This window comes from Pleurodeles waltl, chromosome 3_1 (genome assembly GCF_031143425.1).
Source record: "Pleurodeles waltl isolate 20211129_DDA chromosome 3_1, aPleWal1.hap1.20221129, whole genome shotgun sequence".
NCBI lineage: Eukaryota > Metazoa > Chordata > Amphibia > Caudata > Salamandridae > Pleurodeles > Pleurodeles waltl.
The window spans coordinates 158,116,192-158,260,370 of record NC_090440.1 but is presented as its reverse complement, the minus strand read 5'-3'; the positions used below and the strand labels follow the sequence as shown (position 1 = coordinate 158,260,370).

At 44.4% G+C, this 144,179-nt stretch overlaps 1 protein-coding gene across 2 annotated transcripts; it reads left to right on the top strand.

The window, feature by feature from the left end:
- The first annotated feature begins 40,486 nt into the window (after window positions 1-40,486).
- ISL2 (ISL LIM homeobox 2) lies at window positions 40,487-133,061 on the top strand. 2 transcript variants are annotated; one of them, XM_069222027.1, is made up of 7 exons: window positions 40,487-41,412; window positions 43,324-43,513; window positions 51,690-51,958; window positions 66,764-67,047; window positions 116,106-116,273; window positions 122,694-122,760; window positions 132,241-132,349. In XM_069222027.1, exons 1-6 carry the CDS (start codon window positions 41,355-41,357, stop codon window positions 122,742-122,744), a joined length of 1,020 nt encoding a protein of 339 aa, XP_069078128.1. In that variant the 5' UTR covers window positions 40,487-41,354; the 3' UTR covers window positions 122,745-122,760; window positions 132,241-132,349. The 2 variants fall into 2 exon arrangements, with proteins under 2 accessions (XP_069078128.1, XP_069078127.1); XM_069222026.1 differs by lacking the exon at window positions 122,694-122,760 and having other exon boundaries at window positions 40,488-41,412; window positions 132,241-133,061.
- The last annotated feature ends 11,118 nt before the right edge of the window (window positions 133,062-144,179 follow it).

Below are 144,179 nucleotides of genomic sequence, written 5' to 3'. Positions count from 1 at the left end.
TTTTGCGAGGCTATCAAAGACCTTACAAGGAACCAAAGCAACTGGGAAAATTTCAGATGGCTGAGGGAGATTAAATCAGTCTGGGACGATCTGGGCTTCCCCTAATTTTGGGTGAGGCCTGAGTCGATCCCAGCCAATGGTATCCCATTGGTCAAATTGAGATATTGGGAGAAGGCTAACTAACAGATTCTCCACAGTAACAGGTTGGGTCATTTAGTCGTTTAACATCAGAATTCTTGCTTGTTAAACAGTAGCCATGTCCTGAGCAATCCCTAGATCTCCCAATACCTGCACGCGCTTGTGTTCTATTCCTCCAGTTTAGATATAGTACATTGCCAGTCAAACGTTTTATTGCCCATTGGTCCCAGAATAGTTCTGAGGCCGACAAATGTATAAATTGTAATCTATGTGTGGAGTCAATTGAGCATGTGCTTTTCTTTTGTCCCCTATACACGAGTTCAAGGGAAAGATGGATTATCCCATTGTGTAAGGCTCTGCTTTTGTATGATCATGCAGATGCTTATAGAATTTGCAAATATGACCCGTCCACTTTAGTAGTAAGTGCGGTTACCAAATATCTGTCAGCAGCTTGGTCCAATCGCTATAGGGCTATCACAGTGCTAGGTCCTAGTGCCTAGCCTGCACTTTGGACAAGTTTATTTGATCATGTGGTTTGAGTAGAGCTTTGGAATAGATCTCTTTTAGGTAACATGCAGGCAATCTTCCTCTGTTTTTGCTATTCTTTTAATCTGTGTCAGCTGTAACCAGCTATTTTTATGTATCTGTCTGACTTCTGTGCCAATCTAATACAAACTTGATAATTGTTTTAGGTTATGATATAAGTTTCCAATACACCATGTACGTGTCTCTAATGATTCAACCGTTTAAAACCAGCCTTTATGACCATGTAGTCAGAAGATTCTTTTTGTCAACTTATGTCATCTAAATTATTACAAAACTGTGCCTTCTTTTAATATCAACCTAACACTTTAAATCTTGGGCTGGGCCATCTAGTTTTTATCTTGACAATGGTGTTAGTTGGGAAAGTTGAATCTGTAACTATCTTTCAACTATTTTGATAATTTTTAAACAACTAAAATATTCTCCCACTTTGATACAGATGCCTTAAGAATCCTAGAATCTAAATGTTGAACTGTGTATTGGGAACATCGGTGGACTACGGCAGACTATCGCCTATGATTGTTTTTTATTGCTAGTATCTGAAGGTTTTATAAAAGTTATTTTTATCCTAAATCTTATCTTAAGTCACTTTTGATAACTTTTAAACAACTAAATGATTCTCTTATTTTGATACGGATGTTTTAGAAAACCTGGAATCTAAATGTTGGATTATGTATTGGGAACATTGGTGGATTACAGTAGCCTATCGCCTATGATTGTCTTTTATTGCTAGTATCTGAAGGTTTTAGTAAAGTTATTTTTATTCTAAATCTTATCTTAAGTCACTTCGAGCACAATGATAATGAATGCACTTTTATTTTTTTTATGTGTAAAGTTTATGACCAGTGGTCGAAATAAAGTATGACTTGGAAGTATGACTTGAGTTTGTGAATGTTTTTTATTTTTCATTTTTTTTGTATATCTAACAATACCCTTGAATATCCTTGAATATTCGAGGTTATTCAAGGATATCGCGCATGATAAAGAAAAATCATTTTTAACCCATAATTTGACCCTAAAACACCCCTGTATCACACCCCTGTGGTCAGGGTACCTCCACCCTGACCACTTATACCACTTATCATTTCTATTTTCAGCCCCAGGGACCCACTCAGATAACATAAAATAGTGGCCGCTACTTTCTAGTCAGATTGCGGCAAGCCAATTACATAGCTTCCATTTGCACGTGCAGTCGCAAAAATTCATGAATTTTCACGATTTATTCACAAAGGATCCACGTACTTAGATATACAAATGTATTTTCTCTTTAATATCTCAAAAACTACCAGACAGATTTACACCAAATAAGCGAAAACCCAATCTTCATAACGAAAGTTAGCTTTCTGCCACATTTGGTGTAATTCAATCCAGCGGTTCGGGCTGTAGTTGGGTCTAAAGGTCCTGTGGGAATTAACATGGGAAACATAACTTTTTAGAACCCTCTATTTTTTCAGCCCCCACTTGACGGATCACCCTGAAACTTTCCATGCATGACAAAAATGACAGGCACACTTTGATTTGAAAATTTTGTGATGATTCGTCAAATGGTGCCGAAGATATAAGCAAGTCAAAAAATATTTTTTTAAGGAAACATGGTCCTAACTAAAACTACCTACTGGCGACTATATCTATATTTCAAAACAACACTCTTTCAGGGTTAGAGTGATGCATAAAGTATGCAAAACAGAAGAGAGAACTCAGGGTAGTTCCCAAGTTTAGGTGAAGAGCAGCTCCAGAAAGGAGCACCCTGCAACACCAGCGACACCCTAGAGTTGCTTATCTCAAATTTTCTAAAGTAAAAATCATAAAAGAATACAGTACATATATAATGCAAAACACTAATAAAGTGCATGATCAACTCTAAATTGCAAACCATGTCTCATAAGCATGAGCAAAATAAGTAAACATTTGAAATCGACTGAGTGATTAAAGAACAGAAAGTGATGTTTTGTTGGTAGCTGACCCTTGATTTCCTGATGCGTATCACAAACCATAAAAAACTAGACATCCTGCAGCAAATGACAGCAGTGGGCTGTTGTTGTAAAAACAAAAGGGCAGGTTAAAATTTAGTTTATGGAGAATGGGTAAAATGAAACCTCTCAGAGGAACATCATAAAAGGCACAGAAAAAGGTAATATGCAAAATCCCTTGTCTGGAAACCTTATCACATGGGCAATTGATCAGATCATTTGATCAATCATTAATAACAGGAAAACTAACAAGTGGATGGAGTACGTCCAGCCTGAAGCAAGTTAACACAAACATATTCTGGCAGTTTTAAACAAAACTGAGATATGGTTGTAACTATTAGTGGAAAGAAGCGTTTGGTTCTTAATAACACTAGGCTTAACAATTCCCTGTGACAGCCTTTGATTTTCAAGTAAATATAGCCATTGCTTCTTTAACTCACTCCTACTAATATGTTGTAATTTTTCAGGAGCAATAAAATACTCTGGATCTCCGAAATCTTTTGAAAAATGTTTGACCAAAGAATAAGGTGGAAGCCACACAAATTACAGCAGTCGTTATTAAATGAGCGGTTTAAAACAGTAAAATTGGAGGTTCATACCTTTTGCCACAATAACACAGGCTGGATTTTATTCAAATCAGTTAAAAATGTGGCCACCAATTTAAAATGACAAATGAACGTAGAAAGGCACAGACAAAAGATTCATAAAAAAGGCATTTTCAATCTACTGGAGTTGAGTGACGATAGAATAACTCCAGATACCTGCCCTATATAGAGACACAGAGACACATTTAGCCTTATAAATAGTAAAAAATCTCCTTTACAGGTTTATTACCAATTTTCGTAGCAAAATATAAAAGTGCTGTCACAGATTTACTAAAGTGCAACTTCCTGTTATTCACTGTTGAAGACCAAGGACCATGTTTGGCGAATCAATTTCCCAAATAAAAAAAAGTAGGGGTAATGCTTAACTTGGTATCACCAGCCATAAAATTAGGCTGTTTCTGTTTCCACATCTCATTACAAAAGTCTCACTTTTGTTTACAGTTAAGCCCAGGTCAGACAAATTGTCAATAAAACAAGTACAGGCTTTGAAAAATCATAAAAATGTTAGTAGGCCTGAAGGTTGAGTAACTTGAATAATCTACTTGAGCATAACTGTAATGTACTTGACCCGTAAATGGGTCTCAAACCTGATCTTTGTCAACTCCCTAGAAGGGGCAAATAGGTCCTAAAAATAGCTCAACCTGATAAAATATGACTTGCCATAGCGAGTGGGCAAGTAATTTTTGGAGATCTGATGTAAGTAACCTCTGTAGACCCCATGGGGTACGTGATATAAGACCCGAATCATCAGCGTAGAGAAGACAGTGGATAGGTCTATGGCCAATTTGTGGGAGATCTTTACAGTTTTTACTTAATACAGAGTCTAAATGGTTGATATATAAAATAAAAAGGAAGGGTGCCATGACACATCCCTGCCTAACCCCTCTTTCAAAACTAAAAGCATCAGTACATTTTCTTCTGGGATCAAATGCACCCACGCCTTTCCCCTAGGAAAATGTCTCTGATGAAGGCAATTAACTGAGAGTCCACCCCAAGGTCTGATTAAATGACCCATAGTTGACTGTGGAGAACACAGTCAAAAGCACTTGACAAGTCAACAAAAGCTAAAAACAGCGGAACTTTTTCACTAAAAGGTATTTGCCTAAAAATATCTTAAGATTAAGTCCCTGTCCTAGACGTCTACGAAAGCCATACTGTAGTCTGAAAGAATACTGATTTCTGCTGCCTGTTTCTTAAGTCGATTTAATATAATTTTCCCGGTGACCTTCAGCATTGTGTTAAGCAATGATATGGGGCAATAGCAGGCGGGCTTGGAGTGGTCCCCTTTTTTAAAGATGGGGACTATGATGGACTGTGTTTAGGAATTCAATATCCCAGGATAAAAGTGGACCCCCAACACCGTAGCCAAAAAAGGGCCCCATAGAAGTAAGTTGGCCTTAAACAGGTCGATCTGTGTGCCAGCCGGGCCTGGTGCTTTACCACCCTGCTACCCAGCACTGCTACTGTTATCTCATCTAAAGTAAAGGCTAGATAGATTATAAAAACCTTTATATATATATATATATATATATATATATATATATATATATACATACATACATACATACATATTAGTAGGTAATTATAGTTAGAACCAACTTTTTCCATAGATGGAGCATTTTTCGTTGGCGCCGTTGGACAGAGCTTCACAAAATATTCAAAACTAGTATGACAGTCAGTTCCGCTGCTGTGCTGAAAAATGTGGGTTATATTCTGGGTTATATTTCTTTTAGGTACTCAAAGGGACAGTCACAGTTTACTATACCGAGGTTGTGGGTCCTTGTCCCAAACACTGAGCATGCAACACTTGACTGTGTCCAACATAGTGTATCCTTTCACTGTTTGCACTGTGTCCCTAATGGATGACCAGTAAGGTTTTATTCGCGGACAACTCCAGACCACATCAAGAAATGTCTCTTCCTCCCCACAACCCTGCAAGCTGGCCAATGTTGGACATCTACTCATGGCATGTAAAGTTGTGTGGGAGAAGTAGGAGCTGTGTAACAGGCGTAACTGGATCATTCTGAACCAGGACTGGATTATGAATTCTCTAGGTGCCCCAAGGTCCTCCTCCCGTTCGCCCTCTTCGAATTCTCTCATTTCTGTCTTCTGTTTGGCATTAAGGGCTCGCATAGTGGCAGGGGCGTTATATAACAGCTTTTTATATATCAGGGAAAAACCTTTCTTGTATAGTCGTTCTTTCAGGACACAGGTATTGGTTTGTTTGTTCGGTCAAGTCCAGTAGTGCGTCTCCCTGCCATACGTCTCCCAGCTTGGTAGAGTTATAGTTTCTTAACATAAGTATAACTATACCTGCTGAATTCCTATGGTTTTGCATGGGTAAAATGTCAACCTAACTGTAACGTCCCTGTAACCTTTGTTTTTTTTCAGTGAATATATATATGCATACAACTACATACACATATACAGAGAGACATGTATAGTAATTATTTAATTTATATTTTATTTTTATATTAATATTCTCTTATAATCAGGTTTACGTGTGTGACGTATGTCTTTTGATAGAAAAGGAGTCCTAAGGGCATATATGTGCACTTATCCTTAAATAAGCTGTATTTATTATGTACAATGAAAACACATATATACAAAATGCAAAAGACATACATTTATTTTTATGTACTGGGTTTTTTATTTCGTTTTTTCACTTTTTGCTTCAACTAAAATAAAATCTATAATAAAATATATACAGATATAACTACACATCTAGATCTAAGTGCATAGTGATATATATGACATACACACACATAATCATTATATTAGTTATAGTCATACATAATAGCCATGCATTTTAGTAGCAAAGTTTAAGTGCCTGCATGTAACCTGCAGGCCAAATCGTTATACATCCTTTGCAGAGATCTTTGTGTAACCTGTAGGCCAAAATTTCAGATCCTAAAAACAGATGCTGATAAAAATGAATGACAATGAGTTGGGTAGTAATATTATTAAGTACCAAGGACTTATTTTTAGTGTAATTAAAAAAATGTATATGACACAGTGCATATTATTGAGTGAAAGGAGACACAATGCAACACATCTTCTCTTTTAAATGGAGTTATCTTCCTAAAAACATGCAAGACTTTTTTGATATTTTGTACACAAGCAAGTACTAAAAATTAAAGATGCAGACTGGAAAGAAAAGCATGTGAGGAGGTTGGGTCATCTCATAGCCAATATGCAAATTTGATGGCATGTGATGTGAGTGTTGTGGTGAACACAGGACGACGTATGCAGCCCTGAAGAAGTCCTTTAACAAGGAGGAAACCCGTTGGCTGTTTTGCTTTTATACCCAAGGACACTTTAATAAAGAGAAGTTATTCCTGTTATGATATGGACTAAGTGGACTCAATTACTTTGCTTTTTGTGGTGCACGTTCAAAATTTCTAGCTTCCTCCCAACTCCTTTAAAGTAGAGAGCACGCACTAAAAGACTGGAGAGTAAAACCAATTTATTGCAATGGGCGTCTCCTGACCCTGTAACTCAGAAAGACAAGTTTCGGCTGCTCAACAGCCTTTTTCAGTTTGAAGAGCGCCATTTCAACAACATCTTTATGCTCAAAAATATCATAAACAAAATACTTCAAAGATATTTTGTAGCAGTATACCACATCTACGGTCATAAAAAGTATGTACTATCCGAGTAAATAATTAAGCAATGCTTGCATGAATTATTGTGAGGTAAATTCACAGCCTGTGAAAAAATATATTGCAAAAAAAATCATAAATATATATTAACTACTGGCACTTGCCAGTAGGTACTTATAGTTTAGGACCTAGTTTTCGTAGGAAAAACGTTTCTTGTTTTGCGAATAACTTTGCGCTATTTGACAAATCTTCAAAGGAATTTTCAAAACTAGTACAACAGTCAAGTCAGCTGCTGTGTTCAAAGCTTCAGAGTGATTTGTCAAGCAGGGACCGAGATAAAGGGAGGGGGGCCAAAATGCTTTTTTCCCCATGCAATTTCCCATAGGGATTTTGAACACGAGTACCATCCAAACCACTGGACGGAATTACACCAAATTTGGCAGAAAGGTAGCTCTTGGACCAGAAACAGCCCTTTTTGTTATTTGGTATACATCTGTTCCATAGTTTTTGAGTAACTGTAGGAAGCTGGCTCTGTATATACTATATCAAAATGAGATATAGGCCCTCATTCCAACATTGACGGGCGGCGGAGGCCGCCCGTCAATGTTGCGCGTCAGGAATACCGCTCCGCGGTCCAGAGACCGCGGAGGGTATTCCAAGATTTCCCCTGGGCTGGCGGGCGGCCGCCGAAAGGCCGCCCGCCAGCCCAGGGGAAAACGACCTTCCCACCATGAAGCCGGCTCGTAATCGAGCCGGCGGAGTGGGAAGGTGCGACGGGTGCTACTGCACCCGTCGCGTATTTCACTGTCTGCTATGCAGACAGTGAAATACATTTTGGGGCCCTCTTACGGGGGCCCCGCGACTCCCCCTCCCGCCATCCGGTTCCCGGCGGGAGAACCGCCAGGAACTGGATGGCGGGAGGGGGAGTCGGAATCCCCAAGCCGGCGCAGCAAGCTGCGCCGGCTTGGAGGATTCCTTGGGGGCAGCGGGAAACCGGCGGGAGACCGCCGGTTTCCCTTCTCTGACCGCGGCTAAGCCGCCACGGTCAGAATGCCCCGCGGGGCACCGCCGGCCTGTCGGCGGTGCCACCGCGTCCCGCGGCCCTGGCGGAAGTAATCCACCAGGGTCGTAATGACCCCCACAGTGTACACAGAGTCCAGGGGTCCACGGAAGCTTGACAGAGGCAACAATAGATAATACTAATGCTCTATTTGTGGTAGCTAGGCTTATCAGAGGGTAGTGTTAACCCTATAAGTGTGGGCGTTGGCCACTGGCCGACGCCCACACTCCCTCCCTGGTGCGGGTCACGACCAGTGGCCGACACCAGGGAGGGGGTTAAAAGATTTTTTTTTTCCCCTGTTGGAGACGCATAACAACTTCCGTGTCTCCATCCCGCCCCCCTCCCGCCCGGCGCGCTGATGTCACATTTTTTCCCAACTGGAGAAGAAGCGGATCAGGAGTCCTCTTCTGCTCCGGTGGGGAAAAAAAGGTCAAAACGGCCTCCCCAGATCTTCAGGGAGGCATCGATGGAAAGGGGAGGCTCTCCCCTTTCCATCGATGCCTCCCTGGCACCGTTTCCTGGCCATGAATTGCAGCGTGGCTGCGATCCATGGCCAGGAAATGCCCCTATACACCAGGGATCTTCTTTGGGGGGCTCTGCCCCCTTGTAAAAGGGCCGCCCCCCCGGGGGCATCATTTTTTTATCGGTACTGTTTTGGGGGGCGATCGCGCCCCCCAGATTTAAAAAAAATAAAATAACAAATTACTAAAATAAAAAACAAAATGGCGGGGTCGGCCCTCAGAACACGGGCCGACCCCTGGGGGTAAAAAAAAAAATCTAGTTTTCCCTGGGGGGGGCGATCGCCCCCCCAGGGAAAACTAAATTGTAATAAAAAATAAAAAAAATAAAATTGTTGGTAGTCAGCCCTTAGGGTGACCATCTATGGGGCCATTTTTTTTTATTTTTATACATGAGTGCGTTGCAGAGGGAAAGCACACATGTATGAAAAAAAAAGTTATGTAAAATTAGTGTCTTGCTTTCTCTCTCTCTCTCTCTCTCTATATATATATATATATATATATATATATATATATATACACATATATATATATATATATATATATTTTTCTTTTTTTCAGGTCGAGCATTGCAGCGCGCATGTGCTGCTTTTCTGACGTGTTGGTGTGTATCTGGGCTTTTAACAACGCCCACCTCACGCCCATCACTACCACTCGTTCGTGGGCTTGCCCTTCAAAAATCCTTTGATTACATTGGTAAATGGTTTACCTTTGTCCCTCCTTGGGGAGGTTTTGTTACCGCCTTGGCCATCGCCCCTGGTACATGGCTAATTGCACTTTTGCCGTTACGTTTAACTGCGAGCGAACTTCTTTTCCTTTTGTGTATCTCTTCACCTGATGCTCATGGTGGCCGTGGCGCTGTGTATCGGCTCCCTTATGTGAAAGTGTTTAACTTTCAATTTTCAATTTATGTGGCAAGAAAAGTCGGGTTAGGAGTTTATAACTCTAATAGCTCTAACTCAAGCAGATGCGAGACCCATTGCATTGTAAATGCTTGTTTTTCTTTTGTGTGTTGTTTTCTGGGAGCCATAATTGGCCCCCCAGGGAAACCACACATATACATAAAAGTTTTATATATATATAATGCCGAACAATTTCACCGCACTCCACGAGGACCGTGATCAAGACTCCTTGGTGAGTCGAAACACGTTGGTGGTTATTGACTGCAATAAAATACACGTTTATTTGTACCTCGTGGAGTGCAGTGAAATTTTTTGCATTACATAATTTCGAGATTGGTCTTCTCTGTCAATGGGCACCGGCAGTGGAGTGAGCCGCCCAGCAACCCTTCGACCACTTTGTTTCTAAACATATATATATATATATATGTATATATATTAAATATATATGCAACACAAATTGGTTAAAAGATTGTTGCGCAGCGCACTCCACTGCCGGTGCTCGGTGATGGAGGAGAGCAACCTCGAAAATATTTTGTGAACAAGAATCTCACTGCACTCCAGGAGGTTCAAATTGACATGTTTTATTGCAAGTATAAAAAATGAAAGAAAAGAGGGACTCATTTACCGTGATCAAGACTCCTTGAGAGTCGAAACGCGTAGGTGGCTGTTGCTTGCAATAAAACATGCCAATTTGAACCTCGTGGAGTGCGGTGAGATTCTTGTTCACAAAATATATATATATATTTATGCATGTATGTTTTTTCTGTAGTGGCAGTTGCCTTAAAGTAGCGCAGATGGTTTATTGTCCTGCTGCAAAGGATATACATTTATATGTATTTGGCTGAGTGGATTAGTAAAGGCAAGCGTTACCTGCGCTTTAAAACAAATGTTATGCCAGGGGGACTATGGAGATATGAGTGGCACTTTTGCTGGGTAGTACTGAGGGAATTAGAAGAGGAGGTAATGGGAGGCAGAGCACCAAAAATGTCTGTCGCACAGGGTGTGTGGTAAGGTGAAGTAATACATTCTTTTTTTGTTTTTTTCAGTGTTTTCAGAGAATCTGCAGAATTGGAGAAGAAGCGAAGGTAAGGTAACAACATTTCCTATTGTACACAACAAACATACCCACGAGCAATTTTGTGACTATCTGCCTTCTACGTAGGCTAGTAATTTAGAGGGACAGTTTAGCCAGTAGCAGAGATGGCGTCTCGTAGGATGACTGCTGATCAAGCCCTAACTCGGGTTATGGAGGACAGTTCTGATGTAGGCTCAGAGACTGAGACAGCAGACACTGAGACAGCATCTGAGGGAGAAGACAATGGGGCAGAATCTGGGAGTGATTTTTCAGTCGGCGGAGTCCCATCCGACAACACCTCTTCCAGTGAGTCTGAAAGAGACAATGACGACAGCCGTGCTGTCCCTTCGCAAGCACATTCTGGGCAGCAGGCCACATTGGGTTAGCCGAACCCAGAGAGCACTTGCTTGCGGCCGCAAGCACAGAGAAAATGCTCTCTTGGCAGCCCCCCTGTTTAGTTCAGCCCCAAATTCCACCTTTTACTGGTGACGCTGAATGTAAAGTCGATACAGCTAACTTGTTGCCAGTCGACTACATCTATCTATTTTTGGATGTTGACCTCCTTCAGAAAATTGTGCAGCAAACAAATTTGCGTGTAGACCAATTTCTGAGGGAGCGCGGAGGCACTCTAGGGCCCCGTTCTAGGGCACGCCAGTGGACTCCCACTTTGCTGGCGTAGTTGAAGATATTTTGGGGCCTTACGCTCAAAATGGGTTTTTTGCAGAAACCCACCTTGCAGTCCTACTGGATGACTCGCACGGTTTGGGTAACTCCCATCTTCGCACCATACATGAGCAGAGATCGTTTTTTGCTACTGCAGCGCATGCTGCATTTGAATGACAATTCTGCTGCATTGCCCCGGGACCATCCAGACCATGACAGGTTGTTCAAAATTCAGCCTGTCGTGGAACATTTGTCTGCCAGGTTTCCAGAGATCTATACTCCTGGAAAGAATATAGCAATCGACGAGTCCTTGATCCTGTACAAAGGACGGCTGCTTTTCAGACAGTACATTGCGAGCAAAAGAGCCCGCTATGGCATAAAGCTGTACATGCTACTTCTGGCTATGTGTACAGCTTGAGAGTGTATACAGGGAAGGATTCTACCCTAAACCCTGTAGGTTGCCGTCCCGCGTTAGGGGTCACAGGTAAGATTGCATGGGAACTTGTCCAGCCACTTCTTTACAAAGGTTCAGTGAGCTCTACAAAGCTGGCACTGTGGCCTGCGGTACAGTTCGTTGTAACCGCAAAGGATTCCCGCAGGAGCTTGTTTGCAAGAAGCTCCAGAAATCAGAGAGTACTGCATTGCGTTCTAACGAACTGCTCGCAGTCAAGTTCTTAGATAGGCGTGATGTATACGTGCTTACTACAATTCATGATGAGAGCACTTCTCCCATCACGGTTTGGGGTCAGATGGCCGAAGTCCACAAGCCCATCTGTATACTTGATTACAATAAGTACATGGGCGGAGTAGACAAGAACAACCAGGTTCTTCAACCATACAATGCGCGTCGTAAAACTCGCACTTGGTACAAGAAACTGTTTACCCACCTGATTCAGATGGCAACATATAATGCGTATGTTGTTTACCGTCAGACAACCACAGGAAGACTCATGACTTTCCTTGACTTCCAGTTGTCTGTAATTGAAAGCCTCACTGCTGTTACAGAAGCAGCAGCAGCCTCCACCTCATATGTTCTGGAGGATGTGGCAAGGCTTCAGGAGCGACACTTTGCTGATCGCATTCCTAAAACACCCAAAAAGGATCATCCATGTTGTCGCTGTAAAGTGTGCTCGAAGCATGGAAAGCGGCAGGAGAGTCAGTATTACTGTCCCCAGTGTCCATCACAACCAGGCCTCTGTATCCCTACTTGCTTTACGTTGTGTCATACTAAAGCAAAGTTCTGGGAAATCGACTGAGGTTGAGCTGCCGTTGGGTAATCCTTTCATTGGCAGTGCATGGATACCGAACGTCCATGGGCCACTGCTTCGTTAGGCAAGGAGCCACAGAATTTTACTTCATCATGGACTTCCTTTTGGACTGCTTGAGAGCTAAATCCACCGTCAGAACGTGGTCGGTGTTCTGTTCAATTAACATGCATTATATTCCCCCTACTGCATATACTAGTGGACAGAATATATGCCACATTGTCACGGAGTACCCTTTCTTCACCAGCATGTCTACCTTACTTTCAACGGTAGATATGCTCTCTCAGTTTGAGGAATCACTTTGTACGGCATACTTGGAAACCCCCAACTTGCATCCACAAACTAGTATAGGTTCACTCGGCAATTATACAGGATTAGCCAGGACTCTGATGAGAACAGAGACATGAATGGGTAAGGAAAGCTTATGGTAGGTGTGCCTTCACAGGGTTATGGCACAGGTAGAAGGCAGATAGTAAAGGTAGTACAGATGTACATCATCTACACCTATGGATTCAAACCCATTGGTGCCATCCCAGCACTGAAGGAGAATGACTTGTATAGGTCAGTGTTTGACCTGCTTTTCATGTTCATCCTCCATCAGAACTTAGTAGATGTTCAGTTAGCTGTATAAGTGCATTACAGTCACATCACTGCACATAATGTTGGCTGGGACATATGCTACGTTCTCATGGACTCCCCTATGTGCCAAACACTACCCTTTTTTATAGCCTATGACCTTCTCTTTAGGGAACATAATGAGAAAAACCTTAGTTTCAAAGGTTGAATGCTCACTCAGTTCGAGGAATCGCTTTGTACGGCATACTCGGACACCCCCAACTTGCATCCACAAACTGGAAGGAGTTGGATTTAGCACAGAGAGTGCGTTAAAGGCGCATGAAAAACATGTCTTCCTGAGCCTCAGTGGCTGTCACAGGAGTCATTAGTAAAGGTTTGTTGCGCATGCATTTGGTAATGTTAAGGAAGAAGGAGGCAGTTAGCCTATGACCTTCTCTTTAGGTAACATCATGAGAAATCCCCAGAATGTCTCCCTTAGTTTGCTAAGGTAGATATGCTCACTCAGTTCGAGGAATCACTTTGTACGGCATACTCGGACAACCCCAACTTGCATCCACAAACTGGAAGGAGTTGGATTTAGCACAGAGAGCGCGTTAAAGGCGCATGAAAAACATGTCATCCTGAGCCTCAGGTGGCTGTCACAGGAGTCATTAGTAAAGGTTCCTTACGCATGCATTTGGTAATGTTAAGGAAGAAGGAGGCAGTTACTTGGCAGGTGGTAAAATGTAGTCAAACGTATTCCGTTCTGTGGCGTGTGAATGTGATGGGCCCTTGTCTGGCAGCGGTAAGTTAATGTGAGTGCAGTGATTGATTGGACTGGGCCTGTGGCTGGCGATATGAAAGGGTTGTTTGTTGTGCGTGAATGGCGTGTGAATGGACCATAAAGAAGATGGTACCTGGACGCGCCTTTATGGCCCACCTTCAGAAGGCTTGGTTTCAATATTCAGATACTTTGATAAGTATTCATGCTTTGAAACCATAATTTCTGGAGGTGCTAAAACTAACCAGTGTGAGTGGTGGGTTAACTTTAACAAACTAGTACCAGGGGAGTCCCAGGGTGCAGGACTTGCGTGGCTCTCACCAGTTTTCCTTCACCCAGAATCCCCTTGAAATCACAAAATATGCTTAAAAAACACATTTGCCTTGCATTCCAATGAGCAGAAGTCCAGGGATCTGCAGGGAGCCATTAAAATTACCTACCACAAAACAGCCTCGTTTTTTAAGACAGTCACCTAAGTATTTGGTCCTGGGCTCGGCAGCCATACTGTATAGGGAAACCTACCAAACGCAGACATTTCTGAAAACTAGACACCCAAAGCAGCCCATGTAAATGTGTTGTGTTTGGATTTAACAAAGTTTTCTTACCCAGAATACCCTGCAAAAGTGAAACGTTGATTAAAACCACTATTTTTCCTTTCTTTTTTATCACAGAAACTACAGGAATGTGCAGGGATCCTCAAAATTCCTACCACCCACTGTTTCCCCACTTGTCCTGATAAAAACACAACCCCGCTTGTGTGCCTGCACCTAGTGCCTGCTTCAGGAATGAATCACTCCAGGGTTATCAGTAGCCCTCCTGCAAGGACTACCATTGACCCTTGTGTGATCCATTCCTGTCGCGGGCACTAGGCCTACCCACACAAGTGAGGTACCATTTTTATTGGGACACTTGGGGGAATGCTTGCTGGAAGGAAATTTGTGGCTCCTCTCAGATTCCAGAACTTTCTGTCACCGAAATGTGAGGAAAACGTGTTTTTTTAGCCAAATTTTGAGGTTTACAAAGGATTCTGGGTAACAGGACCTGGTCAGAGCCCCACAAGTCACCCAATCTTGGATTCCCCTAGGTCTCTAGTTTTCAACAATGCACAGGTTTGGTAGGTTTTCCTAGGTGCAGGCTGAGCTACAGGCCAAAATCTACAGGTAGGCACTTTGCAAAAAACACCTCTGTTTTCTTTCAAAAAATGGGATGTGTCCACGTTGTGTTTTGGGGCATTTCCTGTCGCGGGTGCTAGGCCTACCCACACAAGTGAGGTATCATTTTTATCAGGAGACTTGGGGGAACGCTGGGTGGAAGGACATTTGTGGCTCCTCTCAGATTCCAGAACTTTCTGTCACCGAAATGTGAGGAAAATGTGTATTTTTAGCCACATTTTGAGGTTTGCAAAGGATTCTGGGTAACAGAACCTGGTCAGAGCCCCACAAGTCAACCTACGAAACCTGTGCATTTTTGAAAACTAGAGACCTAGGGGAATCCAAGATGGGGTGACTTGTGGGGATCAAAACCTGTCAATATTTTTTTATTTCAGCTGTTATTTTCTTTAGGAAAACCTTGTAGGATCTATACAAATGAACCTTTGCTGAATTCAGAATTTTGTTTATTTTTCAAAAATAGTTAGCTTTCTGGGATCCAGCATTGGTTTCACACCCATTTTTGTCACTAACTGGAAGGAGGCTGAAAGCACAAAAAATTGAAAAAATGGGGTATGTCTCAGAAAAATGACAAAATTGTGTTGAAAAATGTGGTTTTCTGATTCAAGTCTGCCTTTTCCTGAAAGCTGGGAAGCTGGTGATTTTAGCACCGCAAACCCTTTGTTGATGCCATTTTCAGGAGAAAAGCCACAAGCCTTCTTCTGCAGCCCTTTTTTCAATTTAAAAAAAAAAAAAAAAAAATGTTACTCTATTTTGGCTAATTTCTTGGTCTCCTCCAGGGGAAACCACAAATTCTGGGTACCTTTAGAATCCCTAGGATGTTGGAAAAAAAGGATGCAAATTTGGCATGGATAGCTTACATGGCAAAAAGTTATGAAGGCCTAAGCGCGAACTACTCCAAATAGCCAAAAAAGGGCTCAGCACTGGGTGGGGGAAATGGCCCAGCAGCTAAGAGGTTAAGCATTTGTTGTACACACACAAGCAGTAGAAGAAACTCACACTCAATGACTTAACTCCAGACCAATAGGATTTTATAGAGAAAAATATGTTTTGTTAATTTATTTCTAGAACCACGAGATTCAGTTTGCAGGTAAGTACATAAAATGTAAGGTACTTTGCATAGTTATAATCAGGACTTTGAATGGAATCAGCAATGTATACAGTTTTCTTTAAAATGGCAAAAATCTATTTTAAAAATGGACACTGCAATTTTCAACAGTTCCTGGGGGAAGAAACGATTGTACAGTTTTACAGGTAAGTATTCAACTTACAGTTCCAATCTCCGAGTTTTAGGTAGTCTGTCATTGGGGGTTCAAGTTAACACCAGACACCCACCACCAGCAACACGGGGCCGGTCGGGTGCAGAGGAGAGTCCAGTTAACGTGGGCTCCTATGGAGATAGGGGAGAACTCGGGATCCGGTCAGCCAGCAGGTAAGTACCCGCATCTCGGAGGGCAGACCAGTGGGGTTCAAGGGAGGAGTGGGGGGCCCCAAGTAGGCACCAAACACACACCCTTACCGACATCAGGGCAGCAGGATGCAAACATGGCATCAGGTTTCCAATGCAACTCTATGAGGGGACCCCGGCGGTCACTTAGAGGCTGCAGGCGAGGTCCGGGAGGGTGTCTCGGGCACACCACGGGTCGGACAGGTAAGAGGGCTCCCTACTGGTCAATGCTGCACCGGGGGTCAGATTCTCCAAGGCCTGGGGGCTGTGGGTGCAGTAGGTCCTTTAGGCATCGGACTTCTTCGTCCGGAGCTCGCGGTCAGGGGGGTCTTCTGGATTCTCTCTGCAGGCGTCGTCGTGTGGGTTTTGGGGGGTCAACCCAGGGTGGGCTCTTGCTTCCAATCGCCTGGGGACCCTTTCTTACTGGGTGGACCATCTGGACACGGGCAGTGGGCGTCGGGTGCACAGGGGTCAGGACTCACACATCTGGAGTGAGGTGGGAGTCCTTGGTTGAAAGTTTCTTTTGGACAGAGCCACTGTCCTAGGGAGTTCTTGGTCCTTTGGGGTGCAGGGCAGCCCTCTGGAGTTGTCAGAGGTCACTGGGCCCACTGGATGTGTTGCTGTTCTTCTAGTAGGTTCTTTGAAGCAGGAGGCAGGCCGGTACGGCTGTGGCCAAAGCAGTTGTTGTCTTCCTTCTTCTCTGCTGGGGTTTTCAGCTTAGCAGTCCTTCTTCTCTTTGTAGGTCACCAGGAATATGGTGAGCTGGGTTCAGGGAGGCCCTTAAATCCTAGATTTAGGGCCGTGTTATGGGTCAGAGGGCAGTAGCCAATGGCTCCTGTCCCTAAGGGTGGCTACACCCTCCTTGTGCACACTCCCTTTGGGGAGGGGGGCACATTCCTATCCTTATTAGTCCCTGTACTCCAAAACAAGATGGAGGATTCTGCAGGAAGGGGGTCACCTCAGCCCTGGATACCTTAGGAGTGGTCACTCCTCCCTGTTTTCCCTAATTTTCCCGCCGGACTTGCCGCCAAAAGTGGGGCTTTGTCCGGGGGCGGGTATCTCCAATAGCTGGAGTGCCCTGGGGTACTGTAACCTGAGGCTTGAGCCTTTGAGGCTCACCGCCAGGTGTTATAGTTCCTGCAGGGGGAGGTGTGAAGCACCTCCACCCAGGACAGGCTTTGTTTCTGACCACAAAGTGCACAAAGGCACTCACCCCATGTGGTCAGAAACTCGTCTGAAAGTGGCAGGCTGTCACAGACCAGTCAGTCCTAGACTAGCAGTTGGGCTAACATACAGGGGGCATCTCTAAGATGCCCTCTATGTGCATTTTGCAATAAATCCCACACTAACATCAATGTGGGTTTATTGTGCTGAGAAATTTGATACCAAACTTCCCAGTGTTCAGTGTAGCCATTATGGTGCTGTGGAGTTCGAAATGACAGACTCCCAGACCATATAATCAGTATGGCTACCCTACACTTACAATGTCTAAGAATTGACTTAGACACTGTAGGGGCATAGTGCTTATGCAGCTATTCCCTCACCTTTGGTGTAGTGCACCCTGCCTTACGGCTGTAAGGCTTGCTAGATGGGTGACTTACCTATGCCACAGGCAGTGATTTTGGAGGTATGGCACTCTGAGGGGAGTGCCATGTCGACTGTGTCTTTTCTCCCCACCAGCACACACAAGCTGCAAGGCACTGTGCATGTACTGAGTGAGGGGTCCCTTAGGGTGGCACAATGCATGCTGCAGCCCTTAGGGACCTTGCAATGTTCACTGTCTGCAAAGTAGACAGTGAAATTTGTGATGGTGTTGGGCAGGGTAGCCCCTGCACTGCTCATGCCAAGTGCATGGGCAGTGCAGGCCCCCCCTGTGGCCTCCCTGCACCTGTTCTCTGCCAGTTTCTCATGGCGGTAAAACCGCCTTGAAAAGGCTTGTGGAGACCAAGGTATGATTGCGATCTCCGCCACCGCCAGAATGCCAGGATCCATAATCCTGGTGAGCTGGCAGTTCCCTGGCAGTCTAACCGCCAGGGCTGTAATGTGTACGCCATGCTCGTAATGAACCCCCAAGATATTGAAATACCTGAACACTTAACAATTACACATAATGAGGAACCTTTCCTGTTATATGACAACTTAAACAATGATAGACAAATCCTAATATTTTCTACGGGCGATAACTTACTAAAGCTAAGTCATTGTCAAACCCAGATGATGGACACAACCTTCAAAGTGTGTCCCAAACCATTCAATCAGATGTACACCATACATGGTGGATTTCAAAACATTAAACTTAACTGCTGGGCCTTTTCCATCCCAGTGCTGAGCACTTTTGTGGCTATTTGGGGTACTTCTTGCTTTGGGCTCTATGACTTGTTTTGTAATATAATGTATGCAAACCAAATTACAGTCCTTATTTTACCACATCCTGGGGAAATCTAAAGATACCCTGGGTTTGCGGATTTTCCTGATGGGAACCAAGAAAATAGGCAAAATATAGCAAACTTTTCATTTTTTTGAAAAAAAAGGAAAAACGTGCTCCAGATAAAAGTTCCTGTTTTGTTTCCTAAAAATTGCATTAATTAATGATTTGCTGTCCTAAAGTCACTATTTTCCCAGCTTTCAGGAACATGCAGAGCTCAAACAAATAAAGTAATTTTGCACCACAATTTTGGCATTTTTCAAAGAGGTACCCCATATTCCCTATTTTTATGCTCTCAACCTACTTCCAGTTTGTGGTGGAAACCCATTGGTGATTCAGGAAAGCCATAGATTTCTGAAAAGTAGATAAAATTCCAAATTCAACAAGAGGTCATATGTGTAGATCCCTTAAGGTTTTTCAAAGGAAAATTGCTGCTGAAATAAAGAAATATTGAAATGTAACATTTTGTCATGATGGTCAATTTACAAAAGCAATATACAATTATGTCCACTAGACCCTTCTGGTTGCGGGGATATATAGGTTTTGTAGGTTCTCTGTATGAAAGTGCTCTTTTTGGATAGTCACCCCACACATTTTGCTCTAGATACATTTGGTTATGACTTTGAAAGTGCACTGGAGCCTACTAACCACGCCCTTGTGCCAGTGCTCTCTCCCTAAATTGGTATATGTGAATTGGTATCCTCAATAGGCAAGTACTTTGCCCCTCTTATAAGTCCCTAGTATATGGTACCAGTGGTACCCATGGCATGGGTGTTAAAGGGGTCACCATGGCCTAAAGCAATGTTTGTACCACCCTGAGTGACCCAAGTAAATTACTGAGACAGGCCTGCCATTGCAGACTGCAGGAGCAGTGTAAACTGCTCGAACATGACTGTTGCCACACCATGTGTGGCACAGCCAAAGGACTATCTTTAATATATGTCAGCCACCCCTAAGGAAGGCCTCCTGAGCCCAGAAGGCAGGGTGCATTAGATTAAAGGTGTGAACATACATATAAGTGCACACGTATGCCCCTAAAGTAGCCTTTTCTATTAAAGGCTTCTATAAGTGAACAACGGTCCATAGGATAACCTGGGCTGGCACCCGGGCATAACCCAAGGTCGCCAGCTCCATTATGGTACCACCAAAACGGGTCATGCTTGGTATCAAACAATTTGCCTTCACACCCCTGACATGAATCTTGTGTCAAAGGTGATGTGGCATGGACCCAGAGAAGAACCTTAGAGGTTACCCACTGAGGTCCCCAGGTTTTCCTGTGCTGTGGCTGCCAGCTCGCAGCTGCTGCCACCAAAACAGGATTCTGGCCCCTGGGCAGAGGTGTGAACACACCCAGGAGTCAAGACAAAGGTTGCACTTCCCTCTCTTTCTAGGAAGGCTAGTGAAGTGGTACATCATTATAATGAGCTTCAAAGGGCACACCACCTCTGAAATGCAAGCACGCTGTTCCCCAGTGGAGGAGAAAGCCATCGCCCTACCCCCAGGAACATTTACACCCCAGCAGGTAGGAACATTAGTTAGTCAGGAGGCGTACACCCCCAGAAGGTTAGCCACACCTCATGGGTGGGCAACCTGGTCTGTACTACTGAAGAAGACATCTGCCATCTTGTAAAGAAGCAAAATAGAGGTTTCTTGGTAGAACAGGGGCCACAACCCACCAGATGTGAACACCTCAGGGGCAGATTAGTCGTTAGGGCTAGTAGGCCATTGGCTATTTGCACCTGCAACTTGTGAAGGAAGGACAAGAGAAGACCTGCATCAAAGACAACAGGAACCTGCACAAAGCAAAGGCGTGATACCTTGAACCTGTGGCAACCTTCCTGGCTGTGGCTCCTGATGGAGCAAAGGCCAATTGCTCCAGCAAGAGGGAACCCTTTCTGAGCCAAAGGCAAGACCAGACTCTCTTGGACTAATTGCACTAGTCCCCTGCCTACTGCAGGTAAAAAGCACCTACCGGAAATGAAGAAGCACTGGCCATCGGACCCCCCAAAAGCAGGTGGTTCAGTGCACTGTGGGAAGTGTAGTCCAGCTTTCCACCAAGTTATGGCTGGCTACCATTTTCCCAAGGACCTCCGGGAGCAAAGGTAGCTTCTTGTGTTTCCTCTACATTTCCTGTATTGTACTGTACATTTCCTGTACTGTTCTTTATCATCTTTCTTATTGTCTGTCTGGCCTAGTCCTTATTATGGCCCTCATTTCAACTTCAGCGGTCTTACAAAAAGACCGCCGAAGCCACGGGCGCCACTGTACCGTCAGTGCTGGCCGTATTTGTGTCTCCCTATTATGACTTTTCCACTGGGCCAGCGGACGGAAACAGCGTTTCCATCCGCTGGCCCAGAGGAAATGTCAAATCAACTTTGCAGCCGACTCATAATAGAGCTGGCGGCAATGTTGATGTGCAGCGGGTGCTGCAGCACTCGTCGTGCATTTCACTGCCCGTAATTCGGGCAGTGAAATGCACAATGAGACTGTGCCTGGGAGCCCCTGCACTGTCCATGCCAAGTGCATGGGCAGTGCAGGGGCCCCAAGGGGCACCCGAGTCCCCCTTACGGCCAGCCTTTCCATGGCGGTGTTTACCGCCATGGACAGGCTGACGTTTGGGGACTCATAATCCCCAGGTCAGCGCTGCTTGCACCACTGCCCCGCCAGGCGGTCAAGTGGACAGGCCAGCGGTATGGCCATAGCTATGCACTGCGGTCATAATACACTGCCAGTGTACCGCCAGCCACCAGGGCCGTAATGAGGCCCTATATCTTTTTCCCTCGTTTGTCGAGTGCCTGTCCCTTTCTGTTTTTTCTTTTCCAGCACTTTTATTATGTATTTTCAATTCTTGCCCAGTCTTTCTTATTGCCTGGATTCCCTGGTCCTTATTGCAATTTTTCCCTTGTTTATCCTTGTTTGCTCTTGTTTTGCCACTTTGTTTTGCTGCGTCCCGCCCATTTCTGTTGCCTCTCCCATCCCTCTTCCTACTTCCCACCATCCCTGCACACCTCCACCATGGCCCCTCCCTTCTCTACTTAATGGAGGCCGCTGCTGCACAGCAGGTGAGCGCCTGGCGTGACCAGGGCAAGCCCGTCTGCACCAGGACCGTGCCCAGCACCAGGAACCCAGATTCTCCTGCCTCATGCATATACATCACCACCCCAGAACACACTTAATGGAAGCCGCAGCGTGACCCCATTGAGCAGGTCCATGATCCAGCAGCCCCCTACTGCCCTGAACAGCAGATCTTCCACTTCTGCTGTGCCTTTTTTGCCTACCTGCAGCTTCTTGCGTTTCGTGCACTTCTTGCATTTCCTGTACATTTCCTCTATTGTACAGTACTGTGCTGTACATAACCTGTACTGCTCTTTATTGTCTGAATTAATGTTTGTCTGGCCTAGTCCTGATTGTATCTTTAATCCTCGTTTGACACCTGCCTGTCCCTTCCTGCTTTTCCTTTTCCAGCAGTTTTATTGTGTATTTTCTTTTCTTGACAAGACTTTCCTATTGTCTGCCTTGCCTGGTCCTTATTGTTATTTTCCTTGCGTTGTTTGCTACTGTTTTGCCACTTTGTTCTGCTGCTTGCCTCCCGTTTCTGCCACCTCTCCCATCCCACTTCTCACCTCCCGCCAGCCCCGCCCACTGCCACCCAGCAGCCCTCCCTCCTCCCAGGACCTACTTAATGGAGGATGCAGCTTGACCCCATTGAGCAAGTCCCTGACCCAGCTGCCCCTTGCTGCCCCGAACAGCAGGTCTTCCACCTCTGCTGTGTCTGGCGTTTTTACCTACCTGACACTTCTTTCGTTTCGTGCACTTCTTGAGTTTTCCATACGTGTCCTGTATTGTACTGTACATTTCTTGTACTGTTCCTGTACTGTTCTTTATTGTCTGTATTATTATTTGGTGGCCTAGTCGTGATTGTATCTTTTATCCTGGTTTGCCGCCTGCCTGTCCCTTCCTGCTTTTCGTTTTCCATCACTTTTATTGTGTATTTTCTGCTCTTGGCCAGTCTTTCTTATTGTCTGTCTTGCATTGTCCTTATTCTTATTTTTCCCTCGTTTGCTTTTATTTTGCCGCTTCCAGCCTGTTTCTGGTGCCTTTCTGTTACCACTTTCCGCCTCCTACTTGCCCGGCCCACTGCCACCCAGCGCCCTTCCCTACTCTAAGGATCTAATGGAGGCTGCTGCTGCACAGCATGTGCGCCACTGGCACACCGAAGGCAAGCCTGTCCGCGCATGTCTGCACCTGGACCATGCCCAGCACCAGGAACCCTGGTTCTCCTACCTCATGCAGATATGCCACTGCCAAGCTCCAAGTCCTGGACCACGGACCCCGCAACAACACCTGCTGCCACATCTCCCCATGTTCAATGGTAGGAAATTTTTCCTGGTGGCACTGTCTCTTCTCCTGCAACAACAAAGCACCTGCATACACAACAACCACCATCAAGTAAACCAGGCCAACTACGACACCTTCGGAACAACTACACTGCCTCCCACTCAATGCATGATCACTCTGCAAGCACACTACTGAGGTCTGGGACACCATCCCCTCCCTCACCCCTGACGGTATCTTCCTCACCAAAACATGGAACAACCCTGCAGCCGCTCCTGACATAACGTCAGCAACACCAGATGGCTACAAGGTAGCACACCAGGACCGCATCAACAAACCCGGAGGTGGAATCGACATCATCCACAAAGAATCCATCTACTCCTCCACCGCTGCAGACGACACCACCCTGATCATACAACATCTCAATTTTCAACACCAAATCGATGACAAACCCACCATCAGAGGCCCCCTCACTTACAGACCTCCAGGGCCATAACCACATTTTTGCAACGCCATCCCGAATTCATCGCCCCCTCGCCATCGGCTCCAAGCACTACATCTTCCTCGCAGACCTGAATTTTCACCTCGACGACCTAAACGAGACCAACACCCCCAACCTCCTCAAAAGCATGAACAACTTTGGCCTCACCCAACTTGTCACCAACCCCACATACTATGCAGCACACATGCTTGACCCCATCTTCAAAGCCAGTGACAGTCGAATACTGCCATGTCACCAAGCTCACCTGGTCCGACCATGACATCGTCCACTTCACCATTATGGGATCCCCCAGCACTGCTTCCAAGCTGCTTAGCATCTCACACCACTCCTGAAACAAAGTAGCAGTGAACCTGTGGAACAAAGCCCTCTGCACCTCCTGCCCTAACACTGCACTCATCCTTGAATAGGCTGTCAAAAACATCTCCGAACTGGATCACGATTGCTCCATCAGAGTTGCTCCTGTCAAACACACCAAACTCAAGAGATCTAGCAAATAAGCCAGTTGGTACACCACAGAACTGAGAATCGTGAAACGCAACTGCAAAGCACTAGAAAAGAAACAGCACACCAGCAAGGAGCCCACAGACTGAGCCACCTGCAAATCGTTCTGCAACCAATATCACAAACTACTGAAAAAAGCGAAAAGGAACACCCTAGCCGACTGCATAGAAAACAGCTCTAACCACAGCAAGGAACTCTTCAACATTGTCAGAAAATTCTCCAACCCATCAGCCACTGAAAACACCATCACCCCTTCTCAGAAACTCTAAGACTCCAAGGCGGACTTCTTCCACAACAAGATCTCCACCATATACAAACATTTTGAACCCCAACCCACTGCCGTCGACTCCCTCAGCCTCCTCGCTCCCATGGATGTTAAACCTGTACAGTTCATTAAACAGCTGGACCCCTCTGTAGAAGTCATCTACATAAAGGTTACGACCTTTATGAAGGAGAGATTGGGCAAGCTCCCATTCAATCTTCTTATTAACCCCTAACCTGGAAGGACAATTTATAGGATTTATTGCATAGTCTACCTCTGTGTAAACTCTTAGGCTGTCACCAATAACCAGTAGAGTTCTCGAACAACAAAGACCTGTAGCACCTGGAACAACAAGGAGTGATCAAAAAGGTCATAGGACCCACTTCCTGGGTTTCACCTTTGGTAATAGCACTCAAGCCCAAACAACCTGGGGCTATCAGACTGTGCATGAATATGCAGCTCCCTAACAAAGCCATTTGGAGGGAGAGGCACATAACCCCGATTGTTGATGACATAATGGCAGACCTCAGTGTACCCAGTGATTTTTAAAACTAGACCTCAACATGAGGTATCACTAACTTGAACTTGGCCCGTCAAGCCACTACATAACTACTTTCTCAGCAGCAGAGTTATTCCAGAACATTATCCGTGAGACCCTCTCTGGACTCATAGGAGTGTTGAACATCAGCAGTGTCATATTAATAATCTCTGTCACACGTGAGGAACACCAGGTGCGACTCAGAGCAATCCTGGGATGGTTAGCGGACTATGGGCTGACCCTACATAAACCAAAGTGCTCTTTCTATGAGAATACTGAGGAATTTTTCAGATACATGTTTTCCAGAGATGGGTTGCAGGTAGATCCCAAAGAGGTCGAAGCCATTAGGAATGTGGCTACTTCTCAAATGTCACAGAGGTGAGGAGCTTCCTTGGGATGGCCACCCATTGTAGCTGTTTCATCTCAAATGTGGCCACCCGGTCAAAGTCACTGCGGTTTTTGACGAAGAATGATGTCCCATTGGAATGGGATGCCAGCACTGACATGGCATTCCGCCCGATCAAAGGGGCGCTGCTGGCAGATGTCACTATGGCACAGTTCAATCCAAGGTGCTGGACCAAGCTAGTAGTGGATGCAAGTTCCATGGGGTTTGCTGCAGTTATCGTACAAGAGAAAAACGAGGGATTGTGAGTCCCCATTGCTTATGCGAGCAGAGCACTGACGGACACTGATATCAAGATTCGCGCAGGTTGAGCATGAGGCACTGGTGATCCGGTGGACCTGCCGCCATTTTCGTTTGTATCTCTGCTCCCTGCAATACCAGGTTATAACAGACTATAAACCTCTGCTCTCACTGTTCGCGGGGACATCCAGAAATGCTCCTCCATCCATTAAAATATGGGCTGTAAAGCTTCAGCCATACACATCTGATGCTGTGTATTGACCGGAGGGGAATAACTTAGTGAACTACTTGCCGAGACATCCATAGGCACCAACTGGTCCCGAAGAGATAGAGGAAGACGAAGGGGCTGATGAATTTATGAAAGGAGGATCATGGAGGCGACAAAGTTGGACTTGAACCTATCAAAAGCAAAAGAAACGCTTCAAAGGAAACAGTGGCACAACTTTCTGGATGGTGCCAATGCGCTAACAGCCATTGAACAGGCGTCAATGTGTCAGCTCTGGAGGGTCAGAGACAACCTAAGTGCCAGTGGTGAGGGCCTGATTCTCTGAGGGAGGCAGACTGTGATGCTCACATCACTGATGGGCGGAAGCAGGGTTAGTCAGTGACACAGAATTCTACCTCAGCCCCTGCTCCAACCACCATGTGTGGAAGCCTCCAGTCAGAGAACCGGAGTTTCCCCTGCAATCTCCCAGGAGGACAACCTGTTGACATCCTCCGCACTGCAGAGGTAGTGCAGAGAACATCAATGGGTCGTTCTCTACATTTAAGAGGTTAATATCTCTTTTATACGTGCCCTACTTGTAGGAAAAAACCCTCTTTTTGGCATGGTTACCCCGACTTTTTGCCTGATGTCAGTATGTTTTGACGGTATTCAATGGGATCCTGCTAACCAGGACCCCAGTGGCTGTGCTTTCTCCCTCTAAATTTGGTTGCTTGGGACTTCACACACCCCACCTTTGGCATACTGGTTCCCCCATATAAGTCCCTAGGTACCCAGGGCATTGGGGCACCAGGGGTTCCCCATGGGCTGCAGCATGTATTGTGCCACCCATGGGGGTCCAAGTAAAATGTGTCTGCAGGCCTGCCATTGCAGCCTGCTTGAAAAGGTGCATGCACCCTTTCACTTCAGGTCACTGCACCAGGTCAATGTAAGTCACCCCTATAGCCCAGAGGGCACGGTGCAAGTACCTGTGTGTGAGGGCACCCCTGCATGAGCAGAGGTGTCCCTATGAACTCCAGATCTATTTTACTGGACTTTGTACGTGCGGGGAAGCCATTTTACTTGTGTGCTGGACACAAGTCCTTACCTGTCTCCAGCTACATAATGGTAACTCCGAACCTGGGCATGTTTGGTATCAAGCATGTTGGAATCATACCCCAATACTGTTGCCAGTATTGGTTGTATGATTTCATGCACTCAGGGGCTCCTTAGAGGACCCCCAGCATTGGTCCTACCAGTCTTCTATGGTATTCCAGTCAGCCCACGCTGCTGCCACCCCTCAGACACGTTTATGTCCTCCTGGTGCTTGACCAGCTTAAGCAGAGGAAGGCAGAACAGAGGATTTACTGTGGGAGAGGGAGGCAACACCCTCTCCCTTAGAAATTGGTGTTGCATGGCTTGGGAGGTGTAGCCTCCAAAGCTGCTGATATGCTTTGAAGGGCACATTGGTGCCCTCCTTGCATAAACTTGTTTGCACCAGTCCAGGGACCCCCAGTCCCTGCTCTGGTGTGGAACTGGACAATGGAGGGGAGTCACCACTCCCTTGTCCATCATCACCCCAGGGGTGGTACCCAGAGCTCCTCCAGGTGGCCACTTGATTCTGTAATCTTGAATCCAAGGTGGACAGGGCCCTCTGCGAGCATCTGAGTGGTCAAGACAGGCAGGTGGCATCACAGTCGCCGCCTGGTAGCTGGTCTCCCTGTTGGTTGACCAATCCCCCTTCCTGGGCAATTTAGGGTCTCCCTCTTGGATGGGTCCTCAGATTTGACATGCAAGAATCCGGCAGGACTCCTCTGCATCATTTACTTCACCTTCTGGCCACAGGAACTGCAAATCGTCCCTTCAGGAACCGACAATCTGCAACTACAGTGATGACTCTGCTCTGCTACATTGTTTCTCCGGCTCCTTCCAGCAACTGCAACATTTCCCTGGCTGAGCATCCTCTGGGGGCGACGAGTCTTCATCCTGCACAAGAAGCAAGAAGGAATCTCCCTTGGAATGAAGGAGTCATTCCCCTGCAACCGCAGGCACCAACTGCAACGATGACCTGCTGCGTGGATCTCCTCTCCTCCAGAGCTATGTGGCTCCTGCATCACAGGTCGTGGTCTGGCATGTTCCCCTTGGTCCTCTATACCAGCTGTCCAACTAGGGAGACGGTAAGCCCTTGCCTGTCCACGCAGGACAGAACCCCTGTGCACCGCATCTCTTGCAGCTACCAAGGCTTGTTGGCATCTCCTCCAAGGGATCTTCAGGCTCCGTGTAGCCCCAGACCCCAGAACTCTTCTCTACAATGCACAGCCCTCTATGTGGTGCTCCAGCGACGTGGGACTCCTTTCTAGGTGTGCTGAGTGGGCCTCACTGCGACTCCTGTGCTTGCTGCCTGTGGATCGCCTGCCTCCTCTTCCTGCAACTCTCCTCACTGCTGAGGGTCCCCCGGGACTTCTCTCCATGGGTTGAGTCCTCCTGGACTTTTCTGTTCCCCGGTAGCCCTGCATCTCTTCATCCACGACTCTTGCCTTTGCCAAGGCTTGTTGGTGGTTTTTCCACACCACTGACCAATTGCAACTCTCCTTCCGATGTGGGACATTGACTGCATCACTTCAAGAACTCTTATGCTGCTATGGTGCTGCACTGCTGACCGTCTTCATCCACCATCGACCTGGTCCTGCACTCACAGACGGGTGGGTAGTGGCTCCTACCACAACCGGATATTCCAATACAAACTGTGCTTGGACACTCTCCTTTACAGTTCTTCCTCTAGCAGGATCCACCTTTGGTTTCTTGCAGTCTTGTCTGGGTCTTGCAAAATCCTCTTCTGAAATTCTTTTGGTGGATTTGAGAAGAAGAACCAGATACTTACCTCTTTTCTCCTGGTCGTTGGGGGGCACTTTTGGGGTTCCTACTTCCTCCAGGCCCCTCTACCAGTTTCACTTCCTTGGGTGGGAGCCCAACTTTCCCATTCCACTTACTTAGTATATAGTTTGGTACCCCCCCTTGGGTCGTCAGTACTTGCTATTGTTTTTACTGTTTTCTATTGCCTTTTATGATAATCACTGACTTCCAATGTGTATATAATAGTGTGTTTACTCACCTCCTAGTGGAGTATTGCCTATACAGTATTTTTGTTACCATAATAAAGTACCTTTATTTTTGTAACACTGTGTGGTTCTTTCATGTGTGTGAGTGCTATGTGACTGTAGTGGTGTTGCATAAGCTTTGCATGTCTCCTAGAGAGGTCTTGGCTGCTCATCCACAGCTACCTCTATAAAGCCCTGGCTTCCTAGACACTGCCTACACCTCACTAATAGGGGATACCTGGACCTGGTATAAGGTAACACCATAGGTGCTCACCACACACCAGGCCAGCTTCCTACACTACTATCAAATAAACAAAGTAGCACTTAAACAAACAACTACTACCCACAAAAAATAATCATAGACTTTGAACAAGCCATGATACAAACCATTCCATTTTAAAAATGTACCCCCACACAGCCTTACAAGGCTGTTGCTACCATTTCAATCAAAGCATATGGAAACACCTACAACAACCTGCACTAAGATTAGAATATTCTACAGGCAGTCAATTTGCCTTTGAAATAAAACAAATGATAGCACTAACCTATGCCCCTGTCACTGAAGTAGCTAACCACCATAATTTACTAATAGGAAACCCTTTCTACCAACATAATGAACACAAACCTAGCCCCATGATAAGTTATTTCAAAGACACTTGGGTTGGCAGACTACATTGCTCCAGACACAGGCACAACCCAAATTCCAAATCCTATAGTGGAATGTCTATGACAGCACCTTGGTACAGGACAACAAAACAAAGAAATCAGTAGAAGGATGGCACAATGCTATCCACACCAGGCAGAACCTAACCTATAATTTACAGAAGCATTATAAAAAGAGCAAAGCTACCAACAACTATGAATGGAGCATTCTGTAACCGAAATTGCACCTTAACTTTGCAAACAAACCAAAACAATGTACGACATTCTACAATTTAAAGTAAAACTCCTCATAAATGACAAAAGAGTAGATTGCTCAGCAATAATAGCCAAAAAGCATATTATAAAATAATTACTAACCTACTAAACTCCCATAAAACTATAACATAATCTTAGCCAACATGACAAATCATTTTTATATAAATAATAAACATTAATATTTTCTGACATCAGTCAAAATATTAAATAAAACTCCAAACTTAAGTAGGACTGATATGAGTTAGAAATAACGTATTTATATTAAAAACCTTAACCCCACCAGCCAAGAAACTCAAAGAACAAACTCAATGAGTTACACTAAAGAATTACAACACATAAAATACACATTTGCAAATAACTATCACATAACAGTTAACCGTTTCACAAATAAAAATATAACAAACCAAATAATGTAAATATGATTTAGAGCCCTAGGACCGCCATGCTCGTGGTGACTGTCTGACCACCCCATCCTTGACGGTCTGATCACCAGATTAGGATGTTGGCGGCCGGACCGCCACATGCCCGCCACCACCGCCAGGATCATGGATCCCGCTGTGGTGGGGAACGCCCTGGTCAGCCGTGGCAGTGTAGAGGCTTGCACCGCTGTGCTGATTACGACCTGCCATTCTGCCTAGCTTTTCATGGCGGGGACCACTGCACTGCAGTGGCGTGTTTCCCAGGCCCACTTAATGGGCCAAAGCATGCCGGCGCAGTGTCACCGCCACATGCTCACCACCAGCACGGCGGTGAGAATATAATATGGCGGTGGGGAGGCCACTAGCTTGGCAGCATCCTCTCCACCATCATACTGGCGGTCCCGCGCTCAGACCACCAAATTCAAAATAAGGTCCTTACTATTCTGTAGCTGCAGATCATCCTCTGTATCCACATCAAAAACAATACACCACTAAAAATGGGAAAAATATTTTCCAAAAAGCCTGAAAAAGTGTACAAAATAAAAGCAATCCACTGGCGATCCCGAAGTATCTAGGAACTATAAAACAAAAACTAAAAAGTGTTTGAAAAACAAAATGCTCCTGGAAACCCGCTAAAACAGAAATCCAAGTTAAAAATACTGCTTTACTATAAACTAAAAGACTTCTCCTTTAAAAAAATGGTAAATCCAAATGCCCATAGGACACGTTCATAGAGAAAAACCTTCAAAGTAAAACAGAAAACCCACCTACAAAAACATTAAGGGCCTCATTACGAGGCTGGTGGTCTTGAGACCACCAGCCTCACAAGAGCAGTCAGGACTGCCGTAGCTGTGGCGGTCCTCCCGCCACGTTAAGACCCTGGCAGCCAGACCACCAGGGTAGCGCCATCCCCGCCGGGATCAGTGATCCTGACGGGCTGACGGTGGTGAAGGTCAGAATCAGCCAGAGCAGCGCTGCATTCAGCGTCACCCTGCTGATTATGATCTGGCTCTCCGACAATCTTTTCATGGCGGTTTTACTGCCATGAAAAGGCTGGCAGGGAACAGCTGCAAGGAGCCAGGAGGGGGACCCCTGCACTTGGCATAGGTAGTGCAGGGGTCCCCTGCCCAGCACCCTTGCAATGTTCACTGTCTGCCGTGGTGCACCCTGCAAGCAACAGCATGACGCCGGCTCAATTACGAGCCGGAGACAATGCTGCTGCCACTTTCCCGCTAGGCTGACAGGCCGAAACCTTGGTTTCTGCTAAACAGCCTGGAAAGAATGTCTCAATGGGTCTGGCGGGGAGGTAGCCAGGGTGGCAGCAACCCCCCCCATCTGAAGTTCGGTGGACAGCTCTTCCCATCCGCTGAACTCCTAATTTGGCCCTAAATTCCCAAAAATAATATACGTTAGCCTTATTCATCAAAAAAGCAAATAACGTTGCACAATATAATATAACAGTGATACATTACTAAAACAGTGTACAAAAACACAAACCTACACAGTAATGAAAAACAACTTAATGCAACTAAGGGCCTCATTATGAGTCTGGAGGTCACTAGGCCGCCAGACTAGCAGTGGCGATCAGGGCCACTGCTGCTGTGGCAGTTCGATCGTCATATTACGACCCTGGTGATCAGACCGCCAGGGTACCAATGTCTCCGCCGGGATCGGTGATCCTGACGGTCTGGGGCGCTGCCCTGCTGATTACGACCTATTTCTCCGCCAGCCTTTTCATGCCCAGTTCACTGCCATGAAAAGGCTGGTAGAGAACAGGTGCAGGGGGCGTCAGGGGGGGCCCTGCACTGCCCATGCCCTGGCATGGGCAGTGCAGGGGTTCCCCTGCCCACCACCCTTCTGCGCATTATGAGGGTGCTGGTGCCCCCTGCGGGCGGAAGCATTGTCGCTGGCTCGATTACGAGCTGTCGGCAATGCTGTCACCACTTTCCTGCTGGGCTGACGGGCAGAAGCCTTGGTTTCCGCCCGTCAGCCTAACGGGAAAATCATAATAAGTTCGCTGGGGAGGTCACCAGTAAGGCAGCAACCACCCCGTTGGACGTTCAGCGGACGGGTTTTCCCGTCCGCAAACTCAAAATGAGGCCCTAAAGGTATGAAAAAAAACACTAACAATACTATAACTAAGCTCTAGACCTCTCGCCTAAATACCTCCTACCCTCAAAACCCCAAAAAGTTTTTTTACAATGAACAGCAGCACCTTACTGTGACCTGAATGCTAGAAAATAGACTAAAAATGCCACAAATAGTCTACAAAATAGAAGATAGCAGTACAATAATAGCCCCTAAATGAAACTGAAAAAAGGACTATCTCCCCATAGAAATGAATGGGAAAATAAATAAAAAATGTTAAATAAATGTATGAGAAAATGTAAAAAAAATTATAAAACATGTCAAAAAATATTGTAAAGATGTGAAAAAAGTATAAATTATAAATTAAATAATAGTATAAAAATACACAATTATTTAATACATACTCAAAAAACGTATGTTAAAATGATGTTACAAATATGAAACTGGAAAATTTAAGAAATGGAACAATGTGAGAAGTGTTAAAAATAATGCTAAACAGTAGGAAAAAAAAATGAAAAACGAACAACACAGAATACTATTTAAATACGATTGACATTGTTTATTTAATAAGAAAAATGTTAAAAATTGAAAAAATTGATCAATACATGTTTTAACTAGCAATATATATGTTTAAAAATGTAAAAATATACATTAAATGAACTTTGAAAAAATAAATACAAATTGAATAATATGTTACATGTTTTATTCTATGAAAATATGTTTAAAATGTTGTTTGTTACAAATATACAACTGCTTTTTAATTATCTTCCTAAACACCAACGATACTCATTAAATTACATAAACTACTATTACTACATAGAAATACAATGTAAAAAAACAATCACACTAAATTGGTTGAATGAAATAATCACACTCCAACAGAAGCCATTTTGAAGAAAGTGTTGGACACTAAAGGGGTGACATTTACTATTCCCACTCCAATCAAAAGCAGTTTGGAGAAGATGTTGGACATTAAAGGGGTGACATTTACTATTTACACTACAATCACATTTTATGCAAAGTGCTGGACACAAAAAAAAGTATATGCACAATCGAAGCTCCATATTCACACATATTTCTTGTGCTATAAAATAAAATACAAATTACTTTAAAAATATATTAACTAAAAACCTATATATTTATAATTGAACAGTAATATATACAATTAACATGTAAAGTAATATAGTTATAACTATGATAAATCAATATATGTTATTAATATTTACTAATATTCCTAAACTTTGAAACATAACATAAACAAATATATACCTGAAAATGAAAATCATAAAAATTGAAAAGAAAATATTAAACTAATTTTCAAGCTCATTCAAAATATGTTTTACATTAAAATAAAAAATAGAAAATATATTCCCAACAACAGAACTCATTCCAATACTAAACATTATGAAAATGTCATTATGAAAATTTTGTTTAACACATTTACCATAAATAAACCTCTAACATATAAATATACAACAAAATAAACATTTATACATCATAAATAATACATATTTATTGTATTTTCATATTTTAATTTGACATTTCAAAACCTTTTTATATAAATGTGAATATAAAAATTTTAAATTGTTCCAACAAGCTATTTTCAATGACATTAATTTTCACCATTTAAAAAACTATCCCAAAAAATATTTTAAAGCATATAGAGAAAACATTATTTTAAAAATATATTAAATAAAACATTTTAAAAAATTACAAATATTTTACATCTTTTCATTCATTTTTATATATTTTAAATGCTAGCAAATTTTCTATAATTTAAATAATTATTTTAATATTTAAAATAAAAAGTTTTTTCTTTAATATAAATTGTATATACATTGAAAATAATTATGAACTATTATTTATTATTTAGAAAAATTATTTATATCACAAAATATGTTTTCAATTTACAATATTAATTTGCATACCATTAAAATAATTGACATTAAATTTTAATTAAACTATTCACTTTTTTAAAACTCTACCCACTGTCATCTCCTACAAACCCAGCATCCTGCTACTAAAAAGTTATATGTACATTAGTTGTACACATTAATACAACTAAAAATACAGATTTCAAACATTTCATAATTAATAAATTATCTTACTAAACACACAAATAAAGTATTAAACATATAAAATCAAACACATTACAATAAAATACATACAAAATAAAATGTACAAACAATATATAGAACAATATTTTCTATATCAATATTTTACAACACTACCAAATATAACACTTAAAACGTTATTCTTACCTTTTGTATTTCTGTTATCGATATTTTTGACATCCTGATATTCTTGAAACTATGCTTTTGTTTCATGATATTTTTTATTTGATATTTTGTCGAAACACTCTAAAGTACAATGGTTTTTAAGTCTAACTTACTCTAAACTGATTTTAATATATTTTGTAATAAATTGGTAAATGTTGTTGCACTACAGATACTACTTTTATTCTTCATGTCTGCAACCATGCTTTTTCATGTGAAACATCAAGACACCTATGGCCAAATTTACTGTTTTTTTACACAATGCAGCCCAGCAACCAAGGTTGCTGTGCAGAGTTGTATGAAAGAAAGAGAGAGGAGAAAAGCACCACAACTATTAAAATATACCGCTACATCTCTCTCCCCATCTGTTGGTACACTCTGACTGCCTTGCGACACCCATGCTACCCTTCTAGTGAAAAATACTATGCTTAGGCATAGCTTAAGATGTTTCCAAATATCCATGTGTGCTGTACAGTATAGCTCATGCAAAGTTTGGAGAAAAGAAAGCCTCCAACCAATGGTATGCCTGCATCAAAATGTTTTTTTAGCCAAAACCCTGTCTATCAATATTAGTAGATAGGGATTAGAGTCAAAACCCATGGATGTGAGCATGGGCATGCCCATGTACCACCAGGGCACGAGTACTAAAAAAAAGAAGTGAGAGGACTAACCAAGTTTGGCAGTATGCAAATGAAATCATGACACGTGACATAACAGTGTGTGACACTGCGGCACATGACAACATAGCATCACAGGAAGTGGCATCCCAAGCCATCACCTCACAGGAATTGACATCTCAAGAAGTGACATGAGATCTTAAGACCTCACACATATGTGTAGCAGGTCTATGATGAGTATATTTGAGCGCATTACAATATTTAATCAATTAGATTTCGCGTTGAGATGTGCAAAAAAAGTGATGTAACCCTGATGCAAAATCTAGGCCTCAACTTACACATTCAGGGCCTCACTACGAGGCTGGAGGTCTGGCCCGCCGCTGCTGTGGCAGTCTGACTGCCACATTACGACTCTGGTGGTCAGACCGCCAGGGTACCGCTGTCTCCGCCGGGATCGATTATCCCAATGGGCTGACGGTGGCAGAGGTCAGAATCAGCCAGACCGCTAGCCTTTTCATGGCGGTCTCACCGCCATGAAAATGCTGGCATAAAACAGGTGCAGAGGTCCACAGGGGAGCCCCTGCACTGCCCATGTGCAATGCTGCCACCACTCTGCCACTGAGACGTCAGCCCAACAGGGAAGTCGTAATGGGTCCGGCGGGGAGGTAGCCAGTATGGCGGCAACCTCCCCATCGGACATTCGGCAGATGGATCATACCATCTGCCGAACTCCTAATCAGGCCCTTACTTTTCAAAACCCCACCACAAAGAAATTGGAAACAGGAGAAACATGGCAGCAAGTCGGTTCTGCTTAATTGGTTGCAAAGTCTGCATTTTAAAATATCTAATGGGGTTAAGGCACCTGCTGCAGACATTTTGTGCGCCAAATAAATCTTAGGGAATACTAATAATGGTAAGATAACTCTGGAAGTTAACATATTTGCTGAGGAGATCTCTGTTTTGTCTAGTCTTAAGGCCTCATTATGAGTTTGGCAGTCGGCAACTTGTGGAGTTGGTGGTCTTCCCCCAGCCCCATTATGACTTTTCCATTGGGCTGACCGGCGGAAACCTCCAAATTTGGAGTTTTCCGCCAGTCAGCCCAGCGGAAACAGTGCGGCATGGAGCCGAGGCCAATGCCGTCGCACAGAGGGACAAGGGGGGCCTCCGACGCCCTTAGAATGCTGGGCAGGGGGCCCCCACACTGCCCACTACATGGTTGTGGGCAGTGCAGGGCCCCCCGTGGACCCCAGCACTGTGTTTCCGTCAGCCTTTCCTTTCCATGGCGGGGTCCCTATGATGGAAAGGCTGGCAGAAACTGGACTTGTGATCAGTGCAGCAGCGCTGAACTCAGTGCCACAGTGGCTAACCAAGACTCCGACCACCGCCATGCAGCCGGGAACTATGTTCCTAGCAGGGACAGCAGTCCAACTGCCAGGGTCATAATGTGTCAGTCAGTCCGACCGCCTGGAGTGCGCGAGCATTGGCCTCTGCGCCAGCAGCAGCAGATGTTTATTATCATTTTATTTTTAAAGGGGCGGGCCATGGGGGTGACGAGCAGTGAGGGGAGTGCACAGAGCACTCCCCTCAGTGCGCATGTATGTTTGGCCGGCCGTCTCGGGCCAGCCAAACACACTTGCGCACAAGGTCTCTCCAAACCGGCACTGTGTTGCCGGGTTGGAGAGAGCAAGCCCAGGCTCCCAATCTGTGTTGGAGCGCCCAGCCAGGGCCCTCCAGCCAATAATAACGCTGCTCTGAGCAGCGTCCTGATTGACGCAGGGCAGGCTGGGAGCCTGTGCCTGGCGTGTGGCGGCGCAGCTGCGTCGGCCTTAAGGTAAGTTTCTTTATTTTTTTAATATTTTTTTTATTTGTATTTTGCTCCCCCCCGCACCGCCACTTTGCCCAGTCGCCAGCTGCGACTAGAGGCTGGCGGTCTCATAATGAGGCCCTTAGTTTCAATCAAAGTAGCAGTGTTAATATGTCTCCTACAAAGCACATCACATAATATGAAGATTACATTTTTATTTTAAGTAAATGGATAAAGTGGGTTACTGCTTTTAACACAGAGATTCTTTTGTTAGTTGCAGTTTATAAAGTGTCACTTTCTTATGCAACATATCTTGCACATTGATTTACACAATTGGCAATGTACAATGTGTCCATGTGATGTAACGCACTCTGACTCCCTGCACTGGGAGCAGCGCTATAAAAGACATAAAACAAAATAGTGGTATTTAAATTATTTGTGTAAAATACTGGGACAGACCAACATGCATGACATTTCTACAGTGCATGGATATCTCTTATATGACAGGATTGAACAAAGTCAAAAGCATGTCTCTCAAGTACTTGAAGTGATAAGGTGTGTGCCTTTGTTTCCCCTTCATTGCATTTAAGTGTGAGGCTCCTATTAGATCCCATCAGGAAAACTCCAAGAAAAGGAAGCCTGATGACCCCTTAACCTCGGCCTTTGTTATGGGCCCAGCTGGAATTTGATAACTCCTCCTTCCTGCCTGCACGTTGATGTTGGGAAGGAAAGCAGACAACGTGCAGGCGCTGCTGAATGTGTCCTGGTGTCTGAAAATTACACCTGGACAAGTCAAGCTTATTTCTGTGGCGGCCAATCACTTGGAAGGGTAGCTGGTGTCTACCCTGTGAAAAGAATGGGTAGATGTTGTCTACCCACGTGTATCCTCAACTTGTGCCATGTGTACCACCTATGGAACCTCCACCTTGAAGCAAAGTAGAGAACAGTTGTACTTTGTGTTACTTTAAAGCTACTTACAAGCATGTGCTGGAAAATAAAAGCCAGATGATCAAAGCTTTTTAGCGGTCGCAAATGGTCCAATTCGCAGAATCTGGATGTTTGCGACCCCCCAAAAAGCTGTTTGGCATGTTCCAATGTAAAATTGTGATTTGGTAACTTGTTACCAAATCGCAATTGGGCATTGCGATTCGGTATTCGGAAGGGGCATCTTTAGGGCATTCCTTCCTAAATCTGAATTGCAGCGGTATGTTTGAATGTTTTGCGACAGAAATGCGGTCACAAAACATTCACAGGTTACCACCAATTCCAAATTGGTGATAACCCAATTACCCATTCACAAATGGGAAGGGGTCCCCAAAGGACCCCTTTGTGAATATCTGTAAAAGCATTTTTTAGGAGCAGGCAGTAGTCCCACGGACCACTGCCTACTCTTAAAAAATTAAAAGAAAACGTAATTTTCTTTTCATAAATGCAGCCCGTTCTCCCATAAGGAAAATGGACCGCATTTAAAAAAAAAAATGCTTTATTTAAAAGCAATTACAGACATGGTGGTCTGCTGCCCCAGCAGGCCTACATACCTGTGACTTTTTACGATGCCCATTGGGTTGCAAAACAAGACGTACATCATGAATATTAATGAGATAGGCCTATTTGTAATTCACTGGGAATAACAAATGAAACTCAAACGAGTTTCAAACATTTGAAATTGCAATTTCCTAATTGCAATTCGCATAGAATCGCAATTAGGAACTCGCAATTCAAAACCTATATACATCTGGCCCTTGATCCCAATAAAGCACTTTGCATCAGTTTATGCATTTTTTAATGCAAATCTGGCACAGAGTGTTAGTAAATCTGGGTTCAGATTTAGCAGTTTGTGGGGTGATAAAGTGCCCTCTGCAGTACATTTAAATGACATTGCAAGGCACCTCAGAGTTCGACGATCTTATAAAATAACTTATTCCTCGGAATTCATCTGGTGATTTGCAATATCCTATGAAGGGGTACTGTATACCATATATAAACTACTGTTGTATATAGCGCTTATGCCCCACCCCTCTTCTTATAGCTACTTGTCTGCCCATTTACGAGGAACTAAATATGAACATAACGCACTATGGAGACTAAAAAACAGTCTGTGGCCTTTCAAATGGAACAGAAGGCAGTGCAGGGTCCACTGAGAGGCAGAAGCGGGCGGGCCACTGACAGCTCAAGCCACATGCTTGGCTATGGTATAACTCACGGTCCTTTTGGAACGCCGAGTCTAAAGCGAGCCGCGAATTTACAGGAGGCCGTGTGGCTTAGTGGCTACAAATGCCAATTATGTAACATGGGGGACCAGGTTTAAATCCCGGCCCGAGCTCTACATCATATAAATCCAACCAATCTCCCTGTGTCATAAAAAAACATCTAAAGCACTCTGTGTCTGTTGTGACACAAAACTATGTCCGTGGGAAACGTTAGCACTATGTGAAACTGCCAAAAATAAAACGTACATTCTGTCTGTCACCCACGCACTAATCCTCTCTTCCAAGAATTAAAGGCAGAGCATTAACCTTCAATGTCAGAAAGAGATGCCCATCAAGTGGCTGATTTGCACAGCTTGAAACTGGATGATCTAGGACATATTCTAGCTTCCCAACTTGAGCTCATGGTGTGATTCCAGGCAAATACTTTGTCACGAGACTCATTTTTTTAAATTGTTTTTGGTGTTCGATTTAATAAATTGTGTTTGATTTAATAAATTATAAAGTTGATCTGTGTGCAGTAAGAATATAGACCACATATAGGGTGCAGTCATAGACCACATATGTGGCATACATAACAAAGGGCTTGTCTCTTAGTTCACTAGTAGCATTGTCATTACAGTGGGGCGTGGATGTTTCTATGTTTCTTTTTTTTAAACTCTCATTTTTCATAAATAGTTCTAGATGCAGAGATACAATCTGATGCACTAAGGTGAAACACGTTCGTCTGTTAAAGGAATAATTAAAGGAATATGTTTTTTGAAAGTTGAAGACACCATAGCTTAATGTAAGATGATGTTTGTTGCATGAGTCAACATACCACATATTTTCATGACTCGGTTCGTGCACGGGCTCTCAGAGGCAGAGCCAACCCTTGGCTCGGCTCCGACTCGGCTCTCCCTCCTAATTTGAAAGCTCGCCCACCTCTATTAAGGGGTGGATTCTCCCTTCACCGCAGACGCAGCAAGGGCCCATGTTAAGGCGCTGATCCTCTTAAGGCACATCTTGTGTGGCTCACTACGCAGAAATAAGAATAAATAAATACAAAGTGCCACCTTTGCCCATATATAACATTTACCCCCTACTCTTTTTCTCTCTCGCCCCTGCTCTCGTCTACAAATAACATGCCCTGTAAACAGCACAACCTCTCACCGTGCAGTGGTGACTTTTGAGGGAATGTTGACTGCTAGGGGGTGTGGCCTGCGCCAGTAAAGTAACGCCTCCTATCTACCTCGTCCAATCACCTCTCCGGACACTCCCTTCGTGTCGTGCGGCGGGGAGGACTCGCTTCTCAGCGGGGCCTGGAGGGCGTGCGTGCTGACGTCACGCCCACTGTGGGACAGGGCTGGACTTGCAGCCCCAAGTGCTGCCTGAGTGTGTGGCGAGGAGACAGCAGGGCTGGACCCGCAGCTCCCCCTGCACCGGCTGCAGCTCCTCCTGCGTACACTGCAGCGCTACCAGCACAGACTGCAACTTCTTCTCTCCTAAGACTGCAGCATCCCTGCCCGGCTTCTGCCTCCACTCAAGCTGCTGCTTCCTGGCATTTTAAAACCTACATGCACATCTTCAAGTGCAACATCCCTGCTCAGGAATCAACTGTCATTATAGCAACTTTTCATTAAAACAATCAATCCTGCTTGGAGAACTGGGAACAAACTGCAGCACTACCGACAAGCTTCCACACTTCCTGCACTGCAGGAACCCCTCCGCCCTTCATAATATCCAACTCCCTGCGACATCTCTACGTGAGCCCCGATTCTGCCTGCAAAGACCAACCTACGACCTTCCTGCATTATCTTTAGCCGTGCCTACAGCATCCTGCATAAATAGGATTGGACGGTACCTGAACAGCTGAAGCCGCAACGCCTCTGTCTCAGATTCAAACTTGCCTGTACATCTCCAGCTGCAGCATAACTGCACATTCCCCAGCTGTACCAGCACAGCTCTTGACGGTGCATCGGTGCCCCAACTTCAACTTTACCTGCTCTCCTTGAGCTGTAGCATCTCCGCAAGCATTTCAACTCCGTCCGCACAGCTCTGCGGCATCTTTGCACACTTTTCAGCTCTGTCTGCAATCACTGCATACGGTTAAACTGCCAGCAGCGGCCCTGCCCAGGCCACAGCCCGGCTGCATCTTTCCTGCAGAGACCGTCCCTTCTTCTCTCCAGCACAGCTCAGCCTGCACAGCCCGAGCTGTGCACCCTGCGCAGACTGCCTGTCTGCCCGATGCTGGAGCTCAGCTTTCAGTGTCCTGTCCTGGGGGCGATGGGAGAACACCCCAAGAGTAAGTGCCTGACGCTCCCTCCCGCTTTCAGCCGCTGCTATTGTTTCCTGGGCGAGTTAAACTTGTTTTACTAAATTTGTCTTCTTTCAGAGCTGCCTCCCCGCTTTACAGCGTATGTTTTTTTCTTTATTTCAAACATCCCATTTCAAGAATGCGCTTTTGGTGTTTTTTTATGGCAACGTGCTCTCCGCACATTATTTTCGGCCGTTTGTTTTTGTTTGTACTGCTCTTGGCATTTATGCGTATGCTTCAAGCAGTCCAAAAACGCCCTATTTTGCCAGAAATGCGGGGTCCGTTATGTATAGCACAGTAACCCCCTCAAGATTACTTTCTATTCGAAGAGCTTTCTGAAGCTGCCGTGATTTACTGGGCACGGTGTGGAGGGGTGCCCTCGGATCACGGCATATAAACTGGTGGTGTCTGGCAGGCACCCCCCCCCCCCCCCCCAAGGAACTCCTTGCTGTGGGGGTCCCTCTGAGGGCTTCCACGTCTGTATCAAAGGAGGAGGCCACAATGCACTTCAGCTGATAAAGGCCACTACTTGGGGTGCAGTTGGGGAGTTTGTTTGTTTTTCTTCGGGTATGTAGCCTGGCTGTAAGGATGAAGGCTCGTGCTGTGTGGTGTATCTGGGGCCTGTCCGGATTTATTGAAGATTCTGGAGTAGTGCGCGCGCACACACACGTGGGTGGCAGGGGATGGAGCGGGGGTTACACGCTGACCTGTTCTGGTGAGGTGAGAGCTTCGCCCGATGTCTGACCTCTTTTTGTGAAGGGGTTGTCCGGGGTCTGACCTGTCTTGTTGGAGATGATGAGTTTAGGTCCAAGGGGTGTTACCAATCTCCCTGTAGGACCGGTGGATAGGGGGCAGAAAGGGCTGAACTGGGACCTGATGTGGATTACTGAAGAAGCAGAGGTTTGCCGTGGTTGGGGCGGAGGTCTTATGGTATGATGACTGGAGTCTGACCAGTCTTAACAGATGAAGAGGCCGGTGTGAGGAGTTGTTTCTTTGGGCTCAACACGCCGCCATAACTTCTGATGTGGAAGGCTGGTCAGAATCGATGGGATTTGGCCGGGGATGGGGTGCGGGGGGTTAACCTCACCAGCTGTCGCTGCAAGTGTGTGTTTGCAGAGTGGGGACTGGAGTGTCTGGAGTCTGACCCTGTCATTTCTTAGTGTGACGAGCACAAGACCTGCCCAGCATATACCCCCTCCTCCGTCTCTAGTTGCGAGAGTCGTGGGACAGTCCACAGTTTGGCCTTTCTGACTGAAGACGTGGAGGGGTCGAGAGAAGGGGACCTATTCGGTGTCTGACCTGTCTTTATGAAGAGATAGTGGTTTGCCTGAGCAGGGCCGAGTTGTGTGTGGTCCGGCCAGCCTTAGGGTGTGGGATGCACTTGATTGGACGTTTGGCCACTTTTGATCTAGATATGAATAGGCGGGGGAGATCCTTCTAGCTTTAGAGGTGCGTTTGGGGGGTGGCAGGGGCTGTAGCCTCCCACTAGCTCTGGGTATACAGTCGAGGGTTGATAGACGGTCCGAATATATGCGTGGAGGGTAGTGGGGGTCCGGGTCAGACACTCCAGCTCTAGGTGGGCCTGATGTGGGGAGCCCGGGTCAGACTCTCCAGCTCTGGGAGTGACTGGGGGGAGTCTGGGGAGCCTGGGCCAGTCTCTCCATCTCTAGGTGTGTCTGGGGGAGTGAGGGGAACCCGGGTCGAACACTCCAGCTCTAGGTGTGTCTGGAGGGTAGGGGAGGCCCGGGTCAGACTCTCCACCTCTAGAGTTCAGGAAGCCCGGGTCAGACTCTCCACCGCTAGCTGTGCCTAGGGGGGAGTTCAGGGAGCGCGGGTCAGTAGGGGGTGGGGAGCCCGGGGAGCCGGCCGGGGTCTGACCTCTCTGTTCCTTCCCCCTAGAGAAGCCCACCCTGGCCCTGTGCGTGGGCTGCGGCAGTCAGATCCACGACCCGTTCATCATGCGCGTGTCCCCGGACCTGGAGTGGCACGCAGCCTGCCTCAAGTGCGCCGAGTGCAGCCAGTACCTGGACGAGACGTGCACGTGCTTCGTGCGGGACGGGAAGACCTACTGTAAGAGGGACTACATCAGGTGAAGCGCCGCTCTGCGCCGAGGCCTCTCTGCGCTGCGCCCGCGCTGCGAGGGCCCTTTCATTGCATCCCCGCGCCCCCCGCACACCCCTTCAACTTAACCCCCTCGTGTCCCCTCTGCACAGTACCTGCGCTGGCGGTTCTTTCATTGCAACCCCCCACCCCTCTGTACCCCCATCAACTTAACCCCCTCATGACCTGCACTGCGCGGGGTCGTCTGTACATACAGCGTCACACACAGCCACACGAACACGACTTCTGCACAATCCCCTTCTTTGGGGCCCCGTCTGCACACCCCCTGTTCATACTTGCACAACCTTCACAGCCCCCGCGCTGTACGTCCCCGTACACAGAACAGCCAGCCCGGAAGAACGCCAAACACAGCCCCCTCTGCAGAGCTCCGTGCACAGCCCCCGTGCATACACCCGCTCCACAGACATCTCCCGGCACAGCCCCCGTGCATACACCCGCTCCACAGACATCTCCCTGCACAGCCCCCGTGCATACACCCGCTCCACAGACATCTCCCTGCACAGCCCCCGTGCATACACCCGCTCCACAGACATCTCCCGGCACAGCCCCCGTGCATACACCCGCTCCACAGACATCTCCCTGCACAGCCCCCGTGCATACACCCGCTCCCCAGACATCTCCCTGCACAGCCCCCGTGCATACACCCGCTCCACAGACATCTCCCGGCACAGCCCCCGTGCATACACCCGCTCCACAGACATCTCCCTGCACAGCCCCCGTGCATACACCCGCTCCACAGACATCTCCCGGCACAGCCCCCGTGCATACACCCGCTCCCCAGACATCTCCCTGCACAGCCCCCGTGCATACACCCGCTCCACAGACATCTCCCTGCACAGCCCCCGTGCATACACCCGCTCCCCAGACATCTCCCTGCACAGCCCCCGTGCATACACCCGCTCCCCAGACATCTCCCGGCACAGCCCCCGTGCATACACCCGCTCCACAGACATCTCCCTGCACAGCCCCCGTGCATACACCCGCTCCACAGACATCTCCCTGCACAGCCCCCGTGCATACACCCGCTCCACAGACATCTCCCTGCACAGAACCGTCTACACAACAGTGCACAGCTTCACAGTGTCACATGTGCATGAATCCCCACTGCACGACCCTTTCTAAACACACCTGTCTGCAAACCTCCACACACAAGAACCACACCTCACGTCTCTTACAGAGGCTCATTCTACACACGGCCCATCGGGGCACAAATCCACCAGCACAGCTCTTATTGTAGCACTCAGCCCCTTACCGCCAGAGGAAGACGCTGTCATCCCATCGCTGGGGCCCTGTGAAGTTACTACCCCTTTTCACACCCTGCTGCAGAGGCCTATACAACCTTCCCACACGCCGCCCCATCCCCGTGGCAAACACCGACGAGCACAGTCGCCTCTGCCCCAACTCCTCTTCAAAGCCTCTCTCTGCCAACCCCCTCTAGGTTAGGATGTCTGTCACACTTCTGAGGTCCAATCTTTTACATAACACCGGTGAACATCTTTCTCGAGCGTGCCTCTGGTCTGTTTGCCTTGTGGTGTGTGCAGTGGCGTGCACGTCCCGTGATGAGCCCAGTGGTCTGCGCAGCCTGAGATGTGTAGAGTGGTCAGTTTGTGTCCGGTGATTTGTGTATTGGTCTCCATGTCCTGTTGTGGGCGGTTTGGTCTGCGCGTGGGACTGTGGTGCGTGGATCGCCTGCGTGGCCGGCCTTTGTGTCCTACCACTGTGCCGTGGCCTGCAGGCCAAGTGTCACTGCTGCGTTATAGCCGCTGAAGTTGGTGTGTCCGCCTGTAATTGACGTTTAAATGTCACAGCATTTGTGAGGTATTCAGCTATTTTTTGCAGGGCTCTATTAACCAGAAAACACAAAAATTCTGCGTGAACGCTTTGGAGCAGACAGTTTGCTCTCAGCAGTAGCACTCGTGGGTAATTCATCTAATGTACATATTAATTTTTATTTGCATTAAAAGGAAAGGGAGTAGCCTCACCGTATTGCGAACTCATGCTTTAGGGAAGCGTTTTCTTTTTTGGTTAGCAGTATAGCAACATGGAAATGAAGGCTCTTCATCGCCATGTGCAAAAAACAATCGGCGAATAAGGGATCTTCTTGTAGCGCCACGTTTGAGGCTAATGTTTAAAAAAGACTCTGTTTTTTCAAATCCCACTGTTTTGCCATAATAGAAGAGGGTCACCTAGCAGGACAGCTGAAAGTGTTTTGTTTTTGAGCACATAATACGCCATGTTGAAGAGGTGACCGCTTGTCTGGGCTGTCATAATGTGATTTGCTTTATCTGCGCCTTTTCTGTGTTACTGCTTACCCCAGACGCCCAAATATTACCTTCGAAACAAAACTGAACTTCAGATTAGTCACCCACACTCGTCTCTGTTGTTAATAACTATATTTACTGATATAGCGCTTCATACGAGACTTCTGCCGTTTTTGTAGCGCTGTAAGCGGCAGGTGTTAGTATTGCCCGCGTAAAAAAGACGTGCCCCTATGATGATTTTTCCCCTATTTGTTTCGCGACTAATATCATTACTATTTTTGAATGTCCAGTTTATAACTGCGTCAATAAATCTTTGCAGTTTGAACGCCAGTCAGATTCTTTTATGGGTGTGTCGCGCGGACAGTAGTTTTGGAGGTGACACATCATTTATCCGCGGGTTCGCAGGCCACAAATTTGGGTTGTGTAAACCTCTCGCGTCCTGGTGAGCCGACCGCAGGCTGCGTCTGTTGTGCCCCTCATTACAAGCGCCAACCCCCCTCCGGTCCCCCCGATTAGTTTGCACATCTAATGCGTATTTCACGAAGTGTGGTATTGATTTTAAGCAAAGCCAGGTTGGCTGTTTTACGCCACAGTGATGCGTAATATCTCGCGAGAGATCAGTATCTCCATGGGGTATATTTTGGAGTACTAAACGACTCGCCCCGAGGGTCGCGGTGAGGTTACGAGGGGGAGCCAGAAACGCTCTTTAAAACTAGAGGCATCGGAGAGCCGGCTTGGTCTGGCTAAACTAGCTTTAAATTCGGCCAGTTTGAAACTTGCAGGGCACCAGCGTAAGTGGTCTGAACCGCTGATGCTGTGATCAGAAGAACCGACCATCAGAGTGCGGCGTTGCACTTTCAACACCTTTAAAATTGCACTTTTCTTCTAAAGTGTTGTTAGATTTTTTGTTTGATGCTACTCAGATTAAAGCTCAATTGGTTCAGATGATATTTTTGCAGCTGTAATACCCTAATAAAAATGAACGCTGATGAGCAGCATTCTATATGTAAAATTATTTGTAAATTGTAGTTCTTTCTGTGCAGTGTGTGCTTGTGTGTAGTGTTCAAATTAGGTGTATCGCCTACTATGTGTGTCTGTGATGGCATTCCCCACTTCTAATAGCACTTTAAAATACTGCATTAAAACATACGTCATATTGTTTCCTAAAAGCAAAAAAGTTCAACTGCATAAGCAAACGCAATCCAAATTGAAATGCAGAGCTTTTACACTGCAGCATTACATGTGCAGTCTTAAAAATAAACATCCGTGTTATTCGAAGAAACATATGCCGTATACGCTAGATAAAAAATATACACCAAAAACAAACCACAATCGGCCATAAAGGGAAAATATTAGTTTCTTAAAAGTGTCAGCTTTGGAAGACCATTCATAGTTTTTTTACAGTCGATTTTCCTTAAAACAGTATTAGGCCGGTCACTCGCTAATGAAAATGAAAGGTGGTTGCAGTTCTGCGTCACTACCCTTGAAATGAAAATCCATTTTATCCTCATGTCCTGTCTTCTTGGTAATATACCGGAATAAATAGTATATGTAATTTAGAGACCGTAATTAGTTTTTCGCTGTTAAAATTAACGTGGCTTTAGATTGAAGGACCAATTTGAATGTTAATGCATTGCTTACCTTTTAGGAAAGAGACGCCCACACAGTGTTCTTTTCACTAGTGTGTACTAAAATTCCAAAACCTATACACTCAGTATTTTTCATTTTTGGGGCGCAATTTCACTACAAAAATAACATGAAAGCGTAGTGAACAGGCTCTAAATATTACAGTTAAACCGCATAGCAAGAGGGTGGAATTGCCTTGGTACAACCGATGTGAATTTTTGATGAGTTTATAGTGCAATTAAGAGAAATGGTATTTAAAGTGCTGTATTTATGTGGCTTTTCTGCTCGGTGCTGAGCCTGTCGAAAACCGCAACATATGTTCTTATAGTTCTGCTCCGTTGTGTGTGTTTTGTTTAATAGTGTGGTGTTTTGCAGCGTTTTGTTCTTTTGAATTTGTGGTTTAGTGTTTTTGTGGTGGTCCTGTGTTGGGAGTAGGTATCTCTAGTATTTTTGAACGATGTCACTTTGTGCTGTCAGAGTGTGGGTACTAATGCACCATTTTTGGAGAGATCCCGCCTGTTGCGTGTTTTTTTTTTTTTTTAATGCAGTATTTTTGTAGTTGCTCTGTGTCGTGGGTATGCTTCTACTAATGCAGGTATTTTTGCAAAATTTATTTCTGTGCTGTATCTAATAGTGCGTCATTTTGTAATCGCTGTGTGTGTTTTTTGTGTGTCCAACATGGCAGTATGCAGCACACATTTCTACTGAGTTCCTAACAGTCCGCTATTTTTCAGTTTCCTTGTATATTACCATTATGCGGATAACGTTGTGATATTTTTGCTGAGTTACTCTTTGTGTGTGCGACTGTATTGTGTTATTATAGTGCGGTGATTTTTTTTTTGTAGGGCTCCTCTCTTTGTTTTGAGTGTCAGTAGCTGTGCAGTATCTCTGAAGAATCCTCATCTGTTTTGTGAGTGCACGCCAAACAAAGCAGCATTTTGCAACTATTTGAGCAGTGTTTTCTTCGGGTCCCTTTCTGTTTTTTGGGCGTGTATTGAAGACTACGGGTTAACTGTGGAGCGGCGCTGTGTGGTATTCCCAGAGGCCGTGCGGTGGGATTTGCGTGGGATGGATGCATAAATGGAAAACACGATGGAAAGTTGTCTACAGCGCCCTGTGAGACCCTCAGACCACCCGATACCTTCCACCGTGTAGCTTCATACGCCCCCGCCTCCCTATGCCTGTCACCGTGTAGCCCACCACAGTGCGCTGAATAGTGCCCGGGCCCTGCCGGGCCACGCTGCTCGTAGGTGGGCAGTTTTCAGTGCTCAGCCTGAACAGGAGATGCACTGTCTGGGAGCGTGCGGGCATAGAGAGACACTGTCTGCATTCACTGCTTAAAGGTATACTGGACAGTGCAAGGGCACAAGTGATCTGCACAGCTAGTATTGACCGGTTGAATCATTTTGTCACACAGACCCAGGCCCCTGACACTCATCCCTGAATCCCCAGCCCCTTCCGGATGAGGTGCACTCACTGTGGCCTGGGGTGTACCATGAGTGACAGTGAGGTTGGTGTGTGGGTTTTGTTACCCTGGCCCAGGCCCCTGACGTTAAGCCCTGACTCACCCTCTCTCCCAGGGTCCTCGGGGTGACGTGCACTCACTGTGACCTGAGAGTTGCCAGGAGTGACAGTGAGGTCGATGTGTGGGTTTTGTCACACTGCTCCCGCCCCCTGACATTTAGCCATTGAGGAGCTTTGTGAGTTCACAGGCTATCCAAGGTGAAGTGAGCGCAGCGTGGCCTGGGATTATCCAGTCGTGGCAGTGAGGTTGGTGCAGTGGTGCGTGAGCTGTGTTGTCACTCTGTGCATACCTCCTGACTTTCATGCTCGACTACCCCCTCCCCCTCTTCAGGTGCTCGTAGTGCTGCACAGATGGCGGTGTGTGACTTTGCCGTTGTCACGCTGATCTCTGGCGCTCGGCTCAGGCCTCCTCAGGGTCAGGCGCACACAGCGCTGCCCGCCATTGTCCTGCGGTGAAGGCGGCGCTGCGTGGGAGGTTGTGGCCCTGGCCGCTGACAGCCAGCCCCTCTCCCGTGCTCTGCGCGCATTGCCGAGGCCTGATAAGTGCGTGCGCTTGTCATTCTGGGCCGCGGCACTCATCCCGTCCCCGACGCATGTTACTTGCAGTGAGGGTGCTGAGGCGGGAGTGCTTGTCTTTCTGGCCTATCACACTTACTAGCCCCAATTCCCTTCCTGCCTCCTCGGGGTGAGGTGCACTCCCTGAGGCCTGTTACCTGCAGTGGGGACGCTGTGGTGGCAACGAGACCAGGGCGCTGTGGTGCGTGAGGTGCACTCACCGAGGCCTGCTACCTGCAGTGGGGACGCTGTGGTGGGCGAGGTGCACTCACTGAGGCCTGTTACTTGCAATGAGGGCGCTGTTGCGTGGGTGATTGTTCTTCTGGTCCACCACCTTTAACTCATCCTTCCTCACCCCCTCCTAGGCTCCTCGATGTGAGGTGAGCAGTGGGGGCGCTGTGGTGTGTGAGGTGCACTCACCGAGACCTGTTACTTGCAGTGGGGCGCTGTGGTGGATGAGGTGCACTTGTCACCGACGGTGCTGTGGTGTGAGTGCTTCTCCTTCTGGCCCATCACACGCACCCATCTCAAACTCCTTCACCGCCCCCCCCCCACCCATCCCCTTCCTGCCTCCTCGGGGTGAGGTGCACTCCCTGAGGCCTGTTACCTGCAGTGGGGACGCTGTGGTGGGCGAGGTGCACTCACTGAGGCCTGTTACTTGCAGTGGGGGTGCTGTGGTGGCAACGAGACCAGGGCGCTGTGGTGCGTGAGGTGCACTCACCGAGGCCTGCTACCTGCAGTGGGGACGCTGTGGTGGGCGAGGTGCACTCACTGAGGCCTGTTACTTGCAGTGGGGGTGCTGTGGTGGTCGAGGTGCACTCACTGAGAGCTGTTACTTGCAGTGGGGGCGCTGTGGTGGGCGAGGTGCACTCACTGAGAGCTGTTACTTGCAGTGGGGGCGCTGTGGTGTGTGAGGTGCACTCACTGAGGCCTGTTACTGGCAACGAGACCAGGGCGCTGTGGTGCGTGAGGTGCACTCACTGAGGCCTGTTACTTGCAGTGGGGGCGCTGTGGTGGTTGAGGTGCGCTCGCTGAGGCCTATTACCTGCAGTGGGGGCGCTGTGGTGTGTGAGGTGCACTCACTGAGGCCTGCTACTCGCAGTGGGGATGCTGTGGTGTGTGAGGTGCACTCACCGAGACCTGTTATTTGCAGTGGGGCGCTGTGGTGGATGAGGTGCACTCCCTGAGGCCTGTTACCTGCAGTGGTGCTATGGTGGGTGAAATGCATTCATTGAGGCCTGTTACTTGCAGTGGGACGCTGTAGTATGTGAGGTGCACTCACTGAGAGCTGTTACTGGCAGTGGGGGATGAGGTGCACTCCCTAAGGCCTGTTACCTGCAGCGGTGCTCTGGTGGGTGAAATGCATTCAGTGAGGCCTGTTACTTGCAGTGGGGGCGCTGTGGTGGATGAGGTGCACTCACTGAGGCCTGTTACTTGCAGTGGGGGCGCTGTGGTGGTTGAGGTGCACTCACTGAGGCCTGTTACTTGCAGTGGGGGCGCTGTGGTGGTTGAGGTGCACTCACTGAGGCCTGTTACTTGCAGTGGGGGCGCTGTGGTGCGTGAGGTGCACTCGCCGAGGCCTGTGACTTGCATTGGGGCGCTGTGGTGCGTGAGGTGCGCTCACTGAGGCCTGTTACTTGCAGTGGGGGCGCTGTGGTGCGTGAGGTGCGCTCGCTGAGGCCTGTTACTTGCAGTGGGGGCGCTGTGGTGCGTGAGGTGCACTCGCCGAGGCCTGTGACTTGCATTGGGGCGCTGTGGTGCGTGAGGTGCGCTCGCTGAGGCCTGTTACTTGCAGTGGGGGCGCTGTGGTGCGTGAGGTGCACTCGCCGAGGCCTGTGACTTGCATTGGGGCGCTGTGGTGCGTGAGGTGCGCTCACTGAGGCCTGTTACTTGCAGTGGGGGCGCTGTGGTGCGTGAGGTGCGCTCGCTGAGGCCTGTTACTTGCAGTGGGGGCGCTGTGGTGCGTGAGGTGCACTCGCCGAGGCCTGTGACTTGCATTGGGGCGCTGTGGTGCGTGAGGTGCGCTCACTGAGGCCTGTTACTTGCAGTGGGGGCGCTGTGGTGCGTGAGGTGCACTCGCCGAGGCCTGTGACTTGCATTGGGGCGCTGTGGTGCGTGAGGTGCGCGCTTGCCCTTCTGACCCCTGACACTCATCCCTTCTCCGCCTCTCCCTCCCAGGCTCTTCGGGGTGAAGTGCGCGCAGTGCGGCCTGGGATTCTCCAGCAGTGACCTGGTGATGCGGGCCCGGGAGCGCGTCTACCACATGGAGTGCTTCCGGTGCTCGCTCTGCAGCCGCCAGCTGCTCCCCGGCGACGAGTTCTGCCTGCGGGAGCACGAGCTCCTGTGCCGGGCCGAGCACGGCCTCCTGGACCGGGGGCAGGCCGAGAGCCCGCCCAGCCCCAGCAGCCCGGGGCCCCTGCAGGGCGGCAGGGCCCTGCACCTCACAGGTAAGGCCGAAGTCTGCACTGTCTGCAATGCACCGCGTACAGCATCCTCTACCGAGCTTTGGGCTGGCACCACATGCACACAGTGCACTGTACAGTACCGTGCATCACACACACAGCACAGTGCACTACAAAACAGCCCACACATAAACCGCTTCGTGCATTGTACAGCATGCAAGTTGCACTGCCTCATGCAAAACCTTATACATTTCTGTAAAGTACCCTGCTTGGTATGCACTGTGCCCGGTATAACATGCACATACAGGCAAATCACCCTGCATCCCACTGCTCCGTACACACCATGCTATGCTTCTGCGACGGGTCCTCCTCTGCATTTCACAGCACCCTGCATTGTACACACACTGCACTTACTTTAGAGCATACTGCACTGCACCACACACACGTAACAGCACCTTTCACTGCTCCAAACACACTATGCGTCGGCGACGGGCCCTCCTCTGCAGTGCACAGCGCCCTGCATTATAGTGCACTGTTCTTATAATGTTCAATGCCCTGCACTAATATAGGCCAAGCGCCTTGGATCTCTCCGACAGACAGTCGGGTGAACAAAACCTTAACTGCACTCTGTGCACAACACCTCTCACTGTATCACGCATGCACTGATCCATGCACCGCACGCAGCTGGGACAGCAACATTGCATCGATACTCAGGTACACGCACTTCTCAGATAAACTGCTAAACTTACAGAAAACAGCCAGCTCGGGGTTCTGAAGCCGAAGCTCCATTGCTTTGTAAATGTCACTAGACTTTATTATTTTGAAATAAGCATTCTTTGGTTTCAGATTATTTGAATTCCACAATTAATTGGAATTCCCATCTTTTACAAAACTTATTGAAATGATTTCTATTCATGACCTCTTTCTCATGAACTGCGGTTTTGAAATCTCTGCTGTGAGAATAGGGACAAATATATATGTGACACACTTTTTGAGTTGCCCCTTTCGCCTCCAGAGTGAGGAGTTTTGATGGTTGCAAACGTTTGTTAATACATTGTTTTCTTCAGTTCCCTTTGTTTTAATCACAATACTACAACTTTGAAGCATATACATACATTGTTTGGAATGTGTTTCAGATTCGGACTACGGCTATTTTCACATCTTTAAAATGTGCTCGAGATATAATCACTTCATGAACTAAATCAATAAGCGATGCACTTAACTCTGATGCTCATGGATGTGCATATCAATACACATTTAGCATAATTAGGAAACAGTGTAATCGATGTGATTTTATTTAAACGTGCGTATTTAACACCATGTACACACACATTTATGTGGTAAAAGAAATAAGGATGTTTCTAAGTTTTATAAAGCAGAATGTTTTACTACATACTTTGTTTATACTTGTGGTATTTATATGTATTGATTTAGTAAGGCATATGAATATAGATATACCTACACCTGTGTCTATCTCTATCCCTGTATCTAATTTTTTATAGGTGTATCTAGATATATATGCATATATTATTACAGCCAATAAAACTAAATTCAGCCCAATAACGCTTTTTATTTGGAGTGAGTGTACTAGTCAGCACACGTATTGCTGCAGTGCAAAGACAAATTCTGTGTTATTACACGGTGCACCCTAAATGACTTTAGAAATGCCTACTTATTGCCTGGTTTATTCCATGTTACAATGACTTTATAGAGGAAGGCATCTAAGCTACTACTCTTAAGGTGTGCTTGAGGGGAATTTGATGTAACCTCTGTGCTGCGGTTCTGTTTCATAACTTTGTAACTTCTCTACGTGTAAAACTTAGCACAGAGGTTCTTGGATCCCTGAGAGTCCGCAACTGTTTAGAACATTAAATAATTTTAGCAGATTAATATACAAAAACGCAAAATGAAAAAATATAAACGATCAGGAAATGTGAGGGAACTAAGAATCAGAGGCTAAGCATTAAGTTGGTAGCCTCAGCTTGATTCGTGGGAGCATCTTAGCAAACAGAGAACCTCAAATGAAGTGCTCACATGTACCGGCGAAAAGACAGCATGCATTAGGAGCAAAAAAAGCCAAATTGATACGCTAGAGTATAGCATAGCACATCGTCATTAAAAAATTAAATAACATATTGAAAGTTCCAACTTTCTCGTTAAAATTAAACTTCTGGTTTTTGTATATTTATTGTTTGAGAATTAAAAAATATGTCTGAATTTGTGTAATGGTGTACACTTGTTGCTGTATTTTTTCTGTATTATTTTTAAATTAAAACCAGAGAGATTGCTTAGGCAGGGTCCCCGGCTTCCAGATGTGATTCAGTTGGAGTCCACAGAAGTCAGATGGTTAAGAAGCGCTGGTCTAATATAAGTGATACCTGCAACTTATTGTTGTGGCAGTGATTGATGCTTCTTATCTCGAAAGTCATTGATCTCCTCAAAAACTGAGCAATAGTAATAAATAGCATATTTCAGACTACCGGTAGAAGACATTTATATGTGAACCTATATATTATTATTTCCTACATGGGTATTTTATATATTTGTAATATTAGCTTGTATAGTTTCAGCAATCACCTCATAGGAAAATAATCTAACAGTACACATGTATTAACTGACAGACACGTTTAACAAAAGCATACATTATCATGCGTCACAACCTTAAAAAGCATTGGCCGAAAGTTATAATCAACATTTAAAAACTGCTCATTGTATTAAATAGCATATCCCATCCACAGTCAGTGCTCTAGTTGGTTTTCCTCTGTATCTCTGATATTAAATGCAGGAAGGTAGATAGTCAAATAACAGTGGCCAGAAATGTCCACACACACCTAATATTGCGTTACTTCGCACATTTGTTATACAGTATGAAATCTTTGATTAGTATTGAACAAACATCACATATTTAAGCAGACGTGCTTTTGTAGAGGTGGTTTGAAATGTAGGGAACTTTTCTTAAGCATTTCAGAAGTTATACCAGACACTGGATGTTGTATTCCCTCCGGCAGTGGCAAAGCTAACCACTATAGTGGCCCTCCGGCACCTCAGCGCTATACACCCGTGCATATTTTGTATGCTTTTGATGGGTTGTGTTGAGCCCTATTCCAGCTTCTCATTGGTGGTCTGTGAGTGTGCCTGAGGGATTGATTTTCCATGTCAGGGGTCTGTCTCTATAGCACCCTTACTTCTGCAGCCCCCCATTCAGTAGTTGTTGGGAACAGTCGTGCACCCCAATCCCTCAGTCCCCACTCTCATACAACACCACCTCACACTGCCTCACTCGGTTACAGGGATTTGTGTATGGGCCCGTGTTTTCGAGGTGTTTTGTTGGCACACACCAAAAACCAGGCGCATACTGGATGCATCGTGCCAATACCAATGAGCAAGCTGTATTTTTCCTTAAGCTGCATATTTTTTCTGCAAAAGTGACTTATTCTGTAATAAAAGTACTTGTGTGTTTACAATGGTGTGTCTTCAGACACGGGCGTGGCTGCTCTGACACACAATCGACGCAGGCACACTAAATAAATATACACAAACACGTACATAAACTTTTAATTCATACACACATGAAGTTAAACTAGTATTAAATTAACTGTCAGGGTGGCTCAGTGATTTAAATGCTCGCAGCTCCCAAGTTGGAGCCATGGCCAACTCTGTCTCTCGGTGTTTCCGAGGTCTGTAAATTAAGTACCATTAACATGGTAGACTGAGGTATGAGGCGACCTGCAAACCAGACCATTATCACACATATACACATCTATGCCCTATTAATATACATCATTTAATGTAGGTAAGCACATAGTACACATGTATACAGTTACTTTAAGCACAAAGATATTTGCCTCACACACACAGCATGTTTTTTATAGGAGTAAATCGTAGAACAATAACACACAAACTACAAATATACAGAGATTTATAATTTGTTAGTGTACGTATATGTATGTTGTTAACACACTTGTGTATATCTGTGTGCAATGTCCTGTAATAACCATACGGACAGATACGTTTATATAGTATTTATTAACCTATATAAAGACAGTGTCTTTAACAGTAAATATACAGAAATTCTGGTAATATGTATACCATCACACACAGCAATGGTTCCCAACCTTTTGACTTCTGCCGATTCCCACTTTATCATTACTGGAACCCGGGGACCCCCACTGAATCATTATTGGAATCTGGTGATCCCGAATCTGGGGACCCCGGCTTATAAATTGTCAATGATTTTGATTATAAAAAATACACACAAAATACAGAAACAAGCATTCATCAAACGCATACACAAATGCTAACACAATTTATTTAATTTGCAAACAAATAAAAATTGTAAAGAATTTTAATCGGAAGGTTCGAGCTTTCCTATATTCATTTGAAGCCACACATAGTTCATACTATATTTTATTTGTTGCACATGCACTGCTCGTAGAAATCAATCTGAGGATTCCAATTTAATTTTTAGCCACGAGTTTCAAATTATTTGACATTTATGGTACATTTTAAAATGTTTAGTTGCACATTTAGCCACTTTATTTATATACAGTTTTATTAATCTCTTAATATTATTTAATTTTCTAAGCAGTTGCGGACCCCCCAGAGGTCCCTGGACCACAGGTTGGGAACCACTGACATCCAGCATTAGACTACATGCATATACCCCACTAATCGTGTCTCTCACTCTCCACATAACTCTCTCACTTTTACGCTCTCGCTCAGAACATAACAGATGTTCTCAACAACAGAAAAAAAATATTCATTGCTGTTACGGTCGAAATTTACAACATAATTTCTAGATGGTGAATTTTCCGTGGCAGGGAGGATGGTTCTCTGAAGCTCCCTGGTGGGTCATGTGTTAAAGGAATGGTCTAACCCGGGATGGCCCTGGCTGACACCATGTTACCGCATGAATCCACAGCATTAACCCTCACAGTGCTTCAAAAGCAGCCCTTCAGCCCCAGAACACCACTCCCCACATCTGCCCAACACTAGCCCCCATTGCCCCACAGCCCTACTTACTCAAGTCTCACACTAGCCATGCAGCTTCTCAAAGTAGCCCTTACAGCCCACAACACTAGCACACGTGGCCCAGCAACACGCCATCTCACGGCCACACAACAGAAGAACTCAGTGAAACCACATGACTTGACGCCAGAGCCCAACACAACTAGGTCTCATACTAGTCCCCAAGCCCAACAGAACTAGTCTCCATAGCTCCAAACAACTAGCCAAATCCACTCCCGTAATACAATACTGCCAGCATCATGAGGCTGGCATTCACTGTCCATGCAACGCCAACCCTGGCAGCAACACAACACATGCTGCGCTGGCTCACAGCACAGGACTTCAGAAACCACAATACTAGCCTTCTTAGTTGCTCCACAGCTGCTCACAACATGTAGGCACATCTGGTCAGTTATTGATTAGAAACAGTATGCAAATAGTCCATGTTCTTAGTATTTTGGGTCATTTTAAGGACATTTAAGTACACTTCTCGGAAGCCCCACTGTGCAGGTTTAGTTCTCAGTATCTGCATCAGCTTCGAGGAGAACTCACTGAGTGAACACTGAAGGCTGTTGCACACCCCCTTCTGTTGTCAATCCCCAAAAGGCTCATTCTTAGCCAGCTGAAGTTACAGATGTTTAATTGTGCATCTGAAGCAGAGCACGTGCAGAGTATGGCGAGCAGTACTCTTCCCCCCCCCCCCCCCAACCCAGACCTGTCCTCACCCAGACCAAGGAGCCTCAAATGAATTCAGTACAATAATCCAATGCAGTGATCCTATGTGAGTAGCATGCATGATTCACAATGGTTACCTAAGTAAATGCCCAGAATACACAAACTAGCACATTCTCTAGAGCGTGTTAATTTCAGTTTCTGGAGATTTTCAAGCCCATGTTTTTTTATGCAGTCTCTCTCTTGCTCGGTGACACGCATAGGCATATTTTGCTTCCCCTCTGCTGTTGCTGGCAGGCCTTCATGGACGAGGCATAGTTTTTCTTATTCAGTTTTACTGGAACAAGTATTGCTTTCTCTGGCTGTCTTTGTAGGTGGGGCAGGGCTGGAGAAAGTGTGTGTCATGTTCTACCTCCCCTGGGACACGCTAATGACAGTTTCTATAATTGTTGGGTTTGTGGTATGGACTTTGGTGACCAGTCTCTATTTCCATCCCGTGCCACCCATCTTGCTTTCGGTGAGTGTTTGTCTGTGATTTTGGTATTCGACCACATTGAGGTATCCTACAAGCTAAGTTTAGTCCAAGTAATTTGTAACATTCAAGTTTGTTGTATTATACTAAAGGCGTGTGTCAGCACTTCTTCTTCAGGGCCTTTTCTAAATAGATGAGACATCCTTTCTCCTCTTCTAGAAATGTTAATTTTTAAGGGTACCTTGGCATTGAGATTGCCCGCTTGTGAGTTAGGGCCATATGTACTAAAGCATTTTCCCATAGACACAGAATGGGTAAAACCCTTTGATACATCTGGCCCTTAGTTCCTATCTCTTTACTAGGGTTACTTGTTTAGTCTTCAATTTACTGTTGGAGAAGAGTATTTGCGCCACTTTCCTTGATGTGGTACCTGGACTTAAAAATGCCGCCAGTATCTCACACGTTGTGTCATGCACCCATGTCCTGGACGGTTGTGTGTGCGGAACTGGAGTTTCCAGGCTTGAGTAGGAGTTTTGTTCAATTCCCCATACTCTTTTTGTCAGGTTTGGCTACAGATTTCGTTACCTCGCCAGCGTCGTGTAATCAAAATAATTTTTAGTTAAAAAACGAATATAGGCATAGATAGAGGGGCTTTCGGTCACCCACTTTCATCAGATGGTCTGTATGGCTGTCATTCATGTTCTGCTTCCACCCAACACAGCATACATTGCAGACAATGGTTCACCCTACTTCAGACATTGGCTCTCTTGCACTATGATTGATTGATTTTTCCTATGCACTTCTACTTACAAAAAATGCACTTCTAAGCCAGGGCTGGTAGGTTAATACTTTGCCACAGTTTTTTCCTCTGCAGGCTATAGCCTTTACATTTTTTTTAGCCATTATTTAGTTTAAACTATGCCTTCAGATTACAGTAATTCAAAGCCTAAAGCACCATTTGTTTGTCTCCCTAAGAAGCATAATTTCCTTTGATGTGCATTAAAACTTAAAAGGCTTTTTATATATGTTCTAAGTACTCTTTCCTCAAAGGAAGCAGCAGCACTTTTTTATTAAAATTCTGTACAATGGCTATTTGTTTTATTTAAAAATGTTATTGCAAGCATATGCCCACAACATTTAGGCAGCATGTTTTCCTTTTTTCGTTTTTATTTTTTTATTTTTCTAGCATATACTTGCAATTAAAGAAACAAACAGCCATTAAGCAGCTTTCCAAGGCAAAACCTTTTGGTTTTGCCAATGACTGTTTTAAATTAGAACCCGCATTTCACACGAACTAGCAGAGAATACATTGTATGTTTTTCTTTCTGTCGTTAACTTCCTGTTGAAAAGTTTCGGGTAATTTTATTTTTAGCCCAAGATTAAGAGTTCGTGGTGTGCTTGGTTTCTGCATTTTAAGAAATTATTTAAATTTGTTTTTTATTCAGTTTTTGGATTACGTATATTTAGAATAAGATATAAAACCAGACACTCCTCTCGCATTTGTAAGTGAGTGATATCCTTGCTGAGCAAGGTTGATCTTAGAGTGCATCCTTTCCTCGGCTCTCTAGAGACGCATTGATGAGTCTATGTGAAATTCAAGTGTGCAGCGCCCATCTGAAGGCCCCCTCACTCCCCTGGACTCTAGGAGTGGCCCCATATTTTTCTCCTGTCACAGATTTGTGGCCCATTCACAAGCCACAGATTTTTGGTCCATTGAGAAAAGGTGGCCACAACAAAAATGTTCAAGTCGCAGTACCTAATCAGAAAGCAAGGGTCTACCGACCCATTAAAAACACTAAGCATCACATATAATTTAAGTAAAACAGTACAAATGCAGGTGTTTTTAAATCAGCTACAGAAACACTTTTTATTAGTTTTAATGTAAATCTCAGGAAAATAGAATTCTTATTGGCACAAAAAAGTTATCTGAACTATGGTATAAAAAAGGATAAATAATCGAAAGAAAAAGCACTGCCAAAGAAAAGTGTTGGTCCGCCAGTCCTGGCACTAAAGTGGATGTGCGCAAGTGGTCGTGAAATCTGTCACTCACAGTGAGAGAGAGCCAGTGGTTGAAGGAGGGTATCCATTGCCATATGCTTCATTCAGTGGTATGCAAATGTAAAATGTGAATTGGAACTGAACAGACCAATGGATGAAAATGGTGACCGCAAATTCCTCTATGTATATTTGTATGTATGTGTGTATGTGTGTGTGTGTGTGTGTGTGTGTGTGTATATATATATATATATATATATATATATATATATATATATATATATACACACACATACTGAAATAACCAAAGTTTTAAGGGACGTTACAGTTAGGAAACAGAATTTTAAAAAAAACCTTAGAATTTCACTGAAAAAAACAAAGGTTACAGGGACGTTATAGTTAGGTTCTGAATTTACTTGTACAAAACCGTAAAAATTCAGCAGTTATAGGTACCTCAGCTAACTATAACTGGCGCTCCCGTAATGCACTGCTTATGACCTCACATATTACATCACTCGTGACATGGTCAGTGACATCACTGATGACACCACTGATGACATCCCAATCATTGGAAAATTTTGTGAAGATTTGTCAACCGGTGCCAAAGATCCAGCAAGTCAAGAAACACTTTTTCTATGGAAGCATGGTCCTATCTATAACTACCTGCTGGCGACCGCCACTAGCTAATATACTAATATATAACTAAAATTGTCTCTAGGCCATAGTTAAAAAAAACCTGTGCTGAGTAGAGTCCTAGCTGTATGCCAAGTGCAGCATAATTCTTTTAAACGTTTTCACCTTAGTGCATAGCAAAAATCCCTACTTCTACTTGTGGTTCTCTGGAAATAACTTTGCACCCTCCCCACAGCCAATCTGCAGAAAATGTGTAACAAAGTAAATTAGCATGCCAGATATGTGCAGATTGTGAAACAATGCCAAAATCATAGTGCAAACGCAGAACACATGCTATTTACATCTACATCTATATAAATTTAGATAAAAAAAGAATATCTTTACCCGGAGTGATGAATGCTCGCGCTCTACTTTGGGAAATAAGGCAATAATAAATAATTGTATATATATCTCATCTTTAATCTTCTTCCTGCAAATTAGAAGAGGGGGGGCACAGTAGTTAGCTCCCTAGTGTGATATATATATATATATATATATATATATATATATATATATATATATATATATATATATATTTATAGCCCGGTGGCAGTTGCCAGTTGTTAGAGCAGTGTTTCCATAGGAATTTAATTTTTGGTTGCTAATAACTTTGGCACCGTTTGATGAATCTCCACAAAGCTTTCAGAAAAAGTGCTCTTTTTTTACCAAGGTGGTGCACTGATGTGAGCAGGGATACAGATCAAGATATTGTTCCCTCCCAGAGGGAGCAGCATAGTTAGGTACTACCTCTAGGTGAGAGCAATGTGGGCTCCCATATCATGTGAGGAGCCAGCTGGGGCCATGGGGCTCCCCCATGGCCTCCAACATTGTGTATGGTGAGTTCCCCTGGTGGGCACCAGGGCATCCACACTGAAATAATGAGGGACACAGGATGGGGTGGGCCAAATTAGCCATGGGGAGGGGGGCCATCATTGGATGATGTCTTCTGAGATGTCATCAGTGATGTAATTTGAGTTGTCATCAGTGATGTCATTTGTGAGATCATAAGCTGTGCTTGGCGGGGGCGCAAGTTATAGTTAGCTCAGCTAACTATAACTGATGCATTGCTGTGTTCAAAATGTTAATGTTGTCACTGACATATTCACCTAACTATACGGTTACTTTCATTTTGGGTTTTTTCAGTGAATTTCTAAGGTTTTTCTTTTTTTTAAAAACAAAAACAGATCTTTTTGTCACACCTAACTATAACATCACTTTAACCTTTGGTTGATTTGTTTTTTTTCAGTGAATTATTTATATATATATATATATATATATATATATATATATATATATATATATATATATATATATATATGTGTGTGCACTTAAAAAAACAAAGGTTACAGGGTGTTGTAGTTATGTTCTGAATTTACTCACACAAAACCATAGGAATTTGGTGATTATAGCTAGAGTTATTTCAAGTAACTATAACTTGCACCCTAAGGTAACTATAACCTGCGCCTCCACCATGATTTGGCACCAAGATTTAAACAGGAGGTGGCAGTCACCAGGGCTGCAGGGGGTGGTGCTCAGCAAAATTGCACCAGGGAGGTGGCGGTCGCTGGACTGCAGGTCCCCCCCAAGAAGGGGGCGGTCCCCGAGGCATAAATAAGCCCAGAAGAAGTGGGGCCCTGTGCGCCCCCTCCTTTATTTTTGATATGCCCTTTGGACCTGGCCCACCCACTGGCTTTACTAAAACAAGAGGGGGAGACCATGCTTGTTTTGTTAAAAACATATTTTGCTGCAAATTCATGACTATGTTGCAAATTTGCTGCAAATTTATTTAAAAAAAATGCTTTTTGGGCCCAGGGGTGGGGGGGGGGGGAGGAGGAGGGGAGGTCCCTCTGGGACCCCAGCAGCAGAGCCTAGGGGTCAGGGTGTCCCTACCCTGCCCCTTTTTCTTATTTTTTATCTTTATTTCAGGGACTCAGCTGAAGCAGAGTCCCACGATAGCTGCCAACACTTCCTTGTTCAAGTGTTGGCAGCCAGTCAGATTTCAGCACAAGATCTGGAGTGTTAACAGAGCCTTAGCGTCCCTATATATAAATTTGAATTGTCTTTAATATCTCAAAAACTACTGAACGGATTCAAACCAAATAACAAAAAAGGGTGCTTTCTGGCCCAAGACCTACCTTTCTGCCAAATTTGGTGTAATTTTGTCCAGCGGTTCAGGCTGTAGACCTGTGGAAACCCTATGAGAATTAACATGAGGAAAACACGTTTTGGGACCCCCCCTTTTTCTTGGCTCTTGCTTGATGGATCACCCTGAAACTTTCCAGACAGCAGCTGACGTGAGTGTCAAATTTTTTGGGGGAAATTTGTTGAAGATGCATCAACTGGTGCCTAAGATATAGGCAAGTAAAAAAAAACTTTTTCTATAGAAAGTAGGTCCTAACTATAACTGCCTAGTGGCGATCCTAGATATGTCTGTACTTGCTAGTAAACTGGCCTGCAGGGAAATAAGAGGATACAATGAAATGTCAGCATGCAAGGCTCTGGCCTGGTATGCATCTGATTTGCCCGATCACCGGTAGTCTGCCAGAGGGATCGGTGATGGTTGGAAAAATCTTATGCTTTCCCTGTAGACCAGATTTCCTAAATTTCTTGTGGTCACATTTAAAAAAAAGAGACTGCCATCATAATGGACCCGAAAATTGGCTAAGGAAGGTTTATTTATTCATTAATCATGCAAACCATACCTAGCGGGGCAGCAAAGCACTTTACAGATAGCAAAAGTATAACCAAGTATGAATTAGAAGGTCAGTAATCTAAAAAGAAGACATGTCTCCATAGAATACTCTAGACATCACAGTTTTCTCTAAAACTCAGGTTCCATATGCTAAGTGGCCAAAAGAATGGTTCCTGTAAGATTTGATACATGGGGCCATGCATCAATACAGAATTTGCATCCTTAAAGTAGCTCTATGTGAAAGAAACAACATTTGTTAGATAAACCTTTAGTCATTTTATCAGCATTCAAGGTGTGAACCGATTAGCTTCAGACATTCCCCTTTAGAAGAGGCATTGGAAGAGCCAGGCGTAGAGGTCTCTCTTAAAGGTGCTATTTGAAGGGATCATCTTAATAGAGGAGGTACATAGTTCCAGACTCTGGGTTCCTTTCCGTGATAAAGTTTGACGGCTGGTGCTTCCAGGAGGAGAGAGTCTGCATTTCGGAGTGAATTTGAGTCACCTGTGATGACCAGTGTGCAGGCTAGATGTTTGGGACAGCCCTTCTGCATAGCTATATGGACAATGCAAGCTTGTTTGAATAAAAGTATTACATCTATGGGAAGGTAGTTGAGTAAAAAGAGTATTAGAGTAATATGGTCAGATCTTCTGGTGCCAGACATCAGATGAGCTGCAGCGTTAAGGGTACCACAGTTAGTTTTGAAGTCACCTACTGGACTTCATTCCTCCGAGAATTTTGATTGGGTAATGTGCACTTCTAGCCTGGGCCTTAATGTGGACAATCATTTTGTGTTTTTGTTGAGATCTATTGATTTAGCAGTTTCAACAACAGACAGCTTGCAGTCCAGCTTGTGTGTTTCACCCACCCAGGCTTTCAAGGGAGAAACGAAGAGCAACGCAGAGTCCAGGGACCTCAGCTCAGGTGATGAGGTGACATCCAGGACTGGATGATGCCAAGTTCAAAATGTCCTCTGGAGAAGTGACTTAGGTGAAGCTGCCTGTCATCAGCGTAGAGGTAAAACGAGAGGATTGAACAGTGCAGGAGGGAGCAGGGGGGCACCATGTACAGATTAAAGAGGGTTGGAAACAGAATAGGTCATTGGGGACCCCCTGTAGATTGGGGAAAGGGTCAAATGTATGTAGCCAGTTTTATTTGCTGGGATTGGTTGGTCAAGTACGATTCAGACCACCTCAGGACCATGCTGCAGATTCCCATTCGCAGTCCCGCCGCAGTTGAGGTGGCTGGGTAGAAAGTCATTCATGCTCTAACCGTTTCCAAACCATGACCCTGCTCTTTACAGCTGTAATCTAAAGAATTCAGGCAGACTTCCTAAGTGTTCACTCGGCTGAAGGCATTTGGAACCAAACACATTACTTAAGGCTCCCAGCCCACTCCAAACAGGCTTTAAGTTAATAACACGTGAAATATTGAGTCAACAAATATTGGACTTATCAAAATATTAACTTTGCCCAAGAGTATGAATATTGTACTGTCCAGCTGTAGGCAAGAATATAAATAGACACCATATACCACAGTGGTGTCAATTCTCTTTTGCCCTAAGGACAACATGTATTTTGATGATTCCGAATTTCTACCTGTGGTTACCCGGCCATGTGAAGGAGGGATTGAGGTCATAGCGTTCGTTAGGTCAAAAACAAAAAATGCTACTAATAAATGGGAAACGATGAAGTGAGACTGAGTGCAGGATTGGATGATTTGTATTAATGTGTCAAAAGATCAGGTGTCAGTGTGCAAACCCTAGCGCCTGGTGGGAAGGCGGTTTCATTACGTGCTTTACCCTGCTATCTGAGTCTCCACTTGGACTGGTTGGTGCTACAAAGTTGTGGTTCCTCAAGAAGCATTTCCACCCCATGGCTCAAAGCTTGTGCCCATATTCTGGGATGTGATTTCTTGATGAAGGATCGTAGGGCTGTGGGGATGTGTAGATGTTTATGCAGAGTCTGTTATTTCTCTAGTAGTTTTCCATGTCTGCTTTCTCACAGAGGTCATTTAGGGGTCTCCAGGGGTCGCAGCTGCAGCTTGCCTCTTGCGACCCCTGGCACTGACTTTGCAACCCCTGCCTCAGAGGTGGCAAAATCAGTGCCAGGAACACAAGGGCAGCTAGTCCTTATGGTCATGGGTTGGGACTCAAATTTCCTTCTTTTCTGTCACATTTTTATACACTAATAGTGAATAATATTATAATATTTTATTATTCACTATTAGTGTGATAAAGAATGCATGACAGTTGGAATATGACCCTACAATGCAGCTGAGGTATGTGAAAAATGCATCAAAAAGCATTGTGTGTGCGTGCTTGCCGTGAGACTGTTTATGTGAGAGCAAGTATGTGTATGTGCGAATTTATAAGGAAAGGTTAAACGGTGTATGATGTCACTTCCGCTACCCCTGGCATTGTGGTGAACTGATATTCATGACAGAGGTCTTTTTTAATATTGGTGTTGATTTCACGGAATGAGCAGAGGTTCCAGTGACATGTGTTTTGTATCCCTCCCGGCATGAACCATAGATGCAGGTGACATTTTCAACAAATCCTGCCTACCATTGTAGGTTATTCATAGTAATTTTCTGAGCAGTGTTTCCAAAATAGTCATTATCTAGGATGCCTTAGGGCACTGTCAGGTAACAACAGTGTACACCCGGAATCCCAGAAATCCACAGACTTGTCTCCAGTTCTTCTTCGGTTGAACCCTTGGTCATCTCTATGGCAAGGAAAATATATACTGCAGCCTAGCAAATCAGTACCTCGGCCATCTATCTGTACTCCATGCAAGCAACAAAATGTTTCCCAAAGTGCCCCGTGGAGAAATATCACTTTGTCTTGAATGGCAAAACCTTAAACTCCCTATAGCTAGCACCAGACCTAGTTTACCAATGTGACATAATTCGAAATTCATGTTTTGCAAAGCACCAATTAAACCTTCATGTTTACATTTCTACAAACGTACTACAACGTCAGCTTTTACAATTAATAACTTTATTGTCTAAAACTTACTTGTGCTGGTTAAACAAGAGCTTATGTTTTTTAGGGCATGCACTTTATTCCACAGATATGTTGAGAGGGATGTATATTACATTAATGATATGTAGAAGCCTGTGCCCTGCTTCTATGTCTTGTTACAATCCTCCTGTGTTAGAAGTGACTGTTTTGATCATTACAAAACTACATGATTCATAAAAGAATATCTTAAATTATTTAAAACCCCATATTGCGCAATTCCTAGGGTGATCACATACGGACTGCTTACCGTGTTAGTGTTTCCTTCTGAATCCTCCTCTTGCTCTTCTTGTTCTCTTTCCTCTCTATGGACAATTGTAGACTCGGTGTCAGGCCGACAGACCTCCCTGCGGCCGCACGCCCACAAGCAGGCAGAGAAGACCACGCGGGTGCGGACAGTGCTGAACGAGAAGCAGCTACACACGTTGCGCACCTGCTACGCTGCCAACCCTCGGCCGGATGCACTAATGAAGGAGCAGCTGGTGGAGATGACTGGTCTCAGCCCCCGCGTCATCCGTGTCTGGTTCCAGAACAAGCGCTGCAAGGACAAGAAGAAGACCATCCTCATGAAGCAGCTCCAGCAGCAGCAGCACAGCGACAAGACGGTAAGCTGGGCCTTAAGGCCCACACTGGTGCATGGGGAACACTTGCCATGCAATATTGATCTCCTGTGCAGCAGACTGAGTGCCAGAAGTACATACTGGAGAAGGCGAATGTTATGTAGAGATGAGTGGCGAGGGGAATTACTTGACAGTTCTGACCTCACAGGAGATTACTGAGGGAAACCAGGACGAGAAGAGTCTGAGCTTGTGTGGAAATGATTGAGGCTAAGAAATACTGATTACGTCTGAGGTCTCGTGGAGGTAGTTAATACTTAAAGGTATTGGGCAAGACTGAGGTCACGTGAGGTGATTGAGGGCAAATATATACTGAGTGAGACAGAAGTCACATTGAGGTGTTTGAAGGCAAGAGCTTTGGCCGTGACAGAGATCATGTAGAGATCATTGAAAACAGGAATATTTGATAGGACTAAGGGAATCAAAAAACAGCTGAAGCAAGATGCATTGGACAGGACCAAGGTCTTGTAGAACAGGCTGGAGGCAAGCCTTACTTCACAAGATGGAGGCCGTTCAAGGACTGGATACCAAACATTTGATGGGAAGACTAACAGATATCAAGATAGTAGAGGTAAGATTGAGTCTGTACAGAAGAAGATTGAGCACAGTAAAAGGCAGGATTTCGTTTAGGGGAACATTGAGGGCAGTGGAAATGAGGCAGGTTTGAAGTCATGGAGATGATTGAATGCGGCCAGTATCAACTAAGATTGCGCTCACGTGGACCCTTGGGGACAGTCAGCATTACACAGGTTTGAGGGCACGGAGATGACAGATAATAGCTAATATCAGGTACCATTGATGCCTTGGAGAACCTTGAGGCAGAGTGAATTAGGCAGATTTGAGTTCATGGAGATGATTGTGAGTGGCTAGAATCAACTAAGATTGAGATCATGGAGAACATTGAGAGCAGTTCTCAGGCATCTCCATGACCACAGGTTTGAGACCAAGGAGATGTTTGTGAGCCTTTAGCATCAGGCAAGTAGGTTTGAGTTATTGGAGATGATTGTGAGTGGTTAGAATCCACTAAGATTGAGGCAAGGAGACCTCTGAGGGCAGCCAGCTTTACACATGTTTTAGGGCATTAGTGGCCAGCGAGAATAAAGACCTTGGAAAGCTCGAGGCTGGCTACTGTCAGGCAGGTTTCCAACATACACAGAGGGTTTATGGCGATTAGTCTCAGGTATATTGTATTTTGAGGACAATGGACTTATACAGAGTTGAGGTCAGATGAGGGGTATTATTACTTAGGTAGATTTGAGGTATTCTGGAGGTGATCTAGAGTCATTGGTGTCAGTTACCCATTTGTCAATCTGGTTTGGGGTGCAAGAAGGGCTTCACTAAACAGAGGTAGGCAGAAGAAAGTACAGGACTGTGTTTATCGGGCAGAAAAGAGGTCACTTGGAGTTGGAAGACATTCAGCGAGTCACTGGACAGAAAACTGTTTGTGCTCATAAAATTGTACTGTGATGACATGTTGAACCGTGACTTATGATTTTGTTTTCTAAGTGCAGGCACTCTTTCATGTAAATTGTGTGGATGATTGAATTAATAATTCCCGGAGGAATCGGAGAAATATGTAGGCATCTCAGAGGAAAAAGGATATTTTCTGGACAGCATATGGAGATAAATGTAATTCAACATGCTGTAGAATTTATAACGTGCCAGAGCCAGACATTGTTTTTATTACCCGTGTGTCCTCTTAAGATGGATTTGTTTTTTAAATCTGTCTCCACTGCTAGAAAAAGACAGCACATTTTCTTGTGCATCATCCATTAAAAACAAAAATACTATAATACGTGTCTACTTTAGGACACGCTCCATCAATTTAGAAGTGGCAACTTTGATCAGATTGCTTAAAGGCAGAAGGCGTAATGACGTAATATTTCTAAAGATATAATTAGGCGTCAACCTTGTTGGGAGAATAGAAATCGAATTAGGCAAAACCTTTATTCTAGATTTGCAGTGTTGAACGTTAAATAAAACTGGCCACAGTCCGATTAAGCATAAACCCAGAATCCATCCATCAGAACGCCCAATTTCTGTGCAGGGTTATACCAACAGTAGTGACCTAAGGCTTGGTGAGACGAAAGTCTGTAAACAAATTCGCCAACAAGGGCATTAACTTTAACAACATAGGTGCCCCTGTGGACATATTTGATTCAGCGCTTATTCCATTTAGTTGGATAGAACCGTCTCCCATTGTAGATCTATTCTTAAAGCCCACAACTCCTCTGCTTCCATTTTAAAGTCGGGGCCCTCATTTCCAATAGATTTTGCACCTATTCACGGTGTTGCAAAGCGGCATAAACCGCCGCACCAGCAGACCATCAGGCGCAAAAACTAGTTTGCACCGAACGTTTACCAAAATCGGCTAAAATCGGTATGCACTGCGAAGCGCTAGTCGCGCTATAACATATTCAAATGTGGCAAGCTGGGGCACAAACAGCGCTAACAAGGAGCGAGTGGAAAACTGCATCATATTCTAACTTGAAATGACATTTTACACGGCTTGACTTTGGGTGCTTGTCCTCTTGTGGAAATTTGCTCTGGGGAGATTATCTCGACTACAAATGTCATGGAAGGCACTGTTGAGTTAGCTTGGCGCCATGGCACAATGCACAGCGTCATGCTAGAACAGCTTTTTAGTGCCAGAAGGATCGGTGCTGTCTTTGCCACACGACTCTCGCTAAATTTGGAGCACATCATTTTTTCTTATTCGTGCAATGTAGCACTGCTGATGTTCGCACAGCTTCAAGGCTCTGTGCATGTTAGTTAATCTAGGCCTCTGGTATTTCTGGAGCTGAAAATCTGCCTTCATAGAACAAGCCATTAACATGACGGATATGTTAGTCATTTCAGCTGAAATGCATTCTGGTCTCAATGTGTTTGGGTCAGACGAGGTACTTCAAACCAAGCCCCGGTCGGTGCAGTCCTGCAGCGCGTGACAAGGACATAGTATATGATATTCACTCACAGCCTCCAAATGGTGTCCATCTATTGGTCACCGTCTCATGCTGCTCAGCCTATGGTGACTGATTCTTTTGGACAGTTAAGTCACTCTGTTGGGTGTTTGGCCACCCATATCTCAGTCACTGGATGTATTGGGTACAAATCTTATTAAATGTGCTTAGTTTCACTCTGGAAATAGAAGGACCATCAGTACTGAACAGTACTATCATAACACCATAGAAACTTCACAGCCTTCCTACCAGGGAAACACAAACACCAAGGAAACATGGCCTCTATGACACCATGGAAATAGCATGACCATGGAAGCAGGGCCACCATAACGACAAGAAACCAGAAATACCAAGGAAGTACCATCATTATGGGACCAGGGCTGCCAGGTAAACAGGACTACCATGGCACAAAGGGAAATCAATCACCATGGGAACACCGTACCATCATAGAAATTGGCGTTAGCGCACATCACAAAAATATCAAGATTGCTGTGATATCATGGAAGTGGAAGGGCTTTTGTCACTTCATGGACTATAACAACATGTAAAAGTAAGGACAATATGACATCATGAATAGACATGTATGACATCATGGAAGTCGAAAAACCAACATGACAACATGATTATAGAAGGATCACAGTGACATGAAGATGGAAGGACCTTCATGACATAGTAGAAATGAAGGGGCCTTATGACGCCATGGAGATGAAAGGATCCAGTGTTAAATTATGGGAAGGAGAGATCCCCATAACATCACGAGCAAGAAAAGACCACTATGACTTCACAGGCATAGATTTCTAGAACACCATGAAGATTGAAGGACTAACCTGGCAGAATGAAAATGGAAGGACCACTATCACGCCAGGATCACTGTGACATCATAGATGGACGAACTACCATAATACAATGGACATGCAAAGACTTCCGAGACACCAGGGCCATTGTCACATCATGGTAATGGGAAGGCCATTGTGACCTCATCAAAATGGAAGGGCAACCGCGACACCATGACCTATGAATGGAAAAACCGCCATGGTATCATAAATAGACTTGAATGGTGTCATGTAAATGAAAGCACCACTGTGATATCTTTAATACAGAAAGACAATTATGACATCATGAAAATAGAGGGGTCACTTGACACAATGAAAATAGAAGGCTTGTAGTGACACCTCGAAAATGGAAGGATCCCTGTTTAAAAATGTGGCTGTGAGGATCACTGTTACATCATGCATTGGGAAGGACTACCATGACATCATGGAAGGAGCAGCAGGACATCTGTAGTAGGTAAGCCATCATAGCTCAGAAGAAAGAACCACCTCGGCATAAAAGAAATGAAAGCAGTACCCTGACAAATGAAAGAGGAAGGACCGCCATGACATCATGGGACTGAAAGGATCACAGTGACATCATAGATATGGGAAGACCACAGCGGCATTTTGAAAAATGTTGGACCATTGTAATACCAAGGTGATATTGCGAGAGCCTCGATGTTATTGATCTGAATGGACTGTCAGAGGTCCGTGGAAACTTAAGTGCCACAATGGCATCATTGAAATCAGTCTTTTAAATGTGCAGGTACTGTCCAGTACTGAGTACCTGCACTTCTTTAATTTGAAAGGGAGAGTACAGAGAGTACCTGCACTTCTTTAATTTGAAAGGGAGAGTGCCTGCACTTCTTTAATTTGAAAGGGAGAGTGCCTGCTACCTGCACTTCTTTAATTTGAAAGGGAGGGTGCCTGCACTTCGCAGCACTGCTGCAATACATTTAATGGAAGAGTAACAGCACTTCACAGCAGCAAACAGGTAGAGTGAGCAACTGTACTTCTATATTTCCATTTAAAGCACTGATTGACATGGAAGAACTGTGTGAATTTGTGGATTTGGAAGAGCGGTCAGGGTATTGTGGTACTAGAAGGGTGGCAAGTGCCTCATAGCAATAGATGAAGTGAAATGACAGTGAACTAGAAGGGCTGACGTGACATGAAAAAGATCCATCAGATTCCAAGACATCATGGAGGTGGAAGGGTGAATGTGACATCATGAAAGCGAAGAACCCTTATGAGTTCCAGGAAATGACAAGGACATCATGGAAGTACCTAGGTGACATCTTGGAAAAGGAATGCTATGTCCTTCGACTGGCTAAATATAACACTTATTGTACCGTTGTGTATTAATGCACTTAACCAGTGACCACGTTGAAGTATGATAGGCATAGCAGAAATTGGACAGATTTAACATGAAGACACCCTTCCTTAAACAAGCCTGCTAGATTTCTGAAATAGGAAGTTATTAAATAGCCTGAGTACATTAGGTTAAAAATATAAGTCGTTTCGCCTTTGGCTCAATAATGGGAAGAACACTCAAGCGTGGCTCCAATTCTAATCAAAAAGTAAATAATAAAGGGTAAAAGGTCTGGGACAGGAAGAAAGAAATCCCCAAAGCACCAAAGATCATGTAAGAGTGCTTTCAAAGCCAGGCTGTGAGGCTACAGATGCAGGATTCTCTTCGGCCAGAATTAGGCCGGACCTACAGTGAGGGAGGCTCCCTGAGCCAGTGCTTAGTGTGTCAAGCAGTAAGTGGCAGGAACCGAAGGTATGCTCCGAAGCCAGTCCTACAAATATCTGGGGTGCGGAACACAAAGGCTGCACAATCTTGGTTCCACCTCATGCCTCTCTCATCCCCTCCTACGAACTTCACGCCCGTTTAGCGCACTCTTGAGGGTCTTTTTCTTCCTGGCTTTTAACCCTCTCACTGTTTTCCTGTTTTTTTCTAACTCTTTCTTTCCCCCTGTATGTTTGTCTCTCACATACTCTGGGCCAAAGTCTGATGCGTGAAAATAAGTGCTGGTAGAACACACCTGTGGCTCAAACTAAGCACTGGCTGTTTCTGTCGCTTGGAAGGACTGATAGTGAGAGATAGTGAGTGTCATTTCCAGGAATTCATAAGGGATCTTCACTTTCATGATGTCACATTCGCCCTTCCACCTACATGATGTCTTGGAATCTGATGTATCTTTTTCATGTCACGTCAGCCCTTCTAGTTCAATGTCATGACACTTCATCTATCACTATGAGGCAATTGACACCCTTCTATTTCTGCAAACCCCTGACAGCTCTTCCATTTCCACAAAGTCACACGGTTCTTCCATGTCAATCAGTGCTTTAAATGGAAAAATAGAAGTGCAGATGTTCACTCTTTAGAGTACCTGTTTGCTCCTGAGAAGGGCTGGTACTCTTCCATTAACTGCATTGCAGCAGTACTCAGAAGTGTAGGTACTCTCCCTTTCAAATTAAAGAAGTGCATGTATTCAGTACCGGACAGTACCTGCCCATTTAAAAGACTGATTTCAATGTCATTGTGGCACACCTGTGGCTCAAATTAAGCATTGGCTGTCTCTGTCACTAGGGAGGATTGATAGTGAGAGAGGCACCTGCTATTTCTAGTCTGGAGTGACAGTGAGGGATACTCTCACTGTTAAGTTGAACTGGCAGTGAGGGATTTTCGACCTATTGCAAGGCTGTACTGGCAGTGAGGGAGGCTGTCTCTGTTGCTAGGCTGTACTGGCAGTGAGGGAGGCTGTCTCTGTTGCTAGGCTGTACTGGCAGTGAGGGAAGCTGTCTCTGTTGCTAGGCTATTCTTTTTTTTTGACCATTTACCATTTTATTTAATTGTTGTCAGCCTATCCGGCCATAACAATAATACACAATAAGTATCAATCCATCACACGCAATAAAATCACATTAAATAAAACATTGTAAAAAAGGAAAACTATACTTGAGTTTTTGATTTTACGTGGCCCTAGGTGAATCCAATATGCCCTGCAATATCATAAAACTTGATTATTAGCCATTATTGGCATAAGACTCTTTACTTATTCTAAAAACATTATAGATCTAAAATTTAAATATCCTATTCTTGCACTAATCATTTGGGTTCTTGCGATACCTGCCAGCAGTATAATAATAACCCAGGACCTTGCCTGGTTTAATCAGCAACCTTCAGCGATGTCTCATACTAATGATAGCTAGGATAACACAAGTAATTATACTTAGGCCAACTGTGAGTACATTGATGAACGTAACTTCCACGCTTCCAATATATAAGTTGAAACCTTCGCCACAATATGTTTCTCATCTGATCGCATACAAAGCACTTCCGCCTCATTACATTTCCTGATCCCGTATGATCTAAAAAGCGGACGTAAGTACAATTTGCGGAGTTTAAGCGTAAAATGACATAATAAAAGGAAGTGGGATAATGTTTCTTGGCCACCATGAAGGCAAGGACAGCATTCTGATCCGCACTGTGAGACGGCTTGCCATCTGTTAGTCACCGCCATCACTGGTAATGTACCCATACGAAATTTAAAATAGAGAGCCCTTTTTTCTTCCGGATAGATGCAGTCTATGAAAATTGCTGGTTTAAGCTCTTGGTTGAGCAAAATGTACCTCTTGAGTAAAGGGCTAAGTGTCTCACACATACTCTGAGTCTTTTGGTCCCAGTATGCCTTTTTAATGACAGATAAACTGGGCTTTCTGATTTTCTCTGGATGAAGCCAGAGGTCTTCTTGGCCAATAGCAACCAGGGTAGTTGAGATGTGTTTAAACCAAGGCAGTTTTCGGTAATTTTGTAGCTTCATGATGTCCATGAGTGTTTCTCTGTATGGTTTGAGTTCCTCTTTTGCCCAGATACGGATCCAATATCTTATCGGGGCCAGTGCAATGTAATCCTCGACCTTTCTCATTTGTAAATCAGTTCTCAACGCATTCATTGGTGTGGCAGTGCCTAAACAAAGTAATCGGCGTAGGAAATTATTCTCAGTTACTTGTATTAATGGGGTCTTTCTAAATCCCCAAATCTCTGCGCTGTAAAGTGCTGCCGTCCTTGCTTTGGTTTTATAAGCAAGCAGTGCAGAACTCACAGAATGGTTGCCTGTGGCTTTAGCAAATCTAAGTACCGCTCCGGCGTGCTGGGCCAAGGAGATGTTACTTTTGTAGATTTGTGATTTCCATGTCTGTTTTTCGTCCAGTCTGCAACCCAGGTAGTCATAGGTGGTCACTCGAGCCAAGGGCTTGTTGTTTACCCTGAAGGTCGAATGCATCGTTTGTTTTGGGTTGAGAATCATAAACTTTGTTTTCTCCTCATTAATTACCATGCTCCTCGAGGTGCAAAATGATTCGAAACCCCTAAGTAGACGATGCATTGCTATCTCTGTTCTTGCCAGTAATACAGCGTCGTCAGCAAAAAGCAGGATAGGTATACTTTCATTGGCTAGTTTTGGCACATCCAGATTTAATTCCCTCAGATCTTGGCTTACTTTATTTATATAACAGTTAAACAAGGTTGGGGCCAAAACACATCCTTGTTTTACGCCACGCTGGATTGGGATTTCTGCTGTATAATCATTTCTCGTGGAATATCTAACCCTAGCAGTATTCCCTGTGTGCAGTAGAATTAACAGCCTTAGAATTTTCCCCCGTATGCCCATTTCTGACAATAACTGCCATAATGTTTGGCGATTGACGCTGTCAAAAGCTGTTTGAAGATCCACAAAGACCAGATATAATGCACAATCTTTTAGGGTGGCGTATTTCGCGCAGATCATATTCAGCTTAAAAAGTTGATCTATTGTGCTTTGGCCTCTCCTAAAACCAGCTTGGTGTGTCGATATTAAATCTCCATCCTCCAGCCATTGATCTAAACGCAGCTGGATCAATTTGGTGAAGATTTTTCCAACACTGTCAAGCAGTGAGATAGGCCTATAGTTGCACACCAAGTCCCGAGGTCCTTTTTTGTGAATTGGGACAATTATTGATTTCTTCCAAGAGGTCGGAATTACCTCGTGGTGCCAAATACTGTTGAATATGCGTGTTAGAGCAGGCAGCCATAACGTTAACTGATTACGATAAACGTCTGAAGGTATGCCGTCTGGGCCTGCAGCCTTATACGGTTTTTGAAAGAGAATAACTTGTTTAATCTCTTTCTCGCTGAATTCCGGTGTCAGCTCCATTGCACGAGGGATAGAATGGGTTGCTTGCGTGGCATTTGTGCCAAGGAGTTCGTTTGGGACTAATTCATTCTGGGTTCCATTTGACGATCTAATAAACCTTTTTGATGATGCTACATAGGTCGTTTGAAGTGGGACTCCCTTGTTTGATCTTTGGTTACTACCTTCCAGTCCTTGGATGAGGCTGGTTGAGTTATTCATACTCCGAAATGCCGTCTTGGCCTCTTCCTGGTATAAGGCGGTAAAATGCTCTACCCAGAGTTGTGGGTTGATATTCAATTCTAGGTTCTTCGAAGGGCCTTCGCATCCCCATCTGACTATCTCCCAAAACTTTTTGCAGTTTCCTGCCGATATTGCCTGCAGGAGGGATTTCCAGAGCTTATGTGGAAATGTCTTCCTTTTATATCTTAGTAATTTTTTGTACTGTTGCCTGCATTCATAAAAGTATTGCTCATTATGGTTGTTCAGATGGCGATTCTTTAGTGCTTGCAATAGTGTCTTTTTTAGTTTCAAACACTCTTCATCGAACCAGCCCTCCATCGTATTAGGGTTAGTTTGGGGATGCTTAGTTCTTTCCTTTGTTGTTTGTAGTAGCAAGTTGTTAAAATTATCCAGTAGGGGTAAAGCTTCATTAACTGGTAGGTTTAATAATGTACTAAGTGATAGGAACCAGGTTTGACTAGGTACACTCAAATAGGGTTCGTCCACGTTCGACCTTAGTATGTTTTTCCTATTTGGTCTCATGGTTATTGCTAAGCAATTTCCGTTAAGTGGAAACTCAACCTTCCCCAGGCTTGCGTCCGGATGGATTATCTCCATTAGCAATGGGTCGTGGTCACTCTCGATCCTGTCCCTTATTTCCATATCGATAACATAATGCCAGGCTTCGATGTTTATTGCCATATAGTCAATTATACTGTGTCTTTTTCCAGTTCGAAAGGTAGATTTAAAAGTTCTGTCTGAGTTGGTTCTTCCGTTTACTGTGCGAATTCCGCCTTCTATTAATACTTCAAAGATTAGTTCCCCTTTTTTGGAATCTTGGCAATGTTGGATGAGGGGCGTTGGAATATTCCAAGCGTGATCTTCCTCTACTACTTGTTCATCCCAAAGAATAGAATGGGGTTTAGTATTAAAATCGCCACATATTAGAAGAAGGGTTTTACAAAACTGAGGGGGACGGTTATTCGCGTGGCCTAGTGTTGGGTTCCTCCAACCTTTAGATCTTTTATTTGAGATATGATCTTCGAGGAGCCGCACACCAGGCATGACTTGGGCCCGGCTAACGGGAGGGAGGTACACGTTTACTATTTCAAGTGACCACTCCTCATGTTTTACTGCAAGCGTCTGGATTTCCTTGCTTAATATGGCATGGGTTACAGCTGAGTTTCCCAATAGTGAAGTTCTGATCCAAATGGTCAGACCTCCCGATGGTCTTCCTTTTTTTTGTTTGATAGCAGGTATGTAAAAAGTGGAAAACCCGTCTAGGTCAATGACGTTGGTAGACCAAGTTTCTTGGAAGCAGCTGATGTCTTGCTGTTTAATAAATTCAACCCAATCCTTATCTTCCATTTTGCTTTTTAGGCCTGCAATGTTCCAGCTTAAGATTTTTAATGTGGGACTAGTTCTATTTTTTATATTTGAGCTACCCATTTGTTGCTACAAATTTCTAGATGGTTGCTCTTCATCATTCTGCAACTGTGGGGGATTGCCCCTGCTGTTTCTAGGGGAGTTAACAGACAGGCAGAACCTCATATTACTCAGGTTTATTCGTTCAGGGAGTTGTTGTTTGGAACTAATTGCTCCCTGTAGTATCGAACCAGAATTGCCTTCTGCCTCTTGCCTGCCCGACACATTTTGCTTTGGAGCTTTTTCAAGAAATATTGTTGGATATGGTTCCTTTTGTGGAATAGCAGTAGATATTCCCCATGTCTTCATCATGTTAGAACATTTTAGAATCTGATCTACTATCCAAGGTGAAGCCCAGACTGTTTCTGTTGATTCCCCGTTCTCCGATTCTTTCCTTTGCATAAATCTTACTGAGAGGAGGTCTTTAGTTGTTACGTTCTGCAGAGCTGGCAAAGAATTGACCAAATGTAGGATGTTAGTCCTATTTAGAATGTCGTGACTTCCTCTTGAGGAGTACTCGGGAATAAATGTAATTGTGGCGTCAGGCTCTTTAATTATTTCAGTGCGAATCTTGGTTTGCCCGACACCTCCCTGTGACCATCTTCCTTGAGGTTGATTATCTTCCTTTGCTTTATTGTAAATAGTAGCTGCCCAACTAGTCAATGTTCGTTCTACCTGGCCTTTTTCCCTCCCGAGTTGCAACTCTTTGTTCCTAAGTTCATCGTAAGGTTGCCTTTGTGGAGGCCAATTATCCTTTTTTCCTTTAGTTTCCAAGTCAAGCACTGGACGCGGTGGAGCAGGTGGATCAGTAACCCACCCTGGCTGGCTACTAAAGTTGTGGTTTCCAGAGCTAGCCTGAGAGCAGTATTTTACTTTTGACCGAGGTGCGGGAACCGGGGCTATTGTATTATCCACGCACATGGTTTTTCTTGTACTTTGTTCGCTTCTTGTGCATTCTGGGCTCTCTGCCCTTCCGTTTTCACTTTTGCTATTTTCTTGTTCTACCCCCTCGATGATAAAGTTCAGAGACTGCTGACGTTTTCCATTATGGACTCCTACTGTATTTGGATAATGCGCCTGAATTGAGTGATCTCTTTTTATGGCTGGGAGGTGCTTATCAATGCCGGTACTTGATTTTGTTGTCTCTGGGCTCCATTTATGTTGTCCATTGACTAAGGGATCATTTGCCTCATTGATCTCGTGATTTGAACCTGAGTCTTTTTCTGGTCTATTTCCTTTGTCTATGTCGTACCCAGATGCTTGGTAGCCCCTAGGGCCAATGGGGATTCGGTTTATATGAGAATGGTGGGTGCAGCTTTTATCGCACAATAATCCAGGATTTTTATTTATAAAACTAATATCTTTGTCAGTTGGTTTCTCGAGACTCTCGGGCTTGATGCACTGATCTTTAGGCTGCTGTTGAGTAAACTCATCGCCTGTGTTCCTGATCTGCCCTGTTGGGCTTGCCTGTTTCGGCATATTTAAAGCCTTTTTTGCCGATACTTTGTTGTTTCCTCTAGCTTTTTTCCATGTGTATTTCCGTCTACCTGTTTGTTGATGCCCTTTACTCAGAGTCCTTTTTTCTACTGTATTTGAGATTTCGATTGCAGATACAGGACTTTTGTTGATTCTCTCCGTCTTGTCTATGTGGGTTTTTGCGTCTGGGCACTCGTCTCGTCCCGTGCCAAAGGGCCCTTCTTTGTCTTCACTATCTAGTCTTTCAGTTACTCTAGATTCTGTTTTTGCTGACTCGTGATTACACGCCTGTGTGTTATTGAGACTAGATTTGCAATCTTCGATTATGTCTTTGATTACTTTTGGAACTTCCAGTAATTTTTCCAGCAGTGGGCCACAAACTTGCCTGTCCATCATGTCCATTTTTTCAGCCACTGCCTGGTGCAACAGATTTTCCCTTATTACACCCTCTACTAAGGCCATCCTATGATCTATGGTCTGTAATGAGTTAGTAAATTGTTTAGTTAGCTCAAGTTGATCATCAAATTTTTGAGACTGGACCATGATCGTTGTTGCAATTGAGTCCAATGTTGTGCATATAACTTTCATAATGCTTAAAATTGGTTGATCTAATGAGGTATCGTCTCTATTTCCCCAGGTTTGCTCACTTTGCTCATTATTTGTCTGGCCTTCTGAGTTCTTATCGTCCTCTCCTCTATGACCTAGCATTATGCTGCCTTCCAAGAGGTTTAAATCTTCCAATGTTATACTGTTTAATTGGGGCTCTATACTACCAATTACGAAGTTGTCAGGCGAGGAGAGCTCCAGACTAAAAGAACTATGATCAAATCTGCTCAACGTTAGGTTCGTTTTTACAGTTTGGCTCCCATGGTGAAGCTGTGGTGTTGAGAGCTTATGTGAATATTTCTGCAATGATTGTTCTGTTTCAGGCCCCTTTGTATTTTGAAGGACTGTAGGTTCTAGTTTTAGATGAAGTAAAGGGAATATCAGTGGAGAGCTCCCAGAATGTAGTGGTCCCATTTGGGCTTCCGGATGAGGTGATTCATTACTTTTTCTTTTTCTTTGTCTTTGTTCTTCCGAGAAACTGCCCCTTTCTGGGGAACTAATTGACCCCACTTTGCTACCCACAAAAGAGTTGTTCGTTCCACAGGGTAGTCGTGATGATCGGGCAGATCGCTGCTGGGATGAACAGGAATCCTGATGCCCAGTCTCTAAGAGCTCCAGCTCGCCCTCCACATTATTGTCACCTTTTTCCCCTGATGGCTGTGATGGGAGGTCGCAAGCTTTAAAGGTTTGCTTCTGCAGCCAATCAGAATTTAGATTTATATGGTTGTAATAGTTGGTAATAGTATTTATCTTTGATTTAATTTCCCTTGCTCCCCTGGCCCCACCTGAGCCCAGGTGCGCCGGTATATACTGCTGTTTCCTATGCAGAGGACTAACAAGGCCCCCCACCGTTTCACCTGCATTCAGTGATACATGCCCCATATCATCAGAGTCGGTATGGACTAGACGCATAGACAGCATAGGCCCTGGTGCCGTTTCGGGTGTCCCTCCTGGTTTGCTTTCATCATTGGGAATCCCATTATGGGCATCCTCTGCTGCTGCGGCCTCTGCTGTGACCTCTCCTTGGGTTATAAATTCCCCCTGTGATAATTTAGTGGCTCTAGGGCCCAGGTCTTGCCCCAGATCTTGTAAGCTGTTGGGTTCCTGCTCTGGTCTTTGGGATTTTACTGGATAACTGAGTGCCTCGTTGGCCTCTCTGGCTTTCTTTGTTTTCCCTCTTGTTCCAACCATTTTTGAAGTCTTACTGTTTGAATGGATCAGCAACTTCAGCAATTTCCGGGATCTGTAGGACGCTTCTCTAGAATGTAGAGCTTGACTTTGCTTGCTTTGCTGTGTGGTGACGCACAGTACGCACAGTACGCCGTACAAAAAGCGTGATGTTCGAATGATATCTGTCCCTCTAGCGCAGTTTAATATGTCAATTAATGGCCTCCTCTAGGTTCTCTGGTTCTCTCTATCTGGCCCCTTCTGATCCTCTCTGTCTCTGTTGTAAAGGCGTCTACTTACGCCTACTTGCGCTACTTATGCGTTGCTTATGCACCGCTTATGCATTACTTTATGCGCTACTTTATGTGGCCCACTCTCGATCCACTCACGGCCACGACACTGGCCACAGGAGCCACTTAGGTCACTTAGGTCGCTTAAGTCACTTAGGTCAGGTAATTTTCCTTAGGTCAGGTCAGGTCAGAGAAACTAAATATGGCTAGGTGCCGCTGTGGCGGCTACGGTGGCTGAAGACAACGGATACGGATACCCTCCTTGGCTCACCTCCTTGGCTCACCTAGTCCATATGGTAGCAGGTAGGGCGGCAACTCCAAACTCTCCTCTGGTGCCCCTCTGGTGCCCCTCTGGTACTCCTCTGGTGCTCCTCTGGAGCTCTGGTGCTCTGGTGCTCTGGGACTCAGGGACTCTGGGACTCCGGTACTCCTCTGGTGCTCTTTCTGGTGCTCTTTCTGGCTTCTGGCTTTTCCCTGTGCCCAGACCACGCCGTAGTCCGCACCGTTACAGCGAACCGGCGCAACTGAGGGCCCCCAGAGGCGCTGGTGAAGAAACAGGCAGCAGTCCTGGTCACACCTGCCTGCTCACGGAAGCTCACGGAAACTGCTCTCCCCGAGCCAGCAGCTACAGCCCCCGGACCATGCACCTCGGAGCGGAGCAGCAGCCCCCGACTGCGCCCGCCACAGAAGCAGCTCACCCGGCTTTTTCCGGCTTCCCGAGCTGTTTTCCGCGGCTGTTTTCCCCCTGCAGCGGCAGACACCGGCTAGCGGCGGCGGCAGCAAACCGTGTGCCGGACGCGCACCTCGCACTCGCACTCGTGGTGAGCAGCCGCGACGCGAGCCACCCGGCACCAGCGTCGACCAGCGTCGTGTGTCGAACTCCTCTCTCCTCCTCTCTCGTCTCGTCTCGTCTCTGCTGCTTCCTAATTTACAGGAAAGCCTTTTAAGACCATTATCAGGACATGTGTGAACTCCTTATGGGTTTCTCCTCAAAGCTAGGGTCGCTCAGTGTATTCGCCATAGTAACGGAGAGTTCGCTGTTCATGTCAATAGCTAGGCTATTCTGGTCTGGCAGTGAGGAAGGCTCTCTCTGTTGCTAGGGTATACTGGTAGGGAAGGGAGTCTGCCTCTGTTGAAAGGCTGTACTGGCAGTGAAGGAGGCTGCCTATGTTGCTAGGCTGTACTGGTATTGAGGGAGGCTGCCTCTGTTGCTAGGCTGTACTGGCAGTGAAGGCGGCTGCCTCTGTTGCTAGTCTGTACAAGCAGTGAAGGAGGCTGCCTCTGTTGCTAGGCTGTACTGGCAGTGAAGGAGGCTGCCTCTGTTGCTAGGCTGTACTGGTAGTGGAGGGAGGCTAACTCCGTTGCTAGGCTGTACTGGCAGTGAGGGAGGCTGCCTCTCTTGCTAGGCTGTACTGGCAGTGAGGGAGGCTGTCTCTGTTGCTAGGCTGTAAAGGTAGTGAGGGAGGCTAACTCTGTTGCTAGGCTGTACTGGTATTGAGGGAGGCTGCCTCTGTTGCTAGGCTGTACTGGCAGTGAAGGAGACTGCCTCTGTTGCTAGGCTGTACTGGCAGTGAAGGAGACTGCCTCTGTTGCTAGGCTGTACTGGTAGTGGAGGGAGGCTAACTCCGTTGCTAGGCTGTAAAGGTAGTGAAGGGAGGCTGCCTCTGTTGCTAGGCAGTACTGGTATTGAGGGAGGCTGCCTCTGTTGCTAGGCTGTACTGGTAGTGAGGGAGGCTGCCTCTGTTGCTAGGCTGTACTGGTAGGTGAGGGAGGCTCCCCCTATTGCTAGGCTGTACTGTTAATGAGGGGTGCTCCCTCTGTTACAAGGCTGTACTGCAAGTAATGTCTGTGGCACTCTCCCATTTCTCATCTGTGAGGTTCTGTTCTGATCTAAAATAAACTTTTTTATGGGTGTTGCATTAAGCACAAGCACAATATTTCTCTGCAAAACGTCTGTAATAGAATCACACATATCAAAACACTGAATAAAATAGATGGCTTTATAAGGGGGTTCCCCTGAAGGTCTGGGGCCCTGGACCAGAGCCCACTTTGCCCATGCCTTAAAAGGTTTCTGGGTTTGACAGAAACAGTTGTGGGTACTGGCTGCTTCTTTGTGGGCTGAGTACTCTGGACAGGTCACTGATGTGCAGAAAAACTGTGTGCTCCTCCCGTGGGCCCGGGTAGAGCTCACCCACACTCGGCCTTGGACCCTGGTCCCGACCCGCTCTCCCTCGCCTCTGTAGAAGTAGTATTAGTAGCAGTATTGTTGGTGGTGGAAGTTAGTGTGGTAGTATTATTTATAATACTTGTTACAAGTCAACACAAGCTTAACCATTATTATTTTTATTGCTAGTAGTAGTAGGTTTGTTGGTAGTGACAGTGGGGGTGGTGTTAGTAATACTGGTTTCAAATGATCACAAGTCTGTCCATTATTATAATTACTAATAGTATTAGTAGTAATAAAAGTAATACTGTTGGTGGTGGTTTTGTTGATAGTGAGGATGGTAGCATTATTTATACTTCTGGTTTAAAGTGATTACGTTTTACCACAATTTATTATTGTTACTATCAATACAAGTTGTAGAATTGGTGTTGGTTATTGTGAGGATGTTGGTCTTTGAACTACTAATTTCACATGATAACAGGTTTCACATTATTCTTATTATTTCTGATTCTATCGTTTTTAGTCACAGTAGTACTCATGTTACTGTGTTATTGTCACCAGGTATTGTTTCATCATTACAATCATTATTGTTATTGATGTTGAGTTTAGCTCCATTGGTATTGCTCATTATTCTTGTGTTGCCTCTTGTATTTTGCTCGGCGGTACCTGTGTGTGCAGTGTGTATTTTATCGCATGCTGTGCTGTTACTTATGTAGTTCGATGAACGTCGCTTGATCTCCAGGTTTAGTAATGAGCCCGCTGGATTTTGCTTAGTTTAGGACAGCATACACAAACTGTACTCTGCAGTTTTGTAAATAGTGAGTTATACATTCCTCCAGAATTTCTAAAAGAGGCACCGCCTTCTGTCTCTGCGAGGGAAATGTCTCATAAACTGGGGGCAGAAATACTCTGCACTGACTAAAAGGTATCCTGTGTAGACTAGAAATACTATAAATAAGTTAGAAAGCTTGAAAGTTAGAAAGATATCTGTGGAATAAAAATACTCTAAAAGGTGTAGAAATACTCTGCATTCTAAAAATACAGGACGACCGATTCATATTCACTGCATAAAATAAAACAGACTGTGAAGGATGAAAATACTGTCCACGAGATAAATATACATTGCAAATTCCAGAAATACTCAGACCGAAATGGAAAACAAATCAGCCCTGTGAGAATGTTCAAACCAGGCCCACACCGCAAGAGGGCATGGTAGAGTCATGGCAACCCACCACACGCTGAAAGCGGGCACCAGGGAAAAAGCTGGGGTGGCACAATGGCCAGTCCGGTCATGGGAGTACTACGCACAGGATAAGAGTACTCAAACCAGGGTAGACATATTCTGCACAAGGCAAGAAGTTCGCAGAAATATTAGAATATTCATAGGCTAGAATTACTCGACATAGGATAGAATAAATCTTCCAGGGCAAGAAATATTCTGCATAGGAGAAGGATACCCTTCATAGGATAAGAATACTGAGCCTGGGATGTAAACGCTGCATAGGATTGACGTTTTCGGTACCGAATGAAAGTATTCTGCACTGAGTACATCCATTGCATGAAATCGAAATTCTCTGCAGGGGATAGAAATACTCTGCTTAGGAGAAGAATACCCTTCATTAGAAACACGAGTACTGAGCCTGGAATCTAAACATTTTGTACAGGATTGACATGTTCAGTACAGAATGAAAGTACTCTGCACTGGATACATTCATTGAAGGAGGCAGAAATACTCTGAAGAGGCTAGAAATACGGTGCATGGACTAGAAATACTCTGCACAGCAAAAGAGTACCCTTCATAGGATACGAATACTGTTCGGTACAGAATGAAAGTACTCTGCACTGGATACATGAATTCCATGAGATATAAATACTCTGCAGAGGTTAGGGATACTCCGCCCATGAGAAGAATACTCTGTTTAGAATGTAAGTGCTCTGGGCTGCACAAGATTAGTTTGCATGATACAGAATCTGCATAAGAGAGAAATAATTTGAGTGTAGTAGAAATCTCCATATAGTATAAGGATTTTTTTAAAGGGAGAATGTTCTGCATGAGCTAGAAATACCTGCACTGGATACAAATATCCTTCACGTGAAATACATAACATAAGCAAGAAATAAAAACCCCACATGGGCCAGAACTACTCTCAACATGACAGAGGGACTGCACACACAGTAAGAAAAATCCTTTGAAGAAGAATGGCCTGCGTGGGAGAAAACTCCCTACCTATGTAATATAAACCATACAGAATGTATATATTCCGTATATGATAGGCGTGTTGTGCTTATCGAGTAAATGGGTTAAATGCTATGGCCAGGTGAAAAATGTTTCTAAGAGTAAAATGACACACTTCAAGTGCCTGAATGGAAGCACTGTGTACTGGACAGAAATACTCTACACAGGATAGAAATTCTCTGAGTAGAAGTATATTTCAGATAAAAATACTCTGCATGGGATAGAAATTATCTGCACCAAGACCACCTGTTCTAAACAGAGACATACTCCACAGGATAAAGATACCAACTGTGCACTAGGCTATAATACACTATGGAGGATATAAATACTCTACACTGTGTACAAGCATGATGTTTCAGACAAAAATACTCTGCATGTGATAGAAATGCTCTGTGCCGAGTTCTCTGTGCTAGACAGATATATACTCCACTGGATAAACATATGGCAAGCACTAGGCTATAATACTCTGCAGAGGATAAAAAATACTCTAAAAATGAGGTACAAGTAAGTATTGTGCTTCAGATAAAAATACTCAGCATGGGATAGAAACGCTCGGTCCCAAGACCATCTGTGCTAGACAGAGATATACTCCACAGAATAAAGATACCTCCTTAGCACTAGACTATAATACTCTGAAGAAGATAGAAACACTCTAAACTGGGTAAAAAGATGGTGCTTCGGATGAAAATACTCTCCATGGGATAGAAAAGCTCTGTACCAAGACCATCTGTGCTAGACAGAAATACACTCCACAGGATAAAGATAACTCCTATGCACTAGGCTGTGATACTCAGCAGATGATAGAAATTCTCTAAACTGGGTACGAGTATGGTGCTTCGGATAAAAATGCTCTGCATGAGATAGAAGCGATCTGTACCAAGAAAATCTGTGCTAGACACAGATATACTCTACAGGATAAAGATACCCCTTATTCATGAGAGTATAATACTCTGCGGAGGATAGAAATACTCTAAACTGGGTACAAGTATGGTGCTTTGAAGAGCAATACTCTGCATGGCATACAGAGAATACTCTGTACAAGACCTGGTGTGCTAGACAGACATACAAACCACAGGGTAAACATACCCCTGTGCACTATGCTACAATACTCTGCAGAGAATAGCAAATACTCTAAACTGGGTACAAGTAAGTTTAATGCTTCAAATAGCAATATTCTGCATGGGGTAGCAACACTCTGAACCAAGACCGCTGTGCTAGACAAAGATATACTCTCCACGATAATGATACTTCCTATGCACTAGACTATAATAATCTGCAGAGGATAGAAATACTTCAAACGGGGTACAAGCACTGTGCTTCGGATTGCAATACTCTGCATTGGAAACAGCGAATACTCTACCAAGACGTCTGTGCTAGACAGATATACAAACCACAGGATAAAGATACCTCCTGTGCACTAAGCTTTAATACTCAGCAAGGGAAAGAAATAATCTAAACTGGGTAAAGGTATGGTGCTTTGAAGAGCAGTACCCTACACGGGGTGCAGAGAATACTCTGTACTAAGAACCTCTGTGCTAGACAGATATACACACCACAGGATAAATATACGCCTGTGCATTACGCTATAGTACTCTGAAGAGAATATAAACAATCTAAACTAGGTACAGGTAAGTATGGTGCTCCGGTTTAAAAACTACATGGGATAGAAACGCTGTGTCCCAAGGCCCTCTGTACCACACAGATGTACACTCCACAGGATAAATATGCACTGGCTGTAGTACTCTGCAGAGGTTCGAAATATTCTAAACTGGGTCCATGCTTTGTGGATGGGGCTGTACAATATGGCAGGCCTGTGCCCCCAGACTGCCCCCCACCGGCCGGCCGTGCAGCAGTGTTTGGCGGGAGTTCTTACATCCAGTCAGGATTGGTGCCTCACCCGGACCACTTTAAGGGTGGGCCTGGCCGCGAGGCCCTGGGTGTCCCAGCCCCGAGCACTGGAGGGGGTCAGCTCCACCCTGGGGCCGTGGGGTTAACATGGGGACAAGTCCTTTGCGTTCCTCTGGCGCGTGGCCTGTCGTGCCTCCTTGGGAACTGGGTGCAATAGGAACTATTCTGTTGACCAGAAAAAATGTTCTTTAGACGCTAGGACACCACGTACTTTGTGCTTCCGACGATTCACGTCATCATTGCGCATTGTAGCAGATGTTATCAATATATCTTCTTTATATAGCGCTTCGTGACAGATTCCTCCCCATCTAAGCACGGTTACAGCCGATACTATTATTACCTTAGTGTTACACTCAATTAATTCTCCGCGCAGAGGACGAAGGGCTGGACTAGAGCTGTTGCTAAGGGCGCAACAGGTCTCTGCAGCGGCGTTCGGCCTCCAGGCGCTATTGTACCCCAGTGTGAGTGAGAGACTTCACCATCGGGCCCCGATAGGTGTTAATTTCAGGAGGCTGTGAGAAGGCAGCTACTGACGGGGTCCCCGGAAGACAAACTGAGCAGCTGACACGTCCGGTTTGTAACCCCCCGAGAGCGCGCGCCTTGTTTCGGACTCCTCTCGGTCTTAGCTTCTGCTTGGGTTAGACCTGCACTTTGCAGTATCCTCCTTTGTGTTTCTCCGTAGACGGGGTTTCTGTTGGAGATCACACAGACACACGGGAGTGCGCTTGGATTCTTAAGGAGGAGATGAAATAAACTGTTCAGGATATCCGACGAAGACGTCCCAGTTTTAGAGTAAAGTGTTCGCACAGACTGAGCATGGAGGGTTCCATGATGGATTAGGTATACTAACTAAATAAAGCGGGAAAAGACGCCGAAAGCGCGCTCTTAAAAGCCGACGATAATACAAATAGAAACAGTAAAAGTAACAGAACATTAAAATGCAATAGTAGCACAAGACGCAGAAGCATATCAAATAAAAGGATATCAATGATCATATTGGGACTTATATAAAAAGAAAACTCTAATAAAAGCACAGACAGTTCTAGAACGATAATAACAAAGCGCACAATAAAAACAATTGTCATAAATCCCTTCAGTATTATTAATGAGTGATAGCAATAAACAGAAAAATACACAGAACAATAACAATACCAGCAATAGATTAATGGTCTAAATGGGTTGAAAACTATGTTTTATTTTTGATATTGCATTTGTTGCAAATGGTTTGCATCTTAAGCCTTGTGATGTTCTAGACAGCAGGCGCCTCTAGTGTTACTTAAAACCGGTAGTACTCCTTTTATTGAGACTGGAAGGATGACAGGCCGAGCCGACTCCCATTGAAGCCGGGCTTGTTGGGCTGCGGGTTACACAGGCCTCCGCAGCAGGTGCATTAGCCCCTGAGCCGTCTGACTCGACCGCCCACCTCCACCCCCCGTTTAGTCCAGACTGGCGCTGTCAGTCCTCTCTCCCTTGAACGTCCGAGGATCCCATTCCCAGGGCAGCTTTTTACAAAAACACAAACCGGGCTTCAGGGCGCCCGGCGGACCTGACACCCTCAACGGGTTTTTGTATTTAGAAATTGACGTTTCCTGCACATTATTGTGCGTGCGAGTCCTCGGTCCGGCTTCGAAGCGCTATATTTACAGTTAAATGAGTAGAAAGGCACCATAAAATATATTGTAAGAGCTTCATCTGCGGCCCGGGCACCGAGGACGCCGTCTAAGTGCTACTTAAATAGTTCAGGCTCGTTTTAAGTATTAATTGTTATTCTTCTTAATATTAGCAGTCTTACTAATAATAACATAGAGTGGCACCACTCGTCAGACAGAGTGACCGGAGTTTGATGCCTCCGCCCCGCCAGCGCCCCCCCTGCCCGGAGCCTGCCACCCGCGCTGGTTCCCGGGCGCTGCCCGCCGCACGCGGCTCTCCTCTCTTCCGTCCGTGCACTGTTTTGTACAGCACAAATTTGCGCGCATTTTCGGATACAATATACAGACGAAGGGGGAACTTTTTCCACGTCACTGATACGCTTTAGTGGCGCCCGAGTGAATCTTGTGATATGTTTTCACCGCTTTGATACCGAGCATGACATATCGCGTCATATCGCGACAGGCTGCCTGGGTTTGTTGACACGTTTTGCCTTATGCGCCGTTTACTCACTCCCACCTGCGGCTGCAAAAACCCGCGTGTTTACAGTCTAATTAACCGAACTCACTAATTTACACTACTGTTCAGATCCCCCCGTTGGACACTATTGTGAACGCGCCAGTGTCACGAGCACGGAATTCCTAGTTCTGAATGGGGAGGGGGCCTGGGTCATCATTCTGAACTTCTGCCTGTGTTGGGAAAGTTAAAGTTGAGTTTCTTGCTGAAGTGTTGACTCTGGGCCGATGACTACTACTTTGTTTTACACTGTTGTGGGAAGTTTTACTCTCTCTTCTTCGCCCCCCCCCCCCCCACCTTTCTTTTTTTCCTCTTTGTTGACCGCCCTCACTATATGATTCACATTATTTAGCCTTTATATTTTTTTGCTGCTTTCAAATCGCCATGTGGTGGCATCAGGGCGCTTTAAAACACAACATCTGATTTCTAGGAGGATGTTTAGTTCCCTCTGTGATGTAATTTATGCACTTAAAGTGCGCGGATTTGTTTGCAATGTTATGCGCATATTTTAGTCTACTGTTAAGAGTCAATTTATTTATCTGCGCTGTTCACCGTGCAGGGAAACCTTAGATGTTACTTGTTAACTGAGATCTTTACACATTGTTTACATCGTTAACTTTTGGGGAAAACAATGTTTTTTGTTATAGTGTTTTTAGAAGTAATCCCAGATTTATTTACAACGCTGCGTACATTTAACGTTGGGAAATGCAATTCCACTGTTTTCAGCTATCTTTATAGAGTTGGACGAAAACGATCTGCTTGGTTTAAGGTATTTTGCCGTAATTAAAACCGGGAAATAGATTTCGTTTAAGGTACTGTTTGTATCCTGAAACTTACAAAAATTAGACATTAGACGACAAACCCTATTTGTTTACCGTGTTATTTTTACAGTACAACCCGAGAAAACCATTTGTTTAGAGATTATTTGTAAAGCGAAACCCACCGATGCACGTAGTTTTTTTGCAGTATTATTTACATAATTCAAATTACTGGAAAACTGCAATTTTATTTGTTTACAAACAATATTTACTCAAGACATTTGCTTAAAGGGAGCTTGATCGATCGTATTAAGCATATAATTCAAACTACTACAGGTAGAAAAACGAAGCCTTGTAGCCCGTTGCGCATTGTGCTGTTAAATCTTCTGTCAAAGACACACTTTGTTATTTTATTTCAATAATTGACAAATACATTATTAGTTTTTATCGATTTCAGCATACTGCTAAAACATACGGATTTCATAAATTATACTTTTTTACGTCATAAAAGAAAACTGTTTTCTTTGTTAGACTTTCTAAAATTATTTTAAATTCCCGTTCTGCATATTATTGGTCTCATTGCTCATGGCGAGCGCTTTGCATTATGGGGTATACCGTTCTGTATACTGCTAAGTGTAAACATTTGTGTTGACTGCTATTTGTATAGGTGAAGTACCGGTATTTTAGCAGCTGGCTTAAATGGGGCAGTGGGAGAAAACTGCTGTGTGGGGGCAGTAGCCGAGTTTCAGTTTCGGATCTTGGGTTTGGCCTGCTTCAGTTTCACCGCTACACACGGGTCCGCCCTTCAAGTCACTGTGGGACTGTCCGGAGGGCTAAGAGTCTTGGTACGCGCATCATATAAAGGGATATACGTAGCATCTACTGCGATATAGACCTCGATGCATGCAATAGACCCTGGGACATGATTGTGGCCCGTTTACATGGTTCCTCTGGACAGTGCTGCAGACTTTGGTTATGTGCTTCAGACCCTGTTTCCAGGTTACAGACCCTAGTCCAGTGCTTAATGTCACCCTGTTGTTGCCGATGGGGGCACCGGCACTTATTTTTGATGGCCGACACTTGCTTTTCCGCATCCGGCAATTACTGCGAGCAAAAGATATATGGGAAAGACGGAGGAAAGCATGACGGAAAAGCGCCACAAAGGGAGAAAGCAGAAAGCTGCAAGAGTGAGCTGAAGGGGCAGGGAGTGGCTGTAAATTGATTAAAGAGGCCCGAGATGGCTTTAGGATTACTGCCCCAGTATTGTGTGCTCGTACATTAAAAAGACACCTGTTTCAGAGGAGAGTTTTTAACGCCGGCACGTTTTTATTTACAAATTTACCACTGCCCTGGTTCCCTGCTGCGAAACCCTGTGCTGTTCCCCTGTGGAACTTTGTGCTATGCTCCTGTGGAACCCTGTGCCATGCTTTTTTGGACCCCGTGCCGCGCCCCTGTGGAACCCCGTGCCGCGCTCCCGTGGAGCCCTGTGCCATGCTGCCAGAGTTTGAAGTACATACATTATTGGAACTACGATGAGTGTAAAGGTGCGGGGTCAGCGAATTTGGGGGCAAGGCCGCAAGAAGTGTGGGAACAGTTAGTGTAAAATTGAAAAAAATAGTGGAAACGTCGTTCCTTATAGAACCCACGCACTTCAACCACTGCCGGCTACTGTGGAACCCTGCCCTGTACAACTGTGGCACCCTGTGTCGTGGTACTTTGGAAACCTGTGCCACGGTACTGGGTAACCCTAGGCCGTGGTACTGTGGATTCTTGTGCCATATTACTGTGCAACGACGTGGCGTGCTACTGTGCAGGTCTGAGCAGCCCTACAGAGGAACCCCGTGCATTGTTGTTGTGGAACCCTGTGGCATGCTACTGTGAAACGCAGTGTCATGCTACTGTGGAACTCTGTACCGTGCAAGCCTCCGCAGTGCTACTGAGGAACCCTATGGCATGTTACAGTGGTACCCTGTGCTGTGTTAGTGTGGAACCCTGTGTGTGTTAAAGTGGAACCTCGTATTACAGTGGAATCCTGTGCTGGGCTACAGTTGAACACTCTGACATGCTACTGTGGAACCCTTAGCCGTGGTACTGTGGAACCCTGCACCATGCTACAGTGGAACCGTGAGCCATGTTACAGTGAAACAACGTGCCATGTTACTGTTGAACCCTACGCCGTGCTACAGTGGAACCCTGCACCGTGCTACAGTGGACCCCCGTGCCATGTTACTGTGCAACCCTGTAAAATGTGACTGTGGGACCCTCGTGCCGTGTTACTGTGGAACCCCGTGCCGTGTTACTCTGGAACCCTCGTGTCGTGCTACAGTGGGAACGTGAGCCCTGTTACTGTGGAACCCTCGTGTCGTGCTACAGTGGGACCGTGAGCCCTGTTACTGTGGAACCCTCGTGTCGTGCTACAGTGGAACCGTGAGCTCTGTTACTGTGGAACCCCGTGCCGTGTTACTCTGGAACCCTTGTGTCGTGCTACAGTGGGACCGTGAGCTCTGTTACTGTGGAACCCCGTGCCGTGTTACTCTGGAACCCTTGTGTCGTGCTACAGTGGGACCGTGAGCCCTGTTACTGTGCAACCCCGTGCCGTGTTACTCTGGAACCCTCGTGTCGTGCTACAGTGGAACCGTGAGCTCTGTTACTGTGGAACCCCGTGCCGTGCTACCGTGGAATCTCGTGCCGTGCTACAGTGGAACCGTGGGCTCTGTTACTGTGGAACCTCTTGCCGTGTTACCGTGGAACCCCGTGCCGTGTTACCGTGGAACCCCGTGCCGTGTTAATGTGGGAGCCTTTGCCGTGCTACAGTGGATCCGTGAGCCCTGTTACTGTGGTTCCCTGAGCCATGCTACTGTTGAACCCTGTGCCGTGCTATAGCTAGAATGAACCTAATAACTTGCCTTTTCTGTGCCGATTCATACCAGTGCCTGCAGTTTCAATGCGCTGTAAATAACGTGTTACTCTAATAATGGTACCCTACTTATAGGCCTTGGAAGACAGAGAAGCTGAGTTAGTCTTTCCAGAATTCAAACCTGTGACCCGCAAATCACAGCAGACGTCAGCAGCGAGCGTTGAACCCACCGACTCATCTTGCTGAAGTTCATGCCGCTTTCTTGGTGAAGGTCATGCCCCAGTGAAGGTCATAGATCCCTGCCCCATACCGGAGAGTTAAATCCTAGGCTCTGGACCCTGGCCCGATGCTCTAGTCAGTGGTGTCCCCCCACAGACTTCGGGTCTGTGCTGTAGACTCTCGCCCGCTGCTACAGACCTTACATGCATCATGCAACCCCTTGATGCCTGCGGAAGACTCGCGTGCTTTACCACAGATCCCAACCCCGTGCTCCCGCGCTGTACGTCCGTCCTCGTCCCGGGCGGTAGACCCCGGTACTGTGCTACAGACCCTTGTTCTGGGTTATGAACACCACCCCCGTGCTCCGTCTTGTATGTCGCTCCTGCTGACTGGGGTTTGTCTAAAACCCTGCTGGAAATGGAAGATGGGGGTTATAGAATATGCCGGCCCCGCCTAAACATGTGCATATGACTGAGCTCCAGCCGAGCAAGTGTGCACATATTACTACTGAACATCCTCTCAGAACTAAAGGTACACAGGAAATACCTGCTATCCTCAGTGTGTTGGTTGAAGGAGAGCACTGTTTGGTAATAGGTTTAACGAACGCTGTGCCTCTGTTGTTTGAAGGGTTTCACTCCAAACGTGACTAATGCTATAGATCAGCTCTTCTTAACCATTTGACGTATGTGGACCCCGCTGAATCATTACTGGAAGCCGGTGACCCCCGCACTGGGACATCATTAGAAGCCGGCGCCCCCAGCAGAAGCCATTTCAATGACCTGGTCCTCAAAACAAAACAGGAACACACAATAACAAGTATCCCCCAGACTAATGCTCAAGTCTTTGAATAGTTTGTGTAATTCAGAATCAAATATAGAAAAATACTTCAAATTGTCAATGTTGTTTCACTATTTGTATATACGTTATTATTTCAATTGAATAATTGTATTATTTAATTTTGTAAAACAGTTGTGGACTCCTGAGGAGGTCTTGCGGAACCCCAGGGGTCCTCGGGCACGGCTGGCACCCTCTCAGCCAGCCTGCCATTTAGTGCTCGTACTTTGTATGCTGTGTTAAATGAGCTCATGCTTATAATGTCGATAGCTACACTACAATGCACCATTCCTTTGTCCGCCGAAAGAGACTGAGCGATTGTAGATTTCCTTGTGATCTGATACTTCAACTATCCTCCAAACAGTAGCTAAGAATATCTACATTTTCTTTAGGGAAAGGAGGAGGTACACTCTTTTTACTGTTAAATTGTCTAATTGGAGCACGAACCTGTTTTTGCTGACTGCCCGTGACTCTCAGAGCACAAGCCCTTTACTCCTACTTTAATTGTTTTCAGAGAAGCTTTAAAGGCTTCCTTGTTTGCTGTCTCCACTCCTCCTTAAACAAGGGTTGCCACTTAAGAGTCGTCAGGGGTTGATAATGTGATACTGTGCCCTCCCTCCGCCCCATCCATGCTTTCCTGAGCGGCCATGGAGCCTTCCTGACTGAGGTGTGCGTGCAGCTGGCAGGTTTTAAATGAGCTTCAGTAGTGTTGGCAAATCTGTCCCCTTTCCAGCATGGTAATGAATAATCAAGCACTGGCAAAGCCAGTAGGTCTCACCTTGACTTTGACAACGCAGACCTGTGGAATTTTTGCCTGTGCTTTTCAGCATCTGCAAAAAGAAAAAAAATAGTTACTGCTCAACAGCATCAATTTAAAAAAGGCACGGTGACACCAGGGGAAGACGCAAGCCACGTGCATGCGTAATGATGCTGCTACTTTGTTTTTGTTTTAATTCACCAGTCCAAGATGGCGGGTAGCACTATTTGAGTGGCACATTATAAAAAAATATAAAAGTGCACATAAGGACATTTTTTACTACAAAGGTGTGGCCCGCCAGCATATTGCAGCTACCAAACATGTCATGTCTGCAAAAATTAGACAAAGGAGTTTGCAATACAAAGATTGTCATTTTAAGAGAAATTACAAAAGCACTGTGAGGCAATACAAGAAAGAAAAGATGAAAACAAATGAACTTGACGGGGACAGATCAACGCTAGAGCGGGGCTGGGAGGGAAGAAAATGCCAATGATCGGTGGGAGAAGTAATGGGGAGAAGAGTGAGGAGAAGGGTTGGTGGGAGAGTTTTAATAACAAAAGAAAACAAGCATTTGCAATCTAATGGGCCTCGCGTTTGCTTGAGTTAGAGCTATGAGCGTTGTAAACTCCTAATTGGACTTTTCTTACCACATAAACTGAAAATGAAAAGTAATACAATTTCACATAAGAGAGCCGATTAAAAGCGCCTCACCATGGGCATGAAGGTCACTAATCAGAACAAAAAGCCGGTCCGGTTTCACCTTTGCATACTAATAAAAAATAAAGAAAAACTAGCGAGATCGCACTATGTAAAATCTTGAATTCGCAAAGGAGCGATGGGATAAATAGAATTAAACTGGTAGTCATGAAAAGCACTTGATTACTGCTGAGCGAGATCATACTGCCTACAAAATAAAGAGAAACAGTAGTCCAGAAACAATACAGAAAACATGGAGCCTCGTATGTTTTCAGTAGTTGTCCAGTGCGCTCAAGGAGGGCTAAACACTGAAAAAGGCATGACGTATGCATGCCTTTCACTAATGAAATCAAACGAATTTTAAAAGGCAAGCCCCGAACCAACGAAAGTGATGGGCGTGGTTAAAAGCCCACAGAGAGATTACAAGAAGGACAGGTCGCTTGCTCGCTCGACCCTAAAAAAAAGAAAGGGTAGTAGGAGGACGGGGAGGGCTGGAGGACACAGTGAACAAGCTTGAGGGAGGGGGGATGCTGCACATGGTGGAGAAAGCTAGAAATCATAAGCAGTCAGAGAGACCTAAAAAATCTGGGAGTGCTGGAAGGAAAAGAAAAACGTAGTTCCTTGTTGTGGAGCTGAGAAAGGATACGAGTAATATAATGAAAAAGGATGGTGAAGATGCTATGCTCCAGGGGAGGGACAAACACAAAAAGAAGAAAAGCCATCAAATAAGATACATGCAAATGATAGTGACAAGAAAGTCGACTAGTGGTAAGCAGTGGGCTGACCCAAAGGCCGCTTTAAGTATCAGCACTGTCAACAGTAGGTCTTTGACAAAAGACAGCTAAAAGCTCTCTGTAGGCGAGACTTAAAAACTGAAGGCTAGTTTAACACTTTGCCCTGTTTCATGGTGATGACCCTTACTTTATTAAAGTGGAAGTGGCAACTGCATGAATCCTTTAATTTTAACAAAAATGATAATCTAATTTTCCTTTGGATGCCAACTTAACCAAATCTTAGCAAGTGTATCCTATGGATGTTTGGAATTGAGTGATTCCTTCCATTAATTGATGCCACTAAACTTTCTCCTTTTCTCCTGCTTCCTGTGTTTCTTGCCCCCTCTTAAGGTGATGCTGCCTCCGTGTCAAGTTGTCTCTCTCTTCCTCTCACAAATGTTTGTGAACAATGTGCAGTGAGGTCTCGCAGCCTGTGGTGACAGCAGTGTCTCTATAAATTCTAGAGTTTTCGCATTAGAGCTGACTGATATCCTAGGAGCCTGGCATTCCCTCCCGCAGCTGGTGGGGACAAGGCAATAGGCACCATCACAACTATGCCTAGCACAGGGCGCAGGAACTGGTGCTCCTTCCAATTTCTGGTCTTCCCGAGGGATCCAAAGCTGAGATGGGTCTCACACACACGTGTCCCCACCTCGTGCGCCATGATTAAAACCTTAGGGCCGGATTTATACTTTTCTAGCGCCGTATTTGCGTCGTTTCTTTACGCAAAATCGGGGTAAACTTACAAAATACAATTGTATTTTGTAAGTTTGCGCTGCTTTTGTGTCAAAAAATGGCGCAAATGCGGCGCTAAAAAAGTATAAATACGGGCGTTAGTGCTTTGGTTTCATGGCTCGGGTAGTTAGCTTCTCAGTTACAGTGGCTTACTTTTCACAGTAACGCTGAGCGTTTGGGGGGAGCCTGAGGGAGGGTGGTTGCAGACCTTCACCTTCCTTTGCAGGATCTCACGTCTCAGGAATTAGAGAAGCTGCAGTTTTGGCAGTCAAGAGTTTGCTGAACATTATGGGCCTGAATTATGAAAAGTTAGTGCCGCCTTTACGTCATTTTGTGACATAAAAGCGGTGCAAACTTACAAAATATAATTATATTTTGTTAGTTTACCCAATTTTATGCGTCAAAAAATTACGTAAAGGCGGCGCTACTTTTCATAAATCAGGCCCTCTGGGCGTTATCCTCTCTGGAGATTGTTTCTAAAGCAGGGTCCAGGGTTGGGTTTCCTCCCTTGACCAGCTTTGTATTTCTGGCTATAAGGGCTTTGTATTTTACAATGCTAACTTGTTTTTGATATGCAGCACGTCATACCAGACGTCTGTTCTTTCCTAGCAATCAACAGGTGACATAACTCATCTCACTGACTTCAGATTGCATTCCATCTTGCAGTGAAACAGGAATTCAAACTTGTGAGCTTCAGCTCACAGCCGATGCCAGCCTCGAGGGTGTGGGCCGCTGAGCTGTCTTGCCAGCTTAGACTTCTAGCTCTGCTGGTCAACATGTGTGTACTAATTGGTTCGAGCGTGCTAGCTGCCCTTGGCTGAGGTGGTTGTGTTTGGTTTGAGGCCTCTTAGATTATCAAAGTACCACAGGAGGCCATTTACAGCAACCCCATCGCATGATTTAAAGAGGGAATTTAAAGACAGAGTTGTTCTAAGTAGACAATAGTAATATTCACTTTCACGACAGTAACGGTGTAGCACTGTAGTGCAAGTGGAATGTTTTTTTCAAGATTTCAAAGGCAAAGCTTTCTTTAGTAGGTGAATAGTGGATGGGTTTCGAGATGTGAGAATCATGTCATTGTAGAAGAACCAAATGACAGATTCTCCCGGGTTTTGAAAGCCATCACCTTGTGGTGCTGGCTGCATGGAATATTCTGTTAGTGGATGCCACAAGTTATGGCAGCCAATCCAATAGATGGCATAGTCTTAGCGTTTACTGTTGGCGTCATTTAGCCTTGGCCAGCAGCCTTTGTGTTGCACAGGTTAGCGTGGGCTGTGGCCTCGGCTTCCTTGGCTGATGACCACAGGCCCTATTTAAAGACCCTGCCTACAGGGCAAGCATCTCTATGTCCTTGTGTCACAGTAGGCATGGGGTTCCCATAGGTGGAGCCAGCTGGGTCTCCACCTGTGAAAACCCGGAATGTTTTACTACAGGGCTCCCACACCACTCGGAATGTTTTACTACAGGGCTCCTACTCCACCCAGAATGTTTTACTACAGGGCTCCCACTCCACCGGGAATGTTTTACTACAGGGCTCCTACTCCACCCGGAATGTTTTACTACAGGGCTCCTACTCCACCCGGAATGTTTTACTACAGGGCTCCCACTACACCCGGAATGTTTTACTACAGGGCTCCTACTCCACCCAGAATGTTTTACTACAGGGCTCCTACTCCACCCGGAATGTTTTACTACAGGGCTCCCACTACACCCGGAATGTTTTACTACAGGGCTCCTACTCCACCCGGAATGTTTTACTACAGGGCTCCCACTCCACTCGGAATGTTTTACTACAAGGCTCCTACTCCACCCTGAATGTTTTACTACAGGGCTCCCACTCCACCCAACTCTAAAGGAGACTCTCTTATGTTTCAGTCTTCTCCAATGTGCAGAGCCCGGTCTTGCTGAGCAGGCTGTGGCCTCTCTCGTCTCTCCTTCACTTCCGTCCCATCCCGGGCAGATTGTGACCACTTACAGATATCAACCCATCTCAGCAGTGCTTTAAATGGAAAAACAGAAGTGCAGGTACTCTGTATCCGAGTACCTGCTTGTTTCTGAGAAGTGTCGGTACTCTCGTAAAGTATTACGTTTTTCTTGAGAAGGGCATGTACTCTCCCTCTCAAAATAGAAAAGTGCTGGTACTCAGTACCGGACAGTACCGGCCCATTTAAAGCACTGCATCTCAGGGTTTCCCGACTTCGGAACTCAGGACTGGAAGGGGTTACTAAAGTAATCTTGACCATGCCCCTTTTAGTAATAAGTGATTATAGTTGCAAGCTCTAATTCCGATGGGAATAATGAATATTTTTGTTAAAGTGTTTGTTTAGATGCACTATATGAGTTGTTTAATGTAAGTGTTTGTGCCTGTTTCCTTTTTAAAAAGAGGTACCCTGATTTCCCCCTTTCTTTATGAATGGTGTTATTAGGCATTCACGCACTACCCTTCCCTTTTGGGATCTGAGGGTTTGAGCTGTGACCGTGATCTGTGGTGGTTGATGCTCCTCGGCCTTCTGCCCTTCAGCTGCAGCTTCTCGAGGGCCTCCTTTCCCTGTGCTCTTTGGCTCCCACAGCTAAACTCAAGAGGCTCTGATGCTGGTCCACTCTACAGGCTGCGGACCACCCTTGGATGGAAGGCATAAGAGCACTGCCAGTTTGTTATTACTCATTTCAGTGGTACCCACAAGGTTGTGGCTTATGGAACAGTTGTGACGTAGTTTGGTAAGAGTCAGTGGTGAAAATAGTTGTTCGTGAATCAGGTTCCAGTTTCCACTTTTGAATATGTTGTGTGTTTTTTGTTGCATTGTTTTGTAACTGCATTTGTGTGGTGCTTAATACCCTTGGCGAGGCGTTGAAAGTGCTTCATGGTGGGTAGCACACTACTTCATAATCCAAAGTTATGCGTTAACCCAGTTGTTATTAGTTATTGTTGTATATTTGTTGGTTATGGTGGGTAACACACTACCAAACCATGAGAGAGACAGGGAGATTGTAATGGTCAAGTGTACGGCGTCCCTACATATAGTACAAATCAAAAAGGTACACTCTTCCACAAAAAAAGAGACCATGGATCCAAACTGCACTTCTAAAACTAGAAGCTAAATCCTCACACATCCACTGGATGTCATGCTTTATCACAGGGCTTGCCCCTCGTCAGACTGGCGCTGCAATGTCTGACGGGCCCGCAAGGGGGCTCTTTGCCAGAGATCTTAATTTGAAACACATGCCGTAGTTAGAAGTAGGAATACATTTAAACCTACGGACAGAGAGGAGCCAGAGAAAAAGAAGGTAAAATTGTCTCGAGAGCCTCAAAACGGTATGTTTATTAAGCGTGAAGGATCTCGGTCAAGGTTAAAAACACTAGGGAGTGAAATAGAAAGAATGTTCCTCCACTCTACCAACACAAAAGAGGCGAACAAGAAAATCTTCCTTCAGCCCCTAGTAACGATCAACATGTTTCACGCCTGAGATGTCCCTACGGATCAGGTGGTGTTTCATCAGGACCAAAAATGAACGTCTCCTAAGCTACACTAAATACCCTAGTGAGTAAAGAAATTATAGGAAAAATGTGACTTACTTAAAGAGCTAAGCAATTGGGAGCCTAAATTGGTGAGGACCTGTGGAGATGAAAAATCAGACCACCAAATGTATGTTAGAATACAAAACATACACAAAAATAAATGTAACACACAATAGTGTCGTGGCACTCTATGATGACATGCTGCCATGCTGGGTGTGACGAAAATCACAAGGTAGAACTGCTTACCCTCCTATTTTGAGGACAGGGCTCCTTGGGAAAAATGCAACCGGAGGACTGTCGTCGTTCTGTATAAGTCAGAAAGTCATAAGTACAATGACACTTGTAATGCTAAAAAGCTAGAGAAGAAACACACCAATTGAAAGAATATATATTATCAATTAGATAATAAGGTCATAGAGGTACATCAATTATAAATCACCATTAAAAAAAAAATGAATACATCTAGGGGAACATGCAATGTCTATAGGGAACACTGTTGCCTCGACAGAAAACGTACCTAAAGCATTCGCGGTGAAAATCTGAGGTGACACTGTAGATCACCTCTGAATTATATCATTAATGTTCGTAACAGAGAAGTTGAAATAAATAAAATGATGAGCCAATAGGAGCGGTGTGCTCGTAAAAAAGCTTGTTGCAGTAGCCTCAGTGCTTTAAAAAAGCATTATTGTAATGTCACTACGAACAAGAGTTACGTGTAGAAGTGAACTTGCAAGCTCGGGCTAACAAGCGTATGGTATAAATATTTAAAACAAAAAAACGCTATAGGGTAGCCAAAAATAGCGTCCTAATCTGGTTGGTAGAGGGTGTCCTTGAAGTTCTCAATATTAATAATTACTCACAGATTTCAACATGGTCCATGGCCGGTGACCTACCCGGTGGCCGCATTCCCAGAAGTGTTGGGGTGAGAGCATCGGGTAAAGTAGTCAGGCCATGAGGGAGGTAGATAAACAATAACATGGTGGCCAAGGGCCTCACAATGGTGATCATGAGATGGACTCCATAACAGGCCAAATAACTCAGTAATAAAGTTGCAAAGGAGCCCTGCAAGTGTTGGAAAAGAAACTCAGCCATGTAATGTCGTCATTTAATCCACCATGTAATGTCATCATTTAATCCATTAATATGGGTTCCAAGTTTGAACACCCAGCGTTGTTCTTTTTCCAGTAGACTTTTAGGACCGTTACTTAAGTGATTGGGTGCCTCAAGAACTACCCACCACATATCATTAGGAGTATGCCTTGTGTCAAGATAATGAGTGCTCAATATGGTTGTTGATCGCCCACACCTAATGTTACTGCAATGTTCATTAATCCTAATCTTGTGGTCATTCCTGCGTAGTGTAAATGGCGGGGACATGTGATCATGTAAATGCAATTGCGAGTTTTGCAATTGGTGTGTTTCATGAGGCACCATCTGCCTATGGGTTCTAAGTCTAGGGCTTCAACCCACTTGGTCAAAGAACATACATTACAAATCCCGCATGGATGATGACCTAATACTGGTGAAGTTGCCATAGTGTCAACTGTGAACTGAACTGAACTGAACTGACGGACATGGGTCGAGTATGCATTACCAAGTCCTTTATATTTCTTGTCGGTTTGAAAGCAAACAAGGGTTGGGATATTGACACCCCACCACTGCTGAGTATGGACCATTGTTTATTTATAAGCTTTCTAATGGTATTAGACAGAGGAGTGTAGATAGAAACACATGTTAATCGAGTGTCTGGGTTTTTGGGTTTAGTTGTCAATAATGCCTCTCTATGGTTGTTACATGCCCGGTTGCGAGATGAGTTAATTATCTGGCGCGGATAGTGTCTCTTGTGTAACTTGAGTGCAAGGTCATCAGCTTGTGCTTCAAAAGTAGAACTGCTACTGAAGTTGCGACGAGGCCACAGGAAATGACCATAAGGTAAATTGTCCCGTAGTGCCTTGGAGTGGTGACTTTCATATAAGAGTAGACTATTGCAATCTGTTTTCTTCTGGTAGGTGCAGGTCTCCAATTTGCCCTGGTTGATAGTAATCATCAGGTCTAACCAATAAATCTGAGTGACTGAAATGGTTGAGGTGAACCTTAAGAAGGGATCCAGTCCCTTAATCCAGGCGGTGAATGAATCCACCCTCTGTGTGTGACCTTGCCATAAAATCAAAATATCATCAATATATCAACGCCGTAGTTTGATATTACTGGCAAATGGATTAGAACTGTTAAGTATAAATCGTTTCTCAAAATGATACATGCAAAGGCAGGCCAGGCTGGGCGCAAAGGTTACCCCAGTGGTTATCAGTGTTTGTTGTATATTTGTTGGCTATGGTGGGTAGCACACTACTTCATAATCCAAAATTAGGCATTAACCCAATGGTTATAAGTTATTGTTCTATATTTGTTGGTTATTCGGTTAGTCATGTGCTATAGCATATCCTCCAGTGTTTAGTGATTGGTGAAGTTAATAGGAGCTAGATGTGATTGTAAAGTGATTCTGCTTACCAGATGTTCTTTATCTGTGTACTTTTGTTCCCTAATAACTGAAAAAGGTCTCTTAATCAAAACAATCACCAGTATGAAGGCTGAGTAGGCTTGCACTTCAGTGTGTCTACATGAGCTGGCGTACTCGCAGTCTAGGTTGGACCACTGCATGTCTGTTTGGGATATCACCTCTGCTCAATCACCCCATCAGTTGACTTCTGTATGGATGCAGTGCTGGATGCCAGTAGCACGTGCCCTGGCTAGTAGAGAGCAAAAGGGCACTTGGTTCTGGACTCCGTATCATGGGCAATGCCACAGCCAGATTCCTTAAATATCATCAGGATTGTTAGGCTGGAACGAGGCCTTGGGCATCGTATGGCTAGTAGCCATGCCTAAACGCTGTGAAAGTTCAGCAGCTGACCTCGCTTCCTTGCTGTCCACTTTTCGGATCTACATGGCAGAGGGAGCACTCTTTGCTGCTGTGACTTGGTGCAGGCATGTCCTGTAAGTATTTGTAGGGTTATGCTTCAGGCCAACATGTGTTTACTAAAGAACATGTATGCTGTTGTATGTTTCAGTGGAAAGTTTCTAGTCAGCATATACCATTGACTTGAGTTAATTTTCCAAATGAAAAGTGCATGTACCCTGCACTCTTTTTGGTGTTTAACACATACATTTGTCACATACTTGACCTTCAATGAACAGTATGTCAGTAAAATGACAACACCCAGGAATATATTACATTTTCCACAGACCCTAAACAAGGCTCAGACCATAAACATCTTTTTAGTGGATGTCTAGGAATGAATGTTGACCAACTATCTCCATCGCCAGAAAGACATCGGGGCATATTTATACTCTGTTTGCGCCATTTTAGTGTCATCTATTGTGATGCTAAAACGGTGCAAAGTTAACTCCATATTTATAGTTTGACACTAGACCCGTCTAGCATCAAAATATAGGGCTTAGCACCATATTGTGGATGCAGCTAACTACCTTGTGCTAACTAGATGCAAAGTAGGCGTTCCCATCCACAATATGACTCTAACCCCCTAATGTCTGATTTATACTCCAGCACAAAAATGATGCGCACGGAGTAGGCGGACCCAAATAATGGTTCTAAGCCTGCTTAGCGCCATTATTTAACGCCTGGGTCTGACCAGGTGTTATGGGACCTTTGGACCCATGTCAATGGCTAAACACCATGGAATGGGCCCACAGGTACCCACCCCAAGCCCTAGGAACACCCCCACCCACACCAGAGGGACGCCATAGGATGGGAGACCCCATCCTGGGTAAGTAGAGGTAAGTATATATTTTTTTATTTTTTCTCTGCCGTAGCGCCTGGGTATGAGGGCCATGCCCAGGGGACACTGGTTCCCTGGGCTGTCCATTGGGGTGGTGGGCATGACTCCTGCCTTTACTTAGACAGGAGTCATGTTTGGGTGGTAGTGTGTCAAGAAGTGACGCTAGGCTGGTTAGCGGCATAATTATTGCCGCTAAACAGCCTAGCGTCATTGTCATTCCTGCCCCACTAGCGCCTTTTTCCCTCTGCCCAAAATCATCCCATTTTCATTAGAGGCTATCCTGTCCCATGTGCCATTCCATCCGTATGGAGCCCGGCTGGTGCTATGAAATGGCGCTAACAGGTGCTATGGATTTTGCTGCAAAACCCATAAATATGGGCCAGAGTTTGTATTATTTTGGGGCAAAAGCTGGGGTCTTTACCCTTATCTATTTTACCTCTCAAATGTTTCAACCTTGCTGTCCTTCAAGAAGGAAATGTTTCATGCCTCCCAGGTTGGTGGATGGCCGTCAGTACTGACGGCGGCCACCCACCAAATGTTTTGTATATTGAAAGGAACTGCTCTGAAGGTGGTTCCCTTGAATGTACAGAGATTACTGCTGGGCCGGTTGACATCTCTTATTTTGACGAACAGCAGTCCATCAGATTGGCAAAATAATGTCCTCCGCCACCCTGGCGGCCCGTACTCTGTCCGCCAAACTTTACTTCAGCCATGAGTTTTGTTAAATCTTCTTTTATCAGTTCAGTTTTTTGTTTTATTCCCCTTTTTTGTATGTGTATCTTCTAGTTTATCCTATGTTATGCTCTTAGAAAATTCAATAAAGAACTCTGAAACAGAAATCAAGGTGCTGTACAACTCAAAGTCTTCTTTCATCAAACCAGCTGTCTCTACACTCTCATGTATACATCCACTCATCCATGCGTGCCTCTAATAATAAGGCATTAGCCCACCAATTCATGTTGTCCTACTTCAGTCCATCCCTGCACTCATTCATTCACACTCAGTGGCGTAGCTAATGTACCATGGGCCCACGGGCCCTAGTGCAAAGAAGGGAAGGGGCCCTTGGCCACTGTTTGCATTGTGAAATACAGCAATAATCAGGGTTCATTGGGCCCCTCAGGCCCTGATGCCAGTGCGCTTACTACACCAAACGAAGCTATACCTCGGTAGGGTGACCACCTGACATGGAAGCAAATTCTGGACAAGACTGTAAAAAATTCAAGACAAACAATCAAAATTCAGGACAAAAATTCAGGACAGAGTTTAGAAATTCAGGACAAAACTCAGGATAAAAGGTCAAGTTTACAGAGACATCCAAGGAGAAGTCAAACCCCACTACTTTACCAGTCCTTTTATTTACCATTTTCTACATAGCACTATTAATGGTTCAGGTGGCACATTATGTCCTTGTTCAATAGTAAATGAATGCCTTTGAGTGCGGTGTCAAGGGCATCATCCCTATCCAGATTTACCCAAACTTTCCTGGAAAGAAAGCAACAGCAACATTTTGATTATGTTTCTAAACATTTTAAAACATATGGCAAACAGTTTGGGAAACACTGAGGTAAGTGAAATCTGCTAGTTTAGACAAGCAGAACAAAAACCTCTGACTCACCTCAAGACCCAGTCAACGTTAAACCCAAAAAAATTAATGAGGCAGAGCAGATGGTGTGGGTGACAGTCTCCAACCTAATGCCAGGATGTGAGGTACCCACAACTTGTCTGTTCTCTCACATCATTAGAGTGTGCTTCTGGGACTCTACATTTAACTCAGAACTGGGAGCCCAGAATACCAGACAAATAGAGTTAAAGAGCAGGATAAAATCAAGATCAGATGGGAGATCCCCAGCAACTAAGTCAAAGGATTGTTGCTAAGAACTGGGCAAATAAGTTTGAGAAGAACAAGGTGGGACAATTCCTAAAATCAGACAAGATGGGCCCGCCATGAGTATTGGAAAGTATTTTGTAGTTGGGGATTTGTCTCATCAGAGAGGAGAGAAACAGAAGAGGTACTGTCAAGTGGTTGAACAAGCAGCACCCACCCACCCTGGCAAACCCTGCTAGTACGGATGTCCGCTGGTCGTGCTTGTGAAGTGTAAGCAGGGGCCAGACGCTTTGGAAGGTTGCGCTGGGCAACTGCCCACTTTGTCCATGTCTTAAAATACTTCTGCAGTCAAGCCAAGGCGGAACCAGTGTTCTGGCTCATCCCTAAGTGCCAAACTACATGCAGATTCGTCCAAATATTTGGGATGTACATTACAAAAGCAAAATGTAAGAACATGATAAAGATTTTATAATGTAATAAGTTTTTCTTTAACATGTGATAGTGTTCCCCCTTTATATACAATTAGAGCCCAGATTGAACTGGGAATCAGTTACCTTTCGATACCAAGGGAATAATATCCGCCACTAACCCACTGATTTGCAGGATGGAAATCTGGGCAGAACGACTCTGTCCCTTCAAGCTCAGTTTGCATTTTGGTCTTCCCTTCCACTTTCAGTAATGGGCCACGTGTCACTAGTGTAGATGGCGGTGCTAACCCATTTATTGCATTATTTTGCAAACCTTCAACTGCTCAGCTCTCGTTCCTTCTTCAAACACCTCAACATGTTCCATGTCTGATTTGGGGGTGGGGCGCTGCTGGGTAGCTTTATCCACTCTAACGCTGTCCGTGCCTGTGGGTGGATTAGCCCGTCTGGGCTTAGAACGCCATTATTTAACTGCACAGCTCCAATGGGTGTTTCACTGTCTGTCTGGCCGCATCCTGCTTAAGACAGGGTTTACTGTAAAGACTTTAAGAAAGGCGTACTGCACTACTCATTGTTTCCTACAGAACATTCTAACCAGTGCCACCCAGGGTTATTCCACCCGGCTTTCTCTAACCTTACTAGAACCTGTAAACTCACTAACATGTAGAAACCCTATGTATCTGCAATACCTTTGCTAGGCCTCCCCACTTGCACAGGACAGCTTCACTCAGGGCAAGTTCATCAGTAGTTTGCTCCAGGACTTTCAAAATAATAAAGGGAAGGGAAGACAGAACACCATATGCCTATATCACTGACTTTTTTTGACATTATATAGCTATTCTAGAGGTTTGGGAGCCACTGAAAGCTTAGCCAGGCTTGAGCCTGAAGCCTGGCTCTGACCCTGGCTCAGTTGAGGTCCTGTTGGAATCCCAAGCCCATAACTAGCTGAGCTTTCATGTGGCTTCTGGCTGCCTCCTCCCCTCTACCCAGGGTGAGGCGTCAGGGCCAGAGCTGCCAACTTTGGAACTGGGGAACCAGGTTCGAGTCTTGGCAATGGCTCAACATCCTGTGATTATGGGCAAACCACTTAATCTCTCCACGCTTAAAAACAATGAATGTGACCTTTTGTAATGTAAGTAGTGCTCATGTAAAGTGTGCTAATACCTTTGGGTCGAGTTCAAGCTATATAAAAACTGTAGAAAATGCACAAAATAAAAACATGGCCTCCAAGGAAAGACAAATGCCCTTTTTCTGCCTGATTTGTACAAGGTTAAATTTAAAAAACTGGATAAATTGCGGCTTCCCTGCTTCCCTGCATCTTAGGCAAATATTTTATTCCCTAAAAAGATTTTTTCTTCATTAGTGCGTATGAAACTTTCAAATACGTGAGTTCTGAATACCAGTAGTACAAAAAACAGAATGTATTAGACATAATAGACTTAAATGTGACGTTATTAACATCAGTGCTTCACATGTTAAAGAATTACACTTCTCTTGAATTTGATCATATTTTACAAGATGTTTGTTGGAAATTTACATACAAAAATATCAAGGCTTGACTTGTGCACTGGCTGTAAGATTTGAGCCAGACCCTAGGCTCTGCTCTACTTGTTAATTTGTTGGCTCACCAACGCCAAAGCTAATTCAATGCAGCAGTTGAAGTGCATTAAAAAAGGTCTGGATATTGCCATGGGGATGGGGTCAGTAAGCGTGGAAGAAGAATCAAAGGCACGGCCAAAAGGCAAAATACTCTGCAACTATTTTGTTGATATCTCACCGTCAGGTAACAACATATAAAATAACACATACTTTAACTGAAAAATAAATGAAGGTAAACTAATCCGTGGGAAATGCACTATTTAATGTTATGAAACCTCTTTTGGTTAATGCAATCACTACAGATGTATATGTGTGCAACCAGAGGCCTACAGAATTGAATCCTGTTTGATGCAGCATAAAAAGTGGCGTGTATTTTTAGCACTTGGAGGTCCCTGAAAGCCCAATGAATGTTTGTCATTATTTTAAACATGAGTTATACACAGTATGATGTAGGCTGCCACTAACTGTGCATATACATTTAGGGTAGAGATAAAAGTGCTTCTAAAGTAAAGATTTCAGTAATATGCAGATTATACCCAGTACAAACATTTTTTTTATAGCTGTCCTTTAAAATAACACACTCCATAGCTCAGTTTGGAACACCCTTACAACATCCTCACAAAAAGAAAACATCGTGTCATAAGGAAGCTTCAAGTAACTCCACCAATTGACTCTTCCCAGGCAGCCTTTACATTTGCCAATAACACACTTTTGCATTTCCTCGGGGAAGCAGACACCCTAACTAGAAGGCTTATTTCTCTTTAGCTGCCTGCCCTCCCTCCAGAATGCAGCAAGGGGGCCCCCTCCGCTTCAGCTTGGGAATCTATTGTGGGAATTGGCTCTTGCCCTTTAGCTAAGAGGCGAACATTACGGACAAATGCCGTCTGTTAAGATTTCAATCACGGACAACGAGCGGTAGGCCTAACTTACGGACAGTCTGTGAACATTACGGACGGGTGGTCACCCTACCCCCCTATACACAGTCCTTTATCTGGCCTCCAACGCTTGTGTATTTATTCCATCCTTTCACTTGTCGTCCTACTCTTTGCTGTGCGTCAATGATACTAAAGAGAGGTGGTTGATGCCTAGCGACGCACATCTGTAACTAATAACAACAAAGGTAGTATGTCATTAATAAATCCTGTGGCGGGTGCCAGCCTGGTGCAAGAAACCCAACCACCACGGGTTTCGGGGTGCACACAAACAGGGGTGGATGTAAAAAACACCTATGTCATGCGCTGTACATTACAGAATCTAAGAAAAGTAGCACCCAGGGCACTCCAAAAACATGAGTCCATGAATGGAAAGCTTTGTGTGAAACGTTTTAATCCTTGGTGATCGGTAGTAAATCGTAGTTATAAGATGTTCAAGTCCACATATAAAAAAGTATATACGAGTTACAGAAACAGTCTGAATCCTCAGAATGAACAGGTATATAAGAGAAACAAAACAGCCAACACGTGTTTCGCCCTCACGGACTTTTTCAAGGCTGAAAACAGAAACAAAAAGGGAACTATTTACAATTAATAGCGATGTCACCTGGAAGGCACATTTGAAAAGTGCAAATATTATAGGCGTGACGTGAAAGGGTGATTTTGCTTCAGCGTGAAGGAATATTAGGGATAGAGAAAACCCTTTAGGCTCCAACGTTAACATTAGAAAAAGAAGAAGAGAATTAGGTGGTCACCGTAAGTGCACAAAAAGAGAAGGTTGATAACATACAGTTGTAAACCTGGAGTATTCAGAGAAATCTTAAAGAGTGGGAGACCAGATGGTCAACGTCTATAAAAAGAAAAAACAAAGAGTACATGGTGTAGAAATATGTGAAACAGGACAAAGCTAGTGGGTATAGCAATTTACCTCAAGATAACTAAGAAACAAGTAGCTAATGTAGTTCTGTTAGAGATCCTAATGAAAAGACTTTATCTAAGAAGGAGAGGCAAAAAACGGAAAAAAGCAGTGTTACTAAAAGAGTTAAGAACGATGGCATGAGTATGAAATTAAAGGATTGAAATAATTGCAAAAAAAGAGAGAGATGGAGGAGGAAAGGTAAAAGAGACCTACCAAAAATTTGATTAAATATTGAGAAGTCCAAAGTGGTAAAAGGCGCGTTCCATCAATGTAGGGGACAGGTATTCCTTATGCGTCATGATACTGTGTCCAGTGGTATATCCATAGTGAGGGACATACAATAATTGTAGGGTCTAAGTAGACCCTGCCTGTAGAACTAGACCGGAACAGACAAGGAGAAAAAAGACGCTATGTCACGTATAAACAATGAACGGTCCATGCGGTATAAACTATAATAAATGCTCCGTGTTAGAAGCATGTTTAGACAAGTATATATAAATGGCCCTGTCCTGACTAGTAAGATCATTGTCATGAGAGAAAGGTACGCAAAACAAAATACATGTGGGGAGAACGGACATTTAACTCCCCCTGCTCAACCGGCACAAAAAGCGGCGTGTTTGATAAGAGCCACAAGGATATGTAACTTGAACCAAACCCATTACGTGTTTCACAAAACTATCTAGGAATCGAACAAAAATACAGAAAGGGCAAGCCATTTTCAAGTTAATCTATAACGTTTGCCCGAGGAAAATGCATAAAAAACCCCACGTTAACTAACCGGTCGGGGAAGTCAATCCCCGTATAGCTAACTAACCAGGAAAATCTCCCGTAAGTTAGAACATGCGCTAATGTTTGTATAGACTGAAAGAGAAAGGCTAAGTTCTTTCTAATCTGCCTCTGCCGCCCCTTACAGTTCAAGAAAAAACACCAGTAGAGACACGTGAGTAATGACAAAACCCGTATTTGCAAACTGACTGGGAAGGTTACCCATTAGCTGAAAACAAACGCTAATATTTAAATAAATTAGAGAAGAGAGGCTAATGTACTTAAACCCTACCTGTGCCGCCCCGTAGACTCCGGGAGGACAAGCGAAGAAACGTGTATGTACTCTCCCGCAGCGCCTGATAAAGCTGCCGTGTTTTAGTGGGGAGCGAAGCCATTTTAATGTCCGCGTCTATATGCGCACCCTATTAGAAATAAAAGAAGGACTAAGGGAATTGTCAGCAGGCAGGGAGTTCCTATTGCCTGCTTAGAACATGGGCGCCATGTTGAAATATGCCCGCGGCAGCTGAGTGGAAGAGAGCTGCGTGTAATGAAAAGATGTGAGACAGTGTGTATTAGGTAAAGAGCCCCAGGCAATAGTGGATTTGTGCCATGGCAGCGGGTGGTAAATGGGGAAAACACTGAGAGGAGAAGTAAGTAGATAGAGAAAGCGTGTTACTTAATTTGTGGAGAACAGAGACATTAGAAATAACAGGAGAGAAAAAGTGCAGGGCACTGAACCCAGTCCCTATGACATCATAGTACATTAGAAAGATTATGCAAATCGACGAAGAAATCCTGGTACCTAAGGATAGAGGTTTGTACAATAAAGTCAAACAGCAATAATGGTAAGTACGACATGTGAGAACATTAAGGACAAATCAGGTAATCATACAAATAGTGCGGGTAACCTGTTGAATAACAGAGATCTTCTGTGTCAGTACCAGACATATTATTAATTATAAATAGTGAAACAGTGTGTATGAATGTAAGACAAATAAACAGACGGGGACTCAATCCCATACGTTTTGATGTGAACAATATTGTCACTGACCAGATGGTAGGGATGCATTATGAAAGAAATACAGTTTATATATACATGCATGCTTAGAGAAATACATGGAGGTCCTTGTGAATGTTCAGGCCCTGTTCAACTGCTCGTAGCTTGATTATCCACCTGCTCTCCAGGCGTCTTAGGGCCAGAGTACGGTTGCCCCCTCGAGGCGTCTTATTCAGAGAGTCAATCCCATGAATGTGTATATCCAAGACTTCCCTCTGTCCATGGGTCTCGTTAAAGTGGATCGCAAAGGGATAGTTGATGTTAGATGATCGAATGGCTCTAAGGTGTTCTTGGATGCGCTCTTTCAGTGGTCGGATGGTGCTTCCAACGTAAATTAGTCCACATGTACACACTATGCAATATACCACATAACTAGTGTTACAGTTAATGAAGTGTTTTAATTTGTGTGTGATCTGGGTGTTATACTTGAATCTCACTGTCTTGTCTTTGATGTACTCACAAATGTTACAGTGTCCACACCTGTACGTGCCTGGTGGTGGTTTTGGTAACCAAGTGTCCCTGCTCTCAGGTGGCAGGAAGCTATGACATAGCTGGTCGCGTATGGTGGTACCCCTCTTATAGACAATACTAGGTTTTCCAGTAAGACCATTTTTTAGTATCTCATCTGTTAGTAACACGGACCAGTGTTTTTGTATGGTTTTGTTGATTTGGAAGCTTAATGCACTGTGCTGGAGAACAAGGGAGATACGTTCTCGTGGGCTGTTTCACTTGGTATTGGTGAGCAAGGTTGGGCGTTTGATTTTCATAATCTTATTGCAGGCTTTATTAAGGGTCTGTGGATGGTAGCCCCTATGTCTGAAACGTAGTTCCATGTTGCGCAACTCTTCTTGAAAAACCCGTTCCTCACTACAATTACGGCGGATCCTCGTACTTTCCCCATAGGGAATTGCATTGATTTGGGGCTTCGGATGTGCGCTAGTCGCGTGCAAAATAGCATTACATGCCGTAGGCTTTCTGAAAAGTTTAGTACAGATTTTTCCATGTTCGATGTAGATGGTGAGGTCCAGAAAATTGATGGAAGATTGACTGGCCTCATGGGTAAAAATGATATTGAAAGTGTTATTGTTCAGGTGTTCTGTGAAAGCTGAAAGAGATGGTGCATCACCTGACCAGAAAACTAAAATGTCATCGATATATCTACCCCAGTAGAGGATATGCTGTGTCAGGAGTGGAGGGCAGGAACGCCACACATGTGTTTTTTCCATGTACCCCATATAAAGATTAGCATACGATGGAGAAAATTTGGCCCCCATGGCCACTCCTCGTATCTGGCGATACCAGTCTCCATTGTGTAGGAAAATGTTATTATCTAGGACCAGACTTATCAAGTCCATAAGCATGTTTGTATGGTCCAGTAGAGATGCATCTCTAGTGTCCAGATAGTGTTGGATAGCAGTAAGACCCTCTATTCTCGGGATGCTCGTGTAGAGTGAGGTCACATCCAAAGTAACTAAGTAGTGGCCTTCTGTCCATTCATAATCCGCCATCTTACACAATAAGTCCTTAGTGTCCCTGATGTAAGAGGGTAGGTTTTGGACAAAAGGCTGAAGGAAAATGTCTATATATTCCGACAGTTTCTCCGTGGGGGAGCCAATGCCAGAGATGATTGGTCTGCCTGGGGGGAAATTGCCCCTCTTGTGTATCTTTGGCAACATATAGATACAAGGTGAAGTAGGCATGTTATTATATAGATATTTGAACTCCATATCAGATATTAGGTCAAAGTTCAGAAATCCTTGTAGTTTCTGTAGAATGGATCTATTGACCCCCGGTAAAGGATTGTACGTGAGTTTGAGGTATGCAGTGCAGTCAGACAGTTGACGATCTAGTTCGGAAACATAGTCTGTTCTGTTCATGATCACGATGTTTCCACCCTTGTCCGCCTCCTTGATGACTATATCTTTGCAAAGCCCAAGTGACACTAGTGCTTGCTTTTCGGCTAACGTAATGTTGTGTGCAGGGATGGACTTATGTCCTAACACATACTGTTCCTCCATACGATAAAGATCGTTGGTAACCTTGTGGCAGAAAGAGTCAATTGCGTAATCTCTGGGTATTATGGGCGTGAACTTGGAGGTCGTTTTTAGACCACTAATGGTCCTGGTGTTGGAGTCTATATTGAGATCAGTGATGATCTCTGTGAGAGATGGTATAGGGCCCTCTTTGTGCTCAATTGATAGCAAGGTTTGAATGTCCTTGACATCTTTGATGGTCAATGCGCTAGGGGTATGAGGCAGAGCATTGGTGGATCGTGCAGAGGTGTTAACGTCATAGAAGTATTTATAGAGTTTACACCTGCGAATAAATTTAAACAAGCTAACATGTAGTTGTGTGAAATCTGGAAGAATGGTAGGTACAAAGCCAAGGCCTTTCTTTAGAATGTTAGTTTGGTCAGGATTCAGGGTTATGGAGGATAGATTGACAATAGAGATGGTGTCTGTCATGTCACCCGTAGAAACATGTGTGTTCGTCATTGTTGAGCATTGCGAGTTATTGAACGTGTTGCCACGCCCTCCAATCGTTTGTTTGTGTTTGCACCTGTGTATCCACCCTCACCCTGATCCATTTCTTATTCTCCTCTACCAGCACACCCATGGTTCCATCCCAACTCTCTTCCATCTTTATACACACACTCTTCTCTCTCACCACTAAACAAGCAAACACATTTACATGTTGAAAAAAAGTCAGACTTGCTGGGTTTGTCAATGCTTGGTTGCTCCAATTCATGCTGGAGGACTAAATAGATTGTTTTTGCTTGCTGATGTCAGACCTTACTGAAACTCAAACTCCATGCCACTCAGTCCATTCTTTTTTGTTTCGATAATATCTGTATAGTGTCAGCAACATGTAGATTTCTGAGTATGTTTTTTTGTGGATAAATTGTTACTGCCTTCTTTCTGGGTGGGCCAGTCCATTCAAGTGCACGAGTATTCCCTCTGGATAGTTGCTCCACAGTCTTTTCTTTCTGTTTACCCTGATTTAGAGCGTTAGCCTGCTCAGTGGTTTTGTTCATCCTTTGTCTTCAGTCCGACACTGAAACCATTCATGGAATCCAGATTTGGAGTTTGTCTGCATCTAATGTAGCTTGAGGCATGCTGGATCAGGGATCCCCAGCAGGACTTTTATGGGGTTGTTCTATTGCAGGCCTTGTTAGGTTGCTCTGTGCCTTGAGTAGGCAGGCGACTTCAGAGACATGCAATGCTGCTTTAGCAACCGTTTCCAGGATTTCCCAATGGTTCAGGTGGTTGTTCTTCTGTTATGCTTGGAAAATAGTAGGCCTCGGGAGAGAGTGAGTGGCAGCTAGGCTGCAGTCACCTGACCGTGACGTAGGCACAGCCAGTGAGCAGCAGTGGGGTGGAAGAAAAGAGCTTGACCCCAGAAGAGGTTTGTGAGGGTAAATGGACAAGCACAGCAGACGAGCCGCCATTAATGAGCAAAATAAGGAGGGCACGTGCACCTCAATGCACTATGCCTCCAACTTGTTCAACCTCAGAAAGTGTATTTTCCCTGCCTTTCCACATGCACAAGAACCACATAGTTTTAGCAAACACATTTTTTTTTTTTACTGTTGCCCGCTGTTGCGCTGCACAAAATTTCTGCTTGTAAAGTGACCCGCCAGCAGTGACTGTCACACTGAAAGAGGCTAATTGGAAGATAGTAGGGGGACTCCTCTCAGGCTGGTCCCCAAGATGCGTCATATCTCTTGCGTAAGATGGTCATCAGGGCTGAGGGACAATCAGTGTAGGTCCCAGGTGAGGAGCAGGTGGACCTTAGGTGGGATGAGGAAAGGTGGGGTTATACATGTGTGGATCATGCGCCTGTGGGGCCGGATGCTGTACTCCCACACTGAGACAGTTGAGTAGAAGGTAGCCTCTTCTAGATGGTTGTCAAGCACCACTGCAGTATTGCTTGTTACACTATTCATGTGACTGATTTGATCTTTCCTTCTGCCAACAGAGCCTACAAGGACTCACAGGGACGCCCCTGGTGGCGGGGAGTCCGATACGCCATGAGAGTGCGGTGCAGGGCACTGCAGTAGAGGTGCAGACCTACCAACCCCCGTGGAAAGCTCTCAGCGAGTTCGCCCTGCAGAGCGACCTGGAGCAGCCCGCCTTCCAGCAACTGGTAAGTACATGCGTAATGTCCCATCAACATGTGCTGAACATGCATGCTCACCAGTGGCAGCTGGTGACAAATGGAAATGGTGGGGCGAGCAAAGTGAATATTTTGACATGCATTGTGAGAAACCAGAAACGTCTTTAGCCTTAACACCAAAGCACTCAATCGTGGATTGTATAAACAGATTATTTATATAACGCGCTCTCGACCCAGAGGTATGAGGGCTTAAATTGAGCATCAGTTACATTACATGCCTTCACCTTCATTTTTATAGGCACAGTGAGATTAAGTGATTTGCCCAGACTCACAGGATGTTAAACTGGCGCGGAGACTCGAACCACCTGCTTCCCCAGCACCAAAGTTGGCAGCTCTGGCCCTTACTCCACACCCTCTTCTTCCCTATAGGGGAAATAAATAATAACCCTCGAAGGAACAATTTGCAGGAAATACCTAACAGCCTAGATGAAGTAAAAGGCTGGAATGGTATGCATTACATTACATTTTATTATAATAGAAAAATGTTTCCTTAAATATAAGCTACAGAACGTCCTCAATGTTTTCCAGTCCTAACTCCGACTGAGGTGCACTCCCACAGCCAACTCCCTTAACCAGTCCCACCGCTGCTTTCATGCTGGAAATAATGTTAAGCAGCATGAGAGAAGCGTCAGGATAGGTTAGAGCGGGCTCACTTAATGCTTCCTCATGCACTGGGTGAATGTGCCAGCTCTCCACCCGGCTGTCTAAGACAGCTCAGGTGGAAAGGTTTGAATTGCGCATGTTGGGCTGGTCGTCACAAGACAGTCGGCCAAACCAGCATGCACAATTCAAACTGGAGTTGCCACCACTCCACCTTGCCAATCAGCAGCAAATGGCCCATTGGCCCCTGCGTCACACTCAGTTCGGGCTGCAGAGTAAAAAATAAAATAATAACAAAATCATTTTATTACCATTTTATTTTTCACTCTTCTCTGCGTTCGCTGCAAGGGGGGGGGGTGACGCTCCTTCGCACCTATGGAGGAACCATCACTGATGCTCACAGCCCCTCAATAAGAAGCACCCCAATCAAACTCCCCGCATATGTGCAGGTGTGACGCACACACACCTTATAAACAAATCATTTTTTCTTTCCATAGCACTTAATACATCCAACCCACATCCCATTCTTAACCAAACTGGTAGTCGTATATAAAAATGCAACCCATAACCGCAGCCACTCTTAAGTCATCTCTCTCCAACCCATATTTTTTTTACGGTCCTGCATATCATATCCTTTGGGTATTCTCATGCTGTACCCCAATATCATACTACACACACCTGCCTCTATGCCATCTCTTTATCCACACCCCCCCCCCCTTCCATAAACCCACACCCATGGCTGTGGTCACCCCTGTTCCAGGCAGATTCATAAAGCAGATCCCTGGAGGCAATGTGAAGTAGACCCCACCACCACCACCATTCCTTGGATTTTTGTATGGCCCAAGTCCTTTGTATACCTTTGAGGTGTCTGCAGGTGGGCAAACCAAAGCTGGGGCAACCTCAAGGCACCCTCCACATCCTGCAGGGGCACAATGAACATTCAGCACTAATATTTCCACACCTCTCCATACTCCAACACTTATATTTACAGACACATAAAAGCCCAATTCTGTAGCATCAACTCAGTTTCTGCCCATTCCCACAACTGTCCTTTCGCTCCCCATTTCTACCTCCATCATTCTGTGACTCACTGCTCCATGTTACTAGATTTGCACAATGTTTCACTCATCCATCAGAGTAGTGGCCTGTCACAGCAGATGCACAGAGAGCTTTTCATGCCATGTCCCTAACGAAGAGTAGGAATGAAAATGGAACTTAGGTTTGTCATCCATCCAGATTTCCAAATACCTCCACATCTAGGCCTTAGTATATACACCATGCCTACCTGTAGCTCAGCTATGCAGAGTTCTAACCTATATTCAGTTCTCTTACTCCGTGTCCCCTGTATGAAACATCTGCACTGCACATCTGTTATGCATGTGACTGTAGAACCTGATTGTAAAAATTATTTCCAGTTTTTCGAAGTTATCAAACTGTCTTACAGTACTTATGGATCTTATTCACAAATGCACATCTTCTCCCCTCATATCTTATAAAAAGCACTCTAAAATCACTTAGAGTACTGTTCACACTTAAAAACACTGAAATAAATATTTTTGAGGGCATATGCTCAGTTCATCTGTTATATACACACACTCATTGCACTTACACCCAAAGAAAGAAGTGTTTGCAAGAAAGAAAGGAGATGGTGAATTCACAGGATGGAAAAACAGTCCCCAGAGTATCTTGAGCGAAAACACGCCAAAGATTGTGTTTTTTAATACTGTGGGCATATGTATTTTAAAAAATTACACAGCGCAGCAAGTTGCCTGGGGAGGCATAGCATTTTGACGCATTCCTAGTTCTACTGGGTGGATGCATGGGAACACCCACTTTTCACCCATGGAACGCCTTTCCAGGGCAGAGTAACTCAACACAGCGATATGCACAGCTTTGAGTTACTCTAGGATTATCAAGCCATGCAATGTTACCTTGCATAGCTTGATAAATCCAAATTAAGAGTTGCGTCGCTCTTACCCCCATTCCATGGTGCAAGGGCGACGAAAGTCTTTAACATGGTCCTGTGTGTCTATCCTGAAATGTAGATCGTAATAAATGGAAAAATAATACGTGTGCTCTCTTGTAGAGGCTGTTAGTAAGCCTTCAGGACAGGGCTGATGCTATATTTGGTAAAGGTAGATAATCAGGGCCTATCAACAAACTGCACTTTGTAGTACTTGCAGCTGTAGTACAATAGTACTACTTCATGTACAAAATGCTGCTCACAGACCTACATGCAGAGTTCGCCGTCTCGTCAGTGTGGCAGACATCTCCACACGTGTATGTTTTTTAACAAATTTGGCTAGGACCAGTGGAAGTGGCTGCAACAAAAGGAATACTTACTGATAAATGGGAGGAGTTTAGAGAGGAGGAAAGAAGTCTTTAGGAGGAATAAAGAGGGATATGCTAATACAGACATCCACCCACAAAAGAGTAACGCCATTGCTATTCATAAACTAAACTTCTAGAGTCACTACAGCCCAAATGGTTACAAAACATTAATACATGTAATCCAGCCCAGCCTTTAAGTACAGATAGCACCACACATGGCCACTCACGGGTACTGCACTTCACTCGAGTAGAAAATAATTGATGCATTAGAAAACATATTACATACATTTAATGCTCCATTAGAAAACAAATTACATACATTTAATTTGTTTGACTTTTAAATTAAATATATGGAACTGTTTTAGTGTTAAACATAAAAATTTAATATTTTATAATTTAGAAAAATTATAATCATTTTCAAAAATAAATGAAAAGTAAATCTTCAATACAAATTGAAAAGTACCTTAAATTAATAAAAAACTATGCATATTAATGACATTTAATAGATATTAATTAAATATTCAAATACTAGTAGGAAATATAGAGTTGTTTTTAATATGTGAACTTGAAAATATTTTAAATAAAAATCATACATTTTAAATATTCAATTATGTAAAAAACTTTAATTTAATGAGTTTGTGTGCTGTAACAATAAATGTGTTAAATAAATGTACATTCTTATTTTGCAATAAAATATGTTTAATATATTTTTTTAAAACAAATACGCTATAGTACTTTTCCATATACTTTCACATAGGGAGATCTTCGCTATAGTGGCAGAGTCCTTTGCCTGTGTGCGAAAAGATACTAGTAGTAACATTACACTTGTAAATTCTGTTTTGGATGTCTCTATCCCCAGATTTCAGGGGTGGAGACATGGAGGTTTGCATGTAGGTGTAAATGTGGGCTCAGAAATGGTGAGTAGCAAAAAAGTGTAGATTTACATCTCAGTGCAAAGAGTAAACTCATACGTGAGTAAATCTTCATACGTAAATTTATCTTTATTGGTAGGGCCCTTAGCTTCAAATCTAACGCTGTAATATCATTGCTAATGGTTGGAAGATTGCTGCTTCACAAAGTGATTTGCGTAGAATTACATCGTACAGTCAAGATGAGGTATCAGCATTGTTCAACATAATCAGTTGTTCTATTATCTCTGATCTCTATTCTTTTGGTATTTTTGGGCATGCAGTATTCTGGATTTCCTCTTACCTCTCTAGGTTCATCATCTCTGTATGGTGGTCTGGTGAAGATTTTTCCCCTTTGAATCATGAGCGTGGTGTTCCCAAGAGCTCTGTTCTTGGTCACCCTTATTTCTTCGTAAACGGTTACTGTTGCTTCCATTACCTTCTCCATTTGGCTTCTCTTATCTCTTTCGTGCTGATGATTCTCTCTGCTTCTCTTGTTGTGCTCATCACCTGCACATGATCATTTTTGATTGCCTGACAGCGGTTCAGCACTGGATAATTTACTTTTTTGATGTGTCAGCTGGTTTAAATCAGTGTACTCGTGCCTTCTGCCCCTTTCCAACTCACTTTTCCTCTCACACTTTAATTCTGTTCCACCCATCTTCTTTTTCCCTTTCTTCAAAAAAGCCATCCCATTGATCCTTCGCTAATCTTCTCTCTTTCATTTTACTCTGTCTCTTGTCCCTCTGGAGATCAAACGTAAATCTTTGAAAGATTTGCCCCTCTTTGCTTTCTAAGCCACCAAAATCTTTGCCTTTCATGACTAGAAAAGTTTTGCACTATTCTTTTCTCTTTTTTTCCTGCACCCTAACCTCCCTCCAGCCCTATTTCGTCCTCATCCTTTTTACCTTCTCTCTAAACTCCCACCTCCAGCGGACCCCTGCCTCTCTTGTGCTGGTCCTTTGGATGCCTTTCTACTCCCACCGTTGGCTTGGAATCTTTCTTTGTATTCACGGCTTTCTGTAAGTCAAGTTTGCATTCATTTAGGGATCACAACTGAAGAATATTGGACCTTGTTTTAAATCCACTTGATTGAACCCCAAAGTCCAGTTTTCCTTCCTTACCTGGTTCTCCTGTCCCATTACCTGTTCTCTGAAGTAACCAGATTGCAGCAGGTAGCACTTGAATAAGGTGCGCCTGTCCCATTTATTTCCATGATTGGGTTTGTTCTTTTCTCTCCTTGACCCAAAGCTTTGGAATCCCTGATCCTTCTTTCTTTGTATCCGTTCCATTCAGGGCTGGCTTGGTATCTCGAATCGACTTAGAGAATAATACAAGCCTTCTTCTGCACGGCAGTGTAGCAAGCAAGTCTGACCCTCTCTAAGGGAGTTTTGTTGGATGCAGGACTTTTTATTTAAAAAAATGATGTGTGATGCTAATTTTCTTTGATAGAAAAAAATTGGGGGTAACAATGGTGTCCCACTTTTGAACGCAAGTGCCGCATAGAGCTATTTACTCTTTGATTTTGCAAATGTTTATGTATTTGAGAAAAGGGGAAACTGGAAGTGAAGAGTGGTGTATGCTTGTGTGATTGTGCAAGTGTGTAGTTGCTCCCTCATTACCTACCTCAGTTTACCACTATATCACCCACTATTACATCAACCATGACCGTAGATGGTAACAGTACCTGGACCTGCCATGACCTCGTCTTCATTCTAGCGCCTAGCTTGCTTGGACTCGATTTAGAATAGTAGATTCTGTCCAGTTGAAGTAAAGTCAAGTCGAGGCCATAGCACTGGTCTATGCAATTGTCAATCACTGTTATTGCTAGAGGTCGTGACATATGTGCGTAACCCCACAGAGTACGTAACCTCTTCATATGACATGCCATCAGGACTCCTTTCTTTAAAAAAAAAAAAAGCAAAAACAAAATTTGTTTGGATGGGATTAGGAACAAAGTAGTTAATGCATATAGGGATTTTACCTGTATATGGTGTGTTTCTCAGTCTGAAAAGCATTTTTAAGACTGCTTCTGTGAAACTGTCGGGTGAGCACTGCCAAGATCAGTCTGGGTCTTTACACCCTGCAGCATTGGCATGTGACCTTTGACCAGTCACCAGACTAGGGCACGTTTCATGTATTCAGAGTGAGCTAGCCTGTCCCAGCCTTGCAAGCCACGTTGGTTGATTGGTCCCACATATCAAATTGGTTGGTTTGGATTCTTGCTCTGGCTATAGAGGGTTATACCCGTTTGTTTTATGCACAGGTTGGGTTTCAGGGACAACAGATCTGGGATTATGACACGGTTTGGATTAATGTCAAGCACTATTTTGTGGTAGCCCCACACTAGTTGTTTACTGCCTGCATACAGCTTGGGGTCTCAAACAGATTTGTTTTTTGCGAGTCACAAACAGGTTGAACTTCAGAATGACATAGGTTTGCTTGGTTGCATACCAGTAAATGTAGGAGTCATTCCAGATTGGTTTGCTGTAATTCACATGTAGGTTTGTTCACGTTTAATTTTTTCTCTTTTTTTCTTCAACTGTCTCAGGTCAAATTTCATCATAGCAGGGCACTTGTTGATGTCATCAAGCACTGGTAGAGCTGCCTTCCTGTTGGTCAGTGCTCTCTTACTGGCTTTTATTATGCGGTTGAAAGGCTATACACACACAGTACAAATATACATTGAAACCCTCTTGACTACTCTGGTCTCCTTAAGATACCCCTTGATAAGTCCTTTTGCTGGAACCCAATAGAAAACCCTACAATGCAATGATTACATTTTAATTCAGATCAAAATATGTTTTTGTGGTGCAAGCAATGCCCAGAAATGTATAATTTTCCATTATTATAGTGACACAAAAAATGTAATTCTTACTTGGAGTGTTAGAAATGATGCATGTCCTGGGTTATGATTTAAGAAATACATTTGCCTTGGCATGTGCATCCAATTTATATTTCAAGTTAGATTTATATGGTTTAAATTTCCAGATAGGCATATTAGATATATATATGGCAAATGAGGGATATGAAATCCTGAATTTCAAAATGTGTTCTACTTAAGTATTATGATAAAATGTCATTAGACACGTCAGCTGGTAGTTTAATATTTTATCTATTTAATTGCTTGGTTAGCAGTCATCTTTCCAGTGACCTATAAAGGCTTCCTTCACTTTACATACATGGGAGTAAATAATGGCATTACATTGCTTTATGCTGAATATACTTTCAAACTCACATCACTATGAACGATCATAGTGAGCAGAAAATATGCAAGAGCTTGTTGCAGAAGAATGGTGATCGCCATATTCCATTATATCCTATGGAAATCTTAATATGGCGGACAGAATATCCATCACGTTTGTGAGGTACTAACCGGTCTAACAAACTCTAAATCAGGACCTAACCGTAAATATTATGGTTTATAGTGTGTAAATGGAACACAGTAATAGATTATTTTACATTTTTCCCTTTATAGTTTTATGTTTACATTATTTATACAATAATGTAGTAATTAATATATATAAAAAGGATCTTATCATCCACCCATAAAGTTGTACATTTCCAGGTCCATTTTTTAGTGTCTTATTCTAACAAAAGTCCCTACTTTTTCGCACGTTTCGCCGCAGTAAGGGGAAACTCAGTCAGTCAGCCGTGCCGCTCATTAGGGAGCTCACCTAATGTCTATCCCATCAGCAGCTGGCGAGGTGCCATGCGACCTAGGGGCAATAGTTAGTATTATTATTTTTTTAATTTTACATTTTGAATGAAAGCACGCGGTTTGGCCGTATAAACAAGGGTGTTCAGGTGATGCTCGTGGCCACACATGGAGGAGGGGCGCTCGGCACTCCCTAACATACAGCGCTCCCGCAATTATGAGGCTTTCAGGGGATAATCAAAAAGGAATCCAGGGCGATGTTTAGTTAATATAATTGGGAGCGGAGACAGGAGTACGGTGTGCATAATTAAAGGCTCATTGTAAGAGCTCAGCTGTGATGTATGACTCCAATACATCATCCCGTGATATATATATGTGTTCGAGCCGCTCGATAGCAACTGGATCGCTGCCGAGACTGAGGAAAATGAAGTTCTGCAGGGGAGGGATGCTGAGTCCTCGGGTGTGCACAGCAGCGCGGTTCTGGGGAATTCAGAATTGCATTCAAGGGTTGTTTCCAGGCCAGGCCTATGCACCTAAGAGCTGCACCAGGCAGGCTGCAGCGTAGAGGATATGTCTACTGCAAGTCCTAACCACCCACGAGCAGCACCGTGGAGGGCTCTGCAGTGTGTTAGACTTCCACTGCCAATCCTGTGTGCCTAAGGGCTGCACTGAGCAGGAACCTGCATTGTGGGTTACACTTCTTATGCAAGCCCTAACCACCCAGGAGCAGCACCGTGGAGGGCTCTGCAGTGTGTTAGACTTCCACTGCCAATCCTGTGTGCCTAAGAGCTGCACTGAGCAGGAACCTGCATTGTGGGTTACACTTCTTATGCAAGCCCTAACCACCCAGGAGCAGCACCGTGGAGGGCTCTGCAGTGTGTTAGACTTCCACTGCCAATCCTGCGTGCCTAAGAGCTGCACTGAGCAGGAACCTGCATTGTGGGTTACACTTCTTATGCAAGTCCTAACCACCCAGGAGCAGCACCGTGGAGGGCTCTGCAGTGTGTTAGACTTCCACTGCCAATCCTGCGTGCCTAAGAGCTGCACTGAGCAGGAACCTGCATTGTGGGTTACACTTCTTATGCAAGTCCTAACCACCCAGGAGCAGCACCGTGGAGGGCTATGCAGTGTGTTAGACTTCCACTGCCAATCCTGCGTGCCTAAGAGCTGCACTGAGCAGGAACCTGCATTGTGGGTTACACTTCTTATGCAAGTCCTAACCACCCAGGAGCAGCACCGTGGAGGGCTCTGCAGTGTGTTAGACTTCTATTGCCAATCCTGTCCCTAAGAGCTGCACTGATCAGGAACCTGCATTGTGGGTTACACTTCTTATGCAAGTCCTAACCACCCAGGAGCAGCACCGTGGAGGGCTCTGCAGTGTGTTAGACTTCTATTGCCAATCCTGTGTGCCTAAGAGCTGCACTGAGCAGGAACCTGCATTGTGGGTTCACTTCTTATGCAAGCCCTAACCACCCAGGAGCAGCACCGTGGAGGGCTCTGCAGTGTGTTACACTGCTGCTACAGGTCATATGTCCCTACAAGCCCCACCAGGCACGCTGTGGATCATGCTTCACCTGCAAACCCTAACCATCCAAGAGCAGCACTGCCGAGGGCTCCGCAGTGTGTTTGTCTGCTTCTTCCAGTCCTAAGTTTCTAAGAGCTGCACCGGGCAGGAATCTGCATTGTGGGTTATACATCTATTGCAAGCTCTTACTATCCAAGAGCAGCACCGCAGACCGCTTTGCTGCCGGCTTCCTCCAGTCCTAAGTTTCTAAGAGTGGCATAGAGCAGGAATCTGCATTGTGGGTTAAACATCTGTGAGCCCTACCCACCAAAGAGCAACACCACAAAGGGCTCTGCAGTGTGGTAGACTGCTACTGCCAATCTTACGTGCCTAAGAGCTGCACCGTGCGGGAATCTGCATTGTAAGTTATACGTCTACTGCAAGCCCTTACCATCCAAGAGCAGCACCGCAGACCGCTCTGCAGCCGGCTTCTTCCAGTCCTAAGTTTCTAAGAGATGCATAGGGCAGGAATCTGCATTGGGGGTTATATGTCGACTGCGAGCCCCACCCACCCAAGAGCAGCACCACTGAGGGCTCTGCAGTGTGGTAGACAGCTTGTACCAATACCATGTGTCTAAGAGCTGCATAGGATAGGAATCTGCATTGTACGTTATACGTCTACTACAAGCCCTACCCACCCAAGAGCAGCACAGAGGAGGGCTCCGCTGTGTGCTAGACTGCTACTGTCAGTACTATGTGCCTAAAAGGTGCACCAGGCAGGATTCTGCAGTATAGGTTATACGTCTAGTGCAAGCCCTAACCACCAATAAGGGCTCTGCAGTGTTACACTGCTGTTGCAAATCCTTTATACTTAAGAGCTGCACCAGGCAGGATTCTGCAGTATAGGTTATACGTCTACTGCGAGCCCTACACACCCAACAGCAGCACCACTGAGGGCTCTGCAGTGTGGTAGACTGCTTCTTCCAATCCTGTATTGTGTGTTGAATGTCTACTGCAAGCCCTAACCACACAAGTGTAGCACCGCTGAGGGCTCTGCAGTGTTAGACTGTTGCTGCCAGTCCTAGGTGGCGAAGAGCTGCCCTGAGCCCTACATCTATCTGGAGAGAAAGGAACTGATTTTGACTGTTCACAAATAATAAGTTATTTTTGTCAATAAAAGAGCATAGCTCACTATTAGGACTTCTTATGCCTTAAATCAAGCACTTCCTGTCTCTCCTCAGTATGGGCCAGATGTATCAAAGCTTTTTGCATTCGCAAACGGTGCGAATGCCCGTTTGCGAATGCAAAAAGCTATTTCAGAATGTATAAAAAAAAGGCATTCTGAATGCAATTTCTAGGAATCGCTAAAATAGCGATTCCTTAAAATTGCGACCCTGTTTAGAGAGTCGCAAATTGCAAATATCTAAATAAGAAATCGCAAATAAGGAATCCTTATTTGCAATTTCTAAAGCACATGTATGAAGCAATTCCTTAATGCGAATTTGGCATTAAGGAATCGCTATTACCACCAAGTTGAACTTGGTGGTAACCATGTGCAAATTTTGAAAATGCATTTAAAATACATTTTTAAAATTTACATGTAAAGCACACATGCCCTTTTGGCATGTGTGCACCTTACATGTTGTTAAAAATTGTTTTGCGGTGCAGCAGAGGGGGCCTTAGGCCCCCAGCACTCTGGACTTTGCATTTCCCAAAATTGCGAATTCCAGTTAGGAATTAGCAATTTGGGACATGCAAAATATTCGCAAATATGGGCCGACAGGCCCATAGATGCGAATGGGGGCTGTATCACAATTTGCGATTCGGTAATAGCATTTGCGATTTTTAAGAAATCGCTATTACCGAATCGCAAATATGATACATTGCATTTTGCGAATCAGAAATAGCAATTTCTTAAAAATCGCTATTTCCGATTTGCAAAAGGCCTTTTTCATACATCTGGCCCTATGTTACTTACATTATTCGTGCAGACAATTCTATAGTGTTTCCTCTGCAGACTGTCAGTGTGCGGTTTAGGAGGTTCTCTTTGTGTTGAAGCTTTCAGTTGGTACTTACTGGTACACTCAGTCTGTCCACCAGCTTAACATCCTCCGGGCACCCTTAATTACATCCCAGCAGCAGCAGGTGAGATGGACTATTAATAGCGATGCCATAAAAGCATTTCTCACTTCTACGTCGCCATGTTACATGACATGGTGGACGGAAGATGAATCGGCAGCCATCTAACGCAGAATGGAAGGTTTACCTTCCTGTGTAAGCGGAGGACTAGGCCACAGCCACCCCTAGAACGACATGGCATTACAGAGAGCAATGCTATAGGCGGCAAGCGCCTAAACGCTAGTCTTATAGGAGATGTGGACTCTTGAATGGAATAAAAGAGGTTCCGTAGGGGGCCCGTTCTCTTAGAACAGCATTTATCACCAGTCCTATAGGACACACGTGCTCTTAAAATTGCTTTAGAGATAAAGTCCTACATCTGAGCTGTACTCCTACAATCATTATAAGCATTCGTTCTATAGGTTGGCATTAAACATCAGCGCCATAGGTTCTAGGTGTGCTTAAATAGGCACTAAAGCAGAAGTCCTACATCTGACCTGCACTCTCAGAATTACATTACAGCAGCCATGCTATATCTGGTCCGTACTATTAGAATTGGCATTGAAGCATCGGTCCTATAGGTGGCATGCACTCACAGAGTGACATGCACTCTTAGCATTTCAGAGTAGCAATGCAGCAGCCGTATCTATGCTCTGACCTCTTAGAATGGCATTATAGCATTGGTTCTGTAGGTGGCATGTAGTATTAAAAGAGTTGTATTTTTGAAATTACATTAAAGTGGCAGTCCACTGTCTAACCTGTAATCTCCGAACTTCAAAAAAGCACCCATTGCCTTTATCTAAATGGCCGGTGTGGCTAGAATTTGACCTTATCACAAGATGGCACTTTATAAAACATCAAAATGAGCACAATTAATAGAAGTCTTTCATTGGCTTGTTTCATAGAATAACACGAAACATCAATCCTATAAGCAATCTAAACCTGGGCAGCAATGCTTGTATTCATCGAACTTACTAGCAGTTCTGTAAGTGACTTGAACATTTACACGTACATGGACGCATACGTCCTGCATCAGGCCGGCACTTATGGACTGACGCTCAGTAGTAGTCACAGAGGGATCTGCACTTTTAGAATGACACCCGGCAGCGGTTCTGTATGTGGCAAGCACTTGTAGCATCACACTAAGAAACTTTCCAACAGGCGCTCTGCACTCTCACAATGGCACTAAGCTGCAACTCTGCAGGTGATCTGCACTCTTAGAGTGGCTCCAAGCTTCAGTTCTAATAGTGAATGGCACTAATGTGCAATTCTATAGGTACATTTGTAAGATAGCACTAAGCAGCAGTTATATAAGTAGTCTGCACTCTCTGAACGGCACTACAGGAGAAACGTTAGCTCAGAATTACATTAAAGCAGTATTTTGTTATAGAAAGCTAAAGAGCTGAAGTTGGCAACTTGGCCTGTAGAGCTATTCAGCTTAGCACCCCTTTCACCCAATAATATATGCACTTTTAGGCAGTGCTCAGTTTGTAAATAAAAAAGGTGCTGGTGCCCAAAGCCCTCCTCTTAAACATGCGGCTGCTGCAAGTAAATGTGCGAACACTGAATACTGAGGCAGCGTAATCCTGAAGCTAGGGCCTCTGTAATCGATTGAGAGCCGCTCCCTGCCCTTTCAGCTCACTCCTGCAGCTGTTTTCCTGCTTTGTGACGCTTTTTAGTTTTTCTCTTCCTCCGTCTTTCCCATATGTGTCTTTTGCTCGCAGCAAATGCTTGGGGCAGAAGAATAAGCGCCGGCCCTCAAAAATAAGTGACACTGCTCTGCACCAGAAACAACAAGCACAAATTAAGCACTGTTTGTAGGGCATAAAGTTTTGCATTTACTGGTCTTCACACAATTCCAGCTCGCCACTGTGTGCTCCTAAGTGACAGGCTCATGGAAAGGCAGGGGCATCACCTGGTGTGATTGGTGTGTACAGGGGAGCCTCAGGAAGCCGAGAGGGCTTCAGGAATCATACAGCTGAACCCTCACCCAAGACTGCATTAGATCTTTGTATAATAGGTGATGTGTGGTAGTTATGTTCCCATTGGTGCTGCCACCGCTTGGATGCCCTGTGCTCCCTCAGGCTGTGGAGCAAGACCTATGGGAAGGGGTAGGGTAAACATTGCTCACTGCAGTACCTGATTTAGGTGCCCCTTCTCTTGGCTGGGGGATGTCATTCTGACGTGGGGAAGGCTTGAGATGCCCGAGTCCGCATCTGAATGTAAATAGAGACGGACGAGGAGGGTTGCTGTTCACGCGAGTGGTGCACACTATCTGTAATACCTGGGAGTCTGTGATCATCGGCTCCTAGTATGTGGGGCAGGATGGACTTGTGGGAGGCTGGGAAACTGGGATGCCATGTATCGGAGGGTTTCTGAGTGCAAGGATGATGGTGCGCACGTTAAACTGTGATGCACATTTTCTGTGCACCCAATGCCTTGCAGTGTTGGTAAACCTTGACAAACCCAGACAAATGCCATCTCTGTGAGCACTATTGTGCTTCAGGGACCAGTCCTGGTCGTGCATTTAGGTACTTTTGAGCAAGTGTCTAAAAAAATTAAAAGCACTGTTAGATTTTCTTTAGTCCGTTGCTTAACCTACCCTGAAATGAAGGCACAAGTGAAGAAAGAATAGTATATACACACCCCATTATGCTCAACGACCAGTCCTTTTTTCACATATATAGGAATTGTAATGGTAATTGCATTTATATAGAGCTTACTCCCACTGACGAGGCACTGAACTACTTTATCCCGGGCAGTACGCTGTTCCGGAACCTAAGGTTACTGGTTACTCCAGTGTTACTGGTTTTTGGGATTAAAGTTGTTCGCTCAAGCAAATTATTCCATGCATTCACTCCAGTTTCTTTGTAGTAAAGTATGAGTCTGGTGTTGTCATTAGTGAGTGGACAGGGAGGTATGTTTGTTCATGCAGATGTTTGGTGTATTAATAGATGAGCTAGAGGAACCTAAGTATTGTTAGGTTACAGGGATATGACTTTCAAAAAGGGAGAGCTTGTGATCTTTGAAATGAGTTGTGCTCAACTTGCAGAAATACAGTACTAGAGATTAAGGTAAACATGCAAGTGACTTAGAGAGAACTATACCCAGAGAGAAAAGGCTTGCAACGCATGGGAAAGGGAAATAAGGGTAATTTGAAGAAAAAAACGAGAGGCAACAATCAGAGATTTTTTTTTTTAGTAAAGATTAGGTTTTTTTATGCCTGATTTTGTGAATATAAAGGATGTAATTTAGGACAGCACACAATTTGAGAATGCAAGACTCTAAGCAGAAACAACATTCTTTGCACGTGGAGATTGTGCTTTATTCAGTATTTTTGATAGGCAGTAGAATCGGAGGAACAGTCTGTGTGGTGCTAGGCTACCTTTAGACCACCACTTCCGCAAGTTCAGCTGTTCAGCTCAGGTGCTGGAAGCTTTAAATAATGGCCGGAGATTGTGGAAATGCTGGAGTGGATGTCTTCTCAAGTTTGGCTCACTGTATTGTAAAGCAAAGTGGGATTCATTGTGGACTCCTATGGTTTGACATAGCACAAGATGGAGGTCGAGTACAGCTTTCCCAGACAGTACAAGTGTTTTGTCTACATTCCTGTAGCTAGATGGTGGAAATCCAGACACAGAAATTTAATGAAGATTTTGGTAGCAAGTGTCTGCTGATTAGACTTCCTAGCGCAGTGGTTCTTAGCCTATGGTCCAGGGACCCCACTGCAAAGGCTACTCATGGGGTAGGTGACTGCTTAGAAAATTAAGGGCCTGATTACAACTTTGGCGGAGGGGGTTAATCCGTCCCAAATGTGACGGATGTCCCACCCGCAGTATTACGAGTCCATTATATCCTATGGAACTCGTAATACGGTGGGCGGGATATCCGTCACATTTGGGACGGATTAACCCCCACCGCCAAAGTTGTAATCAGGCCCTAAATAATCTCAACATGTTAATAAGGTGTATATAAAGAAGCAAAATTGAAAACTGAAAAATTTAAAACGTTCTGTAAATGTGAAGGAATTTGAAATTGGGGCTAAACATTGTTAGTATCCCCAGATTGATTTGTGGGAGAAGTGCAAGGACATAAACAAAAATATAGTGTGGACGTTTAGTGGGCTAAATTAAATGTATTAAAGTTCTCACTTTCCCATTAAAATTTTTTTTTTTCCTAATTTGTTTGTTAATTAAGATATGTTATAATTTGGGTATTTTATATGAATGCTTGTTTCTGTATTTTTTGTTTTATTTTTTGATTGAGATCATAAAAAGTGTTTCAGCTGAAGTCCCCGGTTTCCAGGAATGACTCAGTGGGGGTAGCTGGATTCCAATAATGATTTATTGGGGGCCCCTGTGTTCCAGTAATGATAAAGTGGGGTTCACAGAAGTCAGAAGGTTAGAACCACTGTTCTAGATAGCACTGTCCTGATGTAAAATTTAGTGTGAAGGGGTGGAACTGCAGGTTCTGTTTTGCAAGGTGAAGGGGACCCTTTAGGTGACCCCTTGTCTTTTTGCCTCCGTTACTCACGTTTAGTTGGCTGATGACAGCCATTGTCTATGTATAGGTATCTCATGGGTGTGTGTGTGTGTATGTGATGAGATACAGTACAGGGGATGGATGCAGGCTACATGTAATACACCTGTGTTTGTGCTCTTTGATGTATCAGTGAGATTGGCACCAGCTATGGGGCCATGATTGATGTTGGGTGGGCTTCCTGTGGCGGTGGCTGGTAGTGGGCTGTCCTAGATGCCAGTAATGCAAGCTGTAGGGTTTCTCTACATTTACCCTGCATATCTTCTCTTTCCCCCATAGGTTTCCTTCTCTGAATCAGGCTCCATGGGGAATTCTTCAGGCAGTGATGTCACCTCCCTGTCCTCCCAGTTACCCGACACACCGAACAGCATGGTGCCCAGCCCAGTGGAGACGTGAGGGGTTTCCTGCCTAATCCCAAGGGGGTCTCCGCCCCCATTGGGCCCTGGACTCATCAGCATGTCTACCCCGCATGAGCAGGCCAAGCCCGGAACCCTCAGGCCATTCCAACTCTGAAAACTCTCCAGTTTTTGTGTTTTTTATTTAAAAAATGTGTCGTCTGCCAAAAAATGCACTTGAGATTTGAAGTGCTTTCTACCAGACAGGGAGACCGATCAAGAGTCCCTCTCTGAGGACAGAATGCTTTCAAGGTGAATGTGGATTTTCTGCATTCAAGCCAGAAATAACTCAGTATGATCGTTCATACTTTTTAAAAGAGAAAATAAAGGCTGGTAAAGGGACTTCCTAAATGTGGCCGGGCATCACCATTTCATCTCAGTATAATGTGCGTGCATCCCGTCCTCCATCACAGGACCCTGCCTTCAGCCATTCCATCCGGCTTGTGACATTTTTTGCATCAGACCATCTTGTATGTCCCTGTCTTTTTCTGTGATATGATGAGCATGATGCTGGAATATAAAAGGACACCAAGTGGTTTGATAAAACATTTTTTTTTTTTTTTTTTACATAAATTATCTTGTACGTGGAAGGGCGAGTGGTTGAGCCTTTAAAGAACAAACAAAAAGTAAGTTATTGCTATTTATTGTCAGAGCAGCAGTTCACAGTGGGATTAATATTTGATCTTAATAAAAAATAATAATATGCTTTCTGTGTCTCTTGTCAGATGTGGATAAAGGGGGGGGGGTGGGCCATGTTTGACTTGCATCCCTAAAACAGTGATCAGTGATAACTGGTCACTTATAAACACCAATACGTTAATCTTACATTCACACAGGAAGCCAAAACTGTATTGTTTCACTAGGCTTTTTGTCTGAGTACATGACTATAGCAGTCTTTACTGCTCTCAAACATATATTACACTTTTTGAGTGGAGCTTCGACTAAAAGCAAGTACCTGACTCTTTTGAGAAGCATTAACAAGCCTGTCTGTTTGTGATGGGAAGTGTTTGAATACAGCTGGGTGATTTGGTGTGGTTTGCCCGGCTGTCCTAGAAAGAAACTTCAAAAGTGAAGCAGTGTCTTGGATTATAACAGTGTGGAAGCTGGGAGTGGAATCTCTTTGCTGACCAAGCTGTACCCTCAAAGAAGAGTATAATGAAAAGGTGTTAGAAGATGAGGTTTACGTTGTAACTAGTGAACGTTATAGGCATACACAGCACAGTAGTACAAAGTTGATACTTTTGGAAAGAGATCAGTGCTTTTGTTGCATCTTTGAGAAAACCTATGTACACACATCTTCTTGAACAAAAAATGCAGTAAGTGGACAGTCGCGTACAAAGTCAGGGGGCCAATCCTGTTCGGCCAGCAAAATGTCATATATCTTGACTACACAATCCCAAAAGATGGCGTTTATAGTGCGCTCAATGTCCCCTTCCAATTGTAAAGTTACTGTATAAACTCTGTCGGGATCAGAGACACGCATATCTGCTGTTTCGACTTGTATGAAGTCATCAGTTGCTTTCACCTCCAGATGCTCTAGAAGATTCTGGCGAACTATTGTGACCTCTGCCGCGCTGTCTAACAGTGCTAGTGCCCATGTCTTGTTCTTCAAGAGAACTCTCTTCCTGTGTGGCATGTCTAACTGAGACTGCAGCCACTTTCTTCTTTTTAAACTGTTGTTTTTGTTGGATCGGTTTCTCTTCCTTCTTTACATAAACCTCCGATGAGCGTTGTGAATCCTGTCTTGGCTTCACGTACTCTGTTCTCCGCTCTGATCGCCCACCTCTCTCATTTCTCTTTTCCGTTGAGTCCTGAAAAGAACGAGATTGGGGTGTGTCAGTATATTGATATCTACCAGGGGTTTTCAAATTATCCCTATTTCTAAGATTATATTTTGACTGAGGGGTCTCCGGTCTCGGAGATTCTCCCCTTTCTTTTTTAGGTGTCTGTTGTTTTTTCTCCCAGCGCTTTTTATTACCCTCAGGTTGCTGTTGTTTAGTAGTATCTTTACTACCCTTACCCTGAAACTGTGGTTTCTGTGGTCTAGCCCCAAGGCTATCACGACCAATACTGGAATATGTTTCCGCTATTATTCTCGGCAGCTCCCGCTCCTGATCTAGTTGCGGGACGTCACAAAGACGCATACGCACCGCTAGCGCCACTGCCTCCCCTTTTAGATTACTCAATATAATGGAAGAAACCGTGGCAAAATTGCCCATCAGTTGCATCCCTAAATCTAAGGCTGGGGCAGCCCCATATTCATCTTGAATTTGCTTGAGAACTTCCGGTAAGTTGGCCAATGTCGGTGTACCGTGTGCTGTAGTGTAGAGCGCGGCAAACACCGTGCCCCATGTATTACAATTGTACACTGTGGGAACCATACCAAACGGTAAACACATCGTTAATATTCTATTTCTATCCTGAGGGCCCGTATGGAGAAATACTGCCTCCAACGTATTAATTTTTTGCGCCAGCCAAAACGGAGTCTCCTCTCGTTTAGCCGGTACTTTGCCCATAACAGATTGTACAGTGGCCAGATTGATACCCAGAGCTACTGCATGTTGTTGCGCTGGGGCAGCACACACTGGGGTTGTGTTTAGTGTCTGCATCACAAATTGTACTAAGCGTCTATATGTAGCCGTTAAGTCTGTGTATAAACGACGAACTTCAGCCACCGCCAAGTTAGCAACCGCTGGATGTGGTGTATATGTAGCCAATAAAAGCCAGGTAGGACCATCGTTACTAAGTGGACCTAGCCTAACAGGTGCTATGGTGTGGGGTAGGGCGCCATCAAGCCAATTATTATGTTCTTGATAAGATAGAGGTATTTCTAAATATGCATATGCCCTGTACTGTCCAGGGGCGTTCGCAAACGTGTAGTTGTGAAATGTGTTTGAATTCCCATCAACAGCTGGAAATGTGACCCAAGAATAAAAAAGTTCTGTTCTATAGGCTGCATGGGCGTCCACCACAAACGTGACTGGACCCCCCTGGTTTGTTAGACCATGGGCTAGCAAATGAACTGTTAACGGTTGTCGCATGTTAACTGCTATTTGTATTGCCTGGGGATTCGCCATTATGAAAACAGCTATAGTTCAGAGAAGGCACACCAATATTGGGGTTTTCCTTTCAGAGTTCAAGCTTGAACGACCAACCGCTATAATTAGGATCTACCTATATTGCGGTGGCGGAAGTCCTCAGTGCCACGGATGTCTCCGTTAACGGAACCGAGGAGTCAATATATATATGAGACCGAGAGAGTCAGCCGGACCTGAAAATTGAGCCAGACCAATCGTTGGCGGCGTCATGTCGTGTTGGCTCTCATTATCCTAAATGAAACTACTGGATTTCTAGGTAGCAGAGTAGTTCCTGGTGTGGGGGGACTAAGTGTGACCCACTAAGAAGGACCCCTGTCACCTTCAATCCGGTTTTGCTCTGGCTAACTAGCAGTGCCTCATCTCTCCCGAGGGGAAGGGATGATTGGGCAACCGAGCAAATGACATCTTTAGAACTTCTCAGGGAAGTCGTGGTCGCTCAGATCCCAACCAGCTCTCTCATTTACACTATGATCTCGTATACAAATGACAAAGGCAGTTTAAGTTTTATCGATTGATTTAATAAAACGACTGCATTTTAGATAATAAGGCGTGAGCCGCAATAACCAGAACCATACAACACAGTAGGATTTAAATAGTCACGAGGAGAGTGAAACATAAGAATAACGCTATCATAGTGTTAATAGATTACGTTCTCTCTAATTAAGTTCTATTTCGAGCACAGCATGTTAAGCTCTAAGCTTGCCTTTCAGATTCCCTGGGAAGACATCAACCCTCATACCTGAGCAAAGGCCTGTGATCTGGATCAGCATCTGCAACAGGGCAGTCAGTGTCTAGTTGTGGTTCTCTGGTCGGAATCTCCCTTTTACGTGTACTAGGACAAGGAAGTGTTTTTATAACTAACATGTCGATGTGGTAACAAAACGTCCCTACACAAGAATGTGTATTGTCTACGAACCAAAGACTAAACTCCTACCACGTCTATCGGCAATGTACCAGACTGTATCCTTGACTGAAGCACAGAGTGAGCGAGAATGTGTTATTGAGAACTCCGGTGCTGAAGTATGCTAAACAGTGTGATATAAAAAATAAAACAAGACCGTAGAACTGGCTATTGAAAAAATAACAGTACAAAGCTGAATAAAATGCATCTAGAGCAAAGTGCACAGAGGCCCGATGCTGCGAGCAAAGGAATAAAATGCATCCAGGGCAAAGTGCACAAAGGCCTAACGCCTGAAGCAAACGTGCAAAAGCTACATAAAAATGGCTACACTACACGACGTTATCAAGAGGAAATAGTGAAACAATTGAACGTGCAAAGGCAATTAGTAAACACCACTGCGTCTTTATGAGAGGCTAGGGCATCCAAACAAAGAACCCTTCCTGAACTAAAAGCCATAATTCGGCCATTAAAATGGTGGTGTGTATAAAAGATCATGCGCTGGCTTTTAATTGCATCTGCAGTGTGACAAAAAGACTACTTGACGTCCAACCAACAAAAAATCATGGAAACCCAAATGGGACAATTTAACCATCCTCAAATTGTCATTACTTTGATGGACAATCTTTCCAACCATGAAAGCAAAATGTCTGAAGAAAACTGGACCAAAGCTCACTCTCTCTCTGTACTTCTTCCTAATGTACTTTCTTGAAATACTGAGTACATGAGGTCTTCTGTGCAGCTAAAGATGTCTGTTGTCAGACTCAGAAAGACTCAGCCATCCTGTTGTGCCTCAATGCTGCGGTGTAGTGACAGCACTGAGGTGAAACCTATGAGGGTAAAGATGGAAAGGGGCATCTAGCGCATTGCAACCCGTTGCTACGCGAGCTGAAAAAAAGTGTAACCCTTCACTCTAATTTTAAATGCCCTCACCCATGACATTTTGGACCTGGCACAATTGTGGTAATTCCAGGCAATCTTCTGTCCCAGCATAATGGTAGTATTCCTCCAAGCAGTAGTAATTTAAGGTAAAATGCTGACCCTGGCACAACAATGGTAATCCCCAGCAATGTCGGGCTCTGAGCACAGTGGTAACCTCTGGCAAAATACTGCCCTGGCACAATGGTGGTAATTCCTAGCAACATCCCAGACCTGAAGAATGGTGGTAATTCCTGACTACATGCTGGCCTTAGCACAATGGTGGAAAATCCTAGCAACATGCAGACCCTGGAACATTGGTTGTAATCCCTGGCAATTGTGATCCCTTGCAACACGCTGGCCCGTGCACGGTGATGGTAATTCCTGGTAAAATGCTGCCCAGGTCCAATGGTGATAATCCCTGGCAACATGCTGGCCCTCGCACAATGATAATAATTCCTGATAAAATGCTGCCCTAGCACAATGTTGGTAACTTGTGGTAAAATGCTGACCCTGGTAACATTGTGATAATCCCTAGCAACACACTGGCCCTGGCACAATGATGACAATTCCTGGTTGTAAACTCTTGCAACATGCTGGTCTGGTTTACTGGTGGTAACTGTCAGCACAGTGATCCTATTACACAGATGGTAGTCCCTGACATCATATCTTGTCACAATGGTGGTCATCCTGGAAATATGCTGGCCCTGGCACGATGGGGGCGATTTCTTGTAAAATGCTGGCCTTGGACAGTGGTGGAACTCCCTGGGAACATGCAGGCACGGGCACAATGGTGATAACCTGTAAAATGTTGACCCTGGTACAATCATTGTAATCTCTGGCAACATGATAGCCACGGCACAACAATGGTAATTCCTGGCAACATGCTGGTCCACACTCTGTGGTGGTAATCCCTGGTAAATGCTGACACTGGCACAAAGAGATGATCCATCATAACATGCTAGACCTGGCATAATGGTGGTAATTTCTGGTAAAATGCTGGCCATGGCACAATCATGATATTCTTTGTCAGCATGCTGGACTTAATGTAATTGTCGCAATTCCTGGTAAAATGCAGGCCCTGGCACAACGATGATAATTTCTGGCAACATATTGGCCTGGCCCGGTGATGGCAATCCCTAGCAACATGCTGGCCCTAGCACAATGGAGGTAATCCCTCGCACATGCTGCTCTTGGCACAATGGCAGTAATTCCTGGTACAGTTCTCGCCCTGGCACAATGTTGGCAATCCCTGACAACACATTGGCCATGGCACAACAGAGATAATTTTTGGTAAAATGCTGGCCCTGGGATCGTAGTGAAGTCTTACAACTTGCTGACCGTGGCACAATGGTGAAGACTTGTGGTAAAACGTTGCCCCTGTTGCAAGGGCGTAATCTCTAGAAACATGTTGCTGTTAGACTAACAGCGATAGTTCCTGGCAACATGCTGGCCCAGTCACAATGGTGGTAATCGCTGGAAACAATCTGGCGTTAGCCTAATGAGGATAGTTCCTGGCAACATGGTAGCCCTGGCCCAATGGTGGTAATCCCTGGCATATTGTGGGCAACCATGGTATGATGTTGCCAAGGTGCATGCTTTAATCACTTTGAATAAAAGAAAGTTTAGACAGGCTCAGAGAAGAGAAGAACCAGTACAAGTGAACGTATGTAACAAGTATGTGACATACCTAGCTAACCTTTCCAAAACTCAAGAAATATATTTCCCATTACACTGGTTTTGGGGAGAGGGTTGGACAAGACGAAAACGATTGCATTTGCAAATGCTTGTTAAACTTTCACTCATAAGCAGAACGTTCCCCTCCCTGTAATCTATGGTTACATTTTAGGATATTCTTTTGACTTCAATGCACGTGAGGGGGCATTTTTGGTTGTTCACTGACTAGTATTTTGAGAAAGAAGCTGACGGTGTTTATATGTAAACAATCTGTTGAATACAATTCCTCAACCCAAAGCACATGCCATAGTGCCTACCAGCAGATGCAATGGCTGCTTGCTTGCCAGCTACACCAGCTGTCTCAGGATTTTATCCATTTAATTCCCCTATTCTTTCTTTTTTTTGCAAAGGTTCAGTTGTTCCCTCAGGGAGTAGAAGATTAGATTAGCAAGTGTACCTGCATTCTGGAAGGAGCAGGCCATCTCAGAAACACCACTCGATCTCTGTGGTTACCTTTTATGACTTCAGAGAGGAAAGAATGCAGTTAAAACTACATTCTCCCAGAAAAATCACTGCTATTGTACTGAAGAAGTCATTTTGATAGATACTTCATTTTGACAGATACATCTAACTGCATTGATAGATACTTCTAACTGCATTTTGAATACCACAGGCACACACTTTCTGCATAACTCATGCATGCTGACCTTTAATTAGATGATGCAGTAGTTGTATTGGGCAGTTCTGGGTCCCTCTGGCTTGCCTTCAGGGCCATGGAACCATTCGGGCCTCCAGTTGTGCTTCAGCAGGTGGCCCCTAGGTGTGAACTGACCCAGTTGAGCCCAGTCCGCTGGAGTTACACCCTACCTTTACATCTTTGCCACAGGCTTCGCCAGTAATGCTCAGCTCACCACCACCCTCAGCTTCAAGGGCACATATTCCAGACTCCATTCTGACTCCAGTGTCAGAGCTCGGCCTATGTCTGATTAGGAAATAACTAAAACTCAGCCCCACAATGAGGTGGCGATGAGTAAGTGGACGATTGCAGACAATGTTCTCCCTCTCATTATACTGATGCTGGGCTCTACCGCGTGGGGAACATATTTGAGCCCCGGGACCCGAACTGGAGTCAGAACAAATATAGTTTTCAATTTCCATTAAGTACTGGCTTTAAAGGGAATTGTGGCAGAATCCTCCGAAGTCACAGACTGTGCCCATCTTCAAAGTTCACCTACGTGGCTGCTAATATGTGGACAGGCAGCTTGTTCTTCATGCCATGATGTCTGAAGTTCTTTTGTTTTGCCTCGAGCCAGGCAAAACGTTGCCATAAACGCAATTAAAGGTTACTCATCAGCCCTTTTGCATTTGCCTGCTCAGCCCTCTTTATTCAAGTCATGGCTTTGATGCGTTCCCTTTCATATATGTGACTTCCAACATTGTTTGTTATGGCCTAGTAGGCCCGAGATGTGTTTTTCAAGTGGGTGAATACTTAATGTTAGTGTTAGCATAGTTTTCACAAGTGCCCTCCATATCTTCCCCACTAAGTGATGGGTGGTGGACTTCAGTTTGGCGGTCCGATGACGCTAGTATCAACATTATTTGGAAGTGATTCTAGATACAGCTTGCAATTGGATTTTAGCATATGCAGAGATTGTTTGGAGTCAACCAAATTCTGTCAAATCATTTATCCTCATACATAGTTATATCCCACCAAATGCAACAGTGTGCCAGAAAAACTTACACAAATTGGACGAAGATTTAACAAATTTTGAGTGTAATTATCCCAAATCTATATTTATCACAAGAAAGGATTTTAATTAAAAAAAAATCAATATTTATCTGGATAATGCTTCTACTGATATAAGTCCTTATACTGAAATTCTGAATCTTGGGCCATGGATAGCTTCACAACCATGAGAGCTGCTCAATTATCTGCTACTTCGGTATAATCAGGTAGATTTGAATGGATCAATTCTATCTGATTCTTCAGCATCTGCCACATTTAGATTTAGAAAAGGATTGGCCAGTATTGGCGGTACATTTCTATTTTGTCAGCACTTTTTCTTACTCAAAAGCTTTATGGTATTTGATTACGAAATCAGTGACCAACTAGCCATGTAAGCACTGCTAAAAGACATTTTAGGTGATGGAGAAAGACAACAGATGACTTGATTATTCCTACCATCATAGCAGTAGAGTCTCTGTTTCTAAGGGTAATATCTTAGCAATATTCAAGATCCAGGTCGATAAAGATTTCTCTAATTTCCCACTGATCTTGTGGTATGTCTTTCTAATCATAAAGGTACTAAAATGCCTCAGATATAAACTAGACGGAAAAAAGTATTTTAACATCAAATAAATAATCAAAGTAGCTCCGTTTGGGCTCAATGCGGAGTGCTATGTTAGTAGACAGAAACATAACACTGCATTGACATCTCTCTCAAGAGGGGTATATTGATGTTTGCAGCAGCTTTTTTGAAGATAAAAGAAGGTACATGGCTCATATCCAAAACTAAACAACGTCATTACTTATGGTTGATTGATCTTAGATGCTTAAAGTAAATAGGCTAGGTAATGCATTTATTTAATAGGGAAATTACAATAACTCCTGCCTCTTTGGAGTATGTGGTCCCATGGGATAAATGGTTTTACTTAATTTCCACTCTTCATAAATAGGGGATATTGAAGTAAGTTACAACTTGTGGAAGGAATATGTTCCTGATCTTCTTTTATTACAAATTCGAAATTCTGGATTTTTTTGCAGACATAATTAGGTCCATAAAAGCGGCTCAGGCTTGAAACCCAGATAATCTACTGGCTGCAATTTTTGGAACCAATCCACGTTGGTGGGTTTCTACTCTTTGCCCTTTTTTCTGTTGAATGCTGAGGTATCAGACTCATGGAGAGGGGCGGTTATAAAACCCCTACTTTAAAAAGGAGATTGTAAGGAACTAGCCAATTGTAGATTGCTAGCTCTATTAGATATCATTGCTAATATTTTTTCGAGAATATCTTGAAAGTGGTCAATGTCTGAGAGGATCATTCCCAGCGAGCAAGGTGAGTTCATGGAAAACCACTCAACTGTATAACATTGTTTTTTTCTCCGGGTGTTGGCTATAATGTTCTTAGCAGTAGCAGGTAAACTGTTCTACAGCTTTGTTGACTTCAGAGCCACTTTTGACTTAGTAGTGCTATTGAGAAAACTTTTTACTCTTAACATTACCTCTGGCCTTCTCAGTATTTTGCAAGTTCTTCATAGTAATAATTATGTCCAGGCAGATGTTAATGGGACCAGGAAACTCACGAAGATTATTCCGGTAGAGAATGGTCTGAAGTAGGGATAGGTCCTTGCTTCATTATTATTTAGTCTTTTTTTATCTGACCTCCCAAGTACAATCTCGAAAACTAAAGAGCCTATTCAGAAACTGTGTTTTGCAGTACCACAAAATGCTATCCACAAACATAGGCACGGAGTTTCCGCCTCTGTCTCTCTTATACCTATATGTGTGGAGAACTACACCCTGACTGAGGAATCTCTGCATATATAGATTTACGTTTTAGCAGTACATGTGGAAGGGACACAAGGGAGTGGCTGGAAGTGGATGGAAAATACTTGTCAATAAAGGGGAGTGGTTTGGAGGGGGGTAAGGAGGGGTTTTAGGGAGGAACAGGGCGGTGTTTAAGGATGAATGTCAACCCACCCACTATCCCATAGCTGTTCACAAACTGCAATTCGATAGTTACTAACACCGAAAAGGGACCCAGAACAGTAGTAAAGTATCAGCTTAGAGCTTGAGTAAGTTTAGCACTAGTAATGGACAAACAAGTATTGCAATCCCGTCCCATAGAAAATAATGGTGTTAAATACTTAAAATAAACCCCATAGGAAATAATGTTAAATTATATTTAATTATTTAACAAAGTTAAAAATATAAATAAATATAATTTAATGTTAAATGTTTTTCAATTCACGTTTAGAATATTTAAATTTCCCTTGTAATCAATTCTATACATCACTTTTAATCATTATTAATGCATTTTTTGTATTATTTTAGGTGGGAATTTATGTTTCAATTTAAACTTCTGAAAAATATTTTAGGTGTAATTTATTATATTTACATTAATTAAATATATATTTCAAAATTAAGTTAATAGCATTGCAGCATTTATTTTTTTATTTAGTTCTATATTTGAAATAAGTACATACAATTAATTTATGTTAATAGTTATCATAAAAAAAATTGTAATTGTTTTTTAAATTGATAACAAAATGTAATTTTACCTATACTTTACCAGAGGGAGACTCTGAGTCTGGCCGGAGATCTCCACATGGTAAACTATAGGGAAAATGTGAAAGTTACACTAAATAAAATGAAAACTATTTTTGAAATAAATATTAATGTAAATTACTTTCACATATTTAAATATATTACTAAATAAAAATGCTACAGCACCAGTAAATTAATTTTGAAATAAATATTTTGTTGATGTGAATATAATAAATTAAATTTAGATTATTATTTATAGATTCCATAAGACTTTTTAAAAACACTATAGGCCTGACTACAAGTTCGGGGGCCGGAAAAACCGACTGTCAGACTCGTGGCGAGGAGACTGCCGCGGAGCTGGCAGTCTCCCCACCTGCCCTATTAGGAGTTTTCCACTGGGCTGGTTGGCAGAAACCAAGGGTTTTGCCGGTCAGCCCCGTGGAAAACATACAGCGGCATTGGACTCAGCTCGACATGGAGCTGAGTCCAATGCCGTCGCACAGGGGGCCTCCTTCGCACCCTCGGAATGTGCACTGTTTGCTGGGAAGACAGTTCGCATTACAACGGTGCAGGGGAGGAGGGCAGTGCAGGGGCCCACCTGTTGCCCCAGCACTTGTTCACCACCAGCCTTTTCATAGTTGGAGAAACCACCATGAAAAGGCTTCCGGAGAACATGGTTGTAATCACCAGGGCGGCGGTGACTTAAGGGCTGCCGTGGCTGCTCACAACCAAGACTGCCATCAGCCCGTTGGGATCAGAGATCCTGGCGGAAATGGCGGTCTTTCAACCGCCAGATGTATAATGTGGTGGTCGGACCACCACAGCCGTGGCGGTCCGACCACCACCGCGAGCCTGGTGATCTTGAGACCGCCAGACTCGTAATCTGGCCCAGTGTAACTTTCAAACGTAGTTTGGAATGCCATAGTAAAAGAGACTGATGATTTTTCCCACCTTATATCTATTG

Coding starts and splice junctions, on each gene's coding strand:
- ISL2 (XM_069222026.1), top strand. CDS start 41,355: ATGCTGGAGCTCAGCTTTCAGTGTCCTGTCCTGGGGGCGATGGGAGAA. Junction 51,959..66,763: donor CAGGGCCCTGCACCTCACAG/GTAAGGCCGAAG, acceptor GGACAATTGTAG/ACTCGGTGTCAGGCCGACAG. Junction 67,048..116,105: donor AGCAGCACAGCGACAAGACG/GTAAGCTGGGCC, acceptor TTCTGCCAACAG/AGCCTACAAGGACTCACAGG.